At 44.9% G+C, this 144179-nt stretch overlaps 9 protein-coding genes and 1 non-coding gene across 10 annotated transcripts; 6 read left to right on the top strand and 4 right to left on the bottom strand.

Annotated features, from left to right (window-relative positions):
* Window positions 1–9710: 9710 nt before the first annotated feature.
* On the bottom strand, window positions 9711–10884 carry LOC128711475 (regucalcin-like). Its single transcript, XM_053806352.1, has 4 exons — window positions 10722–10884; window positions 10213–10638; window positions 9990–10128; window positions 9711–9915 (listed from the first exon to the last, which is right to left on the bottom strand). Exons 1-4 carry the CDS (start codon window positions 10882–10884, stop codon window positions 9711–9713), a joined length of 933 nt encoding a protein of 310 aa, XP_053662327.1.
* Window positions 10885–11958: 1074 nt separating this feature from the next.
* LOC128713736 (regucalcin-like) lies at window positions 11959–13326 on the top strand. The gene is made up of 4 exons (XM_053808603.1): window positions 11959–12121; window positions 12200–12625; window positions 12706–12844; window positions 13110–13326. The coding sequence occupies exons 1-4, from the start codon at window positions 11959–11961 to the stop codon at window positions 13324–13326; spliced, it is 945 nt and encodes a 314-aa protein (XP_053664578.1).
* An 11459-nt stretch (window positions 13327–24785) lies between these two features.
* LOC128714649 (ovochymase-2-like) lies at window positions 24786–27114 on the top strand. Its single transcript, XM_053809525.1, has 5 exons — window positions 24786–25473; window positions 25758–26039; window positions 26110–26292; window positions 26440–26632; window positions 26769–27114. Exons 1-5 carry the CDS (start codon window positions 24786–24788, stop codon window positions 27112–27114), a joined length of 1692 nt encoding a protein of 563 aa, XP_053665500.1.
* Window positions 27115–28270: 1156 nt separating this feature from the next.
* Window positions 28271–32250, bottom strand: LOC128711298 (endothelin-converting enzyme homolog). Its single transcript, XM_053806164.1, has 5 exons — window positions 32239–32250; window positions 30573–30837; window positions 29973–30490; window positions 29490–29908; window positions 28271–29426 (listed from the first exon to the last, which is right to left on the bottom strand). The coding sequence occupies exons 1-5, from the start codon at window positions 32248–32250 to the stop codon at window positions 28271–28273; spliced, it is 2370 nt and encodes a 789-aa protein (XP_053662139.1).
* Window positions 32251–45766: 13516 nt separating this feature from the next.
* LOC128715170 (odorant receptor 43a-like) lies at window positions 45767–47301 on the top strand. The gene is made up of 6 exons (XM_053810052.1): window positions 45767–46054; window positions 46123–46640; window positions 46700–46811; window positions 46865–46954; window positions 47030–47182; window positions 47251–47301. Exons 1-6 carry the CDS (start codon window positions 45767–45769, stop codon window positions 47299–47301), a joined length of 1212 nt encoding a protein of 403 aa, XP_053666027.1.
* A 12548-nt stretch (window positions 47302–59849) lies between these two features.
* LOC128712157 (wee1-like protein kinase) lies at window positions 59850–62088 on the top strand. The gene is made up of 3 exons (XM_053807051.1): window positions 59850–61480; window positions 61562–61707; window positions 61931–62088. The coding sequence occupies exons 1-3, from the start codon at window positions 59850–59852 to the stop codon at window positions 62086–62088; spliced, it is 1935 nt and encodes a 644-aa protein (XP_053663026.1).
* A 2695-nt stretch (window positions 62089–64783) lies between these two features.
* LOC128714810 (cilia- and flagella-associated protein 251-like) lies at window positions 64784–68406 on the bottom strand. Its single transcript, XM_053809689.1, has 14 exons — window positions 68329–68406; window positions 68092–68247; window positions 67737–68022; window positions 67126–67674; window positions 66844–67051; window positions 66631–66770; window positions 66406–66557; window positions 66213–66347; window positions 65912–66151; window positions 65644–65852; window positions 65420–65579; window positions 65277–65351; window positions 65054–65216; window positions 64784–64995 (listed from the first exon to the last, which is right to left on the bottom strand). Exons 1-14 carry the CDS (start codon window positions 68404–68406, stop codon window positions 64784–64786), a joined length of 2763 nt encoding a protein of 920 aa, XP_053665664.1.
* Window positions 68407–70262: 1856 nt separating this feature from the next.
* On the top strand, window positions 70263–72095 carry LOC128714848 (uncharacterized). The gene has a single exon (XM_053809729.1). It carries the CDS (start codon window positions 70263–70265, stop codon window positions 72093–72095), a length of 1833 nt encoding a protein of 610 aa, XP_053665704.1.
* Window positions 72096–91436: 19341 nt separating this feature from the next.
* On the bottom strand, window positions 91437–94048 carry LOC128715855 (basic-leucine zipper transcription factor A). Its single transcript, XM_053810773.1, has 2 exons — window positions 93952–94048; window positions 91437–93769 (listed from the first exon to the last, which is right to left on the bottom strand). Exons 1-2 carry the CDS (start codon window positions 94046–94048, stop codon window positions 91437–91439), a joined length of 2430 nt encoding a protein of 809 aa, XP_053666748.1.
* A 34791-nt stretch (window positions 94049–128839) lies between these two features.
* Window positions 128840–128970, top strand: Trnal-caa (transfer RNA leucine (anticodon CAA)). Its single transcript has 2 exons — window positions 128840–128877; window positions 128926–128970. It is a non-coding gene; the product is annotated as a tRNA-Leu (tRNA).
* The last annotated feature ends 15209 nt before the right edge of the window (window positions 128971–144179 follow it).

Here is a 144179-nt window from a genome sequence, read left to right on the forward strand (position 1 = left end):
GATCTTAGCATTCGATGAAAAGTTAACCACAACCACTGCTCACCCAACCGCAAGGCACTCATTATGGCAGAGTTGATAGCGGAAAACCCACCAATATTTGATGTTGCATCGTACTGCATGTACTGTTCCAGTCAAGTACAATCGATGATTGAAGCAAAGAAAGTTGAATAGCCAAAGTGTCTGTGCAACCACAAACCTAATTAATACATTTGGCAATTATTTACCATTTTCCGAAGAGAAACCACTCCACTCCACTGTGCACACCACCATAACAGAAGAAATATTTACGCTTTAGCTCATGAATCAATATCGTGCAGTGGGGCGTTACACGGTCTTCCGAACGCTCTAAAACCCTCATGACTCATCCCAATCATTCCAGCATGCATCGAACACGGTGTACCTCAGCGCCCAAAACCATAATCTCTCGTCCATCCATTTACCTCCCATGATCGTATCGAACGATCCCCATCACCGTTCTACCGCCGGTCGTTCGAATATCAATTTCAAATTCGACAACATTAGTGCTACAGCCGCAGCAGCGGTTCCTTGCCCGGTGATCGGCCCTGACCACCGCTAAGGCAAACCGACCCGAAAGATGGATGACAATCGAACCGTACCATACACGGCCCATCAGCAGTCCACCCAAAAGAACCAAATTTCGATCCATTCCTCTTTGAATGAACGATCTGCATAGTCGTTCCGGCGGACGGAAAACAAACCGAACCGTTGGGTAATTAAACTATCTTGTCCATTCCGTTCGATTCCGTCGTTCACTTTATCAGACTCAAGGAAAGTGCACTAAATGAATGGTGGCTTTGCACCATCACCGGTTGAGGGATTACAGGTTTTACACGACTTCCCTCCAAACCCGTCGAGCTCCGTAGTGCCATGATGGACTGATCGATAAATTTAGAATCTTTATTCCGTTCCATTTTTCACTCCGTTCGTCATCGCTACGCTGCAGCAGACGGCACCCGATGCATTCGGGTCTCGGTGCAGTAGCGGGTGAATGGACGAACGCTCTGTGTGATCCGACCAGTGTGATATATGGTCGGGAGCGTTTGTTTGTCTTTTGTATTGTTTTTTTTCTCTTCTCTATTTTCTCTAAAAATTTGGGATGTACATTTCGAACAGTCTAATATCAATAAACATCGATCTTGAAAATGGACTCATATCATGCACCTTGGTTTCGGTGTGAGCGATAGAGAAGTCTTCCACTGTCGTCTCCGTTGAAAAGAACGGAATGCTATGCGGTGGACATTTCCAATGGGGCCACCGGACTCAGTCGTCATCGATAAGTAAGTTGTAGCTCTTGATTTACGGGTCGGGGATGGAGAACAAGAACAATCGTTAAATTAGATGATATCGATTTCTTGCAGTTAAAAGGCGGACGGTTCCTGTTTGTGTGAAATAACTTTCACTTTCACCTGAAAAATCAACATGATTTTTATCACTTTTCACCGACAAACTGTTTGGAGGAATTTTGAATAATTTATGATAATTCTCTTCGTTTTGTTTTTTACTTTAACCTGCAACATTTAGACGGATTTTGCCCACTACTCCGTTAGTCTATTAGAACTGACAACCAATTAAGCACAGAGTTCACTATTCAACGAACTCTCGTGGAAGGATTTGAAGTTAATTTTGGCAGCTGGGCACAACATTTGCTATTCCGAAAATCCAGAATTCAAAATCCGTTTTTTCCCATGAATTCGATTTCATTTTTTGCTACACTACTTTGCTGGGAAGTACATAAAAATTACAACCGCTATGCTTTTTCCCGCTCGTGCAACCATAAGCTGTTGGTAACTTTTCCCATAAACCATGTAACCCGTACGACTCGTTTGCTACCGCACGCCGATGCGTTTCTCCATGCAACTTTGCAGATGCACAACGCTGGATCCTCCATTGCTGCAGTGCACACGAACGCCAGCCGGGAGGCTGGGACAAAATGTAACGCCAAAGCGGACGCTTGTCATCGCATGCCACTCGGCTTTTAGCAGTTACACTAGCGTCCGATTATTTGTCGCTTGCAATCAAGAATTATTGCCAATACAACACCAAGGCGCTTATGGTGTGAAGAAGCTGCAGCTCGGTGAGATAGAGGATGGTAGGAAAAACCCAACGCACCATGGCTGCATCTCTTTAAGGTTGTGACACAGTGGTGTAGTGGATAAGGGTTGTTGTGCCGCTTTTCATGGAGAAGAATCTTCATGGAAAACTTTATAAACTGTACAATAAACTCCAAAACTGTTAATGAAATTGTTTAAAAACACATCACCAAAACCATATTTTAGTATATTACATTGAAGCAGTTTAGGAGAGTTAATGAAACACCACATCCACCTGAAACAATTTGATTTTCTCTGCTCTAAAATTATATTAAACAAACAAATTTAAATAATTCCCCGTCCAATGATTACAGAGACACTGTAAAACGCGTTTATACGCTTTCCTTGGAATGTTACGGCAACCATCCTTCCCGGCCCATTACAGACAAAACCGGACTGGCCGCTACCCAAAACCCAATTTCCGACTTACGCAGGGTTATCGGGCGATATGAAGAAGTAATATTTTATTAACTACTGCAACATTTACAACGCTCCACGTCCGACACCGGCGCCCCTGATGACCGGGGCGCATCAACCGGAGGAAAACGAGACGAAGGAAGGGAAGCAGAGCTACCCGGTCAAGCGATCGGTGTGGCGCCTTGGGTGGGCTAAGGGTTTTTCGGAGTCATTTTCCCTTACTTCTTTGCGTCGGCTTTTTACTCGTGATCGCGTCATACCCATTGCCAAAAGTTACACCATCCTTCGCCCTGCATTACCATTCTCCGCCGAAGCGGGGAGTTGGAGCGTACAAACCCCACCGTCAACTGCTGTCGTTGTAATGGAAGGGAAAGCGAGAAGGAGAGACAGAGGGTGAGCGAGGAACAGATTTAACGCAGAAGGATGCACCAAATGCCGGGCAAGGGATGGATGGAGGAAGACCGTACAGAGGGGACCGACTAGGAGACCATCCTTACACAAACCTTACAGCTTATGTCCGTATAAATCAACACGCAAAATAATTCCCTGCATAAATTTTTCCCGTTGCCATGGCCCTCGTCCCAACATCTCCTCTAAACTCCGGTGGTATGAGAATTGCAAGTGTCTCTTTTTTTAATGCTCGCTCCTCTTCCGAGTCGTACAGACAGGCCGACTGGCACAACTGCACTCGATCGCCTCTGCTCGCAGTCTAATAATTATGATCGTTTCACCCGGGTTTGGCCCACGGATGAATGATTCCACAATTTATTACACTTATTCAAAGTTACAACGAAAGCATCACCGATTGAAGGACGACTCGTCCGCCGGTGGCGGTGTGATGGTGCTGATGCTTCATTTCACATGCATAAATCTTGCGACTGAAAATCGAGAAAACTTCCACGATTAAGCATCCCCCGAGCCGGTGAGGATGGTGCCGAAGACCTTGCCTCGCACGGGTCAACGAATGTCTTACAATCGCCCATTAGCCCAGTGCAAAAACGGAAAAGAAGGCTCACTTCATCATGCTTTGCGAGTGATTCCTCGACTCGACTAAGTTCCGGACGTATTCGTACCGTGTGGCACGTGGCAGGCAGTTCGAAAGAACCTGCTCAAGGGCGCACCTTTGCCCCTTCGCAGAGAGTACGAACAGATACTTCCCTTGCGAGCAAGAGCTGAGCAGCGTGCACGTGCTTTCCTTCCGAGGTGGTCAAGATTAACCAAAAACGGTAAAAGACATATCATCATAACAGCAAAATCGGATGATGGACGCCGCGAAGCAGAGGGCCCCGGAAGACGAGCAAGGAGTCAGAGGTCGCATAATGTAGTCCCGCACACTCACCTTTGCCAGACTATTCATCGGTACCCACTGATACCACCGGAACCGGACGAGCAGCATGATTCCGGTGGCAAAAGTTCGCTTCTGCTGTGAGATTTATGAGCATTTATCATACCCACTGACCGCTGGAGGGTACCCAACATTTATTATTGCGGAGGTAAAACTCCAAGACCACCTCGGAGAACACGATCCTCAAGAGGGACACGCGATGGAAATGTGTAAAAGGGAGAAAAAGCATTCATAAAAAAAACATCACCCACTTTACATCACATCGTGTAAGGAAAGGTGAAATTTGGACTACTTACCATAATTTGCACATCCGGACCAATGTGTTTCTTCGCGGTTTCGGGAGCTCGTTCGCTCGACGGCACTCTGGAGAGTTCACACTGATAAACGATGGCCATGGCACCGTGCAAACTTCACGGTCAGTGCCATTGTTCACCAAACGGGTTAATAAAATCTGCATTAACCACGCGTATGTAGCACCGTGTAAGAACCCCTCGGGAGAACCCGTTTTCTGCCAGTGTTTTTTTTTTTAAATAGATGAATACACCGGACATCCGTTGGAGGATAGCGATTCTCGGTGGAATAGCCATTTTGAGCATTGCACAAAAGAAGCTTCCTCCCGCAAGAAAACTCATTCTGAACGTACACGAATGAGGAAAAACACAAAACATTTGTAAAACAGGAACCACAACAATTATGCATAAAGTATCGTTTTTCAAGAACGCGAACTTTTACAAGGCATCAACGTCACAGAATCCAAAATAAACCAAACGATTTCAAATGCTGGTGTTCAAGTGAATATCCACTATACTTTGATGTCATCCAAAAGAGAGATCCTTTTACTAGCGCAAATTCAAACCATAGCTGACATCGATGCATGCAAACAACTGTGACAATATTAATGACATTTATCGACTTTAGTTACCGAGACGAATTACTCAGACAAAAATTCGCACTTCAAAGCTAAAAAATCTCACTAAGGTCACTATATCTGAACTCCTCTCAAGTAGGTATATCTGGGTAGTTTCCTTCAATTGAAATCTTCAGCAATGAGGCATTTACTTAGTTACTGTACTTACTACACGTAATACTACAAGAAAGAAGTATATTAGTACACGTAATGTTAAATTATTAATTCCAAGTCCAGAAATCCTTCGTATAATCGCACGATTTCTAGAAATGAAAAACCACCATAGAATGTATCCTGAATATATCTTAAATCAATACCCATGTTTCTCTTCTAACTAGGAATCTATAATGAATAAGGAACTGTAAAACACCACATCGTTAATTCTTTGGTTTTATTTACCCCATTAATTAATTTAAATTAGAAGTTATGTTTACACAATTTTAATTTCACTACAAGTAACACACAACACCGAACTCGATTCTTTACTTCAACGAGACTCATCCAACCAGTAATAATGCCCCACGGGAGGCTATTCGCAACGGAAGCATCATAACACTCAACCACCCGTTTCGGACCATTCCAAGCTTGCACTCTTTATGGCTCTGGTAATGTACAACGATCAGTTTTGATGAATCTCTCAACCCACCGGGAACTTTCCCGACCAAATCCTTCCACCCGCCTAATGTACCGCGCACTTGTGTCAATGAAGCGTCTGTTTCCTAATGTGGTTACAGCTTATAAATAATTTACACGTAATAAGATAGAACTGTTTACAACATAAATTTTACAAAGCTCATCCATCCGCACAACAAAGATTCCTTCCCTCCCTACCCCCCCTCTTTTACACCGTTGGGTTGTGGATGGGACACACACGCACAGGCCGAAACTCAACCGAACGATGTCTTGCGTTTTATGCTGCTCAACCTCATAATCTTTTTCCTTTCTTTCCCTCTCCCAAACCTTCCCACTCTGCTCAATCTTGATTCCTTCTACGCTACCCAGGCTGAGGAAGAGTCGGAGTTGGAGATGTTGGTAAGAGATGAGGGGGCTAAAGAAAAATGGTGAAAAATGAATAATAACCTTCAATGAAGGCAACTTTCATCATTCATTTCCTCCCCGTTGCTCTGCCCTCCCCCCCTGCCCCGGCAGGTCCAAACAGACTGGAAGGATGTAGCTTCCGTACCGGAAGATGGCAAAGCATCCTTCCAGCCCGGGCGCGACCGGGAACACGATCGGGACCACGACGAGGCGGCATGATGAGCTCACTGACGACAGCGTCACGCGGACAAGACACCGATTGTCAGGCGAAGGCGATGTGATGAGATTAAAAAGATAAACACACTTTTTTCTCTCTCTCTTTCTCCCTCGCCACCCAGTTCTTCGGCACTTAACAGTAACGGATGCTGGTTACTTTGCTGCTGCTGCTGCGTTGACAGCCGTCTGGCAGTGTGTTTGCGGGAAAACCCTGTAACGCTGGTGGATGGTAGGTATGCGTTATAAAGCGATCAATTACGTGCTCGGAAATGGTAATTTGCTGTGGAAAATTTATCACCTCGCTAATACCACAGTACTTAAGTCAATCATGATCTTATCGTGGCGTGACGGGCTGGCAGGCACACCGGGCGGCCAACTTTTCGGGTGCATCTTTTGGGGTGATTTGTTATGCGGAAGTGTTGGTTTATTAAATGATGTATCGAATAATCATCCGCAGTGGTAAGATGGCAATAATCGCAGCCCATTTTTCATTCCCTTTGCACGCGAAAACACATGTAAAACACGGATTTGGGTTTATACTTTTTTTTGGGTATAAGATGTTATATGAGGAACGAATCAAATGAAAGGAAAAAAACTTCGAGTCGAAAACCCATTAATGTGAAATGCAATATGTCATCCTATCCCTGTATCGTCCAGTCATTCTATCCCTCAATACGAACTTAAAAGTAATTCTATTATAAAACCACTCATAATCAATTCAAGTGCCAGTGTACACAGAAGGAAAGGAACACTGAGTGGAATAAACGGCGACAATGGCGACAAACTAAACATAAAAAAACCATCCCAAACCGGTACAGAGTTTATGTTGGCTGCGTAACAAAGTATTCGCTTGATATCCACCAGTAAATGTCAAAAGACTCACCGGGCAGAAATAAGGGTACGCAAGGGCGTGCAATGTGCACTCGCGCACCAACTACTGCTAGCTAACTACATCCAGTTCGCTGATCGACTGAAAAGGGATGAAAAAGCGACAAGCCAACAAAAAAAACCCCTCCACCTCCCGGATAACACTTGCATGGTTCGCTGGTAACAGTAATGCACCGCTGACAGATTTCCTTTCTGATGCGCCCGGCAGCAAGGCGCGGAACCGCAACAAAAAAAAAATGGTAGCTTCACGAGGTTAGAATTGAGGGTAGGAGAGCCGAGGAAAAAAACCACTTGCCACGTCCTTGTTACTACATAGCACCCCATTAAAGTGAATTGGAATCTGGCGACCTTCGCTCCCGGTGCAGGATGTATCATCCGGTGTGCATCCGAATCCGGTGGCGCGCTCGTCAGCAAACGCGCGATTGGGGCGGGGGAATGGGGTGAAGCATTTAGCCAAAGCTTAGCTTATAAGTTTCTTCCGAACCATAAATCAACGCGTAACTCAGCTCAGCGACTGCTTAGCTGCCCGGCTGAGCGACTGTGCGCCGAGATTGCAGTAAATCATATCGCAACCGTTCCGAAGTCGACTGAATGGCAAATATTTGTCCAACGCGTGCTGCGTGCCGGTACGCTCCATTTGCGACATCCTTGCGACACATGACCACCGTACATGATTCATAGCGACCACATGACCGACCTGAACCTGTCCCATGCATAAAAGGGTCAATTACTTTCCGCCACATTTCGGATGGGATCCGTCGGTGTGTGGCTGTTACTGGGCGACTCCATTTCCCTTGATTTGTTATGCCTGGTCGTTGTGCTTAAAGGTAAATAAAGTTGTTTGCTGCAAAAGCTTCAAGTGAAGCCAGGAAGGGAAGTGTGCTCAAAGAACTTTAACCAGCGCTAAAACATCTTCCGTTACGCTTTTGGGAGACTTAGACCAGAACAATAAGAGCATTAAATGGACACGAATAATTAAATGTTCTTCCAGACACGAACCATGCGTCTTACAAAGCCAACCTACCAAAGTGGTACCCGTCCGAACGCCGTCCAATGTCACGCTTCATTAGAAAATCGGCTTCTTACTCGGGTAGCTTCGCGACGCTAATGTTCTCCTGGTGAGTTGCCATCCTGTGTATAGTTTTTTTTTACTCCCCTTTTCTTTTGCTCGACTCCTCATAAATCATCTGGAATATTTCTTATTCATTATCACTGTCTGCCACCAGGCTACAGCAGGAACCGAGCTGTCCTCTTATACTGCCCCGGTTGCCTTTCCACCTTACCTGTGTCCAAAGATGCAGGAACGGGGAAAACTTTTCCATTTTCCAGTGAAATTATGCTGTTTGCATTATGGGATGTGTTTGGAAAGCCGGGGAAGCCGTACTGCCCGGGCGGCGTTTGTCACAGGACAGATCAAACAGCGCAAATCTCTTGCTCACGGAAAGTTGTTTGAATTGGAAACACTTTGCCGTTGGGTACGGACGGGGCCGGTCGGGGCCAACGTTTACTTGCCGAGCTAGACTCATAAAAAGCTTAATTTAAATAAAAATAACACTATTTAATATCCCGCTCGTTTGTCGACAAATAATTGTTACGAATCTTTAAGTCCAATTATGTGCAATCTGTTCGGAAGGATTTCGTTTGTTTCTGCGCTTTCACGAGAAATGTTCTGTTGAAGGTATTTAAGAACAGCCGGAACGATCGAGTCTGGAGTCCCTGAAGACTTTGAAGATTAGTCAATATGCTTTTGAAATTCTTTTACTTAATTTTAATCAAACTTTTCTCCTGTGATTATGTAAAACATTACAAACATTTAAGAACATGGAGCACATTTTTTCGCAGGGATTTTCAGAAGACTTCTATTAACTTCTTCAACAAACATTGATGTTGGAATACGCGCTACGGTGCTGGCCGCCAACCGGTCATTCTACAGTTTGAGGAAATTCTCCACGTAAAACACCTGTCGCGATGAACGACTCTGGGACTATATGGAACTTAACCAGTTCCAGTAGTCACATACGCCGCTGAGACATGGACTTTGTCCAAAGGTGACGAAACCCTCTTAGCCGCGTTCGAAAGGAAGATGCTCGGATGAATTTTTGGCATCCGTATGTGTGGAAGGACAATGGAGCCGCTGCCAGAATGACGAGCTCCATGTACTTACTGTTTTATAGCGTATTAAACCAGCCAGGCTCCGGTGGGCTGATCACGTTATGAGAATGACACCGGACGACCCAGCTCGTAAAGTCCTTTTAGGTCGTATCACTTGGACAGAGGAGGCATGGTAGATCCAAATTGAGATGGAATGATAGTGTTGATACCAAAATGGTCGAGATAATTGATAAGGAAACGACGACGCTGCACCGTGAGTGGCTAAGAGAACTCTTATAGCATACCAAACCCGTGAAGCGGTTATAGCACCGAATACATATGGAAGTAAGCAAACTTTAAAATTGAATAAGGCAAACAGCGTGAGACCTGTTGACGTCAATTCATTTATTTTTCAAAGGCCCTATCCTTTTTAAAAGGGCTATCCTTTAAATGGTTATTGTCAAGAATCTCGATAATGGCTTGAGTAACATTGACATTAAGACATCGAAGCTGTCAGTAAGTCATCAGTAGCTATAGATAAATGGGCCGGACAGTACTACGGCCCAAAGCACATAAGTAAGACACATTGAATAAATGACAATTAATTAGAACAAATTGAAACACACAATGAAGAGATGACAATTAATTGGACACTAGAAGCTTCAACAGTATACTACGAATCATCTACATCCGGTTGTTAGTCCTTCAGAATGACCTCATTCATAGCTAATCCCTTTGCACCAAGTCCGGTCACCCTGAAGGTAGCACCAGCTGGGTCCTTCTGTGGTCCGGTGATATTTTTGGCCGCCGTCGTTACGTAAAGTTCATCCAGCTTTGGTCCACCGAACGCTACCGAGGTGACTTGTTTGGCGGGAATTTTGATTTCTTGGAGAATTTTTTTACTGTAGGAAAGAAATGAGTATTATGTCAGTCGAGCTATTGAGTCCACCAAGGAAATGGACAGTAAACTGCATACTCTGGTGAGATTTTGACCACTTTGAAGCCATTAAAACATGCCACGTAAAGGTTTCCCTCACTATCGGTCGTCATACCATCGCAGAAGTATCCCGGATCCTTACCATCGGGTTTGAAATCGAACCAAACTTTGGGATTTGCTGAAAAACAAATATAATCCCACTTGAATGAAAACCACACCTTATCGACGGGTATGGTAAAGCCCACGGACCCCAGCAACTTACCCAAATTGCCATCCAGATCGATGTCGTACTCCTTGATGTGATTTGCACCCGAGTCGACGAAGTAAAACTTGTTCGTCTGCCGGTTCCAGGCCAAACCGTTCGAAATGTACATGTTCCGATCCTGCTCGACTAGCTGCCCGGTACGGTCACAGTACCGCCACAACGAACCGGTTGCCCGTTCGAACGGATTGCCAGCCGTTTCGGTGAGCATCGAGCCCACGTACAGCCGTCCCCAGGGATCAACCTTACCATCGTTGAAACGATTTTCCGCGTGCTCCGTGCCGAGCCTTGCCAGCTCCCGTACGATGGTCGCCTTGGTCGCTACACCGTCCCAGCGTATCACCATCAACCGAATCGTATCACCGATGACGAAACAATCCTGCCTATCCTTCACCGGTACGATGAACGTTGCGAAACGGATGCCATCTGTCCGAATTGGTAAAACCCCGACAGAAGGGGAACCGCGAATGTCATAAACGGCACAGAATGGAACCGTCCCCGTCACTCACCGATCGATGCACTGTACACTGTACCCTGCCGGTAGTCCAACCGGTAGATCAACGCATTGGTTAGACTCACGTAGTACAGACTCTGGCGGGCGATGTCCCAGTGCGGTCCTTCGCCCAGCTCCGTGTACGGCGGTATCGTTTCCACTCGATAGCTATCGGCCATGGTACTCGTAAATACTCGCTCGTAGGCGAGTTTGACTCGACGTTTTATAGTACAACGGACCCATCACCGGCCGCAGTGTAGCATTCCGATAAGGTCCGGGCCGCTTATTTGTTTGTTATTTGATAAGTCTATTAGCATTCGACGCGTTATTAGCATGGCTATGGGCAGTCGATATTGATTCGCCTGGAGGGCAAGCGGGTGCCTGTGCGTATCATCTGTTTTGCAGCAGGTTACATAGGGAATGTTTTTTTCTAAAAATTGCACACCAAAGCTTACAACAGGTGCTGGAACAATCCAGGGTTTCATTAAGATTTTTTAAGAATTTATGATTTTCCATTCCACAATGTAAATCGGAACCGTTCAATTGTTCAAAAGCATTCCATGAATAAAGGAATCAGCTTATATTGTTCACAAAATCAAATCAATTAACATCAATATGCAACCATTATCTCATCCGCTTCCGAGAATGTTACTATCGAAGCCATCGAAATTGTCTAAACCATGGGTCTCCAAACTACAGTCCGCAAGCCGCACGGGACCCCTCGAGAACCTGCAGTGCGGCCCGCGACGCTATCGTTGTTATTGCAATTTTCATAAATTGTCTAACGAAAAAAGTTATAATATTGTTTAACTGTTCAAAAATAAATTACTTTAATAGTCAGTTACATTAAATACTAGAAATATTTAAAAAAAAGTCCCGCAAAATTACCCGCAAGATAATGTGTTAGTGGCCCCCGCGCTATCGTAGTTTCAATCAATGCGGCCCGCGGGCTGAAAAGTTTAGAGATCCCTGGTTTAAACAAAACAAATTTTCAAATCCCACACATAATTTTGAGACGGTAGAATCAGATTTAATTATCTCATTTGCCATCTTAATTATTTCCTACATGATTGACTTAACTTTGTCGTGTGCTCCAATTTACTGTGCTATCGCCTATCGGTTATTCACGATTCAAAAGCTATTTTACGATATCTCCCCCTGTATCGGCGATAAGCTATCACTAGCGATTTGACTGCTACTGCCCAAAAGTTAGCCCCAATTCCTTTTCTTGACACCATTCTTTCCTTTCGACAATGGCGAACGTGAAGGTTGAAGTTTTGCCCGGGCCTTTTCTGCAGCTCGGCGAAGGTCCACACTGGGACGGCGAATCGCAAAGCCTGTACTACGTGTGCATTCTCGGCAGTACACTGCATCGGTACGATTGGGGTGAAAACCGAACCTACACTGCCAAGATCGGTAAGATTGGTTCCTTCCGAAGGTTGAGCATTTCCCTGCTTAGCAAGGCTGACATTCCCACGGTTCCTCCCCTTCCAGAGGGCAGTACGTATGCCTCATTCGTCATACCGGTGAAGGGGCGCAAGGGAGAGTTTGTGGTGGGCAGCGGGACGCGACTGTTGCTAGTGACCTGGGACGGGTTAGCCGAGTCAGCCACGATCGTTAAAGTGCTGACCGACCTCGGTGAGGAGGAAGCCGATCACCGCTTCAACGATGGTAAGGTGGATGGACAGGGTCGGCTGTATGCCGGCACAATGCTGGCCGAAGATTCCCGCAATCACTTCGAAATGGACGACGGTAAGTTTTACCGCTTCGATGCACACCGCGGCCAAATGGTGACACTCAAGAGCAAGGTACACATCTCGAACGGGCTAACGTGGAGTGCGCGTACCGGCAAGTTCTACTACATCGATTCGTTTACATTCGACATCAAAGAGTACACGGTGGATGCGGAAGGAAATCTGGGTAAGTGGACGCCCGTGGTGGTTGGCCGTGCTGGGCACTAACGCACCGTGCTTCGTCTTATCATCACCCGCATACGGTAGGTGACGAAAGGGTGCTGATAAAGCTGAAGGATGACGAAGCGGCAACGGAGTACATTGGGGACGGGATGACGAGCGATGCCGAGGGCAACCTGTATGTGGCCGTGTTTGCTGGTTCGAAAATCATCAAGATAAATCCGGAGTGAGTGTCGAGTTCAAAGTACTTCAACGCCAAGCTTGTTGACGTGTTTGAGTGTAACAGGTAGCACGGAGACGCGTGACAACCGAGGTGATGGTTTTTCTAATCTTTCCACTGTTGGCGAAAATCGATAGACATTATGCTAATGGAATGGATTCATTTCTGTAGCGAAAATTTGCTAATTGGTTTGGCAGCACTGCTCCTCCAATCATGCTTCGAAATTGTACTCTATTTTACTGATGCTGTAAATGTGATCGCTTTCCATCAGGTTGGCAAAAATAGTCCAGGAGATTGCGCTGCCCGTTGCGCAGGTAACGTCCGTCGCATTCGGTGGTCCCAATCTGGATGTCCTATTCGCTACGACGGCCGCCAAGGAGATTTCCATCCCTCAGGAGCCACCGGCCGGGGCCGTTCTGAAGATTACCGGACTGGCTGCACGTGGGACTGCAATGAACGAATTCCTGCTACCGAGCTCTTCGTCCTAATCCTGCCCAAAAACAAAAAAAAAAACATCGAACTCCAGCCCGACAATTAATCCAACCCTAGAAGAGCTCGGAACAGTCCTCCTGGTGTACTTTTGTTCCGCGATCCTCTTCAACTGCAAACCACGTCCCCACATCCCTCTCTAGTCACGCGGTGAGTGTGAAAATTTGGAGCTGTAGTAATCATTTCAATTTCCACTCGATAAGCTGCCACAACGCATTGGCTGGCGAAAAAGTGTCGCATCTTGTTGTCCCCAGTCAGCACCGAATGGGGGAAAAAAAACGAGCGTTGAAGCAATGTGGACCAGTCTAGCCGACGGCTAGTAGGACACGGTATGATTTGATCACAATAACAATAAGTGCACCAATTTCGACTAAATGTTGAATAAATAAAGGATTTACATACACCCCAGGATCACCCGAACGTTTTGTACGATGTGTACGTAGTGTCATGCCTGGGACTTTTCTCTTTTTTGTTTTTTGGAGAAAGGGCTCTGAAGAATGAGAAGATTCTAAAGCTATCGAGGCACCCAAACCGTCAGACAATGTGGCGCCGGCACATTGGAAAGATTTTTATAATGTCTTTCTCTTCAGCCCGCCGTTTCGCCAGTTCCCCCAGTACCTCACCAATGCACGGTCAGCCAATGCCCAGCAAGAAGCCTTCAGTGCCCCGAAACTCTGTGCCTCCCCACGTGCCACGTGCAGACAGGCGCTGATTCCGGGGCGGGTTTGTTTTAAATGCAGATAAATTTATGCTTTATAAATGCAGATACGAAACGGTCGGGGTTCCCGGTTTCGCACGCTGTAGGCAAGTTCCACAATGACAACGATGTGTGTAGCGGAACTCCCTTCCCGAAAAGCTAACCAAACCGAAATGAAACTTCTCGGAGCTTCAATGGGACTCGTCAAACCGATTATCGTCAGTGTGCTACTGGTTGTGCCGTTGGACATCATTGCCCCCGGAGTCGATGGGTTATCAACGCCTCCATCACAACGAATGCTCATTACCAGCCAACCAGTAACCGGTCCCCTAATCTGGCGTGTAACCCCCTCTCAGCGTGTCCCAACCGGTGACGGTGCTTTATTCTTTACGCCAATCAACGGTTCTGCCCTGCCGAAACCACAACTGCTACCGAAAGAAACTTCTGAAAGGACACCCGTGACCACAATCCTCCGCATCCGGAATCCTCTTGCCCGGACAGCGAGCACTTCGCTGCCTCCGGCAGAGTGAACAATCAGACACACATTTATCCGTGTAGCCTTTTCCACCTGCGCCAATGCTGAAGTCAGCAAGTGAGAACAGGCCACATTCGTTGGAGAGGTGGAGAAAATAATTAGAAGCTTCTGTTCCACGCGCCATTCACCGGTGCCTTAGTCTGTGGAACTCGTACCCACACGGTTGCTGATGCAGGGATGAGGCTAGAGAAAAAAGGATTAGGTGAGATTACATTAAATTTAATCTTATTAGCCAAACAGATAGCATGATAACACACGTAATCGTAATTGTTAACGATGCCGCGGACGGGTCGCAGACGAGCACGTGTGTGGTTGCTTTGTGGCAGAAGGCCTTTTCTTTCGTTCGACCGTTCGTTGGGCTAGCAGTTTGTTTTAGGTGAGTTTTTTTAATTAGACTAATTTGTCAAAAAGAATAATAGTTATTTTTTCACAAAATACCTCAAAGTATTGCAATTCTAAACCAAAATGTTCAAAGCTCTCCAGCGAAATGCCATCGTATTATTACTTTCCCTTCCAGCGAAAGGATGAGGAGATACAAATGATATTATTACACAAGGTCACGATAATGATGAAATGCTAAAAATGTTTACGTACCTACCCACCTCCTACCATCAACTTGGAGGGAAACTCCTCCATCAAGCAATTTGGCAATAAACGGAAAACTTTATGATCTGCCAAAGTGCTCCAAACAATGGCGATAACATTGTAACCAGCGGTTGGTGCGAGAGAAACTTGCCGCGTGAATGCCCCGTAAAGAAAGTCCTGCCCACACCCTCCGAAAACTCTCTGATGCAGTGCTTCCGGATCATTATCAAGGATGTTAGATGTTAGGGCTGGGGTGCTTTAAGATTTTTATCGCTCCTTTTTTTTACGCTGTAAGCTTTAGAATGAGTTACGTGGCACGTACCCTGGTGTAAGTCACTTCAAACTGTTCCCATGCTGCAAAACTGCACTGGAGTAACTCTTGCCAAAGTTTCAAACAACCGCTCGCTTTCAGCTCCACTCCACTTTTTGGGATACACGCACGCCACACTTTGTCTTAATTCTGGTGTGGTAGTAGCATATTTGTGAAACTTTCCGACCAGCTTCTAGCGCATATCATGCGAAGCATTTACGATTCATTGCTCCGAACCGTTTTGCCATCGTACGTTACTGATTTCAATCAACGCATGGCCGTGAGCAACATATGATTCGCAAAGAGAAATATGTTCGACACAAAGTAATTTGTTAGTCTTGCTTGAACTGTCCATATGCTAACAGACCTTCAACAATCGTCAAGAAATAAGGAAATGTCTGGAGGTTTTTTTTAATGGTGATAATGAGAAAATTAACTGACTTAAGATGTCCTTCTAAATAATAGTCCTTCTGATGGGGGTGTTCTTCATGTTCCACGTGTTTGTCATGTCCGACGTCCAATATACCACAGAAGAAAAGGGCTGTTATGAAATTCCATAACTCAAAAGCCACAATTACAGATCTCGATTGCTTCCATCGTTTTCTTCCGACAATGTGTAAAGCTGTAAATTATTATATAATAAATTTAATATAATAAATCTTATTGCAACAACGAACAGCTCCAAAAGAGCTTTTGTACATCTTTAGAAACATCGTAAACAAAGGCGCTTCCAAAGGGCAATTCATTCTCAATGCATCCTTTTAAGGCTAATATATTCGCATCCTCAAACGACTGTTAAAGCTACCGCTCTATTTTCCCATTTCACAGTTGAAACAAAAGTATGCAAATAACAAAAAAAAAAAACAACACTAGTCTACTTTACACAGGCCAAAGATGCGTAACGACTTTATCCTTAATTTTGGGGCGAACGATACTAAATTCGACCAATGTTCGCTTCGCACGCTATCCAATTTTCATCTCAATCCTTTCGAGCCTTCGTTTACAATCGCCGATTCCATTTCGCACGGCTGCATATTCCCGCTGCCTGATGATGATGTTCATGATGATTTGTCTATTGGAGCAGTTTTATTTCTGTTCGTCTAAGTGGCTCAAATATGCTGCTCTTTGCATATTTTCACCCCGCCCTACTTCGCACACTCATAAACAAGCCGCCCCGCTCAGCCTAAAGGCATCGCAGCAGGCAACGAGAAAGCTGTTCGCCAAACATCACCAATTCCACCACGGAAAACACAGCGGTGATGAAGGTTTTCATTTCAACGTCTCAATCCCACGCACCACACCGTAAGCGTTCGCGGCCCGTCCCGCCACCCGCCAGCCGATATCGCCCATCCCCACCGCAACCCCGGAAGATTGATCGAAGGAAAATTTCAATTTTCGGTCCGATATTAAAAATAATGACAAGCATTTATTCTTCCCGCGGGAAACCAGACGGTTGGTTTTGGCCGGTGTTTTAGTTTCCTTTTTTTTTCGTTTGTCGATTTTGCTTTCAACGTGGCCTTTCTGCAGCGTGTGGGTGGCGTTGCAAAAAGGCCAAAAGGCTCTACGGTTTCACGAAAAACGGAACGAGCCATGATGACCACGGGACGGAAGCGCATTCGGCACGGGCGTAAAAATGGAAATTCATCCTCGAGAGGTAAATGAAAAACACATTTCCTTCGCTTAGCGATGGAGGCAAAATGGAAAAGTAACAACAAACAAAAAAAAGACATGCCAATGAAAGGAAAAAAAACAGAAACCTCTCGATGATGGCCCCGTGATGGTTCGCCGTACCAATATTGGACATCGGATGCGATGATCATTTGCTAGTGAGCGGAAACGCTCGGAAACGTACGGTCCGAATAAAATGAATAGGCACGCGTTTTATCCCGACAAGCAGCGAGCGACGACAGATGAACGAATGTGTGGCACTTACCGCAAAGGGAAACAGCTTTCAGCCTACGCATGCTAACATGCTTTGATTGGAATCCAATACTAATCCATCGTGTGTTTTCTTCAACATGAGACGGATTTGCAACTAAATGGTGCTTAGTTATAGCAGTTAAAATTGCTCTAGCAGATTATTCTTCAATTGCTTACTGCGTTGTTTAATAAAACCCAAACCAAAGGAAAAACCAAACGAAAAACCCAATTTTCAAAGTAACGAAAACGGGCAGTAAAACTAAATTGTTTAATTTACACTGAAACAACATGTCCATTCTAAAGCACCGGCAAACAGCAAGCTGCTACAACCAAACGATTGGCTTGTCATTCGCCTTCCGTCCAGCCAGCCTGCGTCAGCACCGTGTTTCGGTGTCGAGTGGTGACAAAAATGGATAAGCCAGATCAATCTGACTTCCACAGCCGCAGCCACCCGGCCACCCCGAACCCGGCACCGAACTTCACGCACGTGCGCTTCAAAATCACAAACAGAAGCAGAGGCGATTTGTTTTGACGTTCGTCTCTCGACCGCAAACCGATGCAACCTTCACCCGTTTGTCATAATGGCGGAAGGATACACCACCGGTGCCGGGGTCGGTTTTGGGATGAAAATCAAAAACATCACCCCTCCCAGAGGGCAATGGTGGACGCATCTCCGGCATCGAGCAAAACCGCACGATAAAGCCCCAACGTCATGAAGCATCGTTTAATGGATTGAATGTGGTTTGCTCCTTGCCGGGGTTCCGGTTCCATCCCTCGCTCCATCTCTTTGCACTCTCCCGTGAAGCCTTGGGTACACTGGGGGGGGCAAAAAATAACAATCAGCTTTATCCATTCGTTTGACCGTTCGACGCATCCTGCACAACCCAGATATGCACCTGGCTACGCATCGTCGCCCAGACACGGTACGGAATCGGCACACTACGGCCGGTACCCGGTCCGGATGCGGATTCGTTGTGCCAGAAATCGGACCAATTATAGCCCATGATGCAGGAAACATCCGGCCCTGTTCTCGGTATCGCGTACGAGCCCAACCGAGTCCACCCGAGGTTTGGGTTAATCAAGAGGCCAACGAGTTGAGTGGCCGGAAGCTGGACTAGAATCACCGACCGTTTCTGCACCTTTCGGCAGGAGCAGAGCGACTCGATACCCATTGGACGGGGTCGAGTGTTGGGCTGTTCGATAATTCCTCCTCGAAACATTCCTCCATCCACCACAAACTGGCGGTTTGAGTGTACTGTTTGTGAGCCAGGTGAGAATGGGACTAGGGCGCAGGACGCTAAGCCATTTACGTCGGGCTACATCCGTACCCGGGGTTTGCCGCCGCGCTTGTTGCCAGTGGAAAATGTGGTAATTTTCCTGAAATTCGGTGCTCACGATTTCGTTATTTGCATATTTAAATAAATAGGAGTGCCGAAGCATGTGATCTGGCAATTGCACATTTGATTTGAAACGTTACGAAATGGAACGAATGGATTGTTTGCACGGGTGTCGCTCCGAAAGAAGGTGATGTAAAATTCAATGCCATTTGATATCATTTAGACTAGTAAAACAATTTTTCAAAGAATACTTTAATTATTTTAATACATTAAACAAAGTGTTTACAAATTTTGAGCATTATCAACATATATTGAACAATTTCATCATCATTGTGAAAGCAACCGACAACTTGAAGATCTTATGGCCAATTTCTGACCTCCTTGCCTGCCAAAGACTGCAAAATATTTTGTATTTCTTCAGCTCATAGCACTCAATTGCATGTATTTTAACTTTACCACATGCTCTGGAATGGCATTAAAGAAGAATGGATCTCATGTGCTCAACTATTAGCATTTCATGCAACTACTTCTAAATTTGAGTTCGTAAAATTTAGATAAATTCAAGTTATGTTATTACTCAGGCTTTATGTCACGTTTTAAGAACGACTTTAAAGATCTTTGTTATTCTTAATGCTCTGATTTGAGCAATTCTCTTTACCTACTTACTTACTTTTCCGGCGGTACAAACGCTTCGCGGTAATTGTCTTTAGTGGTCTAGAATTTGCAAGTACATCGAGGAATCCTTCACAGCAAAGTTAATTTGATTGTCTCGAAACAATTCCGAGGAATCTTGTCAAGTATTTTGTTCTATCGACTTCCACGCTCTCGTCTATCTTTATGTCCTTCTCATCATTCTTAGACGTCTTTTACTTACACTGGAACCACTTCAACGTAGGATAATAATGGCCCAGAGTTTATTGCAGCATGAGGATAAAAGCGTGCAGAATTGTAAGGCCTAGGACATTGTTGTATACAGTGTACGACAAATTTTGGATTCAGTGATCTCCTGATCAAAACGATAAATGTTAGCAACAAATTAGGTAATAACTTCAGTTCTAGAATAAACATCCTTAAAACTATTTACATTTAAGTTAAGCGATTGTACAAAGTATTATTATAGTTATTCCATACCTTGTGATGAAATAACTTTTATTCTCTCCTTTTAGTTCTTAGTTATCTCTTACCCTTGAAATAAATTCTTTATGTAAACTGAAGAACATCCGGATAACTTATTTGTTGACTTATAACCAACCGTAGAAATAAATTCCCTAAGAATAGGAAGCTAAAGCAGAACATCACTAACTACAAAAACATTGTTCTGAATAATGTCTCTAAAATACCTCATCATAATTTCCGCATCCTCTTTCTTTCTAATCCTTCACCTCGTACACGGTGATCAACCATAAAGAAAGACACATCTAAACGGGTCGCTAGGAAAATTATAGCTTTATTAGCCTGAGTTATATCCTCACCCGAGATTGATTGATTTGGCTTTAATGCCCCGAAGCTTACACCGATGCATGACCGATCTGAATACCGAAACGGTTTCAGCTTTCGAGTCACCGTCCACTCTAACCGGCTGCAGAAAGGTCTCGTTGAAATGAGGGCACATTTTTGGTTCTTCTGGTTTCTTTATATTCAGGCGCATCTTCACCACCACCACCACCATCGGTTCCTGCGCGTTGAAATCTATGTTTTGACGTGACATATTTATGACCGTTATTAAAATTCCCGTCAAACCTGTCCATCGAAACGTACCAAAACATGGGCAGCAATCCCCATCCCCATTTTGCCCAGAATGACCGAAATGGATGGGGAAAAAAAGGAAGCTAAATTGGTTGTAATTCCTCGATGAAAAACATCCTCTGCACGTTCGACTTCCACCCCGAAGCGGTCCGAAGCAACAGGCATAATGCAAACAGCGTCAAGATGCAACCGTCGAAGCCGAGCACCGAGCGCAACCGCCACCGACGGGGAATACAACTACATTAGCGCACAGCACCTCTTACACAGAACTCGTGACCTCCAGGCCAACACATCCAGGAAGCCAAGTTAACCGATCCGCCGGGTTTCCACTCATTCCGTGTGCAATTTATGATGTCGGCACGATATTATGCTAATAGACTCATTAAAGCATGCCACGGAAATTAACATGATAAAAAACAGTAAACAAAACTTTCGCAGCCCACTATCAGGATGCAAAACCCCTCCATCTGCGGTGCTTCTCCACTGCACAGTGGGTTCCAATGGGAAGTTGGTAAAAACGGAGTGCTTGGATGCAAAATTATTTTACTTCTTATGAAATCTTATTCAATGACAAATGGACCAAATGGATATGATAAAAATGGTATCGGTTAATCAAATTTAAATTGACATGTAGAGGCACGTGGACTACAAGCTGGAGTATAAGCTGAAAATTTTAAAAATAAATATTTATCGACCAACAGCACAGCTTTCGCCCATGGTGCAGTATTGTACCAGCCCTCCAAACAGGAATCATTCCCTAAACGCAACCGATCGCTCATTGTCGGCATGTAATCGATCAGATGATGAATTTCCTCCACCATCACGTGGATGCTGTTCCCCCTGCAGGCAGTATGAGTGCATAAATGCATCGCATAAAACTGGCGCTGTAATTCATGGCTCTTATCTTCCGGCACGGCAATCACGATCGCCTTTGCCGGGTTTGATGGAGGTGCCGAAATACGTTCTACAAGCGCGTAAAAAGCAACCTTCCCAAACCAGTCCGTTTCTTATCTTCACGCGTTGCATTTATTGAGCCGAAAACGATGAAAATCTAAAAAAAAACGACGCTTGATTCCCGTAAGCTATTCATCATTCGGCTACCTTCCCGTCGGGTGCAACCTGAAAGTGCAATTTTCCATGCTAATGGGAAAGTAATAAAGCAAAATCCTGCTGCCGGAACGCTGAGCAAGCCCTTCCGGAAAGATGGGGTGGTGGGGAAACGCGCTTCGAAACCGATATGATTTTCGATAAAATTTACACCACAACAATACCGCCCTCTCTCGGCTGGAATGGGATCGTTAACACAACACCGGCCGACCCGTACGAACGAACGGCCGTCAGGTGGCGATAGAACTGCGACGGTTTGTCCCCAGTCAAAAGCAAACATCAGTCCAGCAGACAACATTGTCGTGGAAGGCTGGAGGATATTCTTACCGCTTTAATAACCCCTCCCGTTTTCGTGCTTCTTTTCTCGCGACGGAAAATTAAGAGCGGAACATTAAAACTGCACTTGGGGCCATTTTTCAAAATTATTGTCAAACGGTGCGCTGCGGTAGGTAGCGTACATTGTTCGGTGGTGTAGAATTCCCAATTTCCTTCGGGCGAACATGTTTAGGTTTAAATTTATTACCGTCCGCTTAAGCAGTGGAACGGTGGTTGCTTCAAATTATGGGAACCTTCAATAAAGTTTACTGGATAAAATGAAAGATGAAGGTCAACATGGTCAAGAATGATCAACTTTGAAGAACGTTTTATTTATTCTTTAATTCTGCCTTTTTATGTATTTTATTTATTTTGTTATTTTTTATTTTTTTATATTTTATTATACATTTTATTTATTATAACATTTCATTCTACATCTTTTAATAATAAAGGATTCGGCAATACTTCACCAATTATAGATTGTCGTCAAAGTAAAGATCAACGCTATACTTGCAAGTATTTTTGTTTATTTTTTAAAGGCCTGTGGTCTATTGACTGACATTTGTCTCTTGATATAATTGAAAGTGAATAATAAAATTCTAGCATCTTCAGCCTGTCTGACCGGTTAGTCCTCTTCCACATAGAGACTCTGGAGCATAGATTTGATAGATCTAATGGAATGAGATTAAAGCATGATTGGAAGATACTGCTGCAATAAATAACGTCTGTTATCGTCATTGACTATCCCCAAGATATCCTTTTCGTCCTTATATCTGTCCTAAGTAACACTTTTCCTAGTGAAAGGACTCTATTTTTAAGTTTGTTTGCAAACAACATTGCTGTGATTTAACGTATAATCCTAACATAATCTTTTTTTATTATTTTTTTAACACTGTAGGGTTTCTAAGTTCATAAGAGAATAATGCAAAAGATTAGAGGAATGTAACAAGTAAGCTATTTTCCGATATTTCACACTCCCTTTACACAGTTTTTATTGATCGTTCACTTATACCTAATTGCCTGTTCACTCTATTTCCTAACTGCTTAGGTACACGACTATAAAAGTCACCAAAATTCGATCTTACATACCACTTTACGGAAAATGCCTTCCAATTGCCGATTTGCGAGTAAGTTTGAAATTAGTCTAATTAAACAACACAAAAGCATCGAAAGCTTTCAGCAAATCTGTCTGCATTGCAAACATTACTGTACCAACAATCATTTGCATTGATGCGAAATGCCGTAAGCTTCTTCTGCAGCATCCTCCGTGCATGTCCTTTTGCATGTCCTTCACCCACAGGAGCATAATATATCCACCAACTAAACCAACCCATCCAACGTGAGTTAACAACTGTGAAAATAAATCGAATCGAATGCAACTATTGATTGCAAACTGTTCGTTAGTTAAATTTGAAATTGATAGATAATCCGTACGAACGGTTTTGTCTAGCTTCCAGCCCTTACGCCCATATTTCTGAATTCCTTGGTTGAAAGCTAACATACACATGGCGAAAAAAATATATATATACCAACCCAACACAAAACCACGTATCATGCGATGGTTTTTTGGTGCACTTGGGGGTGGTTTTTCCCAACCCCAATTCCCGGAGCGTGCCTCCCATTTCAATGATGTGTGTTTTTACTGCACAAAACCATTGCACTGGCTTTTTGGTGGCTGGGTACAAACGTTACCCGAGGGGAACTAGAAAACTGGGCACAAACCATAACAGATTCGTTACCTTCGTCAGTCTAATGAAGAGGAAAGCTTCAACGATAGCTCAACTGCCGAGTCGCTCCGAAACCGTATTCCCGGAACGATCCTCATCGATACCTAGCCGGGTCCACCGTCAGTGCTGCCAATCTGGTTCGACGTGCTCGTTGTGTGTATGTGCGTGTGTGTGTGCCGGAATGTGAAAAATAGTGGCCAAATACATCTCCAGTGCTACCCGAAACCCGTCAAGACAGAAGCATCGGAATGCATGGCGCAACCCTGATGCGATAACAAAACGAGTGCAAAACTAAAAAAAAACCCACACATAAACCCAACTCAAGAACCCTGCCGTACGTCTTCACTGTGGATTCCATCCCACCCACCCAGTCGGGCAACAAATTGTTGCACGTTCCATTACACGTTTCCAGATTCCACATTCCACAGTAGCCGGTGGACTGCTTTGCCGGCCGAGGGACAACGTGGGGGAAAATTCTTCCGCATGCCCAAACCAATCCATTCCGACAATCACTGCCGCCGGGGTTGCTTTTGCTGGACCGCGTCCCGCTCCGATGCTCACCCAGACCAACCATGGTTTTGCCAGGTGGTTTTATCAGAAAAACGTGAGAAAATTACCGAACCATTGCCTCCGTACCAACGTCGGTTCGGACCGCATTTCGGATGCCCCCAACCTAACGCACCCTGACAGGCCGGGAATCTGAGTCGGTAAACAAATTTATTTTCATCCCTATCGCGCACCGTACGATGGAGAGTGATGGAATGCAGCGAGGAGCTAGGGAGGGAATCAGAAAGCAATGCTCAAGAATTTCAGCGTCAAATCCTCCAGGGAATGGACGGTAGTTCTGGTTGCTTGGTTGCTTTTTGTAATAGTTCCATAATTGCCTACGGATGCAAATCGAAAGGATCGTTTGACAACGCTTACAGACACTTTGCTGTTCTGACCTTCCATTATTGGCAAGGAATTATTCCACTCATTGATGTCAACATCTAATAAATCTTAACCATAAGATTGTAATGATTCCAACTCACATACGGTTACTTAACGATTTTCCCTCACAGCTGCTAGTGCGTGTTTATGTGCGTTTCGCACGATCTCATGTCGATCGATAAGCCCCGCGGTTAAACCCCTCGGTGGGCAACCTTCACCTCAGAGCCTGTCAGTCAACCCAGTCGCATCATGCGTGAACGGTCGGTGCATCGCAACTGTGCCCTACTCGCGCTACTTTCGCTTGCCATCCACTGGCGGATCGATCCCATCGCTGCCGATAGCGTCTGTGGCCAGCGACCTATTGCCGCCCCCGGTACCATCACGTACGGAACGTCCAGTTGGCCTGGTCAGTTTCCGTGGCATGTGGCGCTGTACCGTACGGAGCAACACCTCTCCATTTCGTACGCTTGCGGCGGTTTCATCGTGGGCGAACGGGTGGTAATTACAGCTGCCCATTGCGTCACGGCCCCCAGCGGTTATCAGCTAGCGGCGGACGAGCTGATCGTCCGCGCGGGACTTTACGATCTGCTCGCACTCGCCCGCCATTCCCAGGAGCATCGGGTGGGTAAGATTCATCGGCACGATAACTTTACGGTTGGTTCACCTCGGCACGACCTTGCCCTGCTGTCGCTGAGGACCGTCGTTGAGTTTGGGGAGTTCGTGCAGCCGATCTGTTTGCCGGAGCGGGAAAATGCGCTGCAGGGCGTAGAGTTTGGTAGCGTCGCGGGCTGGGGATTGACGGAACTTGATGTACCGGCCAGGACACTTCGGTCGAGCGCGATGCCAGTGGTCAGCTACATCCGGTGTCTTGAAAGTGATTCCTCGTTGTTTGGTCCCGTCCTGTACGATGGAATGTTCTGTGCTGGGTGGGAAAATGGTAAGGTTTAACTGTAATTTATGTCAAAAGTTCCAGGAACTTTTTTAATGTACCAACACCATAGTCAACAGATGTAACTAGTGGCTCAAAAATTGCATTTCCAATGACGTAATTATTCCTGACATCAAAAAAATTGCAAGGATTTTTTAAACTTCATTTCAAATAACTAACATTATGAGTTGTTCAGAAGTCCACTCCACTGTGATACGGCCTCCTGTATGTCAAATAAGTTTATCCGATATATTCTCGCCCATCAAAACAATGTCTCTTTTTGGGGATGACAGGAACCAACGTTTGTAACGGTGACAGTGGTGGTGCATTCGTTGCCAACCTTAATGGCAGTTGGACAGCGTTAGGCATTGTGGCTTTCACCGGAGTACGGGAGGATACCGACGGGCAGACGCCGTTTCGATGCAACACGAAAAGTTTGTCCGGATTCATCAGCATTCCCAAGTACCTGACGTGGATTGCAGCCGTGGTTAGTATGGAAGAGCTACAACTCGCCCGAACAGTGCCAAACAACCACAAAACATCAACGATTCCGCCAAGAAACGTTAGTGAAAAAAGTAAGAATTTGCTGTTGCAAAACTCAAACTCATCAAACCGTTAATTGATTCCGATCTGTGTCTCTGCCAGTGTGTCAATCGTATCGGGAAAGATGCTCGGGGCAAGAGGACTTCTCATATCTGACATCGGTCGTTCGGCCGGTTCATATCCCTGGCACTCCTAGCCGGTACGCTCGGCTAGTGATTGATTGCTTCGCCGTGCTGATAAGTGACCGCTTTCTACTGGCACCGGCCAGCTGCCATCGAAGCACAGGTAAGAAAGAATACTTTATCTGTGTGTGTGTGTGTGATATGCGTGCCCCTCCAACTTTAGACCACAGACATAATAAATCGACCAATTTCGAATAAATCACAATCCGGCCTGGGTCACTCGCATGGTGGATGCGCAAAAATTTTCCAGCCCCGGCCAAGCAATTCATCCTGCTGGAGGTAGCCGGACAGGCAATGGACTGCCACATAAAGACGTTCCATCAACACCCGAATTTTGTCAACAAAAGCTCACCGCCGACGGACGACACCGGAAGTGGCGGGTGGCAGGCGGACGGGAAGGACCAAAGCAATCTCGCGCTAATCGAACTGGAACGAAGCGTGCCGTAAGTATAAGCATTCAGAGCGTGGGGACACAACACACCGGTACCCACCACAGCCACCAAAACCCAATCGTCAATCGTTCGGAATTGATTTGTTTTGCCATTGTGTTGGTCTGAAAATTGAAACGATATTTCTCAGCCTGTCCACCTGTCAGTTTGTGTGCCTTTGGACCGGCGGTACCGAAACCGATACCCTGCCGAACATCTTTCTCTACTCGGCCGTGAATGTTTCGTCCGGTGACAAATCGATCGAGTCGCCGGAGGTGACGGCCCGGTGGGAAGGTGACCGAACCGGACCGTCCCCGGGGAGCGTACGGCGATGCTACGACGAGCTGCTGGCGCCCATGGTGATGCAGCAGAACCCGGACGGCGACCGGCAGGATCGATTGGTCGGCATTGTTCTCGAACGAACCTGTACAAAGATTCGCTTCATCAAGGTAGCACCGTTTCTTTCCTGGATCGAGCAGTTGGTGTGGCAGGGTTAGGAAGGGAACAAAGGGCAATGGACGATGTTGGAAAATGGAAAAGATATAAAATAAAACTTCACAAACCACTGCGTTGAACAGTTGTACAATCTAGGATAAGTTTTATTTCATCTTGATGATTCCTTCTTCACAAAACGTACATTTGTAGTCTGTTTGCTAATAGGAATTTGCATGATTTTTTTTTATTTCCTTTCCCCTTTTTATGACTTTACACTACCCATCTCATCACAAGCCTCTGCGTCATATAATTACCGCATCACCATCACCGTTTCCACACAGTTGTCGCCTCTCGTGCACACTGGTAGACGATTTGTTAGCCTTACTTAATTTGTTTCTTACTCAGTTTAAGATACAATCACAATAATGAACGTTTCGCGCACTATAAACGTGGTATTAACTCTAAGTGTTGGGTTGTGATTTTGTTTGATTTGTTTCCCCCGATACAATAATGGAGTAAATTATAAACGAAAAATGCCTGCAACACCCATCACTTCGCAGGGCTTTTCATTCGCTACGAAAACTCACCACCAATGGCGCAATAGTAGAAAAAGTTGATAATAAAATAGATATACTGCACCCGGCTGTCCGGCCCATTTATTGTTTTACTTACTTAATTTTTGGTTGCTGTCTTTGACTTAGTACATCTTACACACAAATGCTACATAGAACGCCCGCCTGGCGTCGGCCTTTACTGTGCGTACGTAGTGTTCTTTTCGTTTCTAATTTGGCATCGATCAAGTGGTTGCGGTTCCGTGGACCCGTGCTTTGGCGCTCGGTTTACACACCGAAGGTGCGTGAATCGAATCTCATCTCGACCTGGGCTCTCGACGGTGGTTGTGGTGGCTTTCTTGTAGCGTTGGATTCCTTTCCCTTGACTATTCAGCACAAAATAGGTTTAGTAAGCCATTGTATGGCATAGAGAGAGAGAGAGAGGTGCACACATAACCTAGACAGAGTAGTTCGTTAAGAGCCCCAAAACAAGATATAGAACGCGAGCGAGAATCGAGCGATCTCGAAGGAACTAACCTCCCGTGTGTGTAAATAATGCGTAAATCAAACGCTGAAGATGGCTGCAAAGCGCGTTACCATTTGTACCACACCACGTGCAACATAAGTAAAACCCCTAAAGAGAGGCGGCTTTGTAGAGGACTGCCCTTTACCATACCACGCACTTCTCCCTCGGGTTCATACCCGTACCGAGTGGACAGTGGAACGTGTCGGAGAACTCCTTCAGGTTCGATAACGGGCCTATCACGCGATACTTTGGCGGTGAGTGTGAATCCTTCTCTATCTGCAGCGTTGTCGTCTCGTCCGTCACTGCCGAACACCAGACCTGCGCGAACGACACGAAGAACAGCTGCCGGTGGGTCATATTCACACCCGGCAAGGGTAACGTGTCCGTGTCGGTGTAGCTGTTCTTCTCGTTGTTAATGTACGCGTGGAATGCCGCCTTTAGGCCACCATTGTCCGCAATGTTCTCGCCCATCGTTTGTTTCCCATTGATCGTTTTGCCATTAATACGGTACGCACCGTACTGCTGGTTGAAGCATTCGGTCTGATTTTTGAACCGTTCGATCGTCTGATTGTTCCACCACTGGTGCAGATTACCGTACTTATCGTACTCCCGGCCCTGGTCGTCGAATGCGTGTGTCAGCTCGTGCCCCATCACCACACCCATCGCCCCGTAATTCAGACTCTTGGAGTTCTTGATGTCGAAGAATGGATTCTGCAGTATGCCGGCCGGAAAGACGATCTGGTTCTTGGTCGGTGTGTAGTACGCATTAACGGTCGGCGGTGTCATGCCCCACTTCGTCTTGTTGACAGGTTGGTCCAGCTTTTCCAGGTTCTTCCGCAAGCTGTAGATGTTGTAGTTAATGTTGTTGTCGAAGTACGTCTTCGGATCAATGGTCAAATCCTGATACTTTCGGTCCAACTCCTCCGGGTGCAGGATGTAATCGGGGAACCCGATCATATCGCTGATCGCATCCGCCTTCTCCACCGCTAGTCGACGCGTCTCCGCATCCATCCAGCCCAGATTCTTGAAGTTCGCCTTGAACGCATCCCGCACCTGATTGATCATGTCTTCCGCTTGCGGTTTCGAATCACCATGAAACACATCCCGCACAAACATAGCACCAACGGCGAACCCGAGCACATTGCTCGTATCCGACACGCAGTATCTCCACAGCTCCTCGCCACCATCCGAACCCATCAGTGCCTTCCGAAGGCCCTTGTATGCATCCCGGAACGCTTTCGATAAGCAAGCGGTAAGCGTGCGTACAGTCTGCCACACCAGATAGTTGTTCAGTATACTGCAACGAAACAAACAGTGCGTCATAGAGCGCAAACAAGATCAACCGTACGCCACCACCTACATCTTCTTCTCATCCGTAGCCGTGTACTCCTTCATCAGGATGTTTAGCTTTTCGAGGTACTCCGGAGCGTACACGACAACGCGCTCCTTCTCGGTAATCTTCCGGCGCACCAACCGGAACGCTTCCTCGAAATGTTCCTGCCAGTTGATAAACGGGGCCTTTTCCTGCAGCATTGCGAGCGTCATCGGGTGGTAAAGCGTCTCCTCATCTCGACGCATATCCTGCGGCGTGGTGATGTTAGCAAGACGCGTCTCAAACTCAATCACCTCCAGCATCTGCCGACGGGCGTCTGTTTCGTCCGCACCGAGCAACACCGACACCTTGGTCATGTACTCCAGATAGGCGGTCAGTATCTTCGCGTTTGCCGTTTTGTTTAGATAGTTATCGCGCGAAGGAAGCGTAAGCCCGCCTTGATCGATCTGTAACCATGGCAACAATTCCAAAATTAACCCGATCCATTGGCCCCCCCACGCAAAAACCTACCTGTATGATATGCTTGCTTGAATTCCGATCATCCTCACCGACCGCCCACCCGAACAATCCGCCCATGTTGTAGCGTATCTGTAGCGTTTGCAGCGTGCGCTGCAGCGACCACCGCTGCACGTCGAACCCACTCGCGTTGGCCGTCACATTCCAACCGCCGATTTGGCGCAGCAGCTTCTGCAGCGGTTCCGCGCCCAGCTTCTCCATCGTTTCGTCCTCGTCCAGGCACGACTGGTAGTACAGTTTGGCCTTCTTCTCTGCCTTCGATTTAAACTCGGCTAGCGGCCGTTCGAGGGCGTTCTTCAGCACCAGTTGATTCTGTTGCTCCAGCTTCCCGAACAACCCCCACATGGACTTACCCTCCGGGATGGGGTTGTTGCGGATCCACTGGTTGCACGAAAACGCATAGAAATCATCGCACGGATCTACACTCCAGTCGATCGAGTGCAGTATCTCGCTAGCCGCGAAGATGCAGTGCTGATTGAGGCAGGGCAGTTGCTCGTCCACCCCGAAAGGATCTGCGGATGGAAGGGTGGGGCAATTTTTTAAAGAGTTTAATACACCCACAAACACTACACAGCTCGTTCATCCAAATCTTACCGGAACCTACGTGAGGGCGCACGTGCAGAATGCGCGTACTATCGTTCGCTAGCAGACTGCTCAGCACCACGATCAGTATGATCGCGAACGCCAACAGCAGCAGCAGGACCTTCTCCAGCTTGCTCCGGGCATTCCACAGTGAGGTGCCACGTGCGGCATGATAACGAATGTGCATCGTAGGGCTGCGAGTCGTCTCGTTGATCTGTATCGACCCGATACTACTGCTATCCTCGTCCGCAAACTGCGCCTGCTTATATCTCGTCATCTGTCAAGGAAGATTGCCCCCCACCGGGAGGAGGGGGGTCGATGGTTTATTTCCACAACTTCACATTAACAGCGATCGGTTGCTATGACGCTGTTCGCTTCGCGAACACCCACCAAAACTCGTATTGAACTACGGTTGGAGGCGGACGAGATCAACTACGTGCGAGATTCCTGAGCCCGTTCTCCACCCCACGCTACTCTCCCTATTTCGGGACCTTCGTCTAATCAAACCGACACGAACTGCGGCAACCGAGCAGCGCCGTCGTTGCTTCTCACCGCGCACACGATCAACTTCTAACTGTTTGCGCATGGTTCGCGATCTTGCGAACCGCGGCCAAAGAGAGCGAGTGTGTGCACGGTCTTGGTAAACAATCACCCCCTATCAGCACCAACGCTAACCCAACAATGGTTCACCGCTCCGTTTGCGTTTCGCTCCGTTTCGCGATTACGCTTGCGCACATGACGCACACACCACCCCAACCCACCAATTTGTCTTCGCTAATCAAGCGCGTTGGTACGCGGAAGGGAACCACGGGACGCGGTGAAGGTTGTACGTCGCTCCGCTCATTCATAAAACTACCACCAATAATCCACCGAAATAGAAACGCCCTGCCCGCTCGCCGCATTGTCTAGGGCGCTTCAATGTGGTTGGAAGATGTTGCTGACGAACTTTTAGCTCATGTAGACCACCACAAACGTGATGGCGATTAGCGAATGTTTGCGGTTTCCGGGGCGGACGCCGTGTGCATCTTACGCGATTCACGTGTTTTGCGTTGAGGGTTCGCGCCATACCGAAGCTGAATAATTAAGCACGGTGCAGCCAAATGGTCTCGTGTAGTTTACGAGTATTGCGACTAAATTTTACGCGAATAATGATGAGTTTAGGCGCGTCGAATTAGGGGTTGTCTAGGGACGATATGTGTAGGGTAGTTAGGGGTGGATGAGATTGAAATATACTTAGTATGTCCAGAACTCAGAACAGCTCCGGTCCAGCTACCAAACACAATGGCTTCTGTTAAAAACAATGCACTACATGCGAGCGATGTAAATGACAACGTAAGTGGAACAGCAACTCATCTTCCCGTGTCTCTACTCCCTAACGCTGCCCTGACTGGATTGTTGGAGACGTGCAATACTGCACAATGCACAACCTGTTAACCATATTGAACGGCACCGCTCGGACAATCCCCTTTTGCTCGTCCAACATCCCACAAATCCTGATTCGCTCCCTCAGTTGACTCAGACGCATCACCAACCCGCTCGCGACCCATTTATCTTATCGTGTTCCTTTCGCACAAGTACACTCGTAAAACCATTCCAGCGGCGAGTTGATTATCGTTTTTGCTCACACAGTCAACATAATTTCGTGCCAGCACTGCGTTTCCGCGTCCGGTTTACTCACCTGAACCGACATGCTGGAATGTTGGGTGCGGGTGCTGTGTTGATTTCACAACCTATGGACACGCGTGAATGTCGCAGCAAAAAACACTTATCTCTGCACACAAATTTCTTCTATCGCTCCCCTAGCTTCAACGCAATGTTGTTCCGCTGGGCGAAGCTGGCTACCGTTATCGTTTTACGCGTTGTAAAAACGAGCCCCCAAGTCTAGCCTTTGCTGGCTACCATATTGCAGGCGCTTCGATTCCCGGTTTTGAGGCTGTAGCTCGTTTCGCGATTCGCCTTGCAGCTGGATACTGTTTGTTTGCGTTCACGCAATTCACACTTTTCACACTATCGATCCGTTTGCAACAGCCGCTAGCACTGTTCTTGGCTGCACTTTGTAGGCCACCGCGTAAGATGCTTCGGACGTGTCTTTAACGCATCGTTCCAAGAAAAACGCTACTCCGTCGGAAGCTGCAACGGAACGACACGGATTGTGGAGGCCATCTGCATCGTTAAACTTTCACTGCTGTTGCTACTATCTTCTTCCACCTTTCCTATCGCTTTGCATATCAACCGAAACGGAGTAAAACGCTCACAAAACACCACAAACCGCACAGTAATGCACCGACCTAGGCCCTTTTTGCTTGCGTGCCTGAAAAAATGGTTTGTATTGATGAAGGAACGGATGAAAATAGTTGCACCTGACATGCGCCACAACCGTCAAATGTATCGCGGCTGCGTCCGACAGCCGTGCTCACGAGCTGTCAGATGTGTCTCCCCGTGCCGTGGTGCGGGGCGGGTAACGGACGCCTACGAAATGCCGGGAAATTGGATACCAAAACAAACCCGCCTTCAGCCAATGTCCCACCCGTGCGATGCTGCACTGTAGCGGCATGTCGGTCTAGGCATCCGTCAGCTAGGGCGCGCAATCAGCTGGAAACGAAGCGAGCGAATTTTCCATGTTTCTGCCTCCGCCGGGATCAAAGCTATCGGTGGGGTAATTTTCCGCTACCTGTCAAACAGTGTTTTTTCCATAAACAATTTCCCAGCCATGAGCTGAGCTGGTCGGAATGGCGCAAAACGATGGAGGATACATTTTTCCTCGGTGCGGAATGAACAGCGCGTGCATGATATCATCCAAATCATTAATGCAATTGGAGTTTGAAGAAATGATACAGGAACTGTTCAAAACGGGATGCCACACACGTGTGTTGCACCCTCGTGTTACATTCTTTATTTGTACGCTAAAGCGGGTGCGTGGAATGCCAATAAAAATAGGCGCAAGATGTTTATTTATTTGATTTGTTTTTATACTCATTGAAACGTAATGTTTAAATGCGTCATTTTAATGAGTTTGTTAGATACAAGTCAAGTATTTTTTCTTCTTTTAATGATTTGGAGCATTAAAAACTTGAATTCTTGCAATTCGTCTTATAATCTACCCAGATCACATTCTCAGACTTTATTTATGTTAAATATTTTTCAAGGTTTTTTAATTGACAAACTTTAAAAAAAATCTCCATTTCAAATTCAAATAACGTTCAAAAGACTCTTCCGTTACACTCAATGGAACTCAAATTGCGGCCGAACAGTGGACACTCATCTGAAAATCCTAAAGTAGCTCAACTCTCCTGAAGGGGAATCCTTCCATTCCCTCTCTCGCTCTCTCTTTTGCTCGCATTTAATCCTTCTCGGCAGAGTAGAAAAAAACAGTTCACTCTCTAAACGAACTCTTCTATCCTACTACCAATTTCCCGACACAATTTTCCCATCCGCTCTGGACTTATTCCATATTCGCTCCAAAACTAGGACAGAAATAATTTTACTACCGCTACTACTACCAAAACTATCGCTTTTACTAGCTCTAGCCCACTATACTCACGGTGCAAGAATAAAAAAACACACACATAAGAGCAATGCCTATTGGTTGCAGGGCCACCGGACATCGAGGAAATCTTTTTCACCGACTGTTTTCCATTACGCTCAAAGCAAATGAAAGGAGCAACCAAAGAAGAAAAAGACGCACACACACGAAAAGAATAGAATTCCTGGCCATCTGCCGAATACTTGGAGCAGTTAGGCAGACCACCCACCAATCGGGAAAGACGTTGGAAATAGATACGGACATAAGTAGGTGCAAACTATCGCCTTCAGAATGCACCATTGTGCACGGTTCGTGCACATGTATGCTGCAGTTTGACTGGCACATGGGTTTGGAAGGGGAGGTAAATTTGGAAGCATCCGATTGCAAGATTCATTGAATTGCAGATATGCATAAAATGCTATAAATTTCCACCCGAGCTAAATGTCCTCAAAGGTCGGTTTAGTCACTTTGGGAGACGTTCGTACTTCATCACGAAGCAGGCAAACATTGTTCTTGTTATATTTCCTGCTACAAACCAACTAGAGCTTTTAAGATCAAACATCACCAAACCGATGTACGAATTCTTCGAACATTTCGATTACAATTCTCGCATACAGGACTCGTGCAACAAAATGTCCCAATAGGACCAACGCCAACATTCTGACCATTTGGGGGATTTCATCCTTGCCGAGCAACTTTTCAACAATAACCACCGGCTTTCTGGCGCTGACCTTCCGGTGCGATGTACGCAGCACTGAGAGTTAGACATCCCCGGTGGCAAGCGCAGAAAATTAAAAGCTGCCTTCTCAAGGGGACCGGACCCCACATACCGGGGTCCCATGGCGGCCATCCAGATGACACGTAGCCATTCCTGCCCGCCCCAAAAGTCCATTCGGCACGATGCGACAAATTCCGTCAGATCTCGCGAAGAAACGGTTCCGGTTTGGATGACCCAAATTTAAAGTCAAATAAAAGCGACGAAAAGCTTTTATGCCCGGTGGCGGGCCCGGTTCCGGTTGCACAGCTCCAAACTCAATTATACGATGCATTGTACGGTCAAATTCGAACTGTTAGCTATTCACTCGAACCCTCCTACCAGCGGGTGGGGGATGGATTTGCGTCCTTCCGATTAGCGCCGACCAGCCAACGGAAGTGATGACATACGGTCGTGGCTGTGGTCGAGCGACCGAGGATCAGAACGATCGAATAAAGCCGCTTGGCCCGTGGTTACCGCGTCGCGTGGGTTCCTTGCACCGGGAGTTGAAGCATTCTGCACCAAAGTGTTCCACGTTACCAATCACGGGCATCGGGACACGATTAGTCCGGACATGGGAACGCGAAAACCTCAATATTTGGTTTTGGGAGGGGTGCTGTTGCTGCTACTGCTGGGGGTTGTTTCAAACAAACTGTCAACTTCACCTGGCACTGGAGCGCTTTTCGTTCGCTGTGGATCATGCCGTGGCCTCGTCACGTCAAAGAACCACGCGCCCGAAGTTGTTATCGACAATTTGGGAACCTCGCTCGCTCCAGATTAACTAGAACCGAGACTGTAGTTTTTGGTAAAGTTGGGAACACTGGGAAATTATCTTCCTGACAGCTCACGAAAAATGTCACAACTTCACGGTGCAACCGTAATTATAAATTTATCCAACAACCGATAACAACGGGCAAACTTTCGGCATCTCTACGCTTTAGAAACTTCATAAACAAATTGTTGCCAGTATAGCGCTGTTAAGCTTGGAAGGCTTTTTGATCAGTTGTATCATTATCGACAAAATTGTTGACATAATCCATCAAATAATCAGTACATTAATTACCCAATCACACGAAAAAATATAAAATGTAACAAATTTTGCGTAAGATTTGTTATGTCGAGCTTAGAATACAGCACCATCCACAAAGGGGTGCAATCGTTAATTTGGGTTCAATTCTATTTATGGTACGTTGCATCGTCAACCGAAACTCATCAGAGCACATTCCACAATCTGTTTGCTCTCGCGATGACAGTAAGTCATCATGAGGTTCCCCGAATCGTACGTAAAGCGTTTGTACAAATCCTCCCGTACACCATCGGGATGTGTAATCAATACTGGCGCAGCCAGTCCGTACTGGAGCGGACTAATATCATCAACCACCGTCCCAATGTCAAAGTAACATTTCCATCCCGTACGACGCTAGACCAACGCTGCTACCTTACCGAACCCCATCAGACACAGACACAGTAACCATCTCTATGGGAAATCGCTTTCATCCTTCCGGCGTCAAACTAGGCACTCGTCCCCTCCCGGTGTCTGTCTGTGATACCGCTTACCCGTCCCTCTAATTTGATGCATTTCGTGCATGTCCGTGCTCGAATTTGGTACAAACATTTCACTTCTCGGAACGTCAGACACCTGTCACCGGAGCCCGGGGAGAAGGGACGCGAACGAGAGACACTGTGGAATGCGCAACGTAAGTACAATTTACTGCCAAGCCAAGAACCGACTATCGATTACTGGCGACTGGGTAGTAACTTGGTTGCTCGAAAATTGATTCACGATGCTGTGTGTACGTACAACGCCATGAAGTCCAAAAGACAACACACGACCGCTTCCCAGTTTTGGTTTTTTTTTTGTTACGCCTCTGGTGACATTCACGGAGCAGATGGTCATGATAATTTGCATTCAGAAAAGCAATTCGTTCAATTATTTAATTGTCATCGATTTTCCATCATACGACCCGAATGCGGACTGTTTACTGCAGAAGACCAGCTTTTTGAGCCGGTCCGGAGATATCGGAACGGTAACCGAATCCATTCCAGTTGGTCCCGCCAACACCTTACGGATCTGGGTTTCATCTGCTTCTTCCATCAACGGTGTAATTTTTTCGAAACTCGAAGAGCAATGCATTAAATATGCATGGTGTTTGGGGATGAATAAAAAAAATACCTCCATTAAATGTAAACATTTTGAACTGCATAATGACATTACTAATTCTGGAGCAGAACCTACTGATCTGTGGACTGATTCACCATAATGTGCTACCATCAAATTTGATCGAATGCTTAATTATAGATCGTAGTTTTTCAACTCATTTAGATGTAATAATCTTTTCCTGATGATAATTAATTGGATTCTTACAGTGCAGAGAACTCCAATGTACATGGATCTTAATTTGTGGGCTTAAATGTCAATCGTTTCTTTACAAAGTAATGAAGTTGATTGGACATTCTTACCAAATTGCCTACGGGAAATGGAAATCAATTCAAGTTTCGGATAGTATGTTAACTAATAACTCTCCCCATTACATGAATTATCGCCTCTTATCCCAACAATGGCATGGGAGGAATGAGTTTACCTATAGGAAATTTAAAATACTTAAAAATATATCATCAGGAAATTAAGGATATGTCTAATAATTTCAGAACTAAATTAACAATTAATTAATTATAACTATTAATTTCCACTTTTGAGCTCCATGTCCTGTATGTCCTAATGTTTCGTGCGAGTGTCCCAATTCATTGTCGACTCATTCTGCTTATTTTTTTCTAAGTTTAACTGTTTATAAAACCCTTTTTTATTTATCATCACACTTGACGTCGAATGGTTACCTTCTTTTAGCAATAAATTGGATTCACCCTACGGTGAGCTAAAGCCATAGTGTTTGATTTTTACCATATCGATTACTCAACCGTACAATGTTCGCTTACTCCTGCAGCATATAAACCATCTGTTTTCCAAGCCGTACCATGATTCTTTAATTTCCCACTCCGTACGGTACGATCTTCAAACCGCAGTTCGCCATCGCTTCTGGTGCTGCTCCATTTCTAATTATGAAATATGCAAATAAACAAAAGGGCATATTAAATTTCTGCCAGAGAGTGAATCTTATTTATTCATCGACGCGAACAGAGCAGCGTAGAGAGAGAGTGTAGGGGGAATGTGGCATGGGCACGGTTGCACACGGTCACACACACACACACGTGCAAACCATGCGCCTCCATCCGCTGGGGCGATCGCGAAAAAAAAACCCCGTACCAGTGGAAGAAAATGGCACTGGCTTTCGTTCGCCATAGGTAGTAGCGTACCGGTGTCCATCGTCCCTCATTGGATTGGTATCGGTTTCAGGACGCAATTCGAGCACTGGTGGAAACTCTACTTGTGGACGCTCTACTTTGTGGTGCATGGTATGGAATATTTGGTACAACAAATACAAGCAGACACACTCACACGGGGGAGTAAAAACGATGATAAATTTTATATGATATATTCCTTTTCACCCCACTTACTACGCCAGTGCCTTTTGGGGGGGGGGGGGGGGAACGGTGGGGTTCATTGGGGTTCATAACATGTTCAACAGATTTAAAATTGATTCTGAGAAAAACGAAATACAAGAGTTCGAAATTAGAGCACGGTATAGCTGTGTAGTTGGCCCCTAGAAGATATCAGAAAAGGATGAGCAAACGTTAAAAAAAGGTCTAATTGACGAACTTAATGAGATGTAGAAGAATAGCTTTTAAGATATTTATACTCATATCATTAAACTAACTAATTAAATGTACTTTAGCAACAGCTCTTGAAGTGTTGAAGTCGTGTTGCCCTATAAAACCAACGTTCCAAAACGGGCTAAGACACTTTGCAACAATGCTAATCAACCGTCACGATCCACAATAGTTAATCGCATTAAAAAGTCTCACTTAAAACAAATGAAGACTCGAACAAATGCATACACAGCGAAACATCCACTTACTGCCGACAAGACTAGACTGTCCAAAGCCAAACAAAAAAAAAATTGGGGACGAGTAAATGAATAAAGTTTGCATATTTCTTGTTCGTTAAATTGTCCCGACACGCCCCCGGAAAAATGTCGGCCTGCTCGTGGCCCCGAAACAAACCGGAATCCTAGTAATGGGGATGTCTGATGTGTAAATGGAACCGGGTGTTCGTTTTGCAACCCATTTGTATCTGCAGACTTTTTCTCTTCTCTCGAGGTCCCACCCGACATTTCCACCTCCCCCTGCACACACACCCTCGAAGGGCCATTTATCAGTCGCGACATTGTGTTTCGGCAAAAGGACCCCCAACAAGACCAACGATATTGGCCCCCATGTAAGCCGACGATCAGTCCTCAAACGTCGCGAATGTCCTTCAAACGCTCACCACAGCACCGCACAATCGGCAAAGATTAGCATTACAAACATGCAAAACTTTAACCCCTACGGGTGGGGTGTTGAGGGAAGACAATGTTGGGAGATGTGGTACGGCTGGGGCAAGGCAAATGAATCTATTTCACCCCCCCGTGTGTTTTTCTTCCCCCCAATCATCCGAAACTGAGCGCAAAAAGCACACAGTAAGAGTAGACACGGTACTTCCCAGATGGTAGTGGTGGTGCTCGACAGTCGTCTGCCTGTCGGCAGAGGCAAAGTTGAGTCATTTTCATCCCAAAACAGCATCCCGCTACACGGTCCGATGTGATGCTGCCTCCGTTACTACAGTGTTAAGCGATGGACGAAAGAATATATCCTCTTTTTTTCTACCCGCCCGAAAGACACCCCATCTATGGCGCCCCTGACGAGGATTTTCGGACAATTGCGGACAGCATATTGAAATTGAATAAACAGTCCGCTTTTGTTCGTTCACAAAAGTATTACAATTTTTTCTTCGCTCCCACCTACTTTCGACTCGGTTTAAGCTGCACCTCTGCGACTGAACAATTGAAGTTCCTTCCAGGAATTTGAAAACCTCTCCTCCCCGGGGGCGCGCGATGCTGTTTTACCGTGTGAAGTGCAGCATTTTCCATTTGCCTTATTAAATATCACTTTTCCAGGAAGGCGAATCCCTTTGATGGGAGAGAGAGTTCCGAAGAAATTCCGACACAAAACCAACTAAACAATGGTTCGATGAACTGATTAGGAACATGCTGACGTTGCACGTTGCGACCCTTTCAGCTCATCACCATCGTCATCATTATCGTCATCATCATCACCATCACCATCATCGACGTTTGTTGGGAAGTTAGGAGTGAAAAAAAAAACAACTTTCTTACTCACAGCGTTGGCAACACCCGGCAACTAATGGTGAAGCGTTTAATCTCTCCCGGCCGCCGCCTATCCGAACGCACGATCGTTTGTTTTCCGCTTCCAAACACACGGATGGCACACGTGTCACCAGGATGTTAGCAGAAGGCATCCGAAACAGACGGGTGGCACCCAATCGAAGGGTGCCAACTCATCTACATTCGATCCGAGGGTAGAGTTTGGGAGGCGTGCCACGGAAGACTGGAAGCGTGGGAACTGCGAACCGCTCGAACACACGGAACCGCGGATAAAGACGGCTGGACACTAGCGCTGTTCGGGTTTCCTTGGAAATAAGATGCTCAAACCCATCCTTTCTTACTGCGTCTCGCACTGGAGTGTGTCCCTGTGTCCCTGTGTGTGTGCCAGTGCGGGCCCTAGTACAAGCCCTAGTTGCGTACCGCGAACCTTACCATCGACAAGCGGAATTGTGCTGATCTTAAAAGGCGACACCAAGTCTGCCTACATTAGCCATATTATTGTATTATTCTTTATGTAACGCAACCCCACAACACCGCCGGTTCCCCCAATACCCGGTCGTCACTCACCCACTCGAAGGCCATTGCGTAGCGAAAGTATTGCGTACCCTTCCTGTCCGTACCGTACCGGACCGGAAAGTGCTGACTGCTCGTTGGGGTTTGCGAGCATCTTCCTAGTCAGACTGGAGCGAAAGTTTCGCGCGAGATCTTAATACAAACCCTGCCCTTTTCCCTCCCTTGTTCTTGCATCCCGGCGGACTCCGCCACCGGGCCTCGAGCGGAATCTAAAATGAACCAATCCGACACGAGCACCGAGCAGCGATATCATTAAGCACGAAGAGCTTTGATTAGCCGGTGCTAGTGGAGCACCACCCCGGGAGGGGTGGGGGCCTGCGAGTGGGGAGGCAATATACCGAAACAGAGAAGTGTCGCCAATGACTTGAAGCTTTTCCCATTTTTGGTACGGAGTGCGGGAACTGTGCACGAAGCACGATTCGGGGTGGGTTTGCCGTTGGTTAACTTTCATCCGTACCCATGGGCCCAAGTGGAAGAAATTGCAAAACGAAATAGACACGGGATTTGCACAGCACGAACGCCGAAATCGAACACTGGGTGGTGTGTGTGCTCTTGAGTTCAATCAATGGTGGAAAAGATTCCATTTTAAATAGCGTCTAGGCGATGGCGCTCTGCAAGGTAATGTAATCTTTTCGAAGCAAAGATGGTCTATTTGTCCTGTTCCAGCCGTTGAATATAGTGAAGCAAGACATGTTTTTACACCGCCATGCTCAGTTAACTCATTAAATCTCAGGGGTTTGAAGTTTTATTCGAAATGGCATGAAATGTTGTATTCCATATAGGAAAATGGAGAACCAGGGCAATCATTTCATTTGACCATCTTCCAATATCGAGATATATTAACAAGAAACATTCATTTTTTTTCCATATTAGTGCAAAAAAAAAATGCTTCTACAAGTCTTTTATCATTTTATCGCGCAGAAACACCGTATCGAAATGTTTAAAATGTTATTTTTTTATAATTAATGTTTACTTTTCCGACTTGATTTTACCCGAACTTGGCACAACCAAAATGAACCTACGCAGCGTCACTGGCACTGAAGAGGCTCTTTAAAAAATGGATCTGATATAGGAATAATAGGCAGAGGCGCTTGTTACACACGAAAGAACTAAACGGCACCAAATCCCATCCAGACCGGGAGAATAGACTATAAAACTGCGAGGAAATCAATTCGGAGAAAGCCAGAAATGGCGGGCTTAGCCCTTTCGAGGTTGTAGTCATGAATTTCTGAAACATTTGTACGTTTAAGCAACTGAGGAATTCTCTGAGGATTCATATGTCTGCGAATATTGTTCAAATAGTTAATCATTCATAATGCTTAGAGAATTCATGCGTCATTTTTACGTTAAAGCATCTGAGGTATTCTCTGAGAATTAATAAGTCTGCGAAGATTCTTCAAATAGATAATAGTTCATAAAGCTTAGAGTATTCACACGTCATTAGTATGTTTAAGCAACTCAGGAATTCTCTGAGGATTCATAAGTCTGCGAAGATTCTTCAAATAGCTAATAATTCATAATGCTTAGAGAATTCATTCAACCACTAAAGATTTACGAATCTCTAAAGTTGTTTGTCTCAAAAAACGTTATTACCATGGACAATCATGATCTTCATGAGAGATTTAAAATGTAAGATGAGCTAATCTTTTAACTAAACTAATTTTTATGTGAATGACTCTTCTTCAACAAAAAACATCATTTAACACAACCGTAAACCTTACTTATCGCACACAGCACAACCCCAACAAAGTCCAAGCTGATCTCTTTATCAGTGCTGGACGTTTTTGTATCCACTTGCAACAGTGGCACTGTAAGCTGTGGCCACATCAAGGCAACAGCTTACTAACGTCAGCCCACAAAAGAAGGGTTTATTTTTTCGTGTGGGACGTAAACCACGCATTCTCACCACCCTCCCAACACGTCACGCTCAGGCGTCGGAGTAATGGGGCTAAAGAACGGGGGCCCGTTTTGGGGAAGCATTGGTACACGCTGGTGTGAATTGTCTTCACGTGCAGACGTACGAATATAAAAGCTCACCCCCCCTAAGGCGGCTTTTTGTAACCTCGTTCCACCTTTCACCCTTCGTCCTATCGCATGCCTTCTTTCGCTCTCGGCATCAAACCAGTCCAAAAACGGGTTCGTTCGTGGAAACTGGTGCTCATATTTTTTTTTGCGCCGTAAAATTGTTTACGATCCTGACTCGTTTAATTGAATGTAAAATCTCTTAATAATATGTTTCGCACACACTCGTGCCCGGTACCGGACCATTGTGGTCCGGGTTTGACCGGAGAAAGGAAACACGAAACCTTTAAATCCTATCTTTACATCTTCCAGTGTGGTACTGGTTGTGTGTAATGAAACATAGCTACGGAAGAGTGAACAAAAAAATCTGATCCTCTTCCTTCATGCAGTTCGATTCGGTTTGGTAATTGAATTATGTTTGCCATTGCTTTTCCACACCACACATCACAACGTCTTCCATTAATCCTTCGCTTAATGCATCCATTTGTTGCAGCTTCGCAAGATCAAAAAGCATCGCGATCGGTCGTAAATCTTTATCGCCTTAAAATCGCACCACCAACCAACCCGATTTCGATCTCGCCCACGGGAGTGCGTGATGGAAGGAGGGAGAAACGGGAAGGATTGTGGCCCTTGCGGAACACACTCTGGGAAAAGTAACAATCAATCCTGGCTGTAAGCTGCACTGCAAGAAGGCAACAACGGAAAAAAGCATCATTTCTTGCATTGCAACGATAGCAAATTAAAACAACACCAAGTAAAATCATCTCTCTCCCTCTCGGAACGATTCCTAAAAGCCATTAATTTGTACCACACCGAGAGGCCCATTCATCCATCCATCCATCGACCGGGCAGTGGAAAAAGCATTTATTTTCCTTGTGTTAAACTCAACCGAGCCTGGACCGGGTCCGGTGCCCTCTCTTTCTCTCTTTCAGCTAAAAATGAACGAGTTTGCTTGTAATTCAATTCCCAAGATTCCATTCCATTCCGGTAATGTCTATGGTTAAAAGTGAATTTATAAACTATAAATAACATCACAATTAAGCGCACAAAATCCACATTTCCCACAACGGATGCAGCGTGAGGGCATGAGAAAAGCCCCCCCAATTGAACGTTGCACCACAAAGTCCAACCACCCGAAATGCTTCTTCGGCTTCATGCAAAACTTCTTCATCGCCTTCCCATACTCCGGGGCGTCGGTTACACCGATGATAAACGATCTACGGTGGGTCGTAATCGTGAAAATGCCATGAAAAATTGATTCCGATGTAAAGGGCGCACCGATGTTGCACACTGCCAAAGTGCAGTCGGTGCCGGTCATGCGAAAAATTTTCGGAACGAAACAGCGCACCGGAGAGAAAAAAATGCCGCCGAAAATGATGCTTCTAATGTTGATCAATTCTTCAAGCGAAATTTGCATCTCTGCTCAACAGCAGCAGCCCGGGTTTTGCGCACCGCGCGATCATAACGCGATCGTAATCATCAATTTCCGATGCATAACTAAGTGCTTCATTTGGCGGACCAGCCGATCGGTGCTGGTGATGAATCATTTCACTTGATTAGAATGCATGTTGGCATGTGTTGGCGAAGGAGATGGGAATTTATGCTTATATTTTACCGAAGTTAACAGTTTGATCTCGATAACCATAAAGTGCATTGATGGCCTCCAACTGTAACGAGCAGACAATTTATAATAAATGTCAATTTCGTGCAACTGAAGTTTGAGCAAAAAGTAATAAATCATATGTCCAAGTAAGGCATCTTACTAATAGCAAAATATTAATCTTAACGAAATAATAAAATGGCACAGAAATATTACATTCACGAGGAGACAAACAGTGTAAAAAATAGAGTATTCAAAGCAGTTTGGCAGAAAGGCTTTCAAGAAGCTAAATCAAACTTGTCAAACATACGACCCTCGAGGCCTTTCAATCTGTCTAACAAACAGAGGCAGAAGCAAAGTTTCGGTAAGTTTTTTTGTGTGACATTGACGATCAATTTAGTGTTGGGCGAATGTGATTCAGGAAGAATTGAATTAATGGCTCTGAACTTCTAATCTGAAAATTCATGACTCACCGAAGATTCTTGAATTACATAAGATCGAGGAATCCTCAAAGATTCTTGAATTCCATAAGATCAAGGAATGTTCAAAGTTTCTAGAATTCCATAAAGTTCAGGAATTCTCAAAAATTGTTCAACTCTATAAGATCCACGAATCCTTAAAGATTCTAGAATGCTTCAAATCCAGGATTGCTCAAAGTTTCTGGAATTCCATTAAATCCAGAAATATTCTTGAATTCCATAATGTTTTCCATATTCCAATCCCATAATTATCAAGTGATCTTAAATCCCCAAACATTCATAAATTCTCAAAGATTTGTGAATTACTAAGAACGGGATCCTTCTTTTGAAGTTTGCCCGAATTAGTAAGTCGGTAAGTTATTCTTGGGTAAAACATTTTGTTTTAAAAAATTCAAGCCCATGCAAAGATTCCAACCCTTGTCTTCCTCCAGAGGTGCGAGGAAATGCTCTTTACAAGTATGTCCCGATGCATTATCTGCTCTGACATGTAGCCTGCATTGCGAACTAATCACAGGGAATTTTTTATGGAAGATATGTTAACATTTGGAATACTTTTGTTAGGTAAACGTTAGACGCAATTCCAACGCAATATTCCAAGGTGATTAAATGAACATAACCATGAACTTCATACTTTTGCGCCCATATGGCACGAGAGGCAAGATGGGTGTAACATATCCGTACTAGAACTGCATAAAACTTATTAATCATTGAATATCGCTCTATTCTCACACGTCTTTAATCGGTGTTGGGGTGTGTTCTTCGATGCTTCTTTTCAAGCCAGATGCAAGCAACAGCTGCAATCCACCACCTTTGAAGAACCTCCATAATTAATTACCATCTAATAATAATAAATTCCCTTTTCCTATCGCTTTCCAACAGGAATTCTACCTATTTTCAACCACTTTACACTATTTAAAATACTAACGCACTGTCCTGGTATGGTGCCAGTCCTAGCACACCCTTTCATAGCATCACAATGAAAATCTGGGAACAATACCTCAAGCGTAAAAGGGCGCTCTTCCGCACACAGTACCAAACCCCAGCCGAGCTCTTTGACAGTGCGTGCGAAATATTGATCAAGTGTTTCGCTGTGTGCGGTGGCGAAAGAATGAAACCGGGCTACACACGCCGCAACGCCCGGCTAATCTTTCTGGTGACCGATCTGATACTGTATCTGTTCGTGAACGTTTACTCGATCGCGATCGTCTGGGGTTCGCTCATGGATGTGGTGTTTTGCTTTGTCACGTTGGGGGTCGCCATACAGGTGAGGGGGCGTTAGTCCCAACTTGCCGCAGCAACACTTTCAACCCCGTTCATTGTTTTTCCGCGCAGGGCCTGGCAAAGATTGAGGCGTTCACCTGCCCGGAGCTGAACGATCTGCATCTGTACAATGTGGCCCGGTTTAAGGTGGTTCCACGTTTTCCGGAAGTCAGAGAAGCCCATCTCCACACGGCCGCCATGTGCCGGGTGTTTATACAAATTCTTGCCGTGGCATTCTCGATCGTGGCGATTGCCATCTACTCGTACGCCATCTTGATACCGCTGACGGAGCGTAAGCTGTCGCTTGCGTTTGGATTCTATCTGCCCTTTCTCGACTACGGCACACCGGTCGGTTTCGCCATCAACTGGGTGTACCAGTTCATACAGGTGTCGGAGGGTTGCATCGGACTGATGGCGTGTGACAGTTGCCTGCTGTTTCTGATCGTGAACGCCACGGGACAGATGGATGTGGTCATTATCTATCTGCGCCGTCTGACGGAGCTTATCGACAGCAATGGATCCGGTGAAAATGATGAGAAAATTGCCGATCTTCTCAGTGATATTGTGCAGACACATTTGGAACACACCAAGTAAGCGAAGTTACCGTATCTTGTGTATTGTAACAGTCATTTATTCACTCATATTTCAGATATGTTACGGACATGGATAAACTACTAAAAAAACAGTTCTTTATTAACTTCAGCTGCATCATCTTTGAGCTAGTGGCATCGCTTGCAATTGTCGTTAGGGTACGAACTGACGCGTTTTAATCCGATTTCTTTCGTATAGTAAACACAATCAATTTATCCATCAGTTTCCATGGTATCCTGGGATGGCAGTTTGTTTGATTTGCACAATTCAGCTCTTCGTCAGTTGCTCATTGGGAACGTTCCTTTCTTCTAAGGTAGATCCACCGTATTATCCTACTAATGTCCGTTTAATGTCTTACATATTCTACTATTGTACCTTTCCATCTCAGAATGATAAACTTGTTGTGGAGATATACAACGTTAACTGGTACGGTCTATCGACGAATCATCAGAAAACCCTGAAACAGGTACTGCTCGCCTCACAACATCCGATTGTACTCTCGGACGGCTTCTCCGCCATTGATTTGTTCAACTTTGTGGAGGTATTTTTGTGGCGCTAGGCGTGTGATTTGTTTAACTCCATAGCTGTTTTTGTTTTTTCTTCTCACAGATATACAAGAAGATTTATTCCTACCTGATGGTTTTGCAGAACGTATCCTAATGCTCTTCACGTCCTGCGTCATTTTTCTGACACAAATAATGTTCTTAAGATTACTAGCTCTCAAATTTATCAATTTGTCTAACGGCTTAACTCACCGCTAACGAGCACACGAATCCCACGGCTTTGAGCACCTTTCATCTACATAGAAAACGCGGGCATAAAACAATAAGCAACACGCATCCCGACGAACTGCAGCATCAAAAAACAACACACAATAAACAAACTTTCAAAAGCGAAACAAGGCGAAAGAAATCCCATCGCAAAACGCCCCAAAAGGTGGAACTTTGCTCCCTTCGGGGAATGAAATCATAATCTCATCCCGATTCCCGACAAACCACCAACGGGTTTGGCACGATCGGGATCGCCGACGGGTACGGCACCCAACCTCCAGGGGCCCAGATTGTGGTACAATCAACAGTTCCACCATAACGCAATGGTATGATTATATGCTTAAAGTATTAGTTCATAATAAATTCGGCGAGCATAAATCTGAACCCCGCACCAACAGGACCGAGGGCACCGACGGCGGGATAAAGGGATAAAGAGTTGACCCACAAGTTGGCCCCTGCAATTAACATGAATGAATGGGAAATCATAATTTCGCCCGGTTGTGTGTGTGTTTTTTTTTCGCCACGCCACGCGTCACATTTCGCGCTTTGCTGTACCGTTTCACCTCGGCGCACGGTCCCGTGTGTGTGTGTGGAGCTGCGTAGAGCCAGCACCGTGTGGCGCGATAAAATTCGAGAATGATGCTATCCTTTCCCCGTCGCGTTACCCGATTATTCGACCGATAGAAAACGAGAACGCTTGCTGTTGCCGTTTTTTGACGAACGATTTTCCCCAAAAACAACCCCACCGCTGCTGTGGTCATCCCACGGGATGGCGATAAATTAGCTGCAACTGCAGCAATGCCAGACGGGCGGACGCGGCATCCGTGTGCGGTACCGGACCGAAACCGGTCGGGCGACTAATAATTATCCTATCCGCTAAATCAAAAGCTGTTATCGCCGCTGTCCAAGCGCGCCCGATGAGCGCGTCCAAAATTGGAAAATAATTTATGAATTAGACCCGTTACCCGTTACCGTCCAGGGCACTGTGGGTGGTGATGCAGCTTGGGAGGATGAGATGCAGCTGCAACGATCACAACACCGGCCAGTGGCTTCCGTGCTGTTCCGTGCCCATCGCGTGTCGCGTGGAGTTTTATCTGTGCAGTTTGCCATTAAACTGGCGATAACTCGTTGTGGCTATTCACGGTTATTGCTGCTTTAAAAAGGGATGCAATTTCCAGCAACAATCAATATTTAATATGTTGAAAATGTTTTAACCTTTAACTATCTTCAATTCACGAGATCACTAGCAATTTGTTACAAAATATTACAAAAAATGATCAGTAAAGTACAACAAACTATGACTTTTGCTTCAAAATAATACATTTCCTCCCAAAAAAAAAACCCATGCTTCTCACAGCATATTTACACATCAACACCCTCTAAGTACCTTTCAACACCCGCAAGAGAGAAAAAAAACCCCACCGACCGGAACTCAGCAATTCTTCTCGGATAATAAATTGGCGCATAGAATGCACCGTGTGTCCTGAAAAACAAGGGGGGAGAAAAACCCAGAAAAGACATAAAGCCAAGCCCTCTGCCAACGGATATCAACCGCATCTCGGCACCCGGCCGGCAAGCACCGTTTGTTATCGGTGAGAACGACACTCGCGAGAATAATGAAGCAATTTTATGCAACAAACCATGGCGACCGTACCACGACCATGGTGTCCGCTTTGGTGGTCAGATGCATCCGTCCCACGCCATACCATGCCCGAAAAATACTGCCGTTGATGGTGACGCCGGATGAAATCAACTCACCAGCGCCACTATCAGCGCAACCGTGCTGAGCAGGGGTCCGTCTCATTGTTCGTCACCAACCCAGGCAAATGGGTGCGCCTGGGATGCAGTCTGGTGACGAATCAACGTGCCATGTCGGGCCGGTGCTTTGTGGTTGCCCTTTCGCTGGATGGCTGCACTGGCGATCCCCAGGAAATCGTTAAGGAAAACCCTGATGGCTTCGGTGTTGTACGATTTCGGGAAGCGTTTCTTCTTTCGGGGAGCACCCCGAAAGCGCTCTCAAGGTTGTTTGGGGTTTGGGTTTTTCGGTCGCTTTTTCTGGGGAAGTTTATTTGAGTAAACATACAGGAGCATGCCGATTTTGAGGACATGTACTACAGGGTTCTGCAGATGAGATGGGAAAGTTGGACTCATTGCAGGATTGTTTGCCTTTGAAGGAATATATTTAAGGAGGAAGCAAACAATTTTAACCGAGAGCATCTTCAACTCACCTACTAAGAACAGCTTTCAAATAAGACGGGATGTATCTGTTGCGAATGTCTCGAGTCAATTTAATTTTAAATAAGGCCCCCAAAGAGCGAAATATTACTCAGCTTTTCCTTTTCCACTTGAAGTAGAATCGAAAAATTACTCCAACTTTCTTATTTGGACATTACGATGTAATTTGTAATTCTTACTGGAATTTTTTAGATAAAATGATAAATTTGGGTAATTTTGGGCCATTTATGAACTCTTTGCTATTTTAGGGATGAACATTAAAGAAAGATATGGAAAATCTTTTTGCGCTTCTCAAGCTCTCACAGGGAGCTTCCATATTTATTGCAATCGACTTCGGTTACATTTTCCACTTCAAATTGAAAAGATTCCAGAAATGACTGCAATGCTATCACTTAAACTTGAAATTCTGTAATTCTTAAACGTTTTTGATGTTTCTTAAAGGGTAAAGTTGGGGCTATTCATGGATTATTTGTTATTGCAAATGGAATTTGTTCATCTTTTTCGAGCTTATGCAACATGCCTTTGATTGGAAACGACTACCACTACATATTCCATTTTTACATGAAAGGATTCTAGAACGTCCCCATTTGAAATTGGAAAACCCTGCAATACATAAGGTAGAAATGTATAAACAAATCTCCTTCTTATCTCATATACTTCCAAAATCTGACATCCACAAAACTTCCCCTAATTAAATCAGCCCAAACGGTGACCCAATTCCCGCTGCTCCGGATTAGTAATTGACTTTATGCTTTCGGTTTACTGTCTGGTTGCTAGGGGGTGATTTTTTTTTCTTTATTCGTCCTGCCGCCCATACGCTTTGGACCCATTACGAAGCCCAAAATGGTCCGAAAGATGGAACCATCAAAGCGCGTCGCACAAGATATCGTACGCGACCAAACTTTGTCATTTACTTTATTGATTATTTAGTGTCCATAAAAACCGGAAGCGTCGCCCGTTTGCCCATTATGGTAGTGTGTGTGTGTGTTTTTTTTTCGGGTGATGTGACTCGAGGCCGTGAAAATGGTTCCCGTGCAGTAATGTTTTCGCGGGTTAGGCGCCGTTGCCTTACCCGCTACCCACCGTTCGTTGTTAATCGCCGCCCTGGAAGACGGTTCGGGAGCATCCCTTTGCAGTTCCTCAAAGCAGTGCGGCATGAAAGCACGCAGGGGGGGTGGTAAAGATTTCTCGCCCGGGTGATAGTGTGACCGTGGCGTTGACAATCGATCGCGTTGACATTGATGGACCGTTTGGCCACACTTAAACGGCAAACATACATTGTGTGCTGTCGTGGTTGGTGGGATTGCACGCGCGATGACACCAGTTTTATGATCCTAAAGTTGGCCGAAAGGGTGCTACGCAGCGTTATATGTAACTTTAATTGACTTTACTCGGTGCGGTGCGGCCCCGGATTGGGTGCCGACGACGGATTTGGGATAGTAAAAAGTTATCGGCCTCGATCGGGATGGTGGTACGTTTTACGATCGTACTGAAAAAGTGGTTTCCGGAATGTGTTTCCTGCCAGAAAGTGTGAAAATATCAATTTTATATCATAAGACAGATTTACTCAGTGCTTTTGCATAAAAAATACGGTATCCGGAGGAGATCGGTGGTTGTTTTAGAATTATTCACACTTCTTTCTATTTATCCACTTTAAAGGCCTCTGCTAACGTCATATGGTTATATTATTATATCTTACAGAAATAATATTGTGTATCGATTGCGTAAAAAAGTTTAAGGCTTTTAACCATGATTTTCCTTAGGTGTTTTTATCTCTACGAGGTCCAGATGAAATTCGATCCTCAGCCGTCAGTGCAATAGACCTTCCGTCTAAGCATAAGCCCATGAGATCTCCGTTCGCCATGGCAGTTGTACGTTTATATCAAGTAAGTTAGACAGAGAGAACTAGCGTTTCGTAGCACATAATGGAGTGGAATAAATACCATTTGCACACCAACAAAACCAATTGATCATTTTAATCTTTTCATATAGTTGTGTTCATTTTGTTTCGTCGTTTCTTTGTAAGAAACAAATGCTCTCCAGACTAATCCGTTTGCACGTACGTAACAAAAGACACGACACGAAAGTAAAGATAAATAAAATGATTAAAAGTTACAATGCATGTCACCACACTGTCGGAAGAATCCCAATGTCCCCTGTAATTCAATATCACTCGCAATTGATCCGCAATTTACGACACCGAGGCAAATGGTCACCGCAAAAAAAAGGGGGAAATTGTTTACGTCGGTGCACCCATTAACCGCCTGCTCAACTCATAATTGATGGCCGCTCGGTAAATTGGCGTTTGTTGTACCACAATTGTGTCGTAAAATGCGCGCATTTCTTTGTGTAAAGTAAGTAGCAGCAGCAGCGCAAGCACCCGCATACATCATGTAACAAGCGTCCGCAAAGCTTTTGCGACATGTGTGTTTGCGAAACTGTGTGCTCTGCTGCAGCGCTGTAAGATGTAAGATGGAGAACTGCATGAAAGCAGTTACGATTGTAACAGTGGCACTCGGTTTCGGTTGAGCAGTTCCATTTTTAATGGTTTGTTTATTTCAATTTCGAACCGAGCACAGATCGATACTCGATCTCGACCGCTCGCTGCAGCATTAACGACGCCGCGCTGCGAGACAACCCCGAAGGAACGGAATCGTGGTGTGGCGTGGTGTGACTGCTTCAAGTGTCACGGCACACCATCGAACGCACTGCCGTCAAACGAATGGCTTCTGTCTGGCCGTCTGGCTAGTGTGTCCGTGTGTCTCGCCGGTAATGCCCGGTGGCAAAAGATGATGCTGATAGACGGAACTACGGACAGCACGGTAGTGGATCCGCCGGATCCTGCACGGATGTTTGGGGCTGCGGTCTCATAAATCGACGCACGAGCAGGGAATTAAATACTCTCTGCCAGTGTCCCGTGGTGGACATTGCCTTCTCTCGCTGTGTGTGTATGTCACATATTAGTGAAAGTTTCACTACTTTACTGTCGATTTGTGTGCATTATTGCGGCACTGGAAGCTGGACGCACCAGAGTGCTGATGTCATGCGATTGGTGAATTTTCCAAATCGAGATGATATTAACTAACTGCCGCAAGCACAACGAACTATTTATTGCGAGTGCGAACGTACAGTCCGCACACACACACAAGGATCGGTGGGAATTTCCACAGCTTTGATACACTCCGTTCCTGGAATTGCAATGAAATTTCCAGTAATCCAACATCACCAGTAACCCGTTACTAGCGCAGGGTTACAAAGGGATTGAAATTCTATCCTTTCCGGTAGAGGGGGAAATGGATGCTTGCCAAAAAGCCAACAACTTCAACGACTAGTGATGGTGTTGTTTTATTTTCATTCCATTCCCTTCGGTGGGGAAAGGGTTTAGCAGCGATGGGCGGATGTGCCCCACGGACTCATTTTAGCCGGCCAGTAACTTCAAGCAAAACCGGGGAGCTCAGAGATAGAGAGAAGAAGAGGCGATGAGAATAGAATAGAAGAAATAAAAAAACGCCCTATCTAGGACACTACTGCATTGTCCGATCGGTTTTCCCAATGGAATTCCCCGAAAGCCATAATCCGTTTTCGGGGTGCTATAATTGAAACGCAACACCATCAACACACACTGGCAACAATTAATAAGAAAGTCCGCAAACATAGCACAGCGCAACAAAAAAAAAAAAAACAAGGTGTAAGTTCCAGGGGCTTTCCATCATCGATCCTTTCAGTTGAGAATGTTTTGAGCGAATCTCCAAAAATAAATCACTTAACGGCAAAGGGAGGAAATTGTAGATGGGTTAAAGCAAAAAGCTACAGCGGCCTTGTAGGAGATATGCTGCTTTTGTAAGAAAAAGACATTGGGTGGTAAAATTCTGGAACAATTAGACGTATAGATGGATCATCGAAGTGGTCGCTAATGTATGGATCGCGAGCTGTATACTGCTATTTGGTACCTTCACTTTGAATCTTCGTTGAAAATGATTCATCCCACCACCGCTAATTGTAGCCGCATTTGACACTGGACACTTATTAGTACACTGCGTCTCACCCAGATATTTCGGTCTGAGGTCAAGATGAAGTATCATAATAACGAAACAGACATTTTTCCATCATTGAATGGATACTTTTCATCAGAAAAATCGTAAAATGTAGCAAAAGTAATGAGAGTCTCACTAAGGGTTTTAATAGAATGCTTCATACAGGATGATTTGCTTGCCAGTAGGTCAGGTCTGTGCTGAATGCTTAAAGCTATTGGCAACGTAGTCACTGGTACAATTCCCATTAGTTTGGAAACATTTCCTTTCCAAATGATTTCCCCTTAATAGTAAAATCTACACACTCATAATTGTATCTCCAATTTTAAGTTGTTCCAAAATTGTGCTATTATTTTAATGTAGTATATAAAACCATTAGAATATGGACAAAAATTTATCATTACCTAACCAGAATTTTAAGAGTTTCCTGTTCTATTTGATTTAAAATCATTTGTGCATATTAGAATGTTAAAAAAACAACTCTCAAAAATACTAAATACACACTAAGAAATCATTTTGAATTTGGCCTGATACAAAGCTTCAAGTAACTACCCATGCATGATTAAAACATCTTAAATAAAGAGTAACTTATTGTAAACTCTATGTTGGAATAAACAAAATACAATTGAAGATATTCAAAATAACTAACATGAAGAAGATGTCCAAACGAGCCCTTTTCCGTATCTTAAACGAAGGACCAAGAAGAACAAATAGAAGAAAAAGAAGAAGAATAAAATTCGAAAAAGAAGAAGAGCAGTGGGAAGAGGAAAAGGAAGAAGAGGACGCAGAAGAATATGATAATATCCTACAAAACAATAAAATAAAACGTTACTTCATAATCACTTTAAGAAGAGATAAACTTCAAGACACAGTTTCCTCTAAAGCAATGTCATTGAACAATGTTACTGCTGATCTGGTTTAAGATCCGATTCTTTTGCAATAAATTACCGAACAGCTTCGATCTAATCTGGCACACACCTGCTATTGATACATGTGCTTGCAAAAAACCTAAGCTCCAATCCCAATCCAGACTTTAACCCAAAAACGCACCAGACGGTATGTACACCGCCCTTGAAGCTTTCACCCCCAACGAACGCATCCCGGTGCATCTCGAACACGAAAGCTGGAGCGAATTACTGTAGCTGCCCATAAATAAGTCCATAATTTATCTCCCATTTGTGGACCGAAAGGCCAAACCAGGCCGCTTTCTCGCTACAGTAAATACGATCGAAGGAACCGTCCCGATACAGTCCGTGTCGACAACATTCCGGCCTAGTGTTCGGATGTGTCCCGAATGTCTCTGTGGTCCTTTTAGCCTTGCCGGCACCGTGCACACCCCGCAACGGTCTCAACGGGGTGGTAAAGCATCGTTTTCCCCCGTACAAATCTGTTCCGAAGATGGATTTGCTTCGTGTTTAATTAATTATACCAGACCCAAGGTACGGATCTTCCTGTGAAACGTCGTGTCCTGGTGGGTTGGGATAACAACTCCACCCTCCGGGAAAAAAAAGGACTACCATCGATATACATTTAGCATGTTAACAAACGATACAACTTACACAACTCTCTCGTTCTCTCTTCTCCTGCACGGTTTGGTGAAGATGTTGCCGTTCTTCTATGGCATCAGGTCGATTATTGCACACCTGCTGTTGAAATATTCATCCGCCGGGGACAGGTATCCGAAAAAACAGGGTGTCCCGGGTTTCCCTGCCGGGTCACAGCATAATCCCAAGAAAAAGGTCTTCGGCAGGCCATTCTTTCTTCGGTATCCCCACGCAGACCACTTGCCGAACAGGGTCAAACTGGACAATTCCTTCGCACAACCTCAAACCACAGGGTCGTGCTTTATGCAATTCTAGGTTGTGTCTGCCGTTTTGTGCTGTTCTACCCCTTTCCACGAACCTTTGGTGGCTCTCGTGTGTCTTGTTGGAGTGCGCGGACAATTAATCATTTTCCGACGCAAGCCTTCCGCCCGTTTCCTTGGCGCAACACAAAACGCAACTCACATAATTGTGTGTGAGTTGCTCTTGTAATAATGGTAATTTGCGCGAAACATTTATCATTCTTCGCCAAAAACTGGTGCTGGTCGTTTTTTTTTTTTTTCTATCCTGTTATCTTAGTCCCAGCAGTTACTGGTGCTGGCCAGCATACGGCACTCGTGGCAGCCGGAAGGGGATGCAAACACACCAGAAAGAGCAACACAAAATATGTCGACCGATCTTGTGCAAATTTTTTCCACCACCACTCTGTCTTATCCTTTCCCACTTGTTCCGTGTTGGTGTGTCCAGGTCCGGTTGGATCAGAGAGCGGCAGACCACTTTTCGTACCAGCCATACATCCATTGACCGTTCCGTTTTCCCATTTTGGGGTTCCAGATTCCACAAGCCTCCAATCAATCTTTTCATCTCTGTTCTGTCCATTTCCGTGCTTTCCCATCTCTTTCCGCATCCTTGGGAGTTGGACCGCGTGGTACATACCGGCACACAAAACGCAAAACCCAAATTGTCATCGCCCATTAAGTGTGCGCTACAGAAAACGATTATCTTATGAGGTCGATGGTGAGTTATTGGTCGCGTCCGTGCAGCGAAGGGAAACCCCGCGGGACGTTGGAGAAGAATGGAAAATAATGGTGGAGTGGCAAGATTGAAATATGGTGAAAATTAGGTTGCACAATTTTTCCTAACCCATCCAGTTACTCGCAAAGATGTATTCTTTCGACGCTAAACGATTATGAATGTGAGTAGAGCATCGTTGCGGGTTGTCGTTGTTCATATGTTGAGCGTGGAGATTTAATGTCATTGTGATCATTTTATTGGGTAATAAATCATGTTTTATTGGTTTAAAGTTACTAAATGAAATGTGCATTTTTTTATTAAAAGGAAAAAATTACGAAAATCTTCACGAAGTACTAAAACAGCAAACAAAACCAAAGTAAACAATGAAAAGTCTAAAATTCGTGTAAAGAAAACATTAATTATACAAGAAGCATAAAGTAAACCGTGAAATAATGTAAAATATATAAATGAAAAGAATTACTGCAAAACTCGAATGTGAAAAATCTTAAACAGACAGACGAACAGAGGAAAACAAACAACAAAAAGAGAAACACATAGTAACAGCAAAGTAGCATAATTTAAAAGATATTTAAAATCCCACATTGTAATATTAAAAAGATATAAGACAGTAAAACAAATAAGTATAGAAATAAAACAAATTATAATCATTTAACATTACAAAAATAACAGTATGTAAACTATAAAGTCAAACAAAACGAAATAAACTAAAAAAATAGTACCGATCAAACATCAAATGTGAAAAACTAGAGAAAAGTTTAAATTACCAAGAAAAAAGAAAAGAAACATCTTAACCTCTTTAAAAAATCAGACAAAGTAAATTAGATTCATTTAAGCGAGGTATTTAATGTTCGGTATGGTCACAATTCCCTTCAACCCCAATTAACTTTATGCAATTTCGTGTTTTTGTGTAAAATTTAGGAAAAAAAACTTTAAAATGACTTTAAATATTCTCTTTGATTCTTCTACTCTTTTGCACATCTTGCAGAATCTCAACATAACTTCAACATTTCCATATAAAGCTCCAATGGTTTGTATGCAACCAAATACCAGCGTCACCGAACGATGCAGTATGTCCACGGCGCACGGGACAAACACTACCTATCGCCGTCAAACCGTCAAGATCAATATCAATCGCAGAACGGGGTAGCGTAAAGTAGTTTGCCGTGTTCCAGTTCCAGTTTCCAAGCTTCAACAGGCTTCCCGTCCATCCGAGAATCGTCCAAGGCAAAAGATATTCTCACCAGGCACTGGATGGATATCAACACTATATACTCCGTGCCACCGCAATGGCATCGACCGGGCGGTTTGTCGACCAATTCCAGACCAAGAGACACAAGCCCCCCGTATCCGGTTCACGCGGGGCGAGAGAGACATTCTTCTAAGTTCGAGTTCGAGTAGAAGGCTCGTGTTCCGTCCGTCGTACGTCGGCGCTCTGGTCCGCTGTACCCGCACGAGCCCGCCAGACGGGCACGATGATAAATAATATACCGCGCGCGTTTTGGTTTTTTTTTTTTTTTGGCAAACAATCCCAGACGAAAAGAGATAAAATATTATAGAAATAGAACTAATGTGGCGCCGCGGTTCTTGTCTGTTTGTACGAATACGGTTTTATCTTCGTACTACTACTACGATCACTAGTACTATGCTACCTTCACTACTGCTGCCTGCCGCATGGATGGTCCGATTTGCCGTTGCAGTTCCGTTTACGTTTCGATAGTGCCGGGGTGAAAAATGGTCGTTAGTATGCCGTTGATTCTTGTTTCTGGATACAGGATTAAGAATGTCTTATCTTTTGCAGGTAGTTTGGTTTGGTAGATGATGTCCAATATTGCAAACAATTTGCCCTTAGCTAATTCTTCAAGATTCTTTAGGAAAAGCCTTACAAACAGACAACCTTCCTTATCTTCTGGACCATCATGGAAAATCCTCCCAACCTATACTCCCGTAGATGTACTTTTGCATCCTTGCCAATCTGTGTCATCTGCATCGGTCAACCCCGTCCAGCCGCATCCCACCATCCGGCGTCCGACACACCGTCCAAACGAGATCCAGATTTGCAACGCTGTGGTGGATTTATGAGAAAGTTTTCCCATCCGCTAGAACTGCTTCCCGCATGACACGATTGTCATGCGAGATGCGATAGTCGGAAACCGTGGAAACTTTATGCGCTTTTGATGTGTTGTTTGTCTACGCGCTGGAACCGTTGATTGCGGTTTTACCTTGAAGGCCACTCAGTTTTCGAATACCGTACTGCCGAGTACCAATGTGCGCGCCAGCAATGTGTTATTGCGGTGCATTTTTTTTTATTTGAGCGGAAGTTATTGTTTGGTTGTTGGCACAAAACGCACAATCGTTGGCTCAAGGTCGCTCCATTTGGCAAAGATGTGTCCCTTCTACGGTGCTTCGATTTGGCATTCAAAAACGATTTGCCTGTTTAATAATGTGACATGGTAGATCACTGATTTATCACATTTGTTGTTTTTTATCTTTGGCTGGATAATTTATGGTATGTATATTATGTTGGCTTTATATATTGGCCCACTCATTTTTACCTGAAATTGTGTTGAATATTTGAAATTCAACCGCCGGACGCTTTTTTGCTTGAAAATAAAAACAAGCAAATCACTTTCTTGCACAACCGGAAACCCATTTCGCCCCACGAACAGGCGAACCGAGCGAAAATAACAAGGCGAAAAGCCGCGTAGTGATGGTCTTTTCAACTGTTTGGACAATTTCAAGCATCGCGAGAAATATATTTGCAATTCATCTGAATGCTTCATGTTTTTTTTTCCAATATTCTGGTGCAGTAATGTCGTTGTACAAAATTTCAAAAGCTTTTTGTGCGTTGCAATAAATTGCAATCCACAAATCCAGCAACTCGAAATCAATTCCCGAAAATGAAAGAACACTTGAAATATTTCACACATTGCCAATTTTATTGTGTTCATCCTAGTTTCTGCAATACTGTTCTCTTTTGAAACTTGTCTTTTTTTTTTTGTTCTCATTTCTGATCAATCCTTTTGTAGGTTCATTAACCAAATAATTAACAAATTATTATTATCACCCGTGCAAATTCGTTGAAATATTTCACCATTCTGCTCTTGCTTGGGAACGCTTCGCTCCGGAGCGAACTGCTAGTTCCGAGGAACGCATCGCTTTGGAACGTTCGATCCCTTAGCACGTACCTGTAAACGCATCATTTTTTGCTACCTCGTTTAAAAATACAAACGGCTTTTTAATGGTTGCCTGTATTTTGTGTGTTGTTTGTTGATTCATACCGTTTGTCCTGTTATGAATGTTACGAAAGCTATTAAAAAGCTAAGTGCCATCCATTTGTAACGTTGTTAAACCAATCAGTAACCGGAAACAAACTGAAACTACGCTGCAACAAAACCGTGCGGCGTCGTATACCTGAACCCCAGCTGCTGTATTTTGGTGGCGAACCCATTAACTACGCGTCATCTGCTATGTTTTGTCCCTGCGAAGGAATTCGCATTGCTGCTGTTGAGAAAACGTTCTAGTGCTCAGAGATACGTTGAATTCCGATCTTGTTTTGTGCGTGAAGTGAAATTGGACAGCTTGTATATACGGACACAATGGATATCCACACGGAAAGCAGCGGCATCGATTCATCGCCGGATATGAACATCAGTGCCGAGTTGAACCCTTCGCCACATCGGTCGGCAACGGTCATGCCGAGAAAACTATCATTTTCCGGTAACTCGCCGGACCGTAACCCAGCAGAACCACCGGCCAAGAACCAACCGTCCCTATCTCCGCCGTACCGAAAGGTGCAGGCGCTGCGTCTGTTCGATACTCCAGCAACGCCAAAAACCATTCTGCAAAAATCAACCAACACAATGTTCCGCCGGCAAGTATTTGGTCCCGGGTCAACACTATTCACTGCAGCAGGGGACGGGCTGCTCAAACCCGGTACGGATGCCGACGTGTTGGCAAAACCAATGGACGGAGGAATGCCGATCTTCATCACCGACAAACCAAAACCGGTTCCGCTTCATCGGCGCTATGACGTGGGGCTACCGCCGGCCAACGTGAATCCCTTCACACCGCCAGCAATGTTTATGCGAACGAAGAAGCGTACCCGGCAGGAGGGCCCCGAAAGTGCCAAGGCCACAATTGGTGGTAGCAATGGGCACTCAATCAAAAACCATTTCCCGGCACTGTTTCCTAGCAACAGAATCAACAAGTGTCGCTTTCCGTACAGTGGTCCGGCTACTCCGTTTGCGCTAAGGCAGGCGAACGATTCTACCACACACCATACGCTGAAAATGTTCAATATGGTGGAGGATGAAAGTGGTGAGTTTAGGCAGGCCTCCAAACGGCTTGCCCTGCAAGATTCCAACATCTCCCGGTACAAGCAGGAATTCATCGAACTGTCGCTGCTCGGCAAGGGTGAGTTCGGACAAGTGTATCAGTGTCTCAACCGGCTGGATGGATGTGTTTATGCGATTAAGAAAAGCATCCGGCCGGTCGCTGGTAGCTCACTGGAAAAGACAGCTCTGAACGAAGTTTATGCCCACGCCGTGCTTGGGAAACATGACAATGTGGTGCGCTACTATTCGGCCTGGGCCGAAAACGATCATATGTTGATCCAGAACGAGTTTTGCAACGGAGGCAGTCTGCAAACGGTGTTGCAGGAACGCTGCCTTAAAGAATCGGAACTGCGCACGCTGCTGTTGCACATTGCCGAAGGTTTGCGGTACATCCACTCAAACGATCTGGTGCATATGGATCTGAAGGCGGGCAACATTTTCCTATCCAAAGCACCGCTTCGCTCGGGCACGGCTATGCACGGTGCTAATGCCCTGCCCGTGATAGCCGACTGTCCCGACGATGGGTTTGAGGATGTGTACGATGATCTGGAGAACGAGTACTTGGTGACGTACAAGATCGGTGATCTCGGACATGTCACTTCGATCCACGGGCCGCAGGTAGAGGAAGGCGATTGTCGCTATCTGCCGAACGAGATACTACAGGAAGACTACAACAATCTGCCGAAGGGTGATATCTTTTCGCTCGGGATTACACTGTACGAGGCAGCCGGTGGAGGACCGCTGCCGAAGAACGGTACCGGATGGCATCTGCTGCGCAGTGGTCAGTTTCCCGATCTGCCCAACATTGGAAAAGATTTCAATGATCTCATCAAGCAGATGATGCATCCGAACCCGGAAAAGCGTCCATCCTCCACGACGATCTTCAATCATCCGTAAGTTGCATCATTGTTACGCTCGGAGATTCTTAATGCGCATTACGCTAACTGGTCGGTTTCTGACTACCTTCCATACAGGGTCCTATCGCCAGTTGATTCAAAAACTAAAGCCCAGCTGTGTTTGGAGCTGAGCTTGGAACGGCAGAAGAACGAGGTCCTGTTGAGAAAGATTAAGGAACAGGCGAAGCTGCTGAAAACACTTGAACAACATTCCCTTACGCCAGGTAAGATAAACGTGTGATAATCATGAAATAAACGTTCAAATGGATTGAGCAGTGGAGGAGATTGTACGGAAAATCAATTGAACGCACTTTTGGCTGTCTTTTCTGGGTGCGTGGAAACGTAGAATTCAAGCTCGTACTTCAATCGCAGATTAAAATTAAACTTTACTTCCTAATGGACGAATATTTAATACCCGCCTTTACACAAAATATTACTTATTTCCAGTTACAGCATCGATGGCGCGCAAGACACGCTACTCCGGAACTTCCCGTGAGACGTCTACCTCCGACCGTAAACTACGTTCCTATTCACACAAGAAACGTACCACTAACCTTATCTCCAAAAGAGGCATCAAAGACAGCAACAAATCGAAGGATTATTAGACACACGCTTGATGTCTCTCTTTAACGTCGGCTGTACTCTTCCTGGATTGTCCATCGTTACCGGAGCCGTAGTTTGGTGTACGATCGTTTATTATGTTATCGTGCCTTTTGAATCCTTTCGATCGCATTAATATTCATCAGATTTTTCAAAAAGTTTTACTGTGTTCCCAAAATTAATCAAAGCTTAAATGGTAAATCTTGAAGTAAACGAAACAATCAGTTGTAATCTAGACGATCGAAACCGTTGGTACCAAACGGAGAAATTAAATCACGTGTTAGACTCAGAGCATTAGTTTCCCAAATGCTTCAAAATTTATTAAACCTCTTCCCATATTTTCTCCCCAGTTCTACACCAACTGTTTCCCTGTGAACGGTTTCCGTTTCCGTGTGATCATTGCAAGCTAATGATTGTATAGAATCATCGACTCTTTTTGTTGTAGATGCTTTTTTCTCTTTTTGTCGTAGGTTAATTTTTAACTTTTAATTCTTTTTCTTTCCTTACGAATCAAATTTAATGCCTTTCCTTTTGCCAAATTTTATGCAAATCGTACTTTTTTTTTTATTCTTTCCCTGTCATTTATTTTATCAGTTTTATTGCTTTTTGATTTTGGCTTTTAAATTTTGGTACATTTTAGCTTGTCCTGTATTCATCGTTACCCAATGAAAAAACATTATCGATTTACGATTAATTCATCTATGTTTCAAATGCCTTCGAATGGGATCGAATGGGTAATGTTAAAACGAAATGTGTTGGTTAAATTTGCGTCTTGTTACAGTTGTGCTAAACTTTGTCATGTTACTTTTTTTTTAAATTAGGAAAACAGCAGGGAATAATTGACAGTAAAGCAGACGAAAACTCATTAGAATAGCATGTGCTAGGAAGGATTAGTGTATGGAGTTTACCCAAATTCTCGGTGTTTGTAATTGCTCGGTTGCAACGAGTATACGAAAGATGCAAAGCGGCATGTTTGCATATTTGTCCAGCGGAAGAAAATACCCGAAGGACAAAGCAGATGCGCATAACCAAAACATGGAATTAAATCCAAAAGTAGCAAGTGTACAGAAGTGTATAGAAGACATTAGGCAGAAGGGCGAGGATCGAATCGGATCCGCTGTTACTAACAATATGTGATGATATAAAACTCTCGTTGAGTACAATCAACGACGCAAACGAGTATCAACAAACGAACAGTGTTGTTTGACGTAGCCTTATCTATGGAAAAGTGGTAAACATACGAAAGGAGCTGTGCCGGTAGCTAGGAGAGTAAGAGAGCGAGGAGTCTAATAGACTCCACAACAAAACAAAAAAAAAAGCGAAGCGAAACGAAAGGCTGTAAACTTGCCGTTGTTGTTGAACAAGATATCTAGGAAAACCAATTACATCGATCATGTGAGATCCGCTGCGCCATCATTGGCCAAACCTTATTGTGAGAGCAGTTTAACAGTAATAATCGTAAGCAAACGAACGAAGTGATAGAGGTACTGGCGAGCGTATGAATATACAAGCAAACTTTATTGTGTTTAAGATTTGAGGATTAATTTTTCATATATATTTTTTTGCCACAAACATACGAACCACGCATAACGCTCGATCGTGAGTAAGACTATAACGTCTGAAGAGCAAAGCGCAGAAAAAACAGAACAAGTCATCACGAATCGTCCCCTGTTTGTGAACCAGGTGGACCAAAATAGGCACAATAGAGGAATAAAAAAAGGGAGGAAATAGAGTAAGAATCTGTGTTGGAAAGGATAAGAAACCAAAATCACCAACAATATGGCATAGTTTCTCACGCGTTCACTGCCGGTTCCTGTGCGCACAGATCAGATAGTGAATACGAATGAAGCATGTGAAAATGAAAGGAATATTTGTGATTTTAATAAGTAAGCTAAATCGATCGGTGTCTTTTGCTTTGCGCGAACGATCCGTTCTTCTTCCCCAGATCGACCCGAAACAGATAAACTCGACACGTTTGTTTGCACTCGATCGGAGCGGTCCGGGAAACAATAGGGATCCGAAGCGCACTTGAGACACCGGTCACAGCAGCCACATTCGCTAGATAGGAGGTAGATATAGAAATTAAGATATAGGGTAAAGAGGGCACCTTTCATGATGCAGCGTTATATAGTCACTACTCAATATAGGTTCGTCAATATCCAATTCATCGATGATGATGCTCTTTAAAGACCTGATTTGAATATCCCGGTGTGTGAACCACTGGAATACGGTAATGGCACCTGCATCAAAAGTCATAGAATAAAACAGAATGACGCGCCAAAGTAGTTACGGAGTTTGTGCGGCCCGGGATCCAAAGTTTTGCCATCCATTCCAAAGCATCATCATCATCCCTTACAGATAGCGCCTCATTGATGATCTCTATTGCAAGATCAAGTAAGACCTGTCTCTCAAGTGCCACTAGTTCTTCCTTTCTTTATAGCTGATGAACCATATGCAAGATGATCATTCATTTGTCAAAACCCTTATTCTAACTCCGATACTCAACATTAATTTTTTCTTCCTAGGAGCTAGGGTTGCATAGTTAAGACTTTCCTTATTGTTATGTAGAGTTTATAAGCGCGATCAAACATTGTATACAGTAACTTTCTCACCTGAAACCGAATAAAGAACAATAAATGGTAAATCGGATACGCACGCGCTGATTCCTGTGGAAGAACCTTACACCATCCAGAAGTGTTTTCAGCAAAGCTTATCAGCAAATTCTTCGATGCTGATACAGTTCGTGCACTCTTCAGTGGTGCCACATTCCGCTACGCAACCTTCGTCCTGCTCGTGTGCATCGAATGCGGACGGAAATAGTATTCTATAGTACGCTTCGGCCGTTTTCGGTTCCATCGGTTCACCCATACTCGCGAGCAGCGTAATGAGCCGCACCAAATCTACCTTGTTGCCTGCAATAAACGGGCATTACAATCAAGCCGACCGGAACCACCGAGATTATCTCTTTACCGGATGATGTAGTAGCACCTATAAACGTCACAGCCGTCCGAATGTCCTCAGTGTTCGGCGGTCCACCGGTGGCGGTGCGATGATTTAGAAAAAGCTTCGCCACCTCCTCAAAGGTAAGAAAGTACGTGCCGGTTAGCTCCATTTCCTTGGACAGGTTCATTTCCTAGATAAATCAATAACCCTTTCTATAATTGCAGATGTGTGACAGTCCAGCCATCCTTACCTCGTATTCGGTCATGTGATATCCAATGCTACGCATATAGTTCGGAACATCCTGGACGTTCATGGCATCTCGCAGCTTTTGAAGAGAGAGAGAGATGAAATTAAATGAAAAGGACCCAAAAACGTAAAGACTTCACACCTCACCGTAAGTTCTGCATCACCGTCACTATTCTTTGGGGATATCTGATTGTAGAAGAACAGACTTAGAATCTCGCGCACGTAACATCCTCTCTTACCGCCCGGAAGAAGTGTACAAAAAGGATCCAATCCCGAACCGGCATGTCTTATATTATCGAGCAGTGGACTTGCAAGCAAGAGAAAAGGCTATGCTAAAGGTAACGCTGAAAGATATCAACAATCTTGCATACCTCGTATTAATCTTCCACATACTAACTGCATGATCTCCTTCGCCGAAAGTGAAGGCGCACCGTACCGTCCAGGCAATTTGCAATCCCTTCAAACGCTTCGGATGCCCTCGTACTGCGAGATACTTGAACGGGTTCCCATCGATCGGGAGATGATGCAGATAGATATTGTTATCGGTGATGAACAGGAAATAATCTTCGCCAGGAAGTTGCTAAAAATGAAACCATAAACATTATCCCACTGATCTGTGTATCATCATTCAATCGTTACCCGTAGAAAACGTGCGGGACCATCGTGAAAGGGAGCCAGAAATGTGTGTAGAATTTCGAACGTTTTGCTGTGAAATATTTTGAATTTAAGCTGATCATTTGCCACCAGAATCTCGTTCCCGCCTGGCAAGATAAGAAGCGCTGTTGGAAATGCGGACTGTTCAATGCGCTTCCGCTTGACAGTCGATAGAGCCTCCAGTTGTACCAGTTCGTCGCAATTGATCGTGTACTGAACCATGTGCTAAATCGAAGAAGGAAGCATTATTGAGCCTCGAGTGCTTTGTCATTTCGAATATGCTCACCCGATCCTCGCTGATGGATACAAAATCAGTCGCGCAAAGAAACGCTAGATCGACCATTCTATGCGTTACGCATCGTCCTACCGCCTGCCATTCGTCCTTTACACGATGCAAAAGCGTGATCGTATTGCTTTCATCCTAAGAAGGGAGAAAATAATGAGTCGGGTGTTTATGAATGTCAAGACGATCCTCTTACCACACAAACGAGATGCTTGCTGTCCTCAGAAAACATAACCAATCGTATCTTCTCGCCGGTAAACTGTACAGGACCACTTCCGGTAAGGATCAGCAGGTTGGGTTCGACCATCCAAAGGAATCCATTTTCAGCACCACCGGCCAAAAATGTTCCTGCAGGGAAAATAATTCTCGTAAGCTGAATTTCCAACATACGAATAACTTCCATTTCACTTCCAATACAGACCGCATGGTGAATAGGCTAGGGTGGTGATTCGACCGCGCCGTGTACGCTGAATCGGTACATCGAGAGCTAATCTCATCGCTTTCGTTTGCAAATCATACACGACAAAGCGGCCATTGCCGTCGCAAGTACACAGCTCTGATCTAGAACCAAAGGGAAGTAACGCGTACAATACACTTTGTCGAGAGATGAATAGTTCCCCCCTGTAGCAAGTACCTGCCGGCATGTACAGCAAAAGCCGTAATAATGCTCGGAGACTGCAGAAATAGCTCCTGGATTTTGTTATACACTATGTCAATGTCGTAGATTTTGCCAGACTTGGTGGCGGACACGAATCCACGCACGATCACTGGCCGCGCTTCGAAGGAAACGTCCTTCGGTGCGATGTCCTCTATATTAACTTCCAATTTCTTTTCCGTTGTTTCTTAAAAGCGAGAAAAGATATTAAATGGTACATTGAATATTCATTTCAGACTTTCTTTGCTTTCTTCCAGCTACCTTCCTTTGGTGGACAATCGTCTGCTTCGCTCGGTTCACTCGACACCTTCCACTGGCGTGTTTCGACCAGCTCAAACGATAGCGTCCGTATCGGTTCGAGATCCTCTTGCTTGAACCAGTAGAGAATCTTCATCGAATTGTCGTAAAATCGAATCTCACCATCATCATCGCCGGTGACGATTTTCTCATCGCATGAGCGCACCACATTGATCGAAGCGTACTTCAGGTGAAGATATTTGAGAAATTCCTTCCGGAGTACGCTACCCTCCGCTCCATCAGCATGTTTCCGATCGTTGCTCCAGAGCACTGCCATTCCCGCACCCGTCACCGACACGGCTCGATCCGTACACTCCACAAACACGGTATCATTGTAATCCTGAAAGCCGTGCCGTTTCGGCACTTGGATCGACAGCTTCTGTTCCTTGCTATCCCATGCACCAAACGCGACTCCACTTTCCAGCGTGACGACGAACTGATTGCGACGGCCACGATCCGGGCAGAAATGGATGGTTTTAATACGTCCCAGCCGAGACGGTAGTGTGATGGTATCTGTGAAATGTTGTACAAAAGCTTACCCATCTATTCGATGAAGAGACAGACACCGTTCATACCATCGGGAAAATCGTTTCCAACCGTCCAGGACCACAGTTTCAGTTGGCTGCCCTGTTCGGACGCTGTTCCACCCCCGGCCAGCAGGTACTTCCCGTCCCGGCTCAACGAAACCGCACCAATATCACCTTTAGTTTTGAATGGCTCGAAAATAGTCCTTATCGCAACCGGGAGCTGGTGGTTCTCTCCTCCAATATGTCGATCCCACACATTGATGCAGTAGGAACAATCGGAACTCACCACAAATCGCCCACTTTCCTCACATCCGATCATGTTGACGACATTTTTCTGCACATCAAAGACGGTGGAATTATTGAGGATACTTTAAACCTCGTGAAATGCTGCAAAGCATCTTACGTGTCCAACAACTGGTGTTATCTTTTCGCGCTCTCCATCATAGCAGTAGAAGAGAAGTGTGTTTCCCGATGCCAAAACAAGCTCCTTCCGGTCACGAGTTGTACTGACATTGAGCAAGGACACGCGTGGATTGAATCCAGACAACCAGATTAGGTGCTTTATCGTGAAGAATTGAAACGAGAATGGGATATTAGTACATCTTTCCTCATAGAAACATCTAAGATATTCGATACTTACCAAAGGATGACAACGATGGTGAATATTATCTACCGGAGGTGCATCTTCTTTAGGGTTATATTCCACAACTTCTCCCATTTTTCCACAATTTTCTCTACTTATTGGAGGTTTCCGAATATTGAAGGTGTAGAACTGTGTAAATCGGGCCTCGGGACTGGTTGCTATGATGTGCATTCAAGTGTATTTATCGACAAGTTTACCGTTGGCAGGGTAACTATGTAAGCATTCCCGGGAGTTATTGGCACTATGGGTGAATGCCATTGGAATAGTTTGAAAGGACCATTAAACGGACTTCAAAAATAGATTCTACCATCGCAACGCATCAAAGTAATGCTTGAACGATATCCAATGTTCATTCTCACGCTGTTTCTTCTGAACACCCTTTCGTAACGTTCACGGTCCATCTGTAACCGCACCGCATACGAACGCTGACCTCTGCCTCGGTGTGCGCAAACGTTTCGGTTAATCAATTTCCGGTCAGTGACTCAATGCTCGACACCATCCGCAGCCTATCGATCGTGTCCAGCTGTTTCAGCGCGACCCTGAAGAAGTGTACAAACCCCGGCCGGTTGTGTTTCGTAACGATCGCGACGAGAGCAGTGTCCGTCACTTCGTCACCTTCATCATCACGTACGATCATCTTTCGGTGTCGGTGGTGATGTTTGCTGGATGACATCTCCCAAAGGTTTATATGCCACAAGACTTCCCTTCGGTTGGGACGTTTTGTGTCTTCTGCATTGAACCGTTGATGTGATGCATACATGATCTCGCGACTGGCATTGACCTCTGCCTGGTCGGAAGAAGGGGTAAGACATCTACATACAGCCGAAGAAAGATTAGCATATAACCGGATCAGTAATCGATTTCATACGCGAACAAAGATGCCAAAGGTTATATAATGTTGGATTACATGGTACTTTGAAGAATAGGACTTTTTGAAGTTGGTACTAATGTGCTATCCATCTCAATTTGTGAGGTCGTTCGGTGTCATCATCATAACGTAGTAGAGCATACCTCCTTTATCTTCAAACCCTTATTTTATTGAATTCTTAGAAGTACACATTAATATAGAATTTTGTTTAAAAGCCTAACATTTTTTTTATAACAAACTAAAAATATTTCTCATCATTAACACATGAACCTCAACCCCATACGCCGCTGTATCCGATCCGTTCTCATCTTGGTCTTGTCATTTGCACTGGAATCCGTCTGGTCTGAAATAGCCAAAGCGCTCGCAAAAGGTTACGCCAACTACACCAGTTGCACAACGAATTTGTCGCCTCGTGAAAAGCGCCCGCACCACGGCTGTGGGGAGGGAAAAAAAGATGGCAAACAACCGGCCGATGTGCAGTAAGCGCACGGCCTGGTGGAAAAAGTTTTCCACTCACCTGGCACAGTAACGTGACGTGCTCTGACGTAGGCAGCAGCCACCAGGAGTTCGGAACCACCGTGCACAATGAGCGGTCGCTTTCCGTATTGCCCGAACGGTATGCGCACCAGATGTGGGTTTGGAAACCCCCAGTGGAACATGTGCCACTCGGCGCGGAACGTGACAGCGTAAGGACCATCAGTACAGTAGTACGTACGGTCGTCAGGTGTGCCTGGTAGACCAGCAGACGGAGAAGTGGAATTATTGTTTGCTTTCAATGTTGTTCAAAGAACTTCACGACATCCCTCGTTGCAGAAATGTTTTTACTTTCGCTGGATGGGTTGTGTCATTTGTGGGATTTCGTGGTGGAATTTTCTGCAGTTGATGTTGCTAATTATGGTATTATTCAACCAAGAAGTAATTTACCATCGAACAATTGCTTTCATGTACTTGTGCGATGGCGTTTGAATATCTAGCAACCTTTGAATATCCCCAACTCATCCAAGACACCCATGGAGCGGCAGATCAGTTCGCAAGGATTTCCAAAGTTTGAAGTTTGGACAAAATGTCCTTCAAGGGACACCGTTGTTCGCTTCCGGCAGTACTCCGGTTGGGCAACTCCGAAACACACCTCCCACCAATTCTGCCCGGTACCACACTGGCCGCACGGATTCTTCGCCACATCCGCACCCTGCTACTCCTCTCGCCCGAGCATCCCGAAACCCGCATCTACTATCGCAGCCGAACGAAGATAGCGGCGGAGAATGCAAGACTGGTCCGGGAACTACCACCCTTCATCGTGCACCCGTTCAGCAGCTTCCGAAAGTGCTGGGAAATGGTGATGTACTTCGTGCTGACACTGCATCTGGTGACGCTTGCGTTCGCGTTCGCATTCGCACCCCATCTGCCGTACGTTGTCCTGTGCCGGATCCAGCTGTTTGACTGTGTGCTGTGCGCGTTGCTTGGGACAGAGTTCGCCGTGAAGCTGGTCACTGGATACGTGAGCCAAGGCGAGGTGATACTGGAACCAAGCCGCATTGTGCGGTATCGGTTGCGCTGGTGGAATGTGGCCAATCGGATGTTGCTGTTCGTGCCGTATGTGCTCCTGTTGGACGAGTTGGTGCGTGCGTTCTACCAGGACGCTGCCACCGCTTACCTCTGTCTGGTGATCTACCTGTATCTGCTCTGCATCTGGCGCTTCCGATCGATCAACTGGTACTTTGTAACGGTCGCCCGAAGTCTGTTCGGGCTGTCCGAAAAGCAGATCCGCTATCTGGAACCCATCATGGATACGCTGTATGTGCTCCACTGGACATCCTGCCTTTTGTACGTCGTGCCGATGCTAACGCTATCACTGCTTGGTGACAATCAGTTCGAAGCCAATTTTCTGGTGGATGTCCTATGGAGTCACGATCAACATCGAGATGCTACTCTCTACCCAATCACGCACCGGCCCCGTTTGCCTCCGATCAGCAACGTTCGAGATTACTTCCACCAGCATCTACCGAAATCTTCCATGTGCGGTGAGTTCATGGCAGCACGACTGCACGACGTGGAGCACAACGTGTCCGTGACGTATCGATATCTTCGTGCCATGATGATCACGCTCAAGATTAGCGTACAGGGCGGACACTCGCTCTCCGTAACCCATGACTTCTTGCACGAATGGACGCAATCGCTGCTCCTGCTCGGTGGTTGGATCTGGTCCACCTACATCTTGCTGCTGCTGATCCGAACCATCATAACGGCGGACGCCAGCGAGACACAGTACGATGAGATACTGAACGAGATCGATGCATTCTGCCGGAGGATGCGGCTCGGGCACGCTGTGAATCGAAAAATGAGTCGTCACTTTGCCTGCCACTATCGGATGCACTACTTCGATGTGCGTCCTATAAGGGTACAGGCGTCGGATAGTCTGCGACGCACTGTACTGATGGAGATTACCTTCCAACGCTTTCTGGCACGGAGCAATCTGTTCCGCGATCTACCACCGTACATACTGGAGGATATTGCCGATCAGCTGCAGTTCGAGATATATCTGGAGCAGGACACGATAATAGAGGCAGCTAGTGCGGCCAATGCGATGTACTTTCTTGCGATCGGTACGGCCGCCGTCTATGCGCCGGATGGGGTGGAGTTGGGCCATCTGATCGATGGTGCGAACTTTGGCGCAATTGCACTCTTTCGCACGGATGCCCAACACACAGTGCGTGTCGTGGCGTTGGAGGTGTGTGAGGTGTATCGGCTTGAGAGGGACAACTTTCAGACGCTGCTCAAACCGCACAGCTACCTACTGGGGCAGGTTGTGAAGCATGCGGACAAACGTATCCAGGAGAGGAATCTGTCCATGAATGAATGTCCCGATGAGCAGTACTACGATACATTCTTTTACTGACACGAGGAGCGTTCTATGCCGGAGGAGAACTATTTGGAACTCTAGACCAAGTACGTATTAATCGGGACGCTTCTTTGAAGGTCATCTTTTTTCCAATTTTAAAGTAATCCTTTTTTGTTGCAGCTGCCCGGAGGTGAATAAATAAGCATTTTATTATGTATTTGGTAGCAAAACTGTCCGTCCATTACATCGTTCCTTAGCTAGAAAATAATCCATTTTGTTTTATTTTATCGTCCTTTGGTTGCGATCTTATAATCTCTAAAGCAAGACTACGATGTCCGTCTTTAAACGCACCATTAGTACCGACCACTCAACTCATCAATTTACCTCTCCAACCTGGGCAACAACCAACACCTCCCTTTAGCTCATCGTCCATCAGCCGCTAATCTTACGCAACGATTGCTTCAACCGTTCACACGCCAAAACTGGACCGAACCCGTACAAGCGCAAATACAAGCCCGAGAGCCGATCGTATTTCCGCATTTGGAATTGTAGCTGGGTGGACAACGGGCCAGAAGGGGACGGAACGAGTGGAACAAAACCGTACAACCTGCCACCGGTTGAGATGGAGCCAACGACCGGTGGGGTGCGTCCTTCGGAACAAAAGAAAAAAAAAACCAGCGTCCGTATCCTTGACCGAGGCCGAGACGGTTCGTGAACCGATCCATTAAGTCATCCACATGTATCTGAGCGCTGTGGGGTGGGGGGTTGCTAATTATCAATTCCGTACGAACGGTGGTACCATTTTCCAAACATTTCGCCCCGAATCACCGATGATTGGGGTCGGAACAGGGGTGTGCAAGGTGTCCATAACCGATTTGTTCGACAAAGTGTTTACCAGTGTAATGCAGCAGCAGTCGTAACTGGTGGCTTTTGGTTGGTTAAAGCAAAACAAAACAAAAAATAAATGGAGGAGAAAGCTTTCAACCGGGAACTCGGAAGAGTGTTTAGAGTACAAGCAGGGGATCATTGCCGGCATGTCGCAATGGCATCGGTGGATGAAAAGTCACGTTTTCCGGTGGTATGTCGGTGCGATTATGTCGGCTGGAAAGGGACCAGGAAGGAGACCAACGGAAGCTAGAGCGGAACGGCCCGGAACAGGAGCTACCTACCGAGAAAAAGGTGACATTTCGTTTGGCCCTTTTTGTGTTTTCTCGCCACCCCCTCCCCCCTGTGGGTATTTGTTTGGTCGTGGGTAGGGTAACATTTTTCCTCGCTTCATAAAATTGTTCACCGTGCATGTGGCAGCAGAACAGTGCTCAACGTGAGTTCGGAGCAGGAAACTTTGCAAATCTTTCATGTCCTTGGAAGGTTTCATGCAAACCCCTGTAGCCGGTGTATCCAGGTTGAAATAATGCGAGTTAGAAAAGTCATCATGTTGCGGTGAAATTGTTTGCTAATTAATTATTTTTTTGTTTAAACACAACACTCTCAAATATTCATGGGACGCAGAGCAACGCACACCCAAAGATCCCGAAAGGGTGGTTGCATAATTTCGAATTCCTAAGTTTGACACTGCAATCGCTCATATCAAAGTGCCGCGTAGGCCGGGCTTATTTTCGGAACTTCCCCCGGCACCTGATAGCGTCCGGACGACCTTCACAGACATTGCGAGATAGCCGTGGAATTCGTGAATGGTACAGCCACCCCTCAGAGTCGCAATTTGAATGACCGCTTCAAGTGGCATGTGATAATGCTTAACGATGATGATGCAACACATTGACACTTGTCTGGTATGCGAAAAGCGGCCACTCTACCCCGCGTAAGTGTGTCTTTCAAATCTTTCCATTGAACGAAAAAAAAAAAACAATCAATACGCTTTGATACGGGTTTTGCCCTAGTTTGCTTGCCGCGGACTTTGTTTTCTTCCACTAACCCATTTGCAATTTCCTTCCTGTTGGCAACATATTATGCCAACAACTTATGCGCTTATGTTGTGCTGCTGCACGCCGTGACACACTGACGCGTACCGGTTGCTGAGCGGCCCTGTATCGGTCGTGGGTTCAATTTCACTACCCCTTACATTACACCGCTTTCCCCGCGGTCCTGGACCGGTGACCACCATCGCCATCCTTTTGGACGCCATGGTCAATGCCTGGGTTGCTGCTGCAAAAAACCGGTTGTGACCGAGAAAAAGTGCTGACCGTGGGCATGGTACGGCATGGTATGATTACGGTTATGATGATGATAGTAGCAACAATGGTGGACGGTGATGATGATGGTACGTAGCGGCTAGTGGCCCGAACGAGGTGACAGAAAGCCTCCCGCCCCGGTGGTTTAGCTACCACGCGAGGGTCAATTATTTGTCATCGTTTTGTCGCCTGTTGGTGCTTCTTTTTACACATCTCCCCTCCCGTAAGGTTATGTGGCTTTTCCTTAGATGGCCATGACCTTCAAACTTGCAAACATGGTACCGTACCACTAGCCGTGGTAGCTAGCGTGTTTAAAAGATTATACGTTTCGTATCATGCAGGGTACGTTATTATTATTGTACGTTATATTAAAGTTAGACATGGAAAATTAACCTCTTCGCTCGTTATTGATTTTTTAGGGACAGATTTTTGAGCTATCAGAGGTCAAACAGTTGGATTCTCTTCTAGTTGAAGTGGAATTTATACAGGTAGATGTGGAAATTATCCTCTTATCTGGAGGTTTTTTAATTTGAAATCAACTATACAATTTCAGAGGTTAAATATCTGGGCAAATTGAAGAGGAATTTATATAGATAGATGTGGAAATTTCCCGCCCAGCTTGAGCTTTTTAAAGATGTAATCAACTCTATGCTTTTAGAGGTAAAATTTAACGTTTAATTTTTTTTTTTACCTTTTAAGGTAAAATTTCTGAATTCTCTTCAAGTTGAAGTGGAATACGTGGAAGAAGATGTGGAAAATTCCTTCCTATTTCGAGCTTTTTAAAGAAGAAACTTATTCTATGCAAAGCTTACTGGTATAACGGATGTATCGGTTGAGAAAAGTTTGTGCAGAATCATTTCAATGTTGAACAAGATCCAGAAATTGGTCATTTCAATGTTGAATGAGATCCAGAAATTGGTTCTTGGAGGCGATATGAGTCGAATTTTACCACTGGAACATAAAAAAACATACCATTTTTGCAGGAGAGTTTGAGATGAAATGATAAACTTGCACTTATCTCTTGAGACTCTTCAATTTGAAGGGTAACTTAGACAGGTAGTTGTGAAAAATGGTCCCGTATAAAGCTTTCTCAACTCACATGACACGACAGATGCGTCAGACGAGAAAATTCTTTGCAAAATCGATTTTATTTCCCACATTTGGAAGTTCCAGAGAATTGGATAGAATTCCACATCTTGATCTAATCCTGAAAAAATGCTGGAATAGCTCCCCCATAAGATCTCCAAAACCCTGTAACGGCAAGATGATCTACGTACATTCATCCAAAAGAAAGCACAAGTAACGTAATCCAACGGTGTTGATAGTTGCCATTGCCTTGACGCGATCCCTGAGTCTTAAGTAAGCAGTGTCGTCACCAAAACAGATTCTTCAACTTGCCTTAACCCTGACGTCCAACACAGCCACCCCATGTCGCCTTCTACTACTCCAACCCCTGGGACATGGCCCAACAAGAAATTCTTCGAATACCTCCATCCCCCATCCAGAGCGGTTCGCTGGAATGTTTTCTTTCCCGAGCAGACCACAAACACCCAGAGGACACTGACGAACGTTTGGTGTTTGGCTTGCCAAAAAATGCAACCCCTGCACAAAACAAACTGTTACACAGAGGATGACCGACGGTGAAACATACTTGCCGTTACGAGTGTGGCCCACCTGTTGCAACTTGACGGAGGTCGCACGAGAAGGACGCACCTTTCAAGGGTTGTTTTTACTTTCGGAAGGAACAAGCGAAAGCAGTTCTCTTTTACTCACTGATGTAACAAAAAGATGTGTAAAAATGAAATTCTCAAGCTAAGGAATCTATACTTCATTACGCAAACAACATATAAAACCACATTGCGCAACACTTTTGCAAATTTGCAGCTAGCGAATGGGCAAATGTATGCAAGTATGCGCAATCGTTTATCGGTCATTAGCGCGTTCGATGCGTCACGCGGTTCGCAGCAATGCTGCGATTTACAATATTAAATAACAATTATCATCCCCGAGTGTTGGACCGGCAACTACCCCACCGGTCGATAACGCTACCACGTGAAATGGCCATCAAACCACTACCGCAACCGATAAGCCACCGCACGTCCATCGGCTGGTCGTGTGAACGCCTTCCGGTAGTTTTCCGTTACCCTCGCCGGCCCCGATCCGTCTCCGGCTTCGATCCTTCCCCTTTGGCCCCGGTGGTGGCCAGGGCGACAACAAAGAGTTAGGAGCAATAAAATAAAAAAAAACAACCCCGCATATTATGCAACCCGCGCGCACACAAACATCGCACTGATTAAATACAAAACGTACGCGAGGGGTTTGTTTACATCGCGCGCTTCCCGGTCGTGTACCCATCCGTTTGTTTCCGTCGTTCAGTTATTGTGGCCGCTCCGGCTTTTTTGTTTTGTGTGGCAGATTAGCTGGTGCGATTATGGGCAAAGATCAAGCTTGTTGCCACGTGAGAGTGAACCGTGTTTTGAGATGAATTGTGTGTTTTTTTTTATTGGAAGTTTCCGTTGTTTTGCCAACTTGTTGTCGTTAGTAACGGGTTTGGGTGTAAAGTTTTTTGTAATTTAAAAGAAATTATTAATATGTCTGATTAGTTTTTGTTAGCTCGTCTTGTTTGTAATAAAATCCAGCTGACGGTTACAAGCTTCGGAGAATAAGCTTAGAGTGATTTAAATTTAAAACACACAAAATGAGTTCCCTTATCATCATCACCAGAAACACGTAAAGCTCGTTTAACTAATTTTGACCAAATTTCATATATTTGTTATTTTATTAGATGAATCAAATTTAGGTTCATTAATCTGATTGAGTCATTGAAAAGAATCAACTCTATTTCTCGACTCCCAATTTCTAATTTTTAATTAATTAATTAATTAATTAATTAATTAATTCTAATTTCTAGATTCATGTATCCTTAAAGTTCCTTGCACCCTCAATGATTAAAAAATCGTCAAAGATTGATGAATCATCAAAGATTTATATATCTACAAAGGAATAAATATTTCACGCATTTTCTATCCTTTCAGCTTCTCAGATAAGAATTTTTTTTACAGATTTTTGACAGTAAAAAACAATTAATACATTATGATTCCGTAGAGATTAATGAATTTTTGAGAATGTCGTTACTCTTTTAACAGCAACTGATGATTAGAATGATTCCTCGCAGAAAATTCATATGAAAAGATTCTTTAAACACAACGCTATTTTAGTCATCTAAACTTTTAGGCTAAAAATAGGTTAAAATTTAATGCAGAAAAGGCTACCGCTGCTGCTTAATTAAATGACCAATTCGAAAACACCGAAATTAAAATCCTCGTCTGTTAGCACGCGCCGGTAAACAAGCTTCTAATCTTTGATGCTGACGTCAGACGTGCAGATCTAACCTGAAGCTAGGAAGCGGTACAAGGTTAGGATACGAAAGGAGAGAATGAAACATTAGCATTTTCGGCCCGATTGATACCTCTAAATGGAATCACTCAAGGACATCCGGATTCGGAAGGTGATTTTTATGCAACTTCAACTGTTACGTTGATGCAATCGTGTGCTGTATTGGTTCTGCTCTGAAACACAAATGTGCTCTATGTATTTTAAACTTGTACCACTTCCCAAACACCTATTTCTACCTTTATTGGCTCAATTAGTTTAATAGTGAATGGCAGCTGCAGTTACACTAAATCCCATCCTATCAACCATCTGTTCGATTGATCGTCTCTTTCGATGGCTGCACTTTTCTTCTTGCTTTTTTGTTAGCAAACTATATAATTTTCCATTTTACAATTGATCGCTTTGTGCAACACACACTGTGCCTTTCTGGCGGGGGTTCGCTGATTCTGATTATCGCACATCGGATATTACACCGGCACCCAAACCCACGGTTACAAACATAATCCACCCTCCCGGTTTCCATTCCATTCGGGTCGACATTTTCATTCGATATTGCCATTTTTTTCTCGCCTCCTTCTCACACACCCTGCCAGGTGGTTTACATGCAGCGAGAGAAAGTCAACAATCAGGCGTAATCGAGTCACGGGTAAACGATGTCACGGTGGTTGAGTAAAAGGCCTCCCCACATTTTCCTCACTCAAGGAAGGGAAGTCGGAAGGGAGGGTAGAGAGGGGAAATTTCCTTCACAACCCTTCACCCCCTTCCAGCAGGGGACGGACAGGGAAAAAAAGGTGCACACAAAGGTGGGCAACGGGGCGCCCGGCCGCACCCCCTCCATCGATCGCGCAGTGGAAAACGGAGCGTCGGGAAAGTAGATCATTCCCGTTCGGTTTCGGTCGTTCGTTTGCATGAATAAAATATATCTCGCGCACGACGCTCTGTGTTCTACTTTCCCCCCGGTGGGCTTTTTTTTTTAATGTTGATGTACTTGTTATTTGTCTCCACTCCTATTGCTTCTTCAATCCCATCGATTGTGATATGAAATTTCATTAAATATTTAGGCCATTGCGACGGTACGGTTTTTTTTTGTTGTTTTGCTCCTCCTGTTTGTGCTTCTCCATTATTTTCTCTCTCCGCTTTCAGCCATTTTTGGTTTTGGTTTATGCAGTTTATTGCTTTTTACCTCGTATCAACAATGTTGTCGCCCATCGAACTGCACCCATTTCCGTCGGTTTACTATTGTGAACGATATTTGACGGTTGTTCAGAAAACAAAATTCTGAGCTAATAAAGATTGCATTGGTGAGGAAACATGAAACACTTGAACATAGCTGCTCAACATCTGAGAACAGTAATTAAAAATTGATTTCAATTAATTTAACAAGAAAAAACTCGTTAGAGGGTAATGTACTAATCGATCGATTAGTGCATATTATTTACGATCATGGAGCGACTGCTTATCTTTTTGCCCTTTAAAAGATCATCCCCAGCCATCTCATCGCGGCAAATTAAAACCTCCCCGAACGCAATTAACCATATACTTGTTAACTATCCACACATCGCTCGGACATAATCCGATTGTCCACTATAAAGCGGCCCAACTATCACCCACTATCATCGCACCGGAATCTTCCGGCGCACCCATCAACACTTCCCACCCATCGCTGTGCGTACGATCGCAACCAATCGTAACCGGCGGACAACCACTAGTTGCTGCCACTATATGGAGGAACTGCCATTGAAACAAATGTCAGTGGCCACCGCGGTCGAGTTCGAGGCTACTAAGGCTGCGGGTTCAAAACACGGAACACGACCAAGGTGGAAGGGGAAACAGCACTACACCGGGCCGGTTTTCAACGTTCGCCATGGCGTCACGATCAAAGTATCGCTTTTTAGTGTGTAAAGAAGGGGTGGAAAGGGGGAGCAAACGGGGTGCTTGAAAAGCACAAGCGAATCCCCACTCAGCGCCACCAACACGTGGCTTGGGACGAACGCAACGATCGCGCATTTCTGTGAGCGTTCGTAAGAGCTCACGAAAGAGTGCCGATCGCGAAGGTAAAGCAGACGAGTTCAAGTTCAAAGCTAAAGCGCTCGCAAGCTTTTCAAGATCAAATGGGAAGGTTTTCTATCAACTTTTAGATATATTTAGAATGAAAAACATGTTAATCTTTTAAGCTGAGCTGAGGTTTAAAAACTAAATTCACACCTGAAAATACGTACATACTAAGGTTGTGCTATAGTAACCTCGGTATGTACTAGGTGGACATACCAGTGAGCGAACCAACAATTTACGTTTATAGCTTTTGTTTTAATTCCCCACCACCATCGCACCGGGATGACATTTAGCCGAGGTGCAATACAAGTCTGCAGTGATCATAAAAATCATAAAATTCAACAACTCACTGATGGTTGGGTTCTGCCCCGTTCCAGCTGGTGATTAACATTTATCCAACGACACCCGGGGTGTGTCATTCGTAGTTTGCCTAACTTGGTCTCTGGTAAAGTGTCTGTTCCTCTTTCTCGTTCTGCGGTCAGTACGCCCCGAATGCCTCTGTTTTGGGGTAGGAATTTCCGCTGATAATTATGCACCGCTAATCATATGCCAATCGAGATTGGTGGTTTGGTGTTGTTGTGGTTCGGTAAATGGAGCAGCCATTCGCTTTCGACACGATAGCGCGAAACTACGGTGCAGGACTACCGGAATGCTAGCTTTATTGATTTAAATTAAGCCGATACGCATCGGGTTCTAGTATTTCAGCAAGATCCCACTAAAGGTGTAGTGGATTTTGTCTGATTTTAGAGAAATAATAGCAAATTTTGGATTTTTAGAATTTTGCAGCTCTGTAGTTCGGGATTTCATAAACAACATCAGATTTAACTTTAGAGATAGATAGATTTATAGATTCAACTATAAGTGGAATGTATCGAAATCTCGATTTCTTCTACTTTCTAAAACATCTTCAAGTTGAAGTCGATTCTTTTTCGAAGCTTTCTCAGTCGACAGTCAACATAATCCAGAAATGGTTAATACTTTGTACTCGAATTATCTGTAGAGGTTTTTTTTTGTTACATTAGTTTATTTGCAATTCGCAACTGCGAACATATTAGGTTCTTCTGTTCTGGAGCCTGGAATTACCTAGATCCTGAGTAGTGACGCACTCGGAAGGAGTCCACCTATGCCAATTAGCAATATTTGCAATACTTGGAAGAAATTGGTGTCTTTAAGAATTCAAGAGTTGAAGGTCATACTATAATTGTGGGCATTGTAGACTTTTCTTGGAAGTTCACATTAAAATTCACCAGTTTTTCAACGAAAAAAGTACCTAAAATTCTCAAACCTTGTGTTGGAGTACGAGGTGGAATTCTTCCCCATCATTATATTTAAGATCATTTTTTTTTTTTAAATAATAAATAATAACAATAAAACATGAACAAATGTTACATAGGTCAAAGAATACAAACATGTGCGCAATTCGCACTTCGTGTCGTATATTTCCCCTCACACACAATCACATATCATGAGGTAATACGATTGTCTTTATTTAAACTCTGCTTTCACCGTCATTTCGGTCGGTTGCGCTCAAGATTGGAGCGAGTCAACGTTGCATTCGCGCTGGATGCATCTAACGGTACAATCGCGTCATTCAACGCGACACAACCGAGGCAGAGATTAATTAGCTCACCGAAAATGCATCACCGCCCTAGTTGGTGCCTCCTATTATGCGTACCATGTGCAGCGTCCAAATGCACCATTTGGAACGATCGGTTCATTCGTTAGTGTTTCTGTACACACGTATCAGAAACACTAACGAAGCACAACGGAAAATTCACCCAGAGAAAGACAGCGAAAGGGCAAATCGCGTGTCGGCAACAAAACGAAACAACGAACGAACGCTCTCTGTGCCACAGTTTTGCACAGGGTCTGTGCCAACCCTGTACCAAGGTCTGGGTCGGGGGTGAAGGAAAACAGGGAGCCAGCAATCAGGCCCCTCATCCCCATCGTACAGACCTCTCCGGGAGCGATTGCAGCTTAACCTAGAAATCCAACGACAAACCATGGCAGGCAGACCTCGTTCACAACCCACCCCCCAATCATCCCCTCCAAAGACCACAGGGTTTGGAGCAACCCTAACCTTTCTCCCCATTCTCCATTTCCACGGTCGAGTGCGCGGTGTCTCTCCGGTTTTGAGGTCAACTTTTCTTTTCTCTCGCCCTCGGTTCCCTAATGCCCTCAATTTGTGGTCCCCTACCCCCCTCACCGGCGGTGTGTATTTATACTTGAGTGTGGTGGGTTTTTTTTTATATCATGCCAGTACGTACAGAGTTTCCCCTACTTACGGTACGGGGGGAGCAGCATAATGACCGACACAGCATAATGGTGCTCGGGAGACGACTATCGACGCGTTGCCATCTATCGCTCGAGCCGTTTGTGATATCGGTTGACTGGTTTTCGCGTCGAGAACACACCCCGCACCGACGGGACGGACGTCCATGAATGGGGTCTCTGTGTTGTGTGTGTGTTTTTTTACCACGGGGTCTCTGCATGATCCTCGCTCGGCAGCCTCCATCCAGCTGCATGACAGTCAGTCATGCGCTAGCATAAACGGGCAAGCCGAGAATCCACTTTCATAGAGAGATATTTTAGAAAAAGGTTAAAGTATGTTATGAAGAAATGATGCTGATTTAGTGACATTTGCAATTAGTTTAAGAGCAATTAAATGAAATTATAAGTCTTTAAAAAATATAAAATAAGGCAAAATTGGGAAGTTCTTCTTTGCTAAAACTGAGACAACAGAGCCCAAATCAATAACACCTGCAGATGATATAATTTGATTTTCTTTTTCGCTATTTGTTAAGGAAAGTGACGAACCATTTCCATACACAGTACAAAATCTGCCTTCGCGGTGCCAAATAATAACGAGGCCCTGAAACACTGCAAAATTACCACCATATTACATCATGGCACACTTTCCCTGGGAAGGCTGCACACAGAACGGCGAGATGAGCCTCTGCCATACCTCTCCCCATTCCACCCTGTTCGGGTTCGATCACTTTTCCCAGCTTATCCTTTCCGGGGGTTTTTGTGTTTGGTTTGGCCATTTCACAATTCGCTGCGCACACCATTGTTGACGATCGCGATCGCTGGAGCGCTGGCGCATAATTAAGTCCGCAATGCCTAACGCACGTCATTGCGTGTGCCATCCCTTTCGCTCGCCATAGGGCTGGCTTTTTGCGTAGGGTTTTTGTGCAGATCTTTCCCGGTGCGGTGTAATGAAACGGATGCCTAACGAACCGCGAAGTACGCGCGAGCGCGCGAATCTGCGTCATTCGTACGAACGATTGCGAATAATGTTTAAAGAGATGTAGCAAAAAATAAAAAGAAAGAAGATGAGCAAGAGAAAAACGCTTACAAAAACAAAAGCCCCATGTAGAAAAATTGTAAGAGACAGATAGAGAGAGAGAGAAAATAAAGAAACGATAGACCATGTGCCATAAAACAGAGCAACAGAGGCAGCACCGAAAGAATGAAGGAAAGTCGCAAAGCGAAATGGCAAAAATTGTGCGAAACAAGAGAGAAAGAAAGTACAGCGGCCAAAACCGTGCATATGCACGGAACGAACGGCGTGAAAGAAGAAAGTATGTAGGTCAAACATGCCACCATTACTGTTCCTTTTATTATTCCCATTGCTTTGTGCGCAGCGTTGTAAAGAAAGCCACAACAAAAACATGGAAACAAAACGAGCAGTACGTGAAAAGGCGCACGGGCCGTGCCAAAGTGGAGTAAGAAGTAAACCGAAACCAAAGCGGCAAAAACGGGCGAACTAAAGGCCCCATCACTTCATCACTTGAAGCTACGATGGAAAAGCTCCGGTAAAGAGGTGGCTAAAATAGGTGAACAGCAAATGAAGATGGGAAAACAGCACAACACACACAGACGCAGGGAGAGAAATGGCCAACGAAAAAAAAAAAACCCCTACATAGCAGCGGTCGGTTTTCCCTTCCCACCACCACCGAGATTGGTTGGAAAATCGACCATTTCACAATGGTGAAAGTATTATGATGCATTGCGTAGTATGCGCACTTTCGCACGGTACCAACCAGCTTTCCCAATTACAGCGATTACGTTGTCGTGCGGCGGTTTTCTTTTCTTCCTTGCTCTTTCCCTCTGGATGTATTTTTGGAAGATGGTGATCGTTACCGTTTATCTTATTACAGGTGATCTTTGTTTTGCCACCAACGTGTGTGTAATCTTTTAACATTTCAAGTTCGTGACAGTGCTGTTAAAGAGGATGCTAAATTAACGATGAGACAACAGATGCTACATTACGATTAGTGAGGACTTTGTGTTGAAAGATCCGTTACTCTGGCTCATCAAAATTAAATAAGTGTCCTAGTCTATACGAGCTGCAAAAGACCACGCTCTTGAGCCCCAGCTCTTGAGATATCTACCTAATTCTGAAGAGCCTTTTAGCCATGTTTCCCCAATGTTATTCTCTTATATTGAAATACTCTTATTATCGCATCACATAAAAATATCTGTCATAAATTTATTATCACATTTTTCGTCATTTTGTAGCCACATCTCTTTCCTTTCGTTGAAGTCTCTGTCGGAAAGTGAATCCGACATCCTTCAGAAACGACTGTTACCATATCCTAGAATAGAGAATCCCTTTTTTAATAGAGAGGAGATGCCCTTTTTTGCATGTTTTTATTGATCATGGTCATGACTTACCTACATATCCGGTACTACAATTGCTTCATGGTCTTGTTCTACTACAGAAGTCCTCTGAACCGATCACGGTCGAGCACCGTCGTCAGTCAATCAATTATCTTGGGCCAACACTCCATCTCAATTTGGGCCTACCACGCCTCCTCTGTCCATGTGGACGATCTAAAAGGACTTTACGGGCTGGGGCGTCCGGTGTCACTCGCATGACGTGACCAGGAGCCTGACGAGTCTAATCCGCTGTTCGACAGTAAGTTCGCCGTACTCGTCATTGTAGTGGCTCCTCCATTGTCCTTCCACACATACGGGTCTTAGGTTCTATATAGTCCCAGCTCCGTTCGTCAAGACAGGTGTTTTGAGTAGAGAATTTTCCTCAAGCTAAGTTTCTCATCGTCAATGTTGTTGTCGGAGCTGAGCTTTGACCCAAGATAGGTGAAATTATGGAATTTCATGGAACAGATGTGGTGTTTTACTCGCTTCCTTGATGCTGTCCAACATAAAGTTGAGTCTGTACTGACCGTCCTTAACTGATCTTCCTATTTTCATGTTATGTTCATCTCTTATGTTAGTAAACTGTAGTTAGAACCTTTTTTGTTTGAAAAGCTCCAGAAAGGTGGAATTAAGTCACATCTAGCACAATGTATTCTAGCAATACCAACTTATTTTAAAAAACCTTGAATCTGTGCCGTGAAACGATCTCTTAGTATGCCATGAAACAGGCTTTTTTTGAAGTTGTTGACCTATTCCGATGGTGGTTTTAAAGAGCAACTAAAATGTACAGAGCTACTTTCTTAAAGTTTCCTTAGCTAACAAGTAGAGTTGAGATGCAATTCAATTACTCAACCCACTTTAGTAAACATTCTTCATATATCTGTTTTTCGAACAATAGTTTGCAAGTGTAAGTTTTGATAGGGAATTGTTAATATGATTGTACTTTCAAGAATGGTAATACACAGTAAGCAAATAGCACTCACACACACATGTGAAAAGTGTGTATAAGATTGAATAAAGTACGTACTACAAGTGGAAAATTGCATCATCATTACTGAAATGATGTATTACAGCTGTAAACTATAAAACAAGCAACTGCACGCTTGAACTACCCGCCCAGGCGCACAACGCACGATCGATTATTTTGTAATTGTTATCACAGTTTTCTCTCATTATTACTTCACCCGTGGCGGGAAATCTTTATTACTAAATTCAGTGAGCAGCATGAACAACAACAAAAACCACACCAACCGAAGGCGAACCTTCTCCACGGCTTAGCAGTGAACGGACAGATTAGTGAAGCGCAAAACCCATATCACAACCATCGAAGCAAAACGTGCAAAACTGCATGCGATCGTTGCATTTCTCCTGCGGTTGACATGCGGTCACGAGGAGGGGGTGGGCGAGGGAGGAGTGGCTTTTCATCTGCGGTGGTGAAAAAAGAAAGCACACACAGCTACTAAATTCTTCTACACCTTTACGCCCCCCGCTACGCCATCGTACACCAGAGGGAGCAGATTGGTTTCGCGCAGAGTTTAAGCGCGTCGTTCACTTAACCTAAATTTCCCTCCGCTTTCTAGTTTCTCTAGACAACAACAAAAAACCACAACCAACCGATGGAAAGGCTTTCTGGTGCTTCAGTCAGTTGGCTGGTTTTGATAGTTGCTGCTGGTAAACGCTTCGGGCAATGATTTAGATATTAGGCGTTTATATTAGTTGTCTCAAAAAGAGATTTCTTCGCCAACTTCGCAACTTTTGTTAATTTAGTTTTTCTTTTACTAAATTAGAAGGGCTAAAATTCTCTACGACAATTTATAATAACATTGAAACACGTTAACTCCACATCCGCTCAACTATTTTTCCTCACATTTCCACTAAAAACCCACCGTAAAACCTCCTTTCGAAAAAGGGAAATGGTCAGTCTCTTACCAAACCCACCAACAAGTAGTGGCCGACCCATGTATAAGAAGCATAAGCAAAAAAAAAACCACGAGGAAGGGAGAAAATGGGTCAACGGCACCGGACAAGGTCTTTGCCGATTCGCCAATTCCCTGCTTTGGCGCGGAGGGGCAAACCTTCATCGGTGGTGTTCTTCGCTTACGCCATCGCCTTGACGGTTGAGCGATTCGCAGTGGTCCCGCGTGTGTTTGGATTCTGGATCGGCATGAAGGGTGCTTTGCGTTGGCTCCAAATTGCGTACAAAAACTACATCGACCGGAGGTGGTCGGAATGGCACCTGCCCAAAGTCGGCACGGTAACGAGGGCGGTCGATGGGAATATGTCGCACAATGTTCGGTGTGTTTCAGCGCATTTTATAGCCCACTTTTCCCGAGGAGTGTAGAATACAATCGGGTAATACTAGATGTTATGGTAATGATATTCATTATACGAAGCTCTTTACAGCTATTTAACCATCCTGAAGCTTCGTTACAAAAGATTGAGTTTCTAGTTGTTATCTTTGAGTCTTGTCGGATAATCCGCTGTTAGACCATCAGCATATCAGATCGGAATTCTACTAAAGTTACTGACTAATTTGTTAGATTTGTGACATTTTTTTCCAGTTCAAAATGACTCAAGAGGAGATAAACACTCAAAACTTGTAAAAGATGGAATCATTTGGAACTTGGGAAAATCCAAACGTTAGACTTTTCTTGAGATCATTTTTCTTTTTGGTTGGTTGTAAATTGTTTACATAAAAAATTATCACTTTTAAAAATTTTAAACAAATATTATGAAAGAAGCATTATTTTTATACTTACTACTTAAGAAGACGATTAATCAAATCATGCGATGGGTAGAACTTCTAAAAATTTTCGGTATTTTCTTGAACTTTCTTGGAGGAAGAATTTTGTCTTTGTTATAATAATTTCATGATTTGTAAGTCTTTTGATTTGAATATTTACCAAACATTTCGGACACTTTTAGCCTTTACGAAATATTCTTTTTTTTCTCTAATCAATTCCAATTCTAACGCCCATCGTTAAGCTTATCAACGTTATCACGTTAAATTGATACCCCTGAAGAGTCTATTCGCCATTTATGGATAAAAGAAAGCACTAACCTTGCAAATCCCACCCGGTGTACCGCTCCGCAAACGTGTCCGCCGGTGGGGGTGAAAAAGAAAGCGCTCGCTGGAAAGAGATTCCGCGTGCCGCAGCCTCTTATCGACGTCAACCGATCGCGTAAGTGGCCGCCACACTACGCGTACGAACGCGCACGTTTCTGCTCGATTGTAAGCAGCTCCAAGGCGACAACACCCCACACGCGCATCACCTTCCGTGCAATGTGACTGCGGTAAGAGGCGAACTGCAACGTGATCGCGACACGGAGACCCTGTTTGTGTTCGAAGCTCTAGGAGATGCGAAGGCGCTGAGGGGAAGATGGATGAGAGGGGGGGGAGCATTCACATGGGCAGCGATGGTTACATCCTTGTAACGTTGCACACGAAGATGGTTTTTTTGTTCGATTATTACAAGACCCAAAGCAAAGGCATGTGCTTTCCGTACTCACCCTCTGCAATGTTCGTGCAGTGGAAAAGTATCATTTCTCAACGATTTGGAGGAAACATCCGGACAACCGCTTTAATGTATTTTTAGGAAAGTGAGTGTATTTCATACGTAAATTTGATACAAATTGTACAGTAAACATTCGTAATGTAAGAAGTATTGGTACGCCACCAGTAATTACAATATTAGAATAGCTCTCCTTTGCTCGTATGGGCGTGTGTGTGTGTGTGTTGTATCGGTGTAAATTTATCGTCCAAAAGAACCGAACAAGTCCAAAAATTTCTACACCTTACTGATCACGTTTATGTTGCCATTTCCTTCCATTCCTTTTTTTGTTTCATTGTTTACTCTTTCTTCTTATCTAACTACGTTGATTTGTTCGAAAGATTTTCTTTTTGTTTTTCGATACTGTTCTGTTCGTCCTTTGCGGATGGAGAGGTTTGAAGTTAGTTGTAATAGTACATTAATTTACAATCATTTCACATATACGATACGACAGGTTGAGTGTAAAATGCTTAAAAAAAACGATCAGGAATAATGGGCACCGGTGATCGGTGCTTTACTTTAAGTTTCTGCTCTTTTTATATAAAAATATAAACTCGAAAAACGAAACCGATTGTTTCACGAAATCACGTTCCAAAATACCAACAAACAATAGGTGGAAAATGCATCAAAATATCCTTCTGTTAAACTTTCTAACGAAAGCAATAATATTTACTCAGTGAGTAATCTAAAAAAAAGTATAGATCAATGATGAGAAAGAACACTGCCAATATGAAGCATGACACAGCAACAGTGTGATCCGATCCGATTTACAGGGGTTCAATCCCACCAATCGTGACATTATGATACAAAAGCAAAAAAAAACCCACATACTAGCGTGTTAAAAACCCCTGTAAACACTTGTTTTCTCATAAAGATTTCCCGCTTCAATGTCGGTGCTGGGCGGAAAATTGTCACCCATTTTTCATGCTCCATTTTCCCATCCCCGCAGTTGCTTTCCAGTTCCTATTGAACCCACCCCGAAGGGCGGTTTTCTTCTCTTTCTCATCCATTTTCGTTGCACAAAGTTTTGGTTTTGCCGCTGGCAATTCATCTCATCTTATACTCTCATGTGTTTTCGTTTTTATTAATCATTCTTTTTATTGATTGTGGGGTTTTTTTCTGTGTGTGTGTGTGTTTCGTATAAAAATAAAATAAATAAAAAAAGAACAATTCTTCGTAGTCTTCTCGCCTGCATGGAAGGGGTATGGAGACACTTCTAAAACAAAAAGTTCCTTGTATTCCTGTTTATAATAAGCTCTTAGCGTACATGTATATAAAAAAAGACTGCACATAACCTAGCAAAAAAAAAAAAAACCTTACTACAAGAGCAATATAGTCGCACGTACTAGCTTTAACTGTACCAGTTAACTCAATGACATACTCGCGTTTTCACGTGGTGAAACTTTTTCAATAGAAAACATATTAATCAAATTAATAGCTGTGATACAGTGATTATAATTATCAGAAGCAATCGTATTCGGCTAATAGGTAATTAAAAAAAAAACAGAACAAAACTAGCAAATAGTAAATGTAAAAACCAAACGAAATATAACACGACACATTATCACCGACAAAAGGTGACAAAAGGAAAACGAAACTAGAAACGTAAAGAAGTGTGTGTCGTTGGGAGTAATAACATTAAACGTAGTAATAATAAAAGCACATAAAAATACGAACAACGCCGCACAGCAAGGGAATACACAAAAGAATACAACCAAAGTTGTATTCATTCACTTTGTAATACCTTTCGGGCGGGTGTACACTTTTGCTGTTGAATCTTACTCTGTGTGTTGTTTGCATTTTTTTGTTTTGTTTTGTTTTGTTTTGTTTTACATCTTTTATGCATGTATTGTTGCTTGATACCACTTCTTAATATGTGTAAAAATAGTTTCCAAACCTACGATATCACATTTCCGAAAAAGTTTGCTCCTCCGGTTCTTTTATTCCAGTTGTGGTTTTTTTTTCAACTTTTGTTTCCCTTATCTTGTTTTGTTTTGTTGTGAAAATGGTGCAATCAATGACAATGACACCCTGTTTTACGATCGAGTTTTGTAAGCTGCTTTTTAAACAGCATTAAAAGTTTCCTGCGTGTGTGTGCATGTTTGATAAGTGTGCTTAAAATTGTATGATTAAATCTCATCGTTTATACATCTACCATTAATAGCTTGCATTAGCTCCTTCCGTTGCGCTCCATTACGCGATAGGATCATCTTCTTTGAAGATAAAAACAAAAAGAAACGTTACCACTGCTAACTGCTACGCTTACATATGCTTGGTTGTGGGTTTCCCTTGTAGAACCATTTTATCAGCAACTGTTTGCACTTATATCTTACGTTGGACTGAGTGTTTATATTTTAACCATGTTTGTTTTTTTTTGTTTGTTTTGTTTTCCATATCTACTTTTCATCTTTCATACACTAATTATTTTAAAATACACTTCATTTTTCCGTTTTTGATATATAATTTGCTTCTTTCTCTCTCTCTCTCTTATCTGTACAGGGGTTTCTTATACCTACCATGGATATAAATATGATTGATGTAGTTCGGTTTTCACATTTACAGTTCTGCTTTAGTGTTATACACCAGTGTTTTTTTTTTTCTTCTTTTTATACAACAAACGATTCTCCTCCGTCCTCCACCCAGAGGTGTGTTGTTCTACATCATCTCATCTCACATCCAACAAACCAACCAGTCGATAGTCAATTCTTTTGATTCTTGCTTCACATTCCATCGTTCTGTCTACAGACGGACTTCCAAAATAAATACATCCACACGCAAACAACAACCAAAAACCAAACCACGCAAACGGTGCGTAAGGTCTCGCATTCTCATCACCTCTGCAGGCTCACCCCAACATCAACCACTTCCCCTGGGGGTCCAACACGGCCGAGCGCGTTCGTTCAGCGAAGCACAAGAAACACGGCAGATAGCAAGAAAAAAAAAAGAGCAACCTCACCGAATCGGGACGGACGCCTCACAAGCGTGCAGTGCGCTTTCTCCTCGCGTCCTACGCGCGTGTCGGTTGGCAGCGCTGCGTTGTGCCTTTCTCTTCTGGGGCTGCAACAGATTGTCGTAACTTTCTCCACAGCGTACCAGATGGGTTCCACGCCACGTCACGGCGAGAAATTCCAACCGATCAACTAACCCACTAACATAAATGAGGGGCCCACCTTCTTCTTGGCTTCGTTTTTGACTCCACTCCCCAATCACGGGGAGGCGGTTGAGTGAGTGAGTTACGAGGACGGGATCTTGCAGGAGAACCTCCTCCACTTAGCTGCTCCATCACATTCACCCGGGTGCGCTCGCGCTAGGAATGCCTCCGGCCTGTGGACATCACACCATCCAACACCGGCCAACTTCAACTACCACTCGTCGTCGTCGAACTACTTTTACAGGAACTAGATCACACCCGCATCGATGACTCATGACTCTCCGCCGACCTTGCGTAGGGACTCCCCCCCGCTGCCGGATCGTCATCGTTGCGGCCGTCGCCTTCGTTGTCGCCGCACCGCACGGCCGAACCTTGGAAGCTCGCCGCACGATGCGCGCTACTGAGCTGCCGCAGTCACACCGAACCCACTGCCGGTCGTGTTCGAGATCATCATGTTCTTGATGGTGGCCACCTCGGATTCGAGCCGTGCCAGCTTCGACTGCAGGTGGATGTTTTCCTCCGCCTTTTTGCTGATCACGACCGACGCCGGTATGGAGGTGATCTTACCGGCAGCGGCCGCCACTGCTGCTGCGGCGGCCGCCATTGCCGCCGTACTGACGATGGCTCCACCACCGGACGCACTGCCGGCCGAGGATGCCGAGGCGGACGGGGGCGATACCGGTAGCGGCACCATCATCTTCTGTTCCGCCTTCGTTGGCCACTCGTTCGTGGAGATGCCGGAGTCGCGCTCGTCCGACGAACCGTCACCATCGTCCCAGGCGGGCGAGCTCGACCGGTGCCCGATCGGTTCTTGTTTGATGTTCTGCAGCGCCAACAGTGCCGTTGCCGCATCCTTATCGCCGAGATGCGACTTGTGGCGCAACTTCACCGGCAGACTGTTGGCATGTTCGTGAATTTCCCGCTCGCGGTCCGGTTCCTCCTCGTGCTCGGATGTGCTGCCGGCGCTGGCCGTTGAGGAAGCGGTTTGGGGTGGGCTCGAGTCGTACGGGGACGGGGCACGGCGGCTCAGATTGAGCACGTTCGCCGTTAGGAGTGCGCTCGCTATTTCGGTAGTACGAGGAGGTGACGCGTACAGGGCTCCGGCTCCGCTAGCATAGGCCGCGACAGCGGCGGCTGCGGCCGTCAGTGGATAACCGCTGGCGGGTAGGGCCGAGCTGGCGTACGGGGAGCTTGCACCCACGACAAAGTGCGGCGGATGCGCATGGTGGCCGGCTATATGGTGCGGGTGGTGGTGGTGGTGATGGGGCGGGTAGTGATGCGAGTGCGCATGTGCCGCTACGGGGACATGGGCCGGTGGCGATCCTGCCGGGCTCGTGCTGGAGATGATCGTCGGCGGTGACGTCGATGAGATCGGTGCGGAAGAGGAGGAGGTGGTGGTTGTCGTGGGGGAACCGAAACGTGGCGCGGCCGAGGGTGTCAGCGTGGGTGAGGGAGAACGGTCATCCCGGTCCAGTTCACCGTTGGACACCAACACCCGCTGGTGCAGATGGTGAGGATGCGGTTGCTGCTGAAGATGCTGCTGATGTTGCGGATGCGGTTGATGCTGGGGCTGATGGTGGTGCTGAGGATGCGGATGATGATGGGGATGGTGGTGATCGATCACCGACTCCCGGATCACCTCCCGCGAATGATGGCTGTAGTGGTGATGATGCTGGGACGAGGATGCCAACTGCTGCTGATGATGGTGCTGTTGGTGCTGCTGCTGCTGCTGTTGCTGGGCGGCGAGCTGCTGCTGAAGGTGATGATGATCGTCCAGGTTGCGCTCGATCAGTTCCAGCCGAATCTGGGAAGGACTGCGCCCGTTGCCTTCCATCGTCGGCAGCTTACCACCCTCCGAGGCCCGCTCGTACTCGATGATCGTACCGTTCCGGTAGATGGCATGGACCGGTGACAGATATGTTGCTCCTCCGTTCGTGTGTTGGATCGCACCGCCCGAAGACACGGTGGGCGACGACCCAGGTGCCGCCGGCGGTGGAGATTCCACGTTCGGATTGGGATGGATGACCGGTGCTTGCTGGGACGAAGGAATGGACAAACCACCCCCGGGCGATGTCGTCGTGCTGGGAGCGCTTTGGACGACCGCCAGCAGTGTCTGCTGGAGATGTGGCGTACCATTGCTGGCTGGCGGACTGTGCGGTGACGAGGCACGTCCGTGTGATTGCGAGGGAGAGGTAGAGGCCTGCGGTTGTCGCGAGGGACTGCGCGAAAGCGGGAAACCAATCGTGGAACCGGTCGGAGAGCTGGACCGTCCCTGGCTGCTCCCGTTCGCCAACTTGACGCGCTTGGTCGAGCTGAGCACCTGCTCGTTGGTGGGCAGCGTGGCCATAATCTGGTCGACGCTGACCAAGTTCTCGCCACAGATATTGTACTTGCTCTTGATCGCGTCCAGCTGTGCCTTCAGGACGTGGTTCTCCTTCGTCAGCTCGACGACACGCTGCTCCAGCACCATGTCGTTGAAGCGACGCTTCTCGCGCGATCGCTTCGCTGCCTCGTTGTTGCGTCGCCGCCGGTCCCAGTAGCTGTCGTCCTTCTTGTTGTCCGGGATGAATTCGCGCTGCTTGCGCTGGGAGAACAGCTCCTTGCGCTTCAGATGGGCCGCCAGTTCGTACCCGTTCTGGGGGAATTCCGACTCCGAGGAGGTGTGCGGGCTGGCACGGCCGGAGCTGTTGCTGTTGCTGCTGTTGTTGCTCATCAGTAAGGCACTGTGGGCTACAGAGTGGAATTATTGGAAAAGAAAGCAAAACATAACCAATAAGTCAATCACAGTCAGCAAGCGGAATACATTACTGGTTGATGGCAAGCCATACAAGTGTCTTGAATAAACAACCAGAAAGACTTGAGCTCGAAAGCTGTTTGGCACCAGTGTTGTCGCCGAGGTTAAAAACACTCACCAGGCATGTTGGAGTTGGAGTTGTGATTTTGACCGGGTATTTCACCGTTCAGCGGCGAACCGTTCTGTTGGCGTGTTACAAAGTCCGCCACCATCATAATAATTTCGCTCGAGCCTAGTTGTGGTGCATCTGCAAGTAAAAACGTAAAACAACAACCATTAGTACTTCGGCAACTTGATCAGACGGAGGTGGAATTCTTAACTATTTTAATGCTATTATTACATTCTGATACAAACAATCTATTAAGTAGACATGATCATTGAAGAAAAAAACAAGGGAAATAAACATTCCTCAATAACCGCACAACAACGCAGTTTAGCTCAACGCTGGTAAACAACCTGCACTTCATCGGGCGCACGTGAACGAAACATGTGACAACGTGTGCTTGTTGCGATGAAGGAATGTGCAGCAACGGCGATCACGCAACGGTGCGATCCGCCGCGCCATCAGTGCCGTGCTCTCTCGTGTGGATGATGCAGTTCCGCGAATAGCGCGCAGAACACCCGGTTCCACGTGCACTCGAAAGTCCAGAGTGCAATCGTAGCAACCGTGGCGCGTGTTTGATAAAATTCGAGAATATTTGGTGTGAGGTGTCTCTCTCGCTCAGGTTGGCCTCCGTTGCTGCGCTGGAACCGGAACCATAATCTGCTGATGGCTGTTTACGGTTTAGGGCCTCTCGCATCACATTCAGGATGCAAAGATAAGCGGATATGTACTATATCTTCAGAGCAGTACCCATGAAGAGCACAACACATTTAGAATCCTAATCGCGTGCATATCTCACAAACCCTAGTCGACCTCTTATCATAACCTTGCCCCTATTACGCAACCGATGTCTCCCACGCGTAAACAATCTGTTCCGATTATCAGTAGCCCTAGGCGCGCACAACAGGAAATGACGCAACGTGCCCTGACACGCCATATATAACCTTTGGGTGACGCGTCAACGTCCTTCCCGGAGGGGCTCGCGCACAAACACGATTCATGAATCAAAGCAACCGCGTCGCAACCATATATCCCGGGCCGCGCCTGGGTTATCAACGCTTGCAACAATTCCAGTGCCGGTTATCAGCGGACGCTCCATCGGTGACTCCTCGCTCTATCTTTTTGCCAACAGCTCGCGAACATGTATCAATAAATTGGGGAACCGAACCGCACATGGTGGGAGAATTCCCCAGCCACAACTTGTACAGGAGAGTTTTGATAGCAACTCCTCTTATATTACTCTGGAGATATATATTCACTATCGCAAAGAGGTTATTTTTACCAACGAATCCTGACGCTGGATTGCTGATTGAAACATTCCACCCAAAAGTAGTACGCAGATTGGACGCATTATTTGCGCCGTCTGTATGTTTTGTTGATCCAGCATGATAATGCGACGCAATCTTCGGTTGTTTTGATGTGTTGTTTGCATCCCTGCGTCTCGAGTGCGTCAATGCCACCTTATGCGCAGGAATTCAAATTATATAACAATTGCGTGTAAGGATTTTCCATTCTACCTGTTTCGGTTGTAATCAGCCGTGTTTGTTTTTTTTCCATTATCTGTGACTATGATGGATGAATCATCGGTATTCTTGGTTGATTCGGAAGCTATCGGGGGTTCGTTGCCATGAATCATACGTAGAACAACACGCGATAAACAACAATTATTAGGTCTTCGGGTGCAGGAAATCCGAACGAACCAAGAACGGTCTCGGAGAGTAAGGCTGGATGATGCAATCTGTCGACTGCTTCGCTCCAAATATGCACCAACGGCGATCCCGGCGTTAAAAGCAGGTATCTATCTCTGCGTGCCCCCACTTTCAATTCCGATGTAGCTCAAAAGGTTCATCGAAACGTCAAAATTACGTCATTCGGATCTCTGCCTCTATCTCCGCGCACCCCATTATCACGTGTGCGTAAGAATTAAGGCGCGCAAAACAATAACAACCAAAGCGCGTGACAGAGCGAGATGCTGCGTGTGATCAGGAATTATTTACCGTTTTCCCACACAACAACAACCCCCCAACCGGGGGGGTGGGTGATCTACGGTGGATTAACATGCGGGCAAAACAAACGGCAAGCGGCAACGGTTCGTCGCGATTAAATACATTCAAAAATTGAGTGATCCACGATCACACGCGATCGTCAGGGAGAGGGTGTTTTTATGTTTCTTTCTCTGATTCTCCGATGTTATTCCACGCGCACATTCCCCTTCCTTGTTGTCCTGCTGACCCGCTCCACCCCCTCTCATCACCCCATCACCAGCACCCCCTTGTGGTGGCGCTTGTTTTGGCTGGCATTGCACGAGGTAAATCACCTTTTTTACAGTGAGCAGAGAGGGTTTTTTTTTGCGTTGCCACCACCACCACCAAAGCAACCCCCCAGGGCATTTGACGCGAGAGAGCCACTGGTTTCAGCTAGTTGCGCGCAAACAAATCATGGGATGGGAGAAGGAAGAGAACATACCCGGCTCGATCGATTCGCGGCAAATGGCGTCGCTGACCGACCTTGATCGCGCGCGTGTCATTTTGGAGCTTGAAGCGTAGTAAAAGGTGCTAAAGCGGTGAGGCCAAAAACAAACATCCCCCAACCCCCGCCTAAAGAGCGCCTTTTCTCTGTGTGTGTGGGAAATTAAAGCAGTAGAACAGGCTTTTTGGTAGCGAACAACACTGCCCAAATTAACACACAAAACACTCGGTGGAGTCGTTCCAGCGTTCTGTGCTTCTGTCAATCTGACCATTCTAAGCCAAGATTCCCTTTTATTATCACATCACAAAAGGGTGTTGCGCAAGAATCGTTTCATGTCCGAGGGATTTGCTTCTAACTAGGCGCCCCCCCATACGTGCGAGACGGTACCGAAACTTTGCGAAAATGTTTCGTCAGCAAAAGTAATGAATCGCCCAAACAAAGACGAAAAAGGGATGATGAAATTGGTTGAAAATTACTACACACCGCGTACCATTTTGTTTTTTTTGCGTTCTTGCACAGGCCCTTGCACTCACGAAGAGAAGAGCACCAAAAAGAAGCATTCATCAATGTGTGGTTCAACACGAACCAGGCTCACCATTGCTGTATGTGTGATAAAATAGAATATTTCACCTTGTTTTGCAACATCTTGGCAGTGAAATGAAAAACAGAAAAATGGTGAAAAAACAGAACAAAACAAATCTCAACCCGCTCCCTTGTTTCTGTTTTGTTTCCGCCCCGTGCGCCAATCGTCGGGTAATCGTCCTCGCGTGGAACGTTCTACGGCAAAATTGACTCAACACGCTCGGTAGGTACATTGACCGCACGGGCATACACGGGAACCCATAGATGACGTCAGATCCGTAATGGCTCTGTGAGTGAGTAACACAACCTCCCCTTTGGTACAATACACCCCACGGAACGCTCTGCTGGGGCTTCGCTCACCCTTCCCAACAGCTCCACACGCCACTAGAAAGTGTGCGCTTTATTTCATCACACAAATAAAGTGGCTCAAACGTGTACGTGTGACACACCAACACGGTGTGGGATGATCTAATAACACGTCAGACACGGCACCGATACCAACAACCCGATGAAAAAACCGCACGAAAGAAGGTCAGAATTGGGGAGCTGGTGTCGGGAAATAAGGTTATCCCCTCCTCCTCCCAATTGATGGATCGAAATAAACCCCGAGAACCCTAGGCGGAGGTATTAGGTCTGATGTACAACAACGAGGTCATAGTTCACGCCATCACGTTTTCCATGTGCGTCGTAAACAAAATCTGTCAACTCATCGATCGACCTCACCACACAACGGATCTGTGTGGCTGTGTGGAAAAAAACGGGGAATTCATCCCCATCGAGAACGTTGATAAGGCCACCACCCCATCGCCACCTGGGGAATGTGTGTGTTGTGGCTGTACAAGCCCGAACACCGATAGCGGATAGGGAGAGGAATAATCAACCGTCATTTGGAGCTGTTTCAAGAAAGTTCTTCTGATCTAAAAAATAGCGCACATTAGAAAATATGACGTACTTGGATCTAAATGCAACTTAAACTGTCACTTTGGGGTTTTAAACTTCAAACCTGAGCTTTTTTTCGAATGACTTTGAGTGATGCCTCTGATGACAACACGGAAGCCAACAACGGCCTGCTTTGATTGCAACACGCCACACACAACTTTGAGTTGATCATTAATCACGCACACATCCACAATACGGTCGAAATTACAGAAAAAGCGTCAGTGACATCAAAGGCAAACAAATTAAAGAATTACCAAAAAAAATCACCCGAATACAGTCTAAAGTTACACGACCTTGGGTCAGTCGCGTGCGTGACAACTTCATGCATAATCACGCTCCAATTTTACATCCCTTTCACGGTAGCGCTCATCATGTTTTGATGCGGAGAACATCAAACCAATGTCCATGTTGTGCACTTTTAAAGCCACTTCTTTACATTTTACCGGGGGAAAAACCTCGCCATATTTTAAAGTGAGGCAAAAATAGAACCTCCAGCTTAATAAATCATTGCGTTCCTTTTGAAACGAACAAAGAACGGCTAGCCAAGCTAAACAAAAACCCTTTCCATTTTGACACATTTAAAATCTTTGTTCTAAGATAATCAACCGCCTCACTCAACTCACTCTTTTCGTCGAAGCGATGAACGGCAGCACTTCCGCTGGGTGCTGATAATGGTGAGGTGAGCACACTTGTTGTGACGGTCTCCTGCGATTTGTTGCACCGATTCCTATTGGATCGATTTCGGGGGGTAGGGGCAGGGTTTGTTACTCAAACCAACCCTTATTTGTATGTGGTGTTTGTATTTCCTTAATGCAACCGAAATGCACTTGATTTGTTTTTTTTTCGCTTTTCACACGATTACTACTGCTTCTGTTAGTTTAATTTTTGCTAACCCAACTGCAAATACTTCACTCGCACACACTCACTTCGGCTCCGGTTCGGCCGAGGGTATACACTAAAAGTAATATTTAATTAAATTTTTCACACAAACTGCTCCACTAATGGATTTCCGCGCTAATGCACTTTTCCTACTGCACCTTGCTTTCGCTTCTGGCTTCCCTCGTTTTATCTGACCGATGAAGCTTTATTGATTACCTTTTTTCCGCTTCTTTTCTACTCACACACCAAAACGCTCACAGCGTAACACGCACGTAAGTGTTGTTAATAAATGCGGATCCGACTGAAGGGTTGCTCTACTTTTGCTGCCACCACCGCTTGAACGAAGGTGTAATGCACACCGCTTTCTTCTGTTTAATATTTGCACCCAGGCTTCAACACTCAACAACACTGGCACACGGCAAACGATGCACTCGCCCCGTTGGCTGCTCTTGTTCGCGTTGCTGCTACTGCACTGTTTTGCTGCAGACACGCGGACGCACTTCAGCCACCTTCTGTGCTCACGGGCGCGTCCCACGGTCACGGTCGGTTATGTCGGAACCAATCACAATTTGCAGCGAATCCTGCGGCCAAGGTCTGCACACCAGCCCCGTTTGCTTCACCGGGTTTTTGTTCCAGCAATGTACTTCACGTTCCACCTTCACCTCAAAAGTATTACACACTGTGCTTTTACCACCAATTGCTGCTCCAACCAACCAAAAAAAAAAGCAACTTCACTTCACATAAACACTGCTCACGAATTTGTTTAACCTTTCTGCCTCACGAAATGCTCTCTTCGGGAAAAGCACACGGTGTTTCGTTTCTTTTACTTGTAACGCGCGCAAGACGGCGCTGTTGCTTTTGCTCAACCGTTTGTTTGATACTGCGAATCAGACCGTAATATTCCGGTGGCCGCTAGCGCGCGCTTTTCGCGTCTGCTGCGGTTGCGAGTTGTCAGTAGAATGTTGCGTTCGAATGAACGAACGGCACCTCGAAGCCGCGCACACGGCCGGCACGTTGAGTTCCGGCGGCACGATCGTGATGTTGGGGTGGAGGGTTGAAATTTGTTGACCCGTTTCCAACACGCTGCTGTGAATGCTGGTCCGTTCAATGTGACTCTTTGTAGTAGTTTTCATACTGAAATTTACTTTTTGTTGCCTGATAATACTTCATAATACCAGCAATACCAAGACTGAAAAATTAGTCTTTAATGAACTGTCAGAAAAGATAATTTTAAGTTATTAAATAAAAATTTCCTTATTGATTTTTTTTTCTACTAATAATTATAAACATAATGTAATTATCGTTTCCCGTCTGATAAAAAATCAAAATCATTTTCTGTCAACTTCGTATTAGTGGATATAAACCCTAGACTTATTCAACCGACGAACCCTGCAACCGACTTCGGTCACTCAATTCGTCTGGTTTCGGGTCGGCACTCACCATCCCCTTAGCGGAAAGGTTACCTTTTGTTTGTTTGCAGATTGCAGACAATCAATCCATTTACTAACAAACTTAACAAAGCCACCGATTTCGTGGTTTGTCGAATTTTGTTCAAATCTTTCATAATGATGACAATTGTACAGCAATCTCCGATCGTCACCCGTACTGCCGGAGGAGTTACCGTTGAAGATGACTCTCGAATGGAGCTCTCGTTCTCGTTCGTTCTCTGCCTGCTGCGTTTGTCTGGCTGTTTGTGCGATCGGCGAGAAATTATGCCAGGTCAGTGATGGAAGATGCCACAGCGTTTGGTAGCATATGTGTGTGTGTGGACAAGCGAATAAAACTACCCGCGCTAGAGCAGGATGGGGCGAAGAATGGCGTCTGCAGTTAGCGCGCGCGTTACCTTTTTGTTGTTATTTTCCCTGTTTCTGGTACCGAAGGGACACGTAACACTCAGAGTGTTTTCTCTGTAAAAAAAGGGCAGCAATGGGGAAGGCGGTTGGACGGAAGGGACGATCTCGGCCAGACGGACGATGGATTCTCTTTGTTTTCAAGCCCGCACTGTTCCTGCCCGGCCGGCTAACCCCCCTTCACGAACGCCTCCCTCGCGTGTGCCGTACCGGAAAGAAGGTTTCGCTTTCTTTATCGTGGCCCGTTGCCGCTGCCGTCGGAACCCAGAATATGTCGAAATGTTGGTTTCTTTCCCCCTTTTGCTGCCCTGACACGGACAACAAAGAACTGCAAACGGTCCGTGTGGGGTTTTACAGCCGGGAAGGTGTGCGCGCGCGTGTGGAGAGGTGGTGAGTAAGCAATCTCTCGTTAGCACATTTCGCAGACGATACATGGCACTTACCAGAACAGGAGATCGGGTTTTAAGAGGTTAAGGTAAAAGCAAATGGACATGCAGAAGAATGCATCCAGTGGTGAAGAAATCTAGAACTTGCAAATCTTTGGGGATGAAAAACAGCCATTATTTTAGGAGAAACATATCAACATTCTAGTTCGAATGCAACAAATTAGAGCAATTTATAATAATTTCCACGATATCACCTGGTTTTTCGAAGAATACTTTGTTTTTTGGGCGTGATGATTCATGGAGTTATTCGAACTGATCGTTTAGGTATTGAGGCACGTGGCCTTTTAGGTTTTAATCACACTCCACTCTTTGTAAAGGATATTCTGACATTTAACACCATTCGGATGGTAATACGATTGACGTTGCATCATCCTCCCGCCTCCCGGCACAGTCCCTTTTTTCACTCACAGGATACGCCTAGCTGTATAACCTGCGCCTAGATAACACACCCACACCGAAACGAACCCTCACGCAGCGGTGCAACGTGACACCAGACATTTTACACACTCATTAGCGCGATAATTGTGCTCGCAGTATGAGGGCTTCTCCGGGGGCGGGGGGGGAGTTAGCCACCCGCACCGTGGTACGTACGTGTGTTTGGATGCTATTTTTGTACGCACTTCCGTTCGTCCTCCATCTGTCCGTCAGGCGTTCTGATTAAATGGATGGAGCGAGAAGGGGGTGTCAAAGAAAAAGCCTTACACTGCAGTGCACTATGCCGACCCATTATCAGTGGCTGCACGTAGGTGAAGGTCTCGTCATGATGGGGTGATATCCGGGAAGCAAAGACTGGGCTGGCTCGGTTGCTACATAACTGAAACCATTAAAATCAGCATGAATTGGAATATGTGCGATCGTTCTGCTTACACGAATGTGGAGATCAGGGCAAGGGGACTTCATGCTGAAGTAATCGTGACATATTTTTTTCGTAACAAAAAGGTTTCCTTGCAAAAAATCCTGGAGTTAATTAAAAATAAAACTACAGCTAAATTACCCTGAACTAACCTAATGCTATAATATTCAAACATTTCAACCTTATAGTTTTATTTATTAAATTATTATGAAAAATGCGGGAAAATTGTGACAAATCATTCATCTTCTTTTATTTATTTCTATAGGGAAGTACAAATCTGGACTGCAAATACCTGAAGAATATCTAAACATAATTCCTACTTTAATATTCTACTTGCAAGTGATCATCAGTGCAGGGTTTTGGAGTTCAAGTGGAAGGTTAAAGGTACTTCTGATTTTTATTCAAGTTGATCTTCAATCTGACAAGGTAGATCTGGACTTCTTTTCACTTTTAGGAAGCTTTACTAGCAGAAATCTATTCTGGCTAACACTTTTAGACTACTTTCAAAATATCAGTTGAGAAAAGATGAAACATAAACAATTTCTGTCATCCAAAGTTCTAACATACGGGAAAGAATTCTTCATCCATATCGATTCTAAGCTAGTTCTATCTCGAAAGCCTTCTAAGTCTTACCCGGTAAAGATGATGAGGAGAAGAAAAGGTAAAGCTGGATCTATTTAGAGTATTAATTCAACAATTTGAAATAGTATTTCCGGATAGGTGCTTCACATTTGTGGAAATTTTGCATGAAAAAAATCCAATCTATCCTACTATAGTTTTCTTATATGACAACACTTGCACAGAATAAACTTCAAGCAACATCAGCGAAAGATTGAGACTGAGAAAGGTTCTCTCGTTGTTACCTGCACGCGAAAACCCCTGCACTTACGATGCGTCAAAGGTGCATTATGTTTTTGCCAGTGCCCTTCCCGGTGCAGCATTCCGTCTGTTCTTCACAGCAAATCTATTTCTTGCATCATCTCCGGCCAAAAACCGCACCAAACCAGCGCCCGGCCAAACACTCTCCAGCAAGTTCTATTTTCAGCACCGCATCAACTACCGCATGCAGTGGCGTTGCAAACGAATGCACGTGTTGCAGCAGTGTTGTCGTACGTCTAATGCTGTTGGCAATGTAAATTGTTGTTGCCGTGTCTTTTCCCCCCCCCTCCTTTCCCGTACGTTCTTGTGGCGGTTTATGCTGTGTGGTCGATTTTCGCCCGCCAATTTACGACACCAAAAGGAGGTATCCGTTGTCACAATGCACATTGCTCAATATTACGTCAGCAAACGAGGTAACAGGATAAAGTCTAGTGCCGTCACGTGGCGGGTTTTGTTGGTAGCAGTTGTTCTATCATACCTATCATTACTTTATCTGTTGCGCGAGTTAAAACGCGAAAATTCAAGTCGGAGCACGCTTACACAAAAAAAAGCACTTATCTGTCGGTGGAATGTTATCTTGCTAGACTTCAAACCCTTTTATTGCACAATGTCAGGTATTGAAATGACATATACAGGAAAAAGTAAATGGTGCAAAATAATGGAACGTAATTTATTCGTCATTCGATTCGAATTTGTCTTAAACTAACTCTTGGGATGCGCAAATCCGGAACATTGGTTGACTAAGACGCAGATTAGCATTACGGGGAAATATTAAGATATTAGCCAATGCTTCAGCTCTAGTGGCTCCACGCGATTCTAGACATGAGTTTCGATGTTTGAACTAAATTTAATGTCTAGAAAATATTTACCCTCCGTCGCCACGATGATTCATGCGAGTCAATTGATTTTCTCTCCCCACAAAACATGTATCGCTCATTCGAGTTCAGCCTCAAACCATGATGAGTCAAGGGATTTTTGTATCACCCTCAAACAAACCATCGCAAACAAAATGTTCGCCCATCGATGCGAATATCAATTTCGGATTGATAAAAATAGGTCAACGCCTTCTGGCAACGATTATCTGGGGCTGTTCTGGGGTATGTGTGTTGCAGTTGATTTGATTACTTCGCTGTAATGCGAACGTAATAAAGCAGTAAATTACGGCACGGTGACCCGAGATTAAGTGTGTTCGCTTGTGCCAAAAGAAAAACAAAACCAAACAAAAAAACACGAACAACCATCGACGGCAAAAAACAAGAACGGCACCGAGGGGTTCTTAGCAGAAAACAAACAACCAACCGGTCATACAAATTGCCCAACTGGCACACTTTCTTGGGCAAATGAATTAGCGTTTTAAAGGGACAAAAAAGTACCACGGAATCGGAAGAGATTGCGCAGCCGCAAACAGATACGCCCCGCAAAAAGAAAAAAACATGACACTTATGCAACAACAACAAAAATACTTCAAAAGGCGCAAATAAAAACGCACCAAATGTGGTGATACCCACGTAACCTTGAAGGGTAGAGGTGTAGCACGTCAAGCAGTAACGTTCCCGCGGCCCGTGCAGAAGCTTTGGAAACATAAACCGAATTACAAACAAAATGCTCTCCCTTCCTGCTGTCCTGATTAGTTGAGCACACGAGAGGGAAATGAATGCTTCGCCCACTGGATTCTTCCCAGTTCAAGGAATATGGCGCATGATCGTTCCCCGGAACACACAACGGATGGTGTCGCATTTTGCAACGGAGCATCCTCACTCAACCCTCACGCAGCTAACTTTCGTTCAGCGCGCACATTCTAACTAACAGGCGCAGTTTGAGCCAGTGACACTTGATGCGCACGCCACTAGGCTGCACCTGAACCCGTTGCGGGCAAGGCGTCCCCCGCGGCCATGTGATCACATTGACGGTTCCTCGTAAACACGCAGTTGCTACAGGGGGGAGGGCAAGGTGAAGGAAACGGACCGACGACACGTGTACCCAAGACACGGAAGGTGATCGTGCACTGCTGATCGCACAAAGAAAAGGGACCACCATTTCGCGAAAAAACGCTCTTTCGGACAGTTGGCGCAGTATGATCGAAACGTTTCGTAACAAGTGTAACCATTCCAATAAAACATGTATCACATCTTTTTTTAACAACACACACTCTTCCAAAATATTTACCTTCAGCAGTAGAAGCATACCGTGGAGGAAAGTATTTGTTTGGGCAAACATTCCTTACCGCACTGTCCACCGGTTGCCATGTTTTTGTGATTCCAATCGGCCACGAGTGCACGAGTTCGACGCAAATGTTCCAACTAGACCGCTAACTACCTTCCTTTACTGTATCTCTCCCACTCCCTTCCCCCGCGTCTTGCCCTCTTTGCGTCCACGTGCTCGTATTTCCCACGAGATATGACTCAATAACGTGAGCTCGAGCATCCGGCCATCGCCCATCAACCCGGCAGTTGCCCGTGCCCGTACTACGGGCATGTTAGGTAATCCGCACCAAACGCCACATGATCGCCAATCGTCCCCCAAACCCCGCCCGCAGCCTGATCGATGGTGGCAGAAAAGTGGTGCTCGTGGCCTATTTTATTACGTTCGCGTCATCGGAAAATCGGTAGCGTTCGGTTCGAAAACGTGCCCCGCGTGCATTCGGGAAGCACCTTTTTGCGTAGCGGCCCTGTCAAGACACCGGAGCCGGGGTGCGCTAGCGGGAAGGTGGGAGCATCGCTGCAAAAAAAGGGAAGAAATAATTGAACGCCAACATTGTAACGGTTGGACACGGGGAGGGGTAGCAGAATCAAACAAAGACACACACAAACAAACAAAAATACGACCGGGGGGAAAAACAAGAGCCAGTGCCACTTTAGAACACCAACAAGCACAAACCGCCAATCGAAACCAAAGTGGTGCACATTTCTACATGCAATCATCATGTGTGCGGTTGCAAATTTGGCTTTTTTTATTTCCAATACGTGCGCACACACGCGTACGTGGGACGGATTTGTGTGCCGCGCGCCGGGTTGCCGGGTTTGGTAATGGCCGGTAAGGGAAATAAAAAAAAAAACCGCCGCACACTGGCCGGTACCAGAAGCTAGTGAAGGTGAAGTGGAGCCGATTGTTTGACGGGGTTGAAATAACGGACCGGTACGAACGGATCGGCCGTTTGATTTGGGTTAGTAAAACAAGTTCGGTTGCTTATTCCCGTTCTATGCTAATGGTTGCTCAAATTTCCTTGTTGGCTCGTGAAGCTGAAGCTGCAATTTAAATTGCCCAAGTAGGCATAACTATCAATCTGATTTATATATTTGTTTGCATTTGAAAATTTACTGCAATTGTTCTTTTGGATTAACGAAAATTATTTAGTAAACAATTCAGATCAGACAAAACTTGAAAAATGTTAAATTAAATGCGTCTCATATGGCCCATTTTTGACATCAATTTTATACACAAATTCCGCACTACTCTTCAATATATTATCAAAATTATTGTATGTACCCTAGAGAAATGAGATATTTTTCATCCGGTATTATAATATACAAACATTATTTAACAAAAATAGGACAAAAAAATGTAATATTAAGACTACAGTGGGCTCTTTGTTTAAATAATAAGTTATAATTGTGCAGTTAAAGAAAAAAGTACTATAATGCTGAAGCGATAAAGAATCTGCATTTAATATTTAGTAATTGTGATAAATTCCCCATTCATTGCGAAACAGAAACCTTAAACCACAATTACTCCACTTGTCCGTGCATAAAATGTAAATATTCCTATATGCTATTATATAAATATAAGCATTAAAATTACGAAACAATCAGCTAAAGTAACAAATACAAGTTTACAAATATTAATGTTCCCTGACAATAACGTTCAAAACTTTCAAGAAAATTATCAATTTCCACATTATGAAATTATTTCTGTGAAACTAAGCAGAACGCTGACGTAGATGTCAAGAAGAAAGTTAATAAGGCTACTATGACCAAGTTGTTAATGTTGGGTTTTGCTCGAGGTTTTACGACATTCAAAACATGCGAATTCATATTCGCACTCGGATGTCAAATATTTGTAAGTGTAAGCTACCTAACCAGCAATTCGGATACGTTACATCATATTGCTGGCACAATTTAGACCACCAAAAGCTTAATAAAAACAAACGGAATGCATGAATCCGTCACCCTCCAAGACAAAACGATAAACAAATTTGATTATTTAAATAACATCGCCTCCGTTTATTAACCATTTGGCGAATGGGCAAAGCACCCGTAAGTAGGTTGCCATCGATACATTGCAACAATCTTACACCATTGGATCGCACCAACAGCAGACATTTTTGACCATATAGGTGTGAAGGAACCAAAAAAAAGCTTGTAAAAGGTAATTCGCACACACACACACGCAAGTACGAGCTAAAAAGAACATTTTGTGAAAGATCGAAGGAAGAAACTCTTCTCCATTTCGGCAGGCGGGCACACACTCCGGTTGCGGCACCGACTCGGGCGCAAAACAAACCAAAATAATGAAATATGTTAATTGAGCAAGAATTTTTCGGACCAACCCGTTCTTTGGCACAGTTTCGTGTTTGAGTGCGTTTGCGGAGTCGAAGAAGTGGTCAAAAAGGTAAGAAAAGAAATGCTCCCCCCGTCTAGAACTGGTCGAGGCGCTTGCTGCTGGACGCTCTGGTCGCGAAGGGTTGTAGCGACCACCCCCAAACACCCCGGGAGGTTGGATGGCAAAAGGGTGGCTAAGTGGCGGCGAGTCATTAAAGTTACGTAACTCCCTTTAAGCTTGATGTAATTCCGCAACTGCAAACACACGATGGGGGGAGGGCACGGGTGGCCGGACGAGATAAGCGAGGGCATGGCCATATGGATCGGTAGCTTAGGAAAGTTCTGCTCTGACCTCATTCGCACTGGCGATAATAAGTCGACGATGGCGATGGCGACAATGTTCGTGTTTTGTTTATTTGATTTGCTATAGTTTTTTTTTTTTGCTTATTCGCAACTTACTTCGCTTGCAAGCGCGTTTGCCCATTGCCCCGAACCCCGGGACAAAACAATTGGCAATCGGGTGGTTAATGTTTTTTTTTTGCGATTCTGCTCGGTGGACGCTATAGAAAGTGTGACATTTGGCCAATCGGCACGAGCTATTATTGACCTCATTCTAAACCGTCTCGAAGGCCGTGTGAGCCTTTTTAATGTGCGTCGTTTATGATGTGATGATCGTGGGTTTGCTGTTGTGTTCTTGGCGCTTTGCGTAACGTTAATTAACGTGTGCCAAAATGGAGCAAGGTGATAAAATTATCATATCAACACGGACACGACAAAACCCTCTTTACGACTGTGCGCAACAGTTTGTTGTGCTTTTTCGACTCGGCTACCTTATTTTATTCATTTCGAATAGACTGTTTTGGGGTTATTGAGGGTTAAAAACTATGTATTGCAAAAAAACCTTAGTAGGGAGACAGTTCTTCCTTCAAACTTTTAAAGCCATTATGGGAACTAAACAGAACTAACAGACTAAAGAAGACGATCTAAGTCGAGTCCATTCGAGGCCACAGACACCTTGAGGTCCACCTTGATATGCGCCCAATGCAAAATGATTAGACCTATGTCTAGAAAACCTTCGAAAAAATGCACGATCGGCAAACATTTCGAAAATTCAAGGCTTTGAAGTAATTTGAAAAAATCACCCAAAAATAAGCTAATCTTGAGATCGGGCGATCCTTCTATAAAGTGACCTTTTTAGACAATTGTTCTCCAGTTTTGATTCCCTGCCAACATTTTCTAACAGCACTTAAGTAAGGAAGTGACAGATCCAACGCAACTATCAACTTGAAAACCGTTGGATTTCCCACACTCCCATGAAAATCCTCTTCAAAAGTGACAACGAACGTTCCTCAACCGGAAAAAGCCACTTCTTCCAACCGACACACTCCACTCTCTGTGACGTAACGCTAGACGCTGCTTCCGAGCTGATAATGATGACCAGGCATCGCACCACAACAAGAAGTAATTCTCCCACAAAACAACGCAACGGAAACAAAACATTCCCACATACGGGGATTTCTTCCCCGTTCGCGATTGATAATCGGTTTCGGTCGTGAAGTACACCCGGCGCGCGCTAGAACGGGAAACTCGATCCGGACCCGGACCGATTTTGAACCATCGCGGAAGTACGCGCTTCCTTCGCGGAAAACCCTGCATCGGCACGGGAATTGAAGCGTACCGAGGTATGTGCCCCACTTGAATGAACGGCTAGTGGCTAGTGGAGCGTAGTGAAATTTGAGACCGTAATCAGCATCGTTCTACGGCATACGGGCAGTGCGTCATCGAAGAAATAGGCCACCGATGAGGTCGCGAAGCGGTGGAGGCCGAACCACCCGTTAAGATCGAGCGGTGGATGGTGGGTCGACGCGCTGATAAGGATGATTACCTAACCGCACCAGATTAGATGCGTTGTTGTTTTGACCGGATTTTAGAAGGCAGCGAGAATGGCTTTAGAAATTGCGCCTTTTCCATGCGTTCTTCTTCCACCTAATCTCTACTCAATTGCTTTATTTCGATAATACTAAAGCGATCTTCCGATGCTATTCCAGCTCCGCTAGATACACGGTCTATCTGTTAATCAATTGATTGATTGCTGAAACGTTTGGATTCACTGTACCAAACAACGGTCACAGCATCACGTCACTAATTTCCAAGAACTACGCTCCATCCTTGGGATGATGTTCCTGCCTCTGGTGTGAGGCCAGACACTTCCTGAAACGTCGCCGACATCCAGACAGCCTAATTGAACGTGTGTATCACGAGCATAGTGTGTGGAGATACTAATTGCCGGCGCATTGACCGATTCCTCGAAATGCTCCGCTCCATCGTCTGCTTGTCACAATGCCAAAGCCGTTGCGCCTTGAAGCGTACGCATGCGAATATTCAGCGAATATTAATGTCCGGCAGTACCGGGACCATTGCCATTCCGGGAACGCACAAAAACCAACGGTTTGCCTTTGTTCTCTTTGGCTCGTTGATGAGCAGTGTTTGCTTCAGTTAGTTTAAGCCATTCCCTTCCGACCCCAGGTTGGACCCTTTTAACACGCGAGTACGTTCCTGTTTCGTCTTCGATCGCCGATTGAATAACATCGTTAATAATTGCCGGCGAACGGGGCGGAGTGTTCGAGCGGACACTGTTCAAGCACTGTGTCGGTCGGGGAGATGCATCCGAGTTCAAGATCCTCGCTCTAGGGCACGGCCATAGACTCGCAGGAATGGCTGATGAGGAATGAAGCGGGCTTATGCGGGAGACGGAGGCTTATCTGCGTGTTGCTTCCGACTGTTTGATGCAATCGTGCGTTATGATTTCATGGCGATGGGGATGGAAAAGATGATAGATTGTGTTTGTCGAGGATTTTGACGTATTATGGGGGATTTTTTTTTTGCTCTACCACTCTGTTTCTTTCATGTAGTTGATCAGAAATAATGTCTCTTACCCGTGCAAAAATAGCTCGCACTCCGGTTGTATCAACTCCACTTGTTGGTTGCATAATTTAAGGACACAAAATCAGCACAAACTGTTTGTCATCTTTCTCAAGGATGCGATAATGGAGGGAGATATGGCGTCATCGTAGCACAGTCTGAATGTCGAGTCCTTCCACTGTCATCATAGTCCACGGACGAGCGGCATTATCAGTGCTTTAGCACAAACTGTACGTCGACTTTTTGCTCAGGGTAAAGGCAATTCGTTTTACCACCCCTTTGTTGTCCTGTTAGAAGCTGTTAAATAACATTTTATTGCACGCGTTTATATTGCTGTGCAAGTTTTTCTAGCCTGCTACGATTGCTACTCAACTAACCGAGAATTCGTGTACCTCTTGGCAAACGTTGACATTTTTCCGTTTGCTGAGTCAAACTACTCAATCAGAGCTGCTTCATGCATGCATGGCACACACTTCCGGCAGGACGTAAAACTGCACCGTGCACCGTCGATGACACGTTGGTGCACGTCTGGCGGTACGGCAAATGTTCTGCTGGAAGTAAAATAAAAATTAGCATCGGGCGAGCTGATGACACCAAACGAACAAAGACTGCAACGGGGCTTACACCAGACGATAGAGCTGTGTTTGTGATTATGGAAAGCAATTTCAATACAATTTTTCATACTCAAACCATGGCGGGTAGTTACAGTTCTATTAGACACTCCAGCGTCTTGTCGACCTTATTGACGTGTGTGGTGCAACGACGGTACACGATGACGTTATTTAACCGCGAACGAACAAACGACGATCATGTACGAAGGACACTCATCGATGATTTAACCATTGGAACGAGGTGAAAGAGATGGACGCCAATGTTTACCAGATGTAGTTCAATACCCGTCTCAGATCAATGGATGCAGGGGTCGTTTGTGTTCTATTTTCCTGTCCCAGGGCTTATTTATGCAATGGGAGTCTATTTACGGTGGCCAATCGAGTAGACAATTTAATGACCATTGACGATATCCAGCATGGTGCTGGTGGTTCATGGAGACGGCTTGTACTATTTTAGTTGCATATTTTCCTGGAAAGTGATTAAATTAGATTATTTAAAATATTAACACTTTATTTTTAACCATAATTTATACGTTTTTTTATAGCACACTTTTTAGTGCCAGCCATAATATCTTGGCCATTTCTGGCTTACTAGACTTAATTAAAGCACGTAGACGGATAGTTCTTGTTACGGAGGATTGGTCCGGATGGGATTTTAGACCGGTCTTGTCGTGTGAAGACCGGCGCCAATACCAATATACCATCCCATGACCAGCCAGCCATAATAATCCAAGGCAAAAGTGTCACACAATTTCTATGACCTGCTTTTTCGGACACTGGAGTTGACCGGTTTTTATTCACCGATGTGACCTTTGAACCGTGGATGCTGCGCTTCCACTAGATAAACAACCACTTCAGAGCGAGAGAAGGAAATGACAGGTCGTTTTTGTTTTCGTTAACACGCCTAATTGTTTGGCCTTTCTTCTGTTCTCATTCTCCGCCAGCTAGATGGGTCTTTCTATCAACTTTCACCTGCCCGACTTTATGCCCTGGAACGGTGTCAAAATGCACGGCACGGGTCACCATTAGAGGGTTTCTCTCCCAATCGCTCCAAAACCAACGGCCAGGGGGCAGTTTTTTTTTGTTTACCTTTCCAGTGTTGGACGCTCCGTTACCTGGAGGGATGACTTTCGTTCGAGAATTACCGCCAGGGCGCTGGGTGTTGGACGGTGAGTTACAGTGAACGACCAAAAAATGCATCGGTGATCGGAACGGTCGGAAAGCCCCATCACACGTAAGTTGCTTTCGCGACGCTCCGGCCACTGCTCGAAAATGCGCTCGGATGAGATTTACCTACTTTCACCAGCGCACATCGTGCGTCATCAAGCGACGAACGCGCAGATGTAGAATCGCATCGATAGAGAAATTTGTGCCTTTTTTTGTGCTGCCTTTGCTGAAGTTGTGGCTTTTGGTTTTTTGGAGCTTAAAAAAACGGGGATGTTTCTAGTGATTTTTTTATATCGTTTAAGGTTATTGCTTACTCAGCAATGTGGGGTGAAAAGTTATTACAATAACATAACATTGGGAGCCCCTTTTTTGCTATTAGGATGTAATAGTCATTTTTTGGATGAATGATCCATTCATGAACATATTGATTATCCTTTTTTTTAACGGCATTGTATGCCAACAGGATGTGACCAAAATTACTCAATAACGCCCTCTGGTTGCGTCCTCTTGAGAGGCATTAATATTGCTTGAGCTTTGAACAAATGTAGTAGTAAAACAAAATGTTCAACAATCATGCAATTTTGTTCGCATTCTCACTTCGCTTCTTCTCCATCCTTCAGCCTGGAACTTTTCGTCCCCAGCACCCCCGAAACGGGTCGCAGAATTTTTTGCCCACAAGTGCGTCCGCAGCGCAGCATAAATTTAGCACCAGAACGCACCAAACTTTCTCCAGTCACGTTGCCAGTGTGCACCCGGGCGCACGTAATGGTAGTATTTTCGTGCCCCGGTCGGAGTGTCCGTGGTGCTGAAAATAGCATCAGTGCGGACCGTTTTGGGCCGGGAGTGTACTACAACCGTTGGAATGCAACAAACTGTCACCCGTGCTGGGGCCCCAAAAGCGACCCCTCGGCCCCCCGTCAGCCTCAGCAGCACCCGGCATATGGCGTGGCCGAACACGAGACGTGTGGTGCGGCCACGTGTTTATCTCATAATGATTTGAAAGTTTTTTCCTGCTTCGTTCGCTTCCGCTCACGGTGCTGTAAAAAAAAACTTTTTTTATGACAAAACACACCTTCAACCAGAAAAGAATGATTAAAAGAGTTGCAAAGAGGAAACGTTTCAGCCGGTGCTAAATAAAGATTACCGTATTCAGCTCACAAGTGGCAAAGTGCAAAAGGTTCCCGGTAAAGGCCATAATCGAACGACCGCTGGTTGGAGTTAATTATGTCATAACCTATATTTGCCCGTGCCGTCTACTTTCACTATCCCACTTTTCAACCGTACACCTCGCATTCTCACTCGTTACGGATAATGAAGCTTCGTCGTGGTGAGCATTAGAAATTCCCGTTGCGTTTCGTCGTCGAACCCCGCGCTAGGGTCCAATCTCTAATCCCGCGGGAACACACTGGCTTGGTTTGCGGTTTGGTAGGCAATGATCACGCGATCGGTGCCCGAGGAAGTGCTCGAGAGCGTGCGACGCGGCCCCAACGTAGCGCTGAGTGCGACAGCGTACGCGATCGTACGAAACCGGTATAGAACGAGCCGCCACCATCCGGAAGCAGGCTAGATGCTAGGTGGTGGAAAGTGTAACGTGATCGTGATTGCAGAGGCGTCGCTGACCTACTAACTGTGTGCGGACGGTGTGGATTTCGGTCGCGATGAGATTCGATTTCGAATGCGTGATCGCGCGAAGGAGAGGGAGCGAAAGATCTTCGGTTATAAAATTTCGATTCCAAGCGCTCGTTCGAAGCTGGAAGGGGGTGTGGGAGCATTTATTCTCGGAGTTGGTATTTTTTTTTTATATTATGTTTTTCCTTTCCTTCCTGTTTATGGATGTGAAAGTGAAGCATAAATTATGTGAAAGCTATCGCTGGCATCTTTGGGTTTTGCATATTGTTGATAAGACACAACTTTCGAAGAAAGAACGTTTTGCGATACGAGAAAATAATGTCGTTATTGGTTTAGATGTAGACAATAAGGTCTTTAGATTTAATACGATTTTTAAAGAGTTTAGAATTTTAGAGTTAAAAATAGTTATCGAAAATCTCTGGACTCTTTGCAAATTGAATTGGGATATGGGGAGATTGATGGGGAATCCTTCCCAGTAACTGGTTATCTTTCGACATGAAATTGATTCTGCCCAGAGTTGTCTTGATTGACGCATCTAGCATGTCTGAAAGCTTTACAAGCGTCAAAGTTGCGAAAGTTCTATAGAAAATCTAATCTTGTAGTAGCTCGAGAGAGCTGAAAAGATTTCCCATCTACTCGTACAAATTCCATTTCAACTTGAAAATTTTCCATAAACGGTTCAACTTCACTTTAAAAAACCCTGTAAATTTATATAAAAATAATTCGATTTATTGTTCTTCAAATCCACTAATTAACTACAAATTAGTTTTACTGGAAGGTATCCAAACATCTAACAAACAAAGGAAAAACGCATATTGTTAAGGAGATTCCAGCAAAACAACCTCACAAATCACAAACAAACAGATACGAAATATAGGTTAACCACTGTTGCACAGGAATCTCCCGCAGCTCTTACACACCGTAGGCTATCTTTACTCGTTCGCTTTCGTGGTGCATGAGTCTAATCGCGCACCTGCCCACAAAGATGCCTGGGCTAGAAAAACAAATCAAACACCAGGCCGGCCGCACTGGACAGCATAGGGGAGCGGACGGTGCGCGAAGTGAAAACAGTTGACGACGGATAAATGGAACACGATTGCGAGGAAAAACATAACAGTGCCCATAGCTTATGGTGGTGCGGATGCTGTATTAGGCATTGATTCGATGGATGCACTTAACCTGGATTGTTCCGGTTTTAATAAAACAAAGTACTGTGCTGTGTATAGTACCTCACTAATAATTTGTATAAATTGTATGAAAGTAACAAGATTTAAATTTTAGGAATTAAAAGCACAACAAAGAGCTTCGAATACTGTAACAATCATGCACAGGTATTATTTACAATTAGTTTAATTAGTTACAAGAAATTGACATACTTTTAAAAGTACAAAAACGAAGGAAATAATCAAAGCAAATAATAAAGTTTCTCTTGAATCTTAAATCTCACCTCAACTTTAACTTCACCTCGTTGAAGAAACATTTCCTTAACCTTCTTGGTGGCATAACTTATGATCGTACCGCGCATAAGAACTCGTACCCCATAAAAGGGCAACCTGACGATGGGCATAATTGTATCCTTGCGTTGCCACCGCGCTCCAACTACGCAGCGAAACAGGAAGCAATTAATCCGTTGACAGGTTTCGTAATGATCGCATCGTTAAGTCGACCGAGGATTCTTCGATGATTGCTTCCCCCCGGCCTGCCGGCTGGAATCACCTGAGGTGACATGGTTAGGTTGCATACCGCGACCTAAAATACCCGGGCACAGCGAAAAAACGGCGGAGCAAAAGGAGAGCAGACCCGAACACCCGCCCGCAAAGGGAAATGATTGGAAAGTCGAAGTGCGTTTGGAAATGCGGTCACAGCGCTTGTTTTCCTTTCACTAGCTTCTTCACTTTTCTTCCAATCGCCCAAAAGCCAGGAAACGATTTTCATTTTCTCCCATCGAACAACCCAACGGTGGCGATGGGTGCTCTGATTCCCAACCAAACCCCCCTTCGCACGACATGGGAAGTAGACGGGGAAGTGCAACTGGATTTCATTATTATTCAACAGTGTGCGTTTGGGTCGCGGTCCGCTGGGGGAGCTGTGTAATTCATGCGGTGAAGTAAATCGACGGATCTCCACTTTCGGATCTCCAAGGTGGCTAACGCCGCGCACACCAGTATCACACGATGAGCGTGTTCTACTTTCCACGATCCAACCCACCCGCCCCCGGGGGCCTACCGGGTCGGCAAAGACGACCGTCTCCGCTGGGGTCCGCCGGCCAGAGTTTTGGGGTGTGCGTCTGTGCGTGTATGCGCACGTTTCTACTGTATGTGCACTTTCCATTTTATGCTACTTTCACCGGGTCCCCAAAAAAAAAAACATGAAGCGAACATTAAGTAAAAGCATACGCGGCTACTATGATCGCTCTATGCTTTATATGCTGTATAGTGGAGATTCTTCATTTTATCCACATGGATTACTTCGATGTGGATATTTTTGGATGTCTTGGATGAGCTTTTTGGGATATTTTTTTTAATAACAAAAATGGGGCAATACTTCCAAGATATCCCTCTCATTATTGCCGCAACATATTATTCGCAACATTTGGTAAACATTTGAAAGATTGAACAATCGTTGAGGTTGGTGACATTCCATTGTGCCTAAAGCAAGGCCGCCCACTGGTGTGCATGCCGGTGCAATCGATAAATGCAGTTTAACTTCCAACGTGCTCCAGCATCCTCAGCACACCCACATCATATTGCAGCTCCCCCGTTTCCCACCCACCAGCTGGGCAGGACCTTCGAAACAGGAAATAAATCTATGGCTGTTTCTCTTGCTTTGCATGCGGCCGCAGATGTAAATAGATCCAGTTCGCGTTACTGGTTGATGCAATTATTGTATCCATTTGGCGTGATTTGGAATAGCTGCCGCTTAAGGATGTTGTTCGGGTGGAGCTCATGTTCAGGTTTCGCGTAAATCAACAAACCAACCGTACCTTTTCGAAGTCCTCCCGTGTCACAGCCCGTGAGCATGTCAAATTGTGTATAATTGCGCAAATGTTGACACGGGCAGGTAAAAAACGGATGAAGGGGGCTTCGGTCCTCGGGTCACGCCACATGGGAAACCGGTCCGCAGGAATGAGGATTTAAGCTCTTTTTTTTTACAGAACGGTTGCCGGTTGGTTTAGGAACTGAACTGTTCAGAGACATGCTAATTGTGGCCGTAACTTTCTTCTCTGACCTCGTTCTGGGCGTTAGCCGTCCGTGGGTGTCATGCCGAGCAGGCAGCAGTACGGAGCTAACTACACCGCCTCGGTGTGTCCCGGCCAGGTAATGAGTGCATAAAAAAAAAGCGAAACGTGATGAAGATAAAGCGCGGAGTGCAAGTGGCTGTGGCGCACCAGTTGTGGGTCGTTTATCATGGCATTTTTTTTTTTGCCGTCCAGACTGTGTGCACGATTTGATTCGTGCGGGGCACTTTGCAATAGCCATAAGCCACAAATCAACGCCACACCATTTGCCGGAGATACGTTTTAAGCCTGCTTTTGGCTGGAACAATTGCAAAGGTCGATTTCCGATATCGGGGTACGACATGGAAAAGCTTTATTGGTGCTCCAATTTGCGAGCGCACTTGCCGGATTGATAATATGTACAATGAAAAACAATTACTCGTGTGTTTGTACTGCGTTACGATTTTTGCGGTCGAAAAAGACAGTTAATTAAATGTATAAAATGACATTATATAAAAAAAAACAATTCTAATTTACCATTCACCTTGGGAGGCTTTTTTCATAACTCACTTATGTCACAAATTCCATTTCCTGAGGGCATTGGCCCACCGAATGGGTCTCCTAATCGACCAAGAGAAGTGTTCTATCGACCATAAAATATATCACAAAACTAAAAACAGAACATGGGACTGTGGGTCGCACTCAACTCCACCCCGTGACACGGATAGCTGGGCCCGAGACTTTAGACCCAGACCACAAACAACAAAAGCCGCAGTGCAAACTGGTAGCTAGCTGCGCCGGTCTGTAAGGAAATAAACATTTGCAGCGCCCCGTTCAAGGTCCCGCAGTACCATTGCGCGGACGCTACTTCTAATTGTTGTTGCTAAATAAATGCAACCATTTATCGGCACGAAATGTGGTGTCGTGCGTGATGGTGGTGGGTGTTATGGGTAGGTGCGGTCAGTTTTCTTTTATTCTACTTTAGTTCTTCGCTCACAGGGGCGCTAGGCGAGAAAGAGAGAGGGGAAAGATGGAGGGAGCTCAGTTTGGACAACTCCTTGAAACCTGGAACACACCTTTGTACTGTTGGAGTTAGACTAGCTAAACCAGTTTCGGGCTCGACTTTGGTACGAACAGCTGAAACAGATAAATGTGAGATGGAATAGTACTACCGGTGCAAATATGCAAATGTGGCTATGATATCAAAATGGAATAAAACACTTATGATCAATTTTCAAAATCAAACTCTTTTAGCACTAGCAATGCCGGTATTACGGAACTAACAGTTCTATCGAGTCTGGTCTGAGTACCTGGTTTACTTATTTACCTACTCCTCATGCGCTTTAATTACTTCAAGGTTTTAGGTTGTGTGTTGTCGTCTGCCATTCTTATATCTGATATGAACGAAAATCTTTGGGTCTCCTCTGTCCATGTTGAGGATCCAGCGGGACTTTAGTTGCTGAGTCGTCCGGTGTCATTCATATGACATGCCAGCCCTTTGGAGCCTGGCTAATATGATTCTGATTCAACGATAATGTTGCGTTGAAAGTGAAACGGTTGATCTAATCCGCTCCGGAACACCTATAAAGCGACATAGTCCGATCACACATTTTGGAGCATATCTGATCACAATTATATCAGATTATTGGTATTCTGAACACGAACATTGTAATTCTCAACAACTGCAATCTTTCCATTAATTTTAATGGAGTGAAGTACAAATCTAAACGGCTTAGCTCGATAGAAGTATTGAAGGCAACATTTAATAAAGTTATACTTTGTTTCTGTTCAAAATAAGAAAATATATTGATGAAAATGTTTCCGATTCCAAACAAATGCGCTTTCCAATAAATCTAAAAAAATCATGCTTTAAAACTTCAATTAGATGAATTAATCGGCTCAAAAATATTTTCATGACGCCAGGTCAGGTGTACCTGGTGTTGTAAAATCCCTAAAAGTTAAAAGTTAAGTTAAAAAAGTTAAATATTAATCATCAACCCAAATGCGTAATATTTACATCCTGCAGATGCAAGTGCAAATTAAACTCACTACAGGTTTTACCTACTCCACTGGGAGATGTTACACTGTCCATCATTTCCGCTTCGGGCTGTATGAGTATTTACAAGCTTTTGCACGTAGCGATGAAGTAATGGCCATCACAATGTTCGCACACCGTTCATGGCCTGCTTTACGTTACCACGTCAAAATATCCGGCACTGGTTATAATTGCTATGTTTCTGTTTTTGTTTTGGATTATCTGTCAAGATGTACGCATCTTCTCGCTCCTTCTATCGCTATCTGTTTATTTGATAACAAAAAAACAACAAACTTTCCATTCAACAATGTCCGAAACTCCAACAAAAGAAGGTGGGAAACGCACAGAAAAAAAACATGGTGCCCAGCGAAAGCACATTGACTTTTCACTCGGAACTGATCGTGCAAACATCTTGCGCCAGCAATCCTCTGCAACCTAGTTTCATCTCCCAAACCTTCCCTGTACCTCCGCGTTCCTCGACGTTCCACCGTTGGGGAGGGAGTTGAGTTCAAGCACAACAAATTTCGATAGCTTTCGCCCGTACTTGCGGCAGTGTGTTTCGACAACGACATAACTTCGTCACACGAAAGGGATGGCACCCGAATCGGGCAGCACAATAGTACCGTCTCACTTGTCGACCTCGTGATCGCGGCCACTCGCGGTCATCGACGTCTGTAGGTCGTCCCTTCCTACCATCCACCGCCAAGGAGAAAATTCCCCACGCGACAAGATGTCATACGCGCATAAGAAAACAAAACACATGCCGACACACACGCACACAGGCGAACAAAATGGGCAGTACGACGTCACCGCGAAGCGGTTATCCGCGTGGAGAAAGTGCCATCCGAGTGACCGATTGCGGGTCCTCCGGTTCCGGTCCCTGCGGTCGAATGGTTCCTGTTGAAAAAACCGTCAAAAATGTGCAAATGAGTTGGGCAAGTGAAAGGGCACTAACCTCTCGGGCGCGTACTGGGGCGCCCGGCAAACACGTGACGTAGGACGATTTTACTTTTGTGGGACGTGCTTACAGCATCGAACTCTGGTAGAGTAGAAAGTGACTCAGAGTTACCGCGAATCATATCATAACAGCGGCGAATTTACGATGGGCTATGCCCACGATTATTCATTGATGATACATTTTGGGCAAACTCGACACTTTTAAAGCGTAAACATGCATGAAACATAGTAATGCATGCCCAGATAACTGGGGTAAGAAGCCTTTTTTAAGCTCTAGTTATAGAAGTAAAAGAAAATGTAACGAAATGTACTAAACGCCAACATTTTTATTCAGTTTAATTAAAATAAAATAAAGAAATTTCACAACACAATACTAACACATCACAAATGGTTTAATTTAATATTGTTAAGAGTCTAAACCGTGTACCCTGCATTTCTTTTGTCTCTTTTGAAAAATACTGCATTATATTTCAACGAGCCCATGCTGTTGTTCTATGTTTTGCTCTATATTCTATTTTTTTCGTTTTTGTCCAATTTCTCATGTCACTTTTTGTTCCTCATTTCTTTTCATATATTTGAGAACAATCAATTTATATGCTATGTTTTCCTTTTTTCTTTTTTCCTTCGTTTTCACCTAATTTTTCATTTTCCTGCTTTATAATTTTGTCCATTTTTTATTCCATTGTTCCTCCCGTTTTTTCTTTCTTTATTCTTTTCTTATTTCTGAAAGCAATTTCATTGTTTCTTCGCTTTTTTCTTTGTTATGTTTTCCTTTTATTCCTTTTATTCTTCTACTCCTTCTTACTATTTTTTCCTTATTTTTCTTCCGTTACATTTGTTCTTCCTTTTTGTTCTTCATTCTTCTAATTTCGTTGTTTTTTTTCTCCCTTTTCCTTCGTTTACTATTTATTTTCCTTTCTTACGCCTATTTTTTCATTAATTTTCATTTCTGTTACATTTTATTTATTTTTTTTATTCACAGAAGTTCATCAGGTTTCCAAGGAGAAACTGTTAAGACAGGAGCGCTTATTAATGATCGGTTCCAAAAATGTTAATGCCTTCGCTAGTAAATGTATTGTTGCCATAATGAACATTATTAAGCCTGAAAATTCCCTCGAGCAAACACTCCCGTATCTTTGCAACCCGTATCAAATGCGTTTACGATCTGAACATTAGAATTATGATCACCAGCAATTGCCATAGGAAATGCAACTGCCTCAAAACCAACCGATCATGACCCACAAACCAACCAGCGAATGAAACTCCATCATAATAGGTGGGCTTTATCGCGATTGCCCCTTTCCGAAAAGGTGCTTTCCCGAGCACACTGGCAACGCCCTGCAACAAACAACGACACCACGTAGGGATAACATTCCACTTCTAGGCGGACGTTTCAAATTCCGTTCCATGGTCGTCAAGTGCAAGTTCAAGCGGCTCGGTCGAGATTTTTGTACGGGGCCCTTGCGACCAAACAAAACACAGCAACAAAATCACATTTGCAAATCTTGATCGATCACGATCGCTGTTGCGGGCGGGTTCATATTTTCATACGACTCCCGCCCATTTCCTTCCCGAAACAGGATCCTGTTTGGCTGTCACACCGTATGGAAAGTGGACACCAACGGCCAGAACACCGTATTGCGATCAAGGTTCGGTACCTTGTAATGGGTGCCTACATTTGATGAATGTGATTATTGGTATTACATTCTTAACCGGACCCCGGATAATGCCAACTGATAGCGGCAGGGTTTGGTACGGGGCGGGACGGGTTTATGTGATACAGCAAAAGCCCACTTAAACTTTTTTACTATTCAACCCAAACTGGTCGAAGCTGAGCGCGCAATTAAATAACCATTTACAGTGGCGCGTGCTCGCACGCCGAGCAAAACATGGGCAATGTTTTCGGGGAGTGCTAGAATACATAATACTTTCACAACCGCCTTCGGGGTGAAACTTTGGCCCCGGTTGGTTGACAAAATGGAAAGGCGTGCCATCACCGGTAATCGCGCATCGCGTCCCGGCCTAGCGTCATCTCTTTGTGCAACCAGTTATCGTGTCATGTGCGTGGAAAAGAAATCCAACCAAATGCAAACCACACCAAGCCACAAGCATATCGGAAGGGAAATCTGTCCGTTTGGCACCGTTCCCTGCCGGAATCCGGACATTGGCCGGACCCACCGAAATGACGACCGTCAAACTTTCCACCAAAAACCCCGACCACCCCGAGGACTCACGTGCGTGAGTTGGCAGGAGTGACCTGGACCGTTCGGGTGGGGAGGCGAGTGCATTGACCGACGAAAGTTGGCGATGCGACATGCGGATGCCTGGGGACAAACGAATTTCGCCACCCCGTTTTTTTTTTTTTTCGAGCGCTTTCTCCCAATGTGTGTACGAGGCCCGTCATCGGTTCCGGTCATCGATCGCTGTTTGACAACGGCGACAACGATCGATCGATTGCGATCGTCGGGCTGTGACTTTTCAATTATGCATAATATCTCCGAAAAGGATGGGGGGAGCGTTCCCAGGGTTCGGCAAATGGAGCAGCTGCAGAGAAATCCGGATGGACGAGGATGTAATACCGAGAGGTTAACGCACTTGACTGAGTTTTCGGTGGGCACTGTGACGCACAAGGAAAGGGGGCTAGATTGAGGATGCAAAGAGTCTCTGTTTGAATGAGTGAAACTTTGACACTTCCTGTTTTTTTGGTGTTTGTATACGTTTTCTCACCAACCTTATCGCATTTTTATTTCATTTCACAGTTTTTCTATTTGGAAAAGTAATAAATTAGTTAATAAGCATTTAGACAGCTTTCGATATTTTTCGAGTAATTTCCAGCAGTTTTACCTTTTTTTATGAATATTATCAAAAATTTAAACAATTTAATAATAACAAGCTCAACCTTGTTTGTGAAATTATTTGTAACAATATAAACAATAATTTTATCAGTGTTTGTTTATATATTCTCCGAAATTGGTGTTGATTTCGATTTTTCAAAAATACTAATTACAATATCAATATTTAAAAACACAAACATTTCTACGCACGAAGCGAATACGAAGTTCACCCACAATTCCTTCACGAGCGGTGACCACTTTCGAAAAAGCAGCCCATCCGCCCGCCCGAAAATAGGGGTGGGATCGATTGGCAGTCCGATTAACTTTCTGAGTCACTCGGTTAGGCAGTGATGCCGCTCGCTCACACTCACACTCAGCCAAAACCCGCAAGTGGCGTTGCCGAGCTTTCGAGCCGGCAGTTGACCGGGATTTACCTTGACATCGGCCACGGACACTTTGGTGACTTTCGGGTGATTGACTGCCGTGTAGCACATTAGCTCCACTTCACCCCGTTCAGGGGGTGTGAGAGCGTGTATAGGAAAGGGAACTCAGCTAACCCCTTCTCAGTGGTTTACCTTCGCAATGGGTCGATGAGAAAGTCTTCTCAGGTGAGGAGTTTTTATTTTGTCACCCGCTACTGGAGTGTTTACATTGTTTACAACAACGAAGTTCGAAGTTCTAAGTTTCTTTCTTTTTTTATTATGATGTTTACTTTTTTTTAATAACGCTTGAGGCGAGAAAGAATAAGTTTAGAATTCGAATGGTATTAGGGTATAGTTTACGCTCAAGATTTACGCTCAAGAAATTAAGCCACAATTATAACCGTACAGAATGAAGGGAATATATCGAATTTGGAATGAACTAAAGAGTAACTTCAAATAAATGAACATGAATACACAATTATGATAAAAAAACTGGACCTACTTGATTAAATAATTATAATATTATAAATTGCTGAATTATAATATGGGTTAAAAGAATTACTGCCCCTATACCTCGCTAATTAGATAAAGTCATAGAATTATGACATTATTTTATTACAACTTTACTGTTAACTCACACACCTAAAACATACGAGACAGTTTACTTTACAGCTTCAAGTCTAAAATACGCCGCAAACCATATGACACCACGTGCCGTCCATCGTTTGAAAGATGTTCTAAATTCATCCGTTAGCAAACGGTGTTGTAACGTGAGAATGGACTGCATTAGAAATGCGGAAGCCGTTACTTCACGTTGTGCAACCTCCATTCTCCAGACGCTAAACGCACCGAATGACGAAACCACCGACGGCGACGATGACTAGAACGGTGACTGCACCAGCGTGATCTGATTACAAGATCATCAACGCACACACCGCTACGCTCCATTTCGGTGAGCCGCACCGACAGGGTGAGAACGATCGTGCGCACAGCGTGAGTTGATTGTTTCTCATCACAGCAACTCGCCACCAGTTATCGCCGCCCGGTGTACTAAAGCGGTTATCTTGCCGATGTCGTCATACTGCGGCCGATAAACAACTTCGTAACGCAATCATTTTCCGCACCCCCGTTTCGTATCGTTTTTTTCCTGCCTATCAGCCAGCGAGGACTAGGTGTTTATTGTTGACCTTCTGGGCACTTAGTGACAGTACCGTCACCAGGCAGCGAGCTGCATCCAAGAACAATCCCCGACGATCGTGGTGGCTGCGGCTGGGCGATGCGAAACGTCAGAGGTTTCGTAACGGCTCGACCTAGACGGCCGGTAAACAGAGCGTTCGAAGCTCAGTTTCCTCGTGAAGGGGAAATATCGTCCGTTGGTGTTGTCTTATCATTGTTGTTAAACAACACTAGTTTCGTGCTGTTGACATTGTTTTGTTGAACTAGAACAGGTGGCAGTCTGTCGAGGGCATCTTACATCCATACAATCAACACCTTCAAATACTTCAAATCATCGAAAGATATTTCTTCAATGTTTTTCAAAACAATACAATCCGACTGCGATGGTAGCAAAGAAAAGCATATCATACGATAAACTATTATCCCTCACACTTTCCCAATCTTTTCCCGCATTCCTTCCAATCCCTTTCTAGGTCTTTCTATACCGATAGGAAGAACTTTCTCTTTTATTGTATCATTCGTGAGCGGAATCTATTCACAAACATTGAAGATCGATTAGTGCGAGAGTTTAGTATGCATTCAGGGTGAGGAAGAAGCAATAGAAAACAGCGACCTAAACTAGCAGTTCCTTCAGCAAGCCTTTAAACATCGGCATCGAAATTTGGTGAATGGGATTTAGAAAGCGCCTCAAGGTTCGTTCCATTTCGGCAAGGAAAGAAAGTCACATATTGGCTTGTTTTTGTGCTATGGAACGAAGGCAAAAGTTAAAGATTGCCAAAATTTGCATAAAATGTGCAATTAATTACAATCAGAAGAGTGCTTTGTTTCCTTTGCGTCAAGTAAAAGTTTCGGACAAAAAATCATAATTGAATTTCGGCCGGAATTCTTCAAGAATTCCTTAAACCTCACGAATAACTCCTCATCTACAATCTCCATTCAATGCTATTTCTATCACAAGCTTCTACAGACCATGTTCTATGACATTCTTCCCTCTACATCAGTCAATTTTTAAGGTTTCCTACTGATTTAACTACTTGTCTGATTGATAGAACCAAGCATACGGATCAAGTTTCCCGCAGCCGAAACGCTCTCACGGATGTTTTCGTTTTATCACCCTGCTTAAGCCATGCCAAGATCGGAACCCACCAACGTGTTCTGATTGGACGCGGTGGCGTTACGATCGTGACCTTAATTCGTTCATTGACCAGCAGCACGCGAAGCACTCCGCTACTCCGTCATCCGCGTTTGCCGTCGAAGGTCGAAGAAGCGACACGAACACGAGCGGAATCACATTAAAACATCCGAAGAAGGAGAACCAGCTTTTTTTTTCCCCACTGCGGTCGGTGGTTACGATCGGTGACGATCTGCAGCACATAACCATACCGTAACCTATTACCTCTTGTGCTTGTGATGGGACCCATCTTCCCGTGGTTGACAAATCGGAACCAACTGGAGCGATCGAAGTAGTCCAGGTTATGTAAGGTGTGCTTGCGTGGTGAAATACACCACACCGTGATGTTTTTTTCCAATCCCAAACCCCGGAAGTAGATTGTCACAAAATTCTGACACAACAGGTTGAGTTCCACCCCGCATACACACATTCTACGCGTTAACCTTTTATGGGCCGGTCGAAGAACGTGTCACGTTGGAGAGGTGCCTTCGGAGGAAGTGTTTTTTTTTTTTTGCTGTTTATTTCTGGTGCTAGGTGCCACGTGAGCATTGGGTGCGCAGGCTTCGCCGAGCGGAATACATTTGCAACGCAATCAGACACGAATGCAAAACTATTGGGGTGGTTCATTATCTCCGGCAGGTTGGGTTTCGAATCGAAGATTGGAATTGTACATCACCGTTCGCAATTCAAGCTGTGTTATATATTTGTTTTTGCTTTGCGCTATATTACGGACGTTCGGTTGCGTTATCATATCAGATATCTAGAAATTAGTGCCAACGTTTACACTTATGCTATCCATCATCTTATCGAACGTTTATCTTCCTAGCGGACAAATAAATTCCCCCGTTACATCGCCTTTTAATGCATTGCCCTTGAAATGTAGCACCGTTTAGCGTATCGTTAATGCTGATAAGCAACTCGTTTGCGTCTCCATTAACAGCTAGCTTAACATAGCGAATAGTTGTTGCTTGCAAGAAGTCATTGATAGCGGTTGAAGATACTCACAACCGGACTCCAACCCATACGACCGGCGTATCTACGGCAGGTCGAACAATGCACCCTATTCGACGAGAGTCACGGACGGATGGCCAGCAGTACGGATGATTCAATTATCAGCGAGCGACACGTGTGTGGGCCCCACCGCACGCGTTTTGCGCAATCAGCAACAACATCGGCCGGTTCGCAAAGGGCCCGGTTCCGTGCGATGGGCTCGGAAACGGTATCAAGCACGCGGCCACAATGTAGTTGCCCCGTGATGGCGCGAATACGGCGCGAATTGCATAACGCGCGCTCGCGTTCGCTTCCTTTCCTTTCGATTACCTCACGTTGATGCTGCCGGCAGCGGGGTAGGGAAGGGAACACACACGGCACTGGCAGCACCGAGAATGTGCTTAGACGAACGCGGGTGAACTTCTTAGAACGTCGTGCAGCAAACGGCAAACAACAACTTGACGCCAGCAATATTCCGGCTCGCGTTTTTCAACCGTACGTCGGAAACAACGAACCGCGTCGCGCACAGTGCGCGGGTTCACAAAACTGTTTTGCGCAACATTACGTCCGCGAGTGGAATATGTGGCCCGCGTGTGGCATGTGGCTAAAGATTAGAAAAGCAGAAAAGGGAACTCGGAACACTACAACCACAACAACAAAACCCCACACGAGGCAGGGCTGAAAAGCCGGGGCCAAATCGCGAGACCATCATCGGCAGCTGGTGCAATAGGCACGGAACAGCTGGAGGGAAGAGCAGGGAAGGGCCCACGTGGTTCGGCCACGTGATACCAAAAGGGCCGACCTGGAATGGCATCGAATTGACGCTATGAAACGGTATCGACGCGTCCCGGTATGGGCGGCAAGTAAAGCGAGACGGGATGATGGAATATTTTTCCGATGTTTCGCGTGGCCCCAGATCATAAACACTGGCAGAAACTTGCAGCTCGTGCCGGTCATTAGTCGCGTCGAATGGACGTGTCCGAGTGGTGTCACATTTTGTCTGCCCGGTGTGCTCCTTCAAAGGTTTGTAATCTTTGTTTGGTGGTGGGATTAAGCCAGGTAATTAGTCCGCTGATATCGTGAGTTGATTTAAACCTTTTTACTTGAATTATAAAAACTGTTATAAATTGGCATCATGTTTGGTTTGTTTCAAATGTATTCTTATTCTTTATACAAAAGGATCTACAAATTTGCTGCATCATAACAAGGAATACGTTTTGCATCGTTTTTTGTGACAATCGGTGTCCGAACAGGATGTCGCTCACGTTTCAGATTAAACGTTTTTAACCTCATTCTTTATTCCTGAATATTCCTAGCCCGACGAGGCTCGTCCTCCACCGTATCAAACGATCTTGGGTGTTTTGGAATTTAAAATCAATCACCTTTCCGTTTATGTAAAACCACACCACTACGGAGGCGGAGGGAATTTTCGTCATCACGCAGACGGTGCTAGACTCGGGCTCGGGTTTTTGAATATTGTATCAGCCGATCAATCAGCCGTCCGAATCCGTGTGTTCCGGCTAGAACGTTTTTCGTTGCTCGTTGCTCCATCTCCTGACCTGTGTGTTCGATAAGACACGTTTTTCAACCACAAAAAAAAACAAAGATGTTTTGCATCGGAAGATCGCGCGAATAATTTTTCGCACGCAGACACGTAATAACCGTGTGTACCACCACCAGCGTCATTGTGTAATTCGATGAAGCAACCAACGCGCCAGAAGGTTGCCGGGGGGTTATGGAGGGGAGGTGTGTGTCCATCGGAACATACTGTGAGAGCATCGGAACATACTGTGAGAGCCACGTGACAAGGAACGTGAGGTATATGTCATACGCACTGTGGCATTTGAGTCCTTCGACGCTACGTACTCGTGACACAATGTTTTACGCGACGTTGTTGCCTCAGTTTGTACGAAGAGGAAATGTTTGGAAAAGAAAGGAATGGGTCTTATGTTTTTCACTATGATAGCATGGAAGATGTTGTTCCATCAACGCAGCTGCTCACTGGTTCATTTGACATTTGCATTCGTTTTCAGTTAAGTAATCAGTTATAGAATATACTTTGTGGATTAAAACGAACTACCTACCGATGTCTCGAAATGTTTTTATTCCCAAGAAAAAGAAAAATAAGAACATTAAAAAAGAAACATGAGAAGAAGAGCCAAAAAAAAGAAGCACAACAAGTGTAGGTTAGACACTCGTAGTTAGGTGTCCGGCGCGTAGAATAAAACATTTTATAGAATATTTCGTTATAACCCATTCGTTAGTCCCATCGGTTGGGGACCATGTTATGCGCGTGTTATGCGTTCTGCTTCTGTTCTAGCACACCCCACTCAACACGTCAGGATGGCCGAGCGGTCTAAGGCGCCAGACTCAAGAGCAATCTTGCCTGCGCACTGTCAAAAGCCGGGTGTGTCGAGAGAGCGTTCTGGTCCTCTCTGAGGGCGTGGGTTCGAATCCCACTTCTGACAAAAAACAGTCTTTTTTGTCAAACATTTTTTAATGATCTTTTTTAGACTCTTCTACATTCGTCGTGATTTGTTTTCTACGTAAAGAAGAAATTTATAAATCTATATTCAGTTTTCGACTGTCAAAGCAGAAAACCTTCAGCATTGAGAGCGAAGCACGGTTAAAGACAAACAATTATTGCATAAAGTCAAGAGTGCTTCAAGAGTTAAGATTGTACGGTCAAGAGTATTAAAAGGTTTTTTTACATAAAAAATCAAGTGAATATACTAAGACAATATATTTCAATTCAGACATATTTTTGTGTGTTTATTACTTGATATATTAATGTATTGTTTACTATTTTAATATTCAATATTTTAGTATGACGGCATACCGGAACGGCCAAATTTCACAATTTCTCAATTTCAATTGCTCTGTGACTTTTTCCTAGTTAATTGGAGGTGTATCCCGAGCCTTATTTAATCCAAATACACTTTATTATTCGATCCCTCACACGCTGGATCTGGTCAATCGCATTGATTATTATTCATCGTCCACTCCACCCCATTATTTGGCGGACCGCTTGCAGTACATTTGCATTGCGTTGCAATACTGTACCCTGCCATGGAAGGCTTCTTCACGTGTCGCCCATCGTACTGAGTGCAGCGGCATCGAAAGTATTCCGCCCGTGATGCACTGAAACCGATCAGCTCGCCGTCACGTTTCACAGCCAACCGACTACGGTTGGGAACGGCAAACGTGCCGAATCTAGCTGCCAGTGTGAGAGTGTGTTACGGAAGTTGCTATCGAAGCGAACGGACTACAAACCGATGCCCGTGCCCAACGTATATGAAACGCAACATTACGACAAACAAATAAGACGATCACTTCCAATAAAGAGAATATTTTTATTTGTTTGCGAACAACATATTCAGAACATATTTAAACGATAATTGTTCTGCTTATTAGAGCGAACATTGTCCATCCCTTTATCAATGACTTCATTCACCTTTAACCCCCCCATTCGCATTGAATACTATTCAACACCTGATTAGTCGATAGCGTTGACTGCGTAATAGCAAAGGAAACCAATATTACCTTAGCCCTTCCCCGCACGCTTCCACCGCTTATCGAGCTAACCGTGACAACATCCGATTCCTCGTGATGGATCCTCGTGACCGCGATACATACAACTCCTACGGCTATGGGTTACACGGAGCGTTCGTGTTCCGTTGTGTAATCTACATCTCGGGCCGCCCAGTCGTACATCCGGCGTGCACGCGTTAGTTAATCTAATCGAATCGGATCGCTCTCGTTACTGCTGCCGCTGGGAGAATGTCCGGGGCTGCAGGATCACGTTTTCCAGCGAACGACGGATGGATGCCATCACCTTGTCCAGCCTCGTGCAACCGATGGAAATGAGAGCGAGAGAGAGAGAGAGAAAATTACCACGCATGAAGGTAGGAAAATTGAATTGTAAATTAAAGACGTTTGGTCCCTTGATTTCGATGGCATTTCGGGTAAATGAACGAATGTGTAAAAAAGTAAACTTCCAATTTACTGTTAACTAAAAGAAAAAACTGTTAACTAGAATAAAAAAAAAACAGACTTTTGGGACTGCTTGGGTTAAAGGTACAAAAATATCATAAAAACAACAAAGGAATGGAAGTAAATTTTGGTTGAAAATTTATCAGTCGTTTTTATATAAACCAAAAACATATCAACTTTTGTAACTTTGCTTTTGTCAAATATTCATAAATAGTGTAAATAATCAGTGACGGATTAATCACCTTGAAGGCCCTTACCAGGTTTCAGACGAACTCTCCTTTATGATACCTGTCAAAGGTTACTTCCTCCATTAGGTATTTTCCTTACACTCCTCTATTTTGTTTTCTGTAAAACTCCAGCCCCTTGTGATACGATTCGGGGGCTTTTCGGGCCCTTTTCAGGCTTAATTAATACACTTTTTCCTACTAAACAGCTCGGTAGGTTCTCATGATCTCGATAAATTCTTGGCTCCTTACTCGTTGTTTTGAGAAGAACTTATTAGAAAATTGAGCATAGATATGAGATTAATTCAGATATGAGATTAAATGAGCTGTCATTGGTCAATATTTGTGAGTTATTATAATTAAATTATAGCATATTAGCTTAACGTTCTGTAGCTTCCAACAAAATCAAATCTTTATTGCCGATTTCTCAAACCTACTGACGCTGCCTATTCCCAATACCCCAATAAGACATTGCGATTCATTGTTAACTATCAGAAGTTCTTTGCACCCACCAGGTTTGGATTAATCGATAATCGAAGCGTTCGATAGCGTATCAATACCGAAACCGATGTAACTCAAACGGTCTATCAATAAGAGCCACATCCTGTCCCATTAGGCGTGGATCGTAAAACGTGCACATCACATTACGCATCAAATCGCACCAAAAAAAATCCACGCCTTTCACACCTTCCCCTAGCAGAGTTGCCACAGAGCCAGGACAGAAAAAAAGGTGCCTCAATGTAGTGACAATTGATACACGTTTCTCACCCTGCCCTGCACACTGCACCACTACGCTCCGGTACACTTTCCACGCTACACATCAAAACAATCTTCCCAAACACGTGGCGAGCGTAAAGTAGTGTTTACTATCGCACCCACCATGAACCCCGGGTTCGTAATTAAAACCGCGACAAAATCATCCGACCCCGTCCACTTTCCTTTTGCCCAACCTGCCACTAGCCCGGGCAGGCCGTTACTAGCGCACGTAAAGTTTGTTGTAACGTGACGCGAGTGCAGTTGTTACACGTTGTAATGCGATTGTACGCCGCATATCGCTTGTATGTGTGAGCCGTTTTGTGATGGGGTTTTTTTTTGTGTTTAGTTTTGTTTGGTGAGATTAGCTTTTTACCAAGCACCAGTGACTCAATAGCTGCTAAAGGTGATTGCGCTAATGAGTAAAATTTTTACGATGAAGTAATTAATTAAAACTTAAAACAAACATCCAGTAAAATGATTTAAATACAGTGCGTAACATAGATGTACGATCGCTAGTTTTTGGGTCAAAAATGAAAAATTTGGAGAGATTAATGAGGATGATCTTCTGAAAAAGTGTGCTTAGTAAAAGAATTAAATATATTCCCAAGAAAATATAAAAGTTCATTAAAAGATTCAATTCAAACTGTACTTCAACTTTGTAGTAACCGTAGCCAGACATTCCAAACTAAGCGAATAGGTTGGGTAAAGAAGAAAGAATATAAATTCTAAAGATGTACACCTTAGCTGTAAACATTTCCCCTTTCAAAAGGTTCACATCATGTTTACATTAATAAAGAAATCTTAAAAGCCACAGGTATGTTTGAACGAACGAAAATGAGATTACAGTCGATTATATATTAGTGACCGTATAGGTATTTACGTTCCAAGGAGTAATTATTTATTTTTTTTTTCGTTTGAACGGCCTGGCCGTATTGACTTATTTTACCACGTAGTCGGATAGTCAGTCCTTGCTACAGGGAATTGGTCCGGATGGGATTTTTGTCCGATCCGTTCGTGTGATGGCCGGCGCCGCTACCATCATGCCAGCAGACCGCCCCCCAAGGAGTATTTATAGATCTGATAAAAAAACATAGATTCGTGCGCTTAAACACGTGAAAAATCTCTTAACTAATATTTATCAATTGCTAAAAAAAAATTAAATAAATTTTTCGTGCGATTTTCTTATTTTTACAAAGAAAACCCTAGTGCTCATATAGTTATGTAACGCACTGTATCATTAGGATTGTATTTCCACACTTTTATTTTCGAAACTTTCCTAGTTTATTTACAATTATTACACGCCCTGCGCTCAAACATAACCCCAATAAACCAATCTGATAGCGAGAGCTGACCTACAAGCCGATCCCGCCAACTACGTCAAACTGCAGCATTGCAAATTTGCAAAACTCCAACGGTTTCGATGCACGTTGCACCACGCTCCGAAACCAATTCAATCAGCACTGAGAACGCACCACACACACACAAAACACGCGCGCGCGCCCGTTATCGTTCATTGACGCTGGGCGCACATACAGCTTGCGTAACTGGCCGACTGATAAGATACGCGCACACAAGCTATCCCTGCAACCGCCACTCGGATGCACGTTATGCACACGTACGCCTGCATACTGACGTGCAATTTTACCACCCCCGAAATAGCAGCCCGGTTCGGTGCAACAAAGAAAGGTGGCCGAAACAAAATAAACAAAAACACACATCCCTCGGCAACTGTGCCGGTGAGGTTGCTGCTTTTCTACCCTCTGCCGATAAGAATCACGGATAAGAGCGAGAAGTGTGAAGACATTATTAGGGGGAGGCCGAAAGCTTGGTGCAAAAACAGCATGATGCAATCGTTTGTTGGGAGTTATTCCAGAAAACGACAATGTAGTGATTTTTCCATTGCTTTTTTCGCTAGCACAGGGTTCTCATTTTGGCTTTTGTGCTGGTGGCATGTTAAAATATGCATGCTTAATCCTTCTTCAACAACGCTCGGCTCCCTTGCATCCAAGGACGAGGAACGAACGCATCCTGACGAAACTCCACAAACACCGGTACGGTAATGCCCTAACAGCTTCGCTAATGATTTTGCTTTATAGTTTTCCCTTCTTTACGGCCAGCGACGATGTTTCTGGGGTGGTTTTTGCCTGCTGTTGTACCTACTCACCTCACCTCTTCGGTCGTCATTACGTGTCGTGCAACACCTGGTGTTGCGTTTGCTTGCCATGTGCTAACGATTAGACGGCAAACCCAAGCGTTCTAAAACCGTGTGCGATGATCCACCATCCAATGCCAGACACACCAGACGCACACGGTTGTCTCCAGACGGGCCGAGAAGGATGGATCTTTAGTTTGTTTCCACTCAAGGATACGGAACGCGCTGGTGAAGAGGACCCCGAAAATACCGTCCTTCAGCACGTTTGCCGGCGCTTCATTTATTCAACTGGATGATGCTACGCTGGTGTAGCAGAACAGATATGTTTGTGGAATAGTATGTTGCATTGAGTTGGATAATAAAAAACTACATCATTGAGAAGTAAACTTGGCATATTTTTCTATAAAATATACTAAATATCCTATAATTATTCCTATAAAACATCAATTTACTAATCGACAAATTGGCCCCAAAACACCACAAATACATTGCCCATTCTCGAGTTCTTCATTTTCCCTACGTAACGCAGAGAACAATTACGATGATGTAATGTTTTGCCCAAAAGCATAATTCCTCCCCAGCACGCCATATTTGTCCGTATTGCTGCCTCCCTATCGCCAAACAAAACCCTTCTCTTAATATTCCATTGCTCCGTACCCCATTCTTTGTAACACGAAACACCTAGCCGAGGGGTTACGGTTTGTAAAATCTGTCTGGAAACTCACCGACCTGCGTCGTAAGGGAACATCTTTGCATTTCCGAAATTGCGCTCGAATTACAAACCTATTCACAGCGACACCGATGACGCATCGAAAACCCCACGGTCACGTTCACAGCTCTCCTTTTGTCCTCTTTGTGTAATCGTGTCCGTGTGTGCGACTCGCCATCACCAGACAATATCCTTCCGCCTAATGTCTGTCGGTTCGGTCTACACACACACAAACACACACAGTGCACAGGAAAACGGTTTTTGTCGCTCCATTTTGCGGGCCAGCACCAGACAACAAGGACAAAGAACCGGCAGATTGTTATGTCTGGATTTAGAAGCAACAGCTCGTTTACGGCTATCCGCCTGCCTGGACCGGGACTGGGGACACGGGGCCGGAAAAAGCAATTTCTGATGTGTGCAAGACGGGTTAAACGATTAACACAATGTCGATCACGAGCGTGACGGGCCATACCAAACGTTAAGTAACAATGTTGAAGACCTTTTTTTTAATAAACACGATCCACAAAAAAGACGACAGGCTTACCTAATCTTTGTCGATACACAAGTGCATAATGTATGTGTGCTTACATACCCGATCTGCTGCAGGGTCCACAAAAAAACATGATTGAACTGCATCGTCATCTTCCTGCAGCGCCAGCCAACAAAGCGAGGGCCTTGAACTTTCTGTCGCACAAATTATCGTCTCGGGGCACCCTCCGTAAACAATCCACCGTACCGTTCGGGGCGAGATGGTTTATGGCGTCTCTTTTTTTTATTTTCCATCGATCTTTCTCCCTCTTTATCTTCCTCTCTCTCTCTCTCTTCCACAACTGGTTTAGCACCCTAATTCTTTTGGTCGCGTCACGTAATTTCTTACTCTTCCGAACAAGTCGTCGATCCGGCACGGATCAATTCTTTGTCTGCTCTCAGACACCCGACGGCTGCTGAGTTCGACCGGATGGTACTCTAATTCTTTAAAATCATCACACTAAAATATGCAAAAAGGTCCAGAGGTTGTCTAGACTCGGACTGAAATCAACATTATTGCCTAATAAGCTATAAGCATTTGGTAAGATTAGAGAATGTATAAAGTTATCTGAGGTTACCTAAGCTTGAAATTAAATTCTTATTATACCCCAATCCACCATTTAGATCAGATCCGATCAGACAAGAGGCTAAATTTAGAAAGCGTTATTAAATTCTGGTAATATCCTGCTAGTAGCCAAAAAGAATTTCGTTTATGAGATGATCAGCAGTATGCATTGTTTGGAAGCAGAAGAATGGTGATATTTCTCGCTAGAAACTCTGTTTGCTACTGTTTATCCACTTGTCTTGGTAGTTCATTTGAAGTTCATTCATATTCATTTTACCTATTTCCGTTTATGCTGTAGACTTGACGAGTTGTATTTCTTTCTTTTTATAGTTTATATTTTAACTGCAATCAACGCTTTGGGAAGTTAAGAACGCATTAAACTCTCATTGCCAAATAGTTCTAAATAAACCATTTATTTATTTATTTACTCTAAATAAGTCACTTAAAATTCTAAAACCAAATCCCAAAATGGCGATAAACACTCCATTTTGTCCGTATGTCATTCCCACCGTGATTATTTCGTGGACCACCGTATTGAGCATCCTTTAGCTACGGTAAACGCTGGGCAGTTAAAATCACAAACATCCATCGGTGGATGCAAAATGAAATTCACACTTGGGGTTAACTCCGCTAACTCCACCGGACCACCCTGGTGCACCCAAACCATCCGAGGCTCGTATGCACTCGGTTGTGTTTTTCTCGCTTGCATCTAACTTCCTTTCATTGTGTCTAGAAGCGATCCGTCTGGATGCGATTATAATTCCAACTCTGCGCCGAGTGTTGTAAGTGGTTGTGCAAATAGACAAGCGGTTGTCAGTGGACAATGATTGTTTACTTGTTCAAACAATTTGTCACAACCGATGGAGGTGCCTGGTGTGAAGTAAGATTAAGAAAATTTGCATGTCAAAAGTACATAAAAAGTTAAAGTTAAAGTTAAATGCACAATAAAAGAAGCTTAAAAGATACAAATTAAGTTATCTTCAACTTCAATCCCCGTAAAAAGCCATCTTCGGCAGAATGACTGCATCTATATTCTCACGATACTAAAGTGATTTGAGATGCAAACCATTAAATCAGCTCAGATCATTAAAACGAATCCCAACGAAAAAACGACCAAACGCCAGACCGCGTCTGTTTATTGTCCCCCGGCTTTGGCTGCGTGTGTATGTGAACGATGTTTTTTGCTCGCCTTGCTTTACCGCGCTTGATACGTTTCGGCGCAATTACGGCACAACAACCCGAAATCAAATCCCAAAGCAAACCAACCGAACACACACCGTCCTCGTCCGAGAAAAGACTCACACCATCGCGTCGTCTGCCGATCATGGAGGGCAAAACAAAAACAAAAAAGGACCGCTCCGAATGATTGGTTGAACTGGTGCCGCCCCGGGCGGCCACACAGCACCGGACCGCCGGATCATTTCGCCCAACATTCGACCGACCGGCTACGTCACAGCCGGGCGTACGGCCAAAAAACAAAACGCTACTCCCTCTATTGCCAGCAAAGGTCAAGGAACGCTCAACACCATGGTGCATGCAGGAATGCGAGCACTCACCAATACATAAACGCCCAAACCCGACGGCCCGACACGCCGAAAACACTTTACCGGCAAAAACCACACCACGCGTCGTCCTTCGCGGAACATGCGTTTATGGTCCTCGGTTTTTCGGTTTGAGGGTTGTATTTTTACGGCCATCGTTACATAATCGCCAACCGTCTGCGTCTGGTCCGCAGTACGAGGGGACGGGTAATAAATAAAGCCAGCACCAAACAGCCGTAGAAAGAGAAGTACACAACAGACAGACCCCGATCAGCCGAACTCCTGCGGTACTTGGGGGACGCTCAAATCACGAGGGGAGAGGGTTCACACAATACAGACCAAACCTTCGAGTTTTGGCTTTTTGAACGATGCAGAATTTTTGGAACGGGAGTTAAACAGTGTGTGTGTGCCATCAAGAGGATCGTGAGAGCAGTGTGAGAACGAAACGGTTGGTTGCGAATGACATTTTGGCTAACGCAAGAAATGGCGCGCTAAAATGTTCGGTTCCCGCCTGCCGGACGATGGGGTGGATGCGGTGCTAGAAGGGGAAGGACAGGGAGGTGGTGGTGGGTGTACCGGTGTCAGTGTATTGCTGGAGGCCAAACAGGGAACGGTTAGGTGTCTATTAATGGCCAGGTGACAAGGTTAGTTTTGCGAGATGGAGAAGGAACTTGACATTATTTTGGGACTTAACCCCTACTTCAAGGATCATGTTACCTGAATTGGTGAGATGGATTTTTTTTTTGTTTATTAAGGAGGTATAGAAACATGTCTTAGAAGTCTTTAGAAGAGCTTTATAACACCTTAAGGAGGAGAATATTTTTAACATTTAATATTTAAGAAAAGCTCGTACATGAAATATAATCTAAAATTAGTGTAAATAACCTCACAAATCCACCCCAATTCCCTCACCGTTGGTCTGAGTACGGCGAGAAACTCAAGCGCAAAACCGCATCGCCTCTTGGGGAACCGACGCGTCTCTGTCTGACCGGCGTTTTGCGCATCATCTAGCAGCGCACGGTGCACAACCCCTTTAGCAGAAGCTCAGCATGCACATGCCGGAGTGCCCGCCGGCTCACAATATTTTGCATATCCGAACCCCTGCACACACTTGCGGGCCATGCATATCGGCAGCGGCGGGCCAGCGCGCACCCGTATCGTCAAGGTCAATCTGGTCCGATCACTGAACTCTTCCGAACGTCCGATGCGTCTGGCTCGCTCCAATCTCCAACCCATCCCCATCCCCCGGGCACGCATTCTCGTTGTGCAACGCATCGCGTTCTCGCCGGGTGAGATCTCATTCTATCGTCACTCACTCTCAGCATCGCGGCTGCAAAAATACTGCATTCACTCTGCGGCCCCCCTCCGAACATTTGTGTTTGTGTGTGTGTGTGCGAAATGAACGAATGTGTGTGCGCGCGCGCGCATGTTCGACGCTTCCTGTAACGTTATTGTTTCCTTCTCATTTCTGTTCTCACTTTCTGCACCGGTTTTCCAGCTCCAGCGCACACTGTGGCTTCTTCCGTTTGCGCCGTGTTCTGCGTTCCGGCATGCATGTCGGCGCTTTGCCAATCGCTTTACTGCCGGTTGTTTTTTTTTTGTTGTTGTTTTCGTTCGTTCTTCTCCCATTCTGTCTGGGTTCCTTCCATTCGGCCGCACCGAATTGCATTTGCGAATTGCAAAACCGAGGCCGGAGGGGGGGAAAAACTCCAAACCAGCCAGACAGACAGACCAGCGGGACGCGGTGCACCGGGAGCAGGGAATCCAGGCAACGGGTTGTAGCGGGTTTTCGACGACCGAACGACGAAAAAAGCGGGGTTGGCACAACAACAAAAATATATCGAACGCAACACACACAAAGTCACAGAGATGGCACAACAGCATAAAGAACGGTTCGTCGCTTGGCCGCATGTACGGCGTGATGCAAAATCAGTGTAAATAGAGTGTGTAAATCTGGAGCGTGGCGTGCCTGGGTGAGCTGTGATCGCAATAATTCAATGCATGCTTGGATATTGCGCTGCCGCCGCCGCCCGGTTATGGGATGTATTTGATGAAGCGTTTTTTTATGTGTTGCTTTGTTTTTTTATTTACACTTGCCGCGATCGTTACAAAGAACGGGGCGCCTCCATTTCGATAAACAAGCAGCGATCGCCGTGAGGTTTTTTATGGGAAGATGAGGAGATTAGTGAAGAAACCTAACTTAGAGTTATTGACCTCCACGGAAATGCTAGCAAATCCATGTGTTTGTAAAACAAATGTTTAAAAATCATTTAAGTTGGTGTTTTAATAAAAATTTATTTGAAATACTGGAAAAATCGTGCCTTCCAAGAAAATGCCTTCCAAATTCAACTTTAAACACCAATTTTAGACCAGTTAGTTTTTTGGCTATTTCTCCATTCAATATATTCAATATTTCAAAAAAATCCCTAGTCAAACACTAATACATTGAGTAGAAACACCTAATGTATTATTTCAAATCAATTCGGAGTTTAAATTAATATCAGTAGCGTCGTTTGAAAAACACAACAAGTTTTCCAGGAATTGTGGGTGTTAATCGATATCAGTAACGTCCTTGTGAGAAAGAATGCGTGGTAACATTGAAAATACTTGGCTTCCATAGGAACGAGTTGACTCTTTCTGTTAAAACTTTCTTATTCCATTCCTTCCTTCTTCCGTTGTTTAATAAAGTTTATTAATATTACATATTTAAGATCCTTTTTTTTGTTGTTAATCTGTTTTTTCATAACTTCCTGAAACTAAAACCTCGCCCAAAAATACTGTTTCATGTCATGTAGTGCCCAAAGACAAAAAAGAGATCGCTCTATGCGCCTCTAGTCTGCACACACACATTCTCTTCTATCAGAATAAAATAAAGCAACATTATTAACAGACACCAGTTACAAAAAAAAACCCGAGTTCCTCTTCCTTTCGTTTTGGTCTCTTTCTATATAGACCAAGCTTGGTGTAGGATTTGCTGCTAGAAATAGCTCATGTACCGTTTTACAACCAGCCAGTGCAACGTATAAAGATGCCAACATTAATGTATCGGTGCTGGCTTATGAACCGTTCCAGCGCTTGTTTGCTATTTGATCAATGACAAAATTTTAAGCTTATCCGGCGAAAAGGGTTCAGTAACTAGTCACCCCGAACCGGGCAACAACAGACAACCACAGCCTGTCCTTCCCTGTCTGCCCTGTGGATCTTTCTTCTTCGCGTTTACCGTTCGGTTTCTTACCCCCTCCGCTAAACCGTCTGGAAGGAAATCTAATCCACTCAATAAACAGGAAAACGGTACAACGAACACAACAAAAAAAAAACTACCCCCGATCATCTTAACCTCGCATAACCGACACCGACCCTGTGCGGTGCAGTGCGGGACCTCGCCCAGACTGTCTGGATATTCTAGACGACCGGCGTTCCATCCTGCAGCCCGCACCGCTAAACGACTTTTTTGGAAATGAAGATTTTTGCGAACCATTAATTATGCTGCGCTGAAATGCGCTCCGGTCCGTTTCGGTCATTTCGGTTCGCTTTGCCACTTCCAAAACCCGTTGCGGCTGTCGTTTCGGTGGCTTTAAAATTGACGGTGGTCCCCTTTTTTTTTTTGCTTCCACTCTATCCCCGAGGTCTGGCTACGGTACCGTTTACCCTCTTCCAGACATTGGCAATAAAATTTTAGCCATTCGTCCGGGGACGCAGGCGTTTTTTTTTTTTGTTCTCGCTCATTGCTCTTCCGCAGACGAATTCATTCATTTCTTTGTTCGGTGCGAAATGACGAAACGAGACGGATGGGTGACCTTAGAACACGGAATGTTCCTGTAGCGAGTGAGACGCTGCGTTCTTTCTTATGTCATCTTGCGGATAAACCGACCATCACTGGGCGGGTTGGGCTGCTGATTTCCCGGCAGTTAAAGCCGCGAACAGACCGCGCTTGAAAAAGATTGATTCTGGCTTCTAATTGGGTAGTCTGGTTTACGGCCGTCATGGAAGTGGCATGATGCAAGTTACGGAACCAGAACCAGAACATTAAGAGCTGATCGTAAATCAATCCACGAAAAAAGTCGTTGCTTAAGAGAAAAGCATACAAATGGAACAGAGCCACCGCATCGTCATAAGTTGAGGAACAAATTTTCGAATCATTCCAAATGGTAAAAAGCATCCTCCGTGGCTCTGAGTTCTTTCCACTTCTGTTTTGCTTTTTTTACTCCAGACAGTGTCCTTCACACGGGTTCGCATGCGAATTCTTGCTTCTTCTTCTGCATTAGTTTTCACTTCGTTTTCTAACAATCTTCCGTCTAGACGACGGGAATCGTTCGCACGAAAAGAAAAAAAAAACGAACCCCATTTTGCCCTGTACGTCTTAGCCGCGTACCGTACTGGTTGCCAGGTCTGACAGGTGAACGTGTTGTGTCTAAGAAATCGAGACGGTACCAAACCAACCCTCTGTTATTCCCTTTTTCCAAACTAAAAACCCGCTCCCTATCGGCGAACTAGGGGCGGAAGGTTCACAGCTCCGTTACCTTCGCGCCTGCCAGCGAGGAAGCCGACGGGACGAAGAAGCTGAGATGCTCAGGTTTTTGTTTGCGAATCCGCGGAATGGGACCAAGGATGAACTCGTACCACGGCCAAGGACATGCCGTCTGCTGTGTACGCACCGTATCCTGCCCGAACGGCAGGACTTGTCTACGACGCAGTTTTGTTCCCGATCCTTTTATTCCACGCCACGCCAATACAACGAACAAGGAGCTGTGAACTGGTGTGCGAACGAAATGGGATGTCTCCTCTTCCTCTGTAATTCCTGATGGCTGTCTGGACAGAGAGAACGCTTAATCGCGTGCTGAGGAGTGTGATTTTATAATCCTTTGTTGCTGAACAGATGAATTTCGTAATAGATCAAGAATTAGGTATTGCTTCTAGGTCAGGGTAAATGACTAGCAATAAGTTTAATGATTTAATGATGATTTTCCACTCATACCTTGCTGTGTTCTACTACTCATACTTCAATAATCGCTTATCTGCTAACAACAAAAAAAAGACTGGCTCGTATAAACCAGTATGTAATGTAGATCATCGATCATCGCAAACCAAAACAACCTAGAATGAACGAATGAAGACAACACACCATACATATTATGAAAGCGATTATGCAACGGACGGTCCGCCCAATGCTTCGTCCGTCCAGGAAGCACTCAGACCCGCACGTACGTGTGTATAATTGAAGAAAATTATCTGCACTCTTGTTTTCTTCGCTTTCCATTTTATCCACCACACCGTGTGCGTGTTACGCTTCTTCGTTCGGCGCATTCTCGTGCGTAACCCATTTTCCTGCTACCCTCGTGCGCTGGCAAGTTAGAACATCCGAAGGGGCTTTTCATCGTGTCAGTGTTCAATTACCGCGTTTGTGTGCGTGTACGTGGACATCATCGATAATCGAATATGCTTGCATGTTGCCATCATACGCTCCCAATGGTGGTGCGTGCCAAGTTTGCAAGCCTCAGACAACGGACCGCTCGATCGAGTAAATGATGGTATGGAGGGTGAGAAAGGAAATGAGAGCAAAAGTGTGGAAAATTGCTGTGTAGAACATTAACCAGGAAGATGGTTAGTGCAGGCAGGGATGCATTTGTTTACAGTCGATTACGAAAAAAACGGTAAAGGTTTTGAAAAGAGTGACTATTTTGCTATTTCGTTTCGTTAAAGAATCGAAGAAATTAAATAATGAATATTTTTCATAAATGTCTAATATTTAATTAATACCACAGTTTTGCCTTTTATACATGGATCATTTGTGTTACGCACTGTATATCCCTCGCGTTGCACAAGAACACCCTGCACGATGCATCACCACAACGATGACTTTGTTCTTTCGCTGCTCGGTCTCGCAGCTCGGTCACTGCATTCTGGAGTGTTTGGACGCTTCCTCCTTTCCGTGTACTGCATCCCTCCTCCATCGCGTGCCAGCTTGATTGATTCTTCTTCTGCGTTGCGTGTGCACCCGGCTTCGGGTGCCGGTTCCTTGGCCTTGAGCCGTTTGCCGGGTGCAACGTGCAGACAAGTGCTGCTGCCGTCGCTCAGTTGCGCTCAGCGGCCGTACCGACAAACGAGTGGCTCTTGTGGCGATTGATCTTAGTCCGCCTCTTTTGCGCCCGCTTGCGACACTCACGACTCAATATGTCACACGGTGGGGCCCATCGGGTGCGGCACCATGCGTGGGGTATGGAGTAGCAAGCGACACGACGCGCGAGCTACTTGAGCGTCTCGAAGCCCCTCGAACTGCGTGTGAGACATCGCTTAAGAATGTTCCGCGTGTAACAATGTTGCTTTCATTTTTTAATTGCATTCGCACAAATAGGCCGCATTGCATCTTGTAATTTATGAATGTTTAACAGGAAATGGTATATTTTAAAAGGCATCAATGTGAATAATGTTTCACAGCCATCGTGGGGGGGCAAGCATTTAAATGAAACTATTATTTAAAGCTGGAAGTATATTTGCAAATTCAATAAGCCATAGATGAAATCATGGGTCCGAAATCGCATTCGAGATTTGAACCAAATAAGCTCATGTTGCTCTGTCGTTCATTACCGACTTAACTATTGAATCGGCTTAAAAAAGCAAATTTGAAAGGTGTTTTAGATTAGAGATTGTTAAGCTCGATCCAGGATCTTAATTTAATCGACACTACTTCTCGGAAACATCTCCAAAATACACCCAATAAGAAGGATTCCTTACTACTGACTTGCTAAGTCAGGGTAAGATAAATTAAAACCAAGATATTATTTAGCTAAAAACGTAAAATATTATCATTAAAAACTTAACCATAATAAAAACAATTGCTCCTCCTTTACAACACCTCTATTCTCTAGGAAACGTTTCAATCAGCACATAATTGGCTGAATAATTTATTTACTTTTACTACCGACTGCTACAGAACCGACCGTGTAAGCATCCTAATAAATAAACGCCAATCTATCTACAGACAATACGCACGCACAACAATAAAACGCTCGATATGGAATGGGTTCTTTCTTGAAACTGCGAAACGAAGTGCAAACAACGGGCACTAACCGTTTCGCAAATGCATTTATTACACCCCATTATTGCTGCTAGGATACGGTCGAGTCGCGGCTGGCAGGACCATTATTCCGCACTTGATATCCAGCAAGCGAACAGGCGATCCAGCCGATCGTTGTCCCGGCGGCTGGGACG

The sequence above is a fragment of the Anopheles marshallii genome, chromosome 3 (assembly GCF_943734725.1).
Source record: "Anopheles marshallii chromosome 3, idAnoMarsDA_429_01, whole genome shotgun sequence".
Classification (NCBI taxonomy): Eukaryota; Metazoa; Arthropoda; class Insecta; order Diptera; family Culicidae; genus Anopheles; species Anopheles marshallii.

Bases quoted from the DNA above. Each gene is read 5' to 3' on its own strand.
- LOC128712157 (XM_053807051.1), top strand. From the start codon at position 59,850: ATGGATATCCACACGGAAAGCAGCGGCATCGATTCATCGCCGGATATG. The intron at 61,481-61,561 runs GTAAGTTGCATC...CCTTCCATACAG, and splicing joins ACGACGATCTTCAATCATCC to GGTCCTATCGCCAGTTGATT. The intron at 61,708-61,930 runs GTAAGATAAACG...ACTTATTTCCAG, and splicing joins ACAACATTCCCTTACGCCAG to TTACAGCATCGATGGCGCGC.
- LOC128711298 (XM_053806164.1), bottom strand. The intron at 30,491-30,572 runs GTAAGATTTGGA...TTCCATCCGCAG, and splicing joins GCGCCCTCACGTAGGTTCCG to ATCCTTTCGGGGTGGACGAG. The intron at 29,909-29,972 runs GTAGGTTTTTGC...CCATGGTTACAG, and splicing joins CAAGCAAGCATATCATACAG to ATCGATCAAGGCGGGCTTAC.
- LOC128714810 (XM_053809689.1), bottom strand. From the start codon at position 68,406: ATGGGAGAAGTTGTGGAATATAACCCTAAAGAAGATGCACCTCCGGTA. The intron at 65,853-65,911 runs GTAACGATTGAA...TTTCATTTTTAG, and splicing joins GTCCCGCACGTTTTCTACGG to CAACTTCCTGGCGAAGATTA. The intron at 65,352-65,419 runs GTGAGGTGTGAA...TCTCTTCAAAAG, and splicing joins ACGGTGATGCAGAACTTACG to CTGCGAGATGCCATGAACGT.
- LOC128715855 (XM_053810773.1), bottom strand. From the start codon at position 94,048: ATGATGGTGGCGGACTTTGTAACACGCCAACAGAACGGTTCGCCGCTG. The intron at 93,770-93,951 runs GTGAGTGTTTTT...TCCACTCTGTAG, and splicing joins CTCCAACTCCAACATGCCTG to CCCACAGTGCCTTACTGATG.
- LOC128714848 (XM_053809729.1), top strand. From the start codon at position 70,263: ATGTCCTTCAAGGGACACCGTTGTTCGCTTCCGGCAGTACTCCGGTTG.
- LOC128714649 (XM_053809525.1), top strand. From the start codon at position 24,786: ATGCGTGAACGGTCGGTGCATCGCAACTGTGCCCTACTCGCGCTACTT. The intron at 26,040-26,109 runs GTAAGAATTTGC...TGTCTCTGCCAG, and splicing joins AAGAAACGTTAGTGAAAAAA to TGTGTCAATCGTATCGGGAA. The intron at 26,633-26,768 runs GTAAGTATAAGC...GATATTTCTCAG, and splicing joins GAACTGGAACGAAGCGTGCC to CCTGTCCACCTGTCAGTTTG.
- LOC128711475 (XM_053806352.1), bottom strand. From the start codon at position 10,884: ATGGCCGATAGCTATCGAGTGGAAACGATACCGCCGTACACGGAGCTG. The intron at 10,129-10,212 runs GTAAGTTGCTGG...TTTGTTTTTCAG, and splicing joins CGATCTGGATGGCAATTTGG to CAAATCCCAAAGTTTGGTTC. The intron at 9,916-9,989 runs GTATGCAGTTTA...TCTTTCCTACAG, and splicing joins GTGGTCAAAATCTCACCAGA to TAAAAAAATTCTCCAAGAAA.
- LOC128715170 (XM_053810052.1), top strand. From the start codon at position 45,767: ATGAAAATCTGGGAACAATACCTCAAGCGTAAAAGGGCGCTCTTCCGC. The intron at 46,955-47,029 runs GTAGATCCACCG...TTTCCATCTCAG, and splicing joins GAACGTTCCTTTCTTCTAAG to AATGATAAACTTGTTGTGGA. The intron at 47,183-47,250 runs GTATTTTTGTGG...TTCTTCTCACAG, and splicing joins ATTTGTTCAACTTTGTGGAG to ATATACAAGAAGATTTATTC.
- LOC128713736 (XM_053808603.1), top strand. From the start codon at position 11,959: ATGGCGAACGTGAAGGTTGAAGTTTTGCCCGGGCCTTTTCTGCAGCTC. The intron at 12,626-12,705 runs GTAAGTGGACGC...CGCATACGGTAG, and splicing joins GGATGCGGAAGGAAATCTGG to GTGACGAAAGGGTGCTGATA. The intron at 12,845-13,109 runs GTGAGTGTCGAG...GCTTTCCATCAG, and splicing joins ATCATCAAGATAAATCCGGA to GTTGGCAAAAATAGTCCAGG.